Source organism: Podarcis pityusensis (assembly GCF_964106645.2).
Source record: "Podarcis pityusensis genome assembly, chromosome: 2".
Classification (NCBI taxonomy): Eukaryota; Metazoa; Chordata; class Lepidosauria; order Squamata; family Lacertidae; genus Podarcis; species Podarcis pityusensis.
This window is the reverse complement of record NC_138029.1, coordinates 10,491,380-10,614,222: the sequence shown is the minus strand read 5'-3', so window position 1 is coordinate 10,614,222 and position 122,843 is coordinate 10,491,380. Positions and strand designations below refer to the sequence as shown.

The following is a 122,843-nucleotide window of genomic DNA, read 5'->3' as shown; positions in this document are numbered from 1 at the left end:
AAGGCTTCACAGGAAACCATTAGCCACCAAATGCACACACATGCAACAACAAATTAACCAGCCCTAAATTCTTCTGCTCCAGGGCTAAAGAGGATTTCTCACAAGCAGTGAGCCCTTCTGTTCTATAGCTGCTTCTTACTACAAAGATGCAAGCGTATGGTCCAGAATAGTAACTTTGTCCCAACCCATGACAAACGATACTAACCAGTTAGTGTGGCGTTTGCCTCCTAGGATGGGTCATAAGGAAAGGGTTAAAATAGGTGTGATGTGATTGGCCAGTGAGAATGCAAGGGGGGAATAAAAGTTAGAGTGGGAGGTTTTGAAAGTCAGTTGAGTTGAGGTTTGAGAGTTGAGGTTTGGGAGTTGAAGAAGGAATAGGGAGGTTTAGGTGTGGGTTGGTAGAGTTGTATTGTGAGAGAGTGAGAGGAATTGTTAGGTGGAGTCAGATAGATAGTTGGAATAATCAGTTTGGAGTTGTTAGGAACTAAGAATAAGAAACTGGCAAGAGAAAAATTAACTGAAACCATAAGCTTGTTCCTGCATATAAAAATAAACTTGATTATTTGTTTATGTTAACAACTGACTGGACTCTGTGTGTCCCCGTGAGATACAGGGTGGTGGCAGCGGAAAAAGCAACCGCAGTGGTGGCACAGGGTCAATAGACCGTCAAAAGTCCGGGGCCCTGTGTGTGATCGCCACAGTTAGTACAAACCAATTCAGGAAAAGGCAGGGAGTTAAGAAACACTGAAGCGAAATGCAACCCAAAAGTCAGGGTACTAGGGCAAGGCAGGAAGCAAAGTTTGAGCAACATGGCGAGCGGAGCTTGAACAAGGGACAATTTCCAAGTGTTGACAGATTGATTGATGGATGGATGGGTGTATGAATTATATTTCTACGACGCTTTTCATTCAAATTGAATCCCTAAGCAGCTTACAGACAATAAATAATAATAACATGACAGAGCATAATGGAAGATCAGAAATGCAGCATAAATCATATAGAATAATTAGCAATCAGTGAAACAATGAGAATCTATAAAGCACTGAGTATCAAAATTAAAGCAAAAGCCATAAACTCTCCACAGCCCCATGACTCATAATAGAAACTACCATATAGTTATTGCGAGAGGTCCTTTGTCTCTCGGCTGCTGGGACGTGGCAAATCTGTCAGAAAGAAAGAAGTCGTGCCACAGACAGTGAGAGACAAAGTGGCTGGTGGTCCACACACTATCATTCCAGCATTAGTCTGCCCATGTCTAAACCACAATCCTAGGAAGTGGTCTTCTGCCAAAGTCAGACCCCTGGGGTCCATTTCTCCCTGTACTATCTACACCAGTACAGTCATACCTCGGGTTGAATGTGCTTCGGGATGAGTGCGTTCGGGTGCGCATGCGCAGAAGTGGCGAACAGCGACGTGCACAGACGTGCCGTCGCTGGTTACGTTTGCTTCTAGATGCGAACGGGGTTCCGGAACGGATCCTGTTCGCATCTAGAGGTACCACTGTAGTTCTCAAACATTTTTCTCTGGGCCACACTTTCAGACTAAAAAATTGCTCACGCCACACCATTTTTTAATTGATTAGTTATTTATTTAATATTGTATACCGCCCGATACCCGTAGATCTCGGCAGTTCGCAAACATAAACATTAACCACATAGGAAAACAAAAAGAAACAACTCCTAACAGGCTGCTTGATTTAGAACATAGAACAGTACTTTATAATATGACCCACAAAGCATAAAGCAATGCAGCTACATAAAATCATCAATCATTCCCAAAATATAATTATATTATTATAAAATCAATCATTATTATAATATCAGTCATTCCCAAAATATAATTATAAATGAGCCTCTTACATATGCAGCTTAAAATACATATACAAAACTGTGGCAATGCTTCTATTCTTCTACTTAGTGTATGTGTGGGGTTTTGTGTCAGTGTCACTTGTGTGGGTTCTCTTACTATTCACTTGTTGTATTTCCTTGGTGGGGAGAGGTTGGGGGTGGCCTAGGGTGAGGTTGGTTGTCTTTGGCTGGCTGTTGTGAAATTTGTTTTTGTGTGTGAGTGGGATACGTGTGAGTTGATCAGGTTTGCCAGTTTGATTCGTATGCCGTCAGCCGATTCTTGCCATAGTCTTGTTGGGCTGTGTATGTGATAAAGGGGAACCATACCAGGGTGAAGGCGTCTTCTTCTATTTGTACCTGTGTCAGTTTCAGTTTATTGGTTAGTTTTTTCTAATAAGGCTGTTTCCCATGCTATTTGATACCATTGGTCCCTGGTCTCTCCAGTGTCTGGCTATGATGCTTCTGGGCTGCTGAGAGTAGGTGGGTTATGAGCTCTTTGTGATGTGAATGGGCATTGGAGAAATATTGGAAGCTACACATTCAGCTACAAACAGACTGGCAGTGCCTAACCCAAGATTTTAGACGGGGATCCCAACCTTGCCGCTCCAGGATCCAGAACCCGGCACCTTCTGCTTGCGAGGCAGGCGCTCTGCTACTGCGCCACGGTCCTTCCGTGGGCGCGTCTCACCGCAGAGCGCTTAAAAGTTCCAGCCTCAGGCGGCTGACAGAGCCGCCCTCCGAACGGCAGGGGGAGCCCGACAGGCGCTCCGCCTCACCTCCACCCTCCGCCCCTCTGGCCGGCTGCGGGCTCTATGGCCAATCCGGCGACGCTCTGCCTCCTGCGGGCGGCGCCTCTGTGGTAGCGAGCCCGAGTAAAACCATCCTAACCCCACATCCGCCTCCCTCCCTCCCTCCCTCCCTCCCCTCCCTGCGCCCCGCCGCTTTGTACTGCTGAGGGAGGGAAGATGGCGGCGCGGGCGGGCTTCCAGGCGGTGGCTCCGAGCGGCGGCGGCGGCGGGGCCGGCCCCGGGGCGGGAGCGCTGGGCCCAGGGGCTGCCGGGCCTCCTGTGCGGATGGGCCCGGCCCCGGGGCAAGGAATGTACCGCTCTCCCCTGCCCGGCGCTGCATACCCGGTACCCGGCCCGGCCCGGCTGAGGGGAAGGCGAAGGGGGCGGGGCCTGGGGGCGGGGCTCCGAGGCGTCCGCGAGAGGCGAGGGAGGGAGGGCGGCGGCGGCGGCGACGCTACAGTGGGCGGGGCTTTCTGGTGGGCGGGGCTGGGAGAGGCTTTCTCTGGGAAGATGGAGGAGAGGAGCAAACGGGAAAAGAGCTGCTGGAAGAGGGCAGGATCCGGGGCATAAGATTTATTGGACCCAAAGGAGAAATAAAAGCGGGGGGGAGAATATGGGGGTGAGGCTTCAATGGCTGGGAGGAAAGGAGGCGGGAAACGGGGGGGCTGCGGGTTTAAGGATCAAGGGTTTAGGGCCGAGGGGGAGGGGAAAGGGGTGGTATTTAGGGCGATGTGGGGAGGGGAGGAAGATCCGGGTTCTCTGGCCTTAAATGGGGGATTTGCAGCCGGTACGTGGAAATGCATTTAAGGGAATCTTCTTGGGGAGGTTGGGTTATGGTATTTTCATTTGTTTTATTTATAAGGTTTTGCATATTTTGGGTTTTTTATTGCATAAAAGTGATGCATAAGGAAACGGAGAATTAGAAGTGCACCTGTTTTGAAAGCATAGAGAGTTAAAGCCGACAGAAATCCGGCTAGCCGATGTAAAGGTGTTTGATTTTGGTTTTTTCAAATGAATAAATGAGAAATTCCAAAGGGGGAGGTGGGGTGTTCCAGAGATAGCGAGGCTAAAGGCAGGTTTGTGCAAGGAGCAGCAGGTACAAGCGATAAAGCTTTGCTTTCCTTATACCGTTTCAGGGGGCAGGGAAGGGTTGCTTGTTTGAATGCTTCTCTGACCAGGAGAGAAACCTACCCCCGCCCCATGTCTACACATACATTTAAGCTTAATGCAATAATAGGGAAATGTCTGGATTCTTCTATGTGAAGTGCTAGATGCACTGCACACAAAATACCATATTTTTTGCTCTATAAGACTCACTTTTTCTCTCCTAAAAAGTAAGGGGAAATGTGTGTGCGTCTTATGGAGCGAATGCAGGCTGCGCAGCTATCCCAGAAGCCAGAAACAGCAAGAGGGATCGCTGCTTTCACTGCGCAGTGATTCCTCTTGCTGTTCTGGCTTCTGAGATTCAGAATATTTTTTTTCTTATTTTCCTCCAAAAACTATGTGCTTCTTATGGTCTGGTGCGTCTTATAGAGCGAAAAATACGGTAATTCGTATGTTGGAGGCATAGCGAAACTTGCAAGTCTCCAGCTGCAGGCTGAAATGGCACAATCCAAGAAAAGCTGTACCACTTGATTCTGTTGGGACCAACCGTGACAGATGAGATTAAGAAATACCTTTGATGGAACTGAAGGGAAATGTCTTAGGGTGTTTCGCTAAAGGGAAGCGGTGATGTCCTGAGGCTCTTCCAAAGTCATGTTCCTCTGTGTTCTTTATTTTCCCAGCGCCCTGGCATGCTGCCTGGCAGCCGCATGAACCCTCAAGGACCTGCCATGGGACCTCCAGGGTATGGCGGGAGCCCTTCAGTCCGACCAGGGATGGCTCAGTCGGGAATGGACCAGTCTCGCAAAAGGCCAGCCCCTCAGCAGATCCAGCAAGTTCAGCAACAGTCAGTTCAGAACCGTAACCATAAGTAAGAGAACCCGCTTCTTTCACAAGCCTCGTGGCAATGAAGAGCATAAATGCCATGCTCTTCAGCATCTTTGGGGTGATATTGGCTGTTATTTTAAGTTCCAAAAATGGTTTACTTGGAAAAATAGAGAGAGGGAGAGGAGAAGCCTCAGGAAGACAATTTAAACTCTGAAATCACTATTGATATAACTAGGAGGAAAGGAGATGTAACTGCAGACTCGCTGACAGCCATATATTTATGGGAGCTTCCTGCACTCAACATTCCTTTCCTGTATCCTCAATCTGTGATTCCCACATAAGTCATGTGGTCAGATATTAGCATGGGATACTGTGTGGGTGCATTGTGGTTTGTGCAGGTCAGGTGCACTGTCTTGAGTTTCGGAAGAACCCAGAGCGAAAAAGCCAAGTGGTGTTCTCTGATACTTGCATATACTGGTGCTCTCAATATGATAAGCTTCTTTAGGTTGCAGATGTGAAATAATTTTACCTATATTAAGATCCCCACTGCAGATTGCAGCCGTGTGCATACTTACTAAGGAGCATGTTCCTCTGAACTCAGTGGAACTTACTTCTGAGTAAATATGCCTAGGATCATGTTGTGATTCCTAGACACTGGCATTCAGCTTCATTTAGAAAGTTTCTTTTAAAAAATATATATATTGATTTTTCACTGAAAAGTCTTTACAAATTTTAACATAAACGGTAAATTACTTTATCCATTGACCTTTTAGAATTTTTCATTATTAAAAAAACCCCAGATGACTTTTATTTCCTTGGCGCCTAACAAAGCTCTATCATAGTGGGAAGTATCCTTTATGTATTTTGTTTGCATTTTTATTTTTATTTAAAATGGATCAAATAGTAGATATGATTCAGTAACATATCCAATCTACAAGGTCCTGCTTAGCCAGGGGTTCGGACTTACCGCCCTAACAATTTTGTTTTTACATAGTGCCAAGAAAAAGAAGATGGCGGATAAGATTCTACCTCAGCGGGTGAGTGAGGCTTGAAGCGCTTTGAGGTCTGTCACGGTTTCAGGGAGCCAGGCCAGTCCTGACTGATAATGCTTGTTCTCTGTTCTAGATCCGGGAGCTAGTGCCAGAGTCTCAGGCGTACATGGATTTGTTGGCGTTTGAGAGGAAGCTGGACCAGACCATCATGAGGAAGCGGTTGGATATCCAGGAGGCCTTGAAGCGGCCCATTAAGGTAACAAGAGGAGAGTCCCCATAAGAAACACCGATCTTTCCTACAGCAATAGAAAATAAAGTCAACATGCCCAGTACAGACATAGCAATTATGTTGCTGTCTGGGGCACAGTTACAGGCTCCGGGCTTCTCTAAATAGGAATTCTCAAGTGTGCATTTGCGATTAGAAACGTACAGTGGTACCTCGGTTTTCGAACATCTCGGAAGTCAAACTTTTCTGTTTTCGAACGCCAAAAACCCAGAAGTAAATGCTTCCATTTTCAAACGTGCCTCGGAAGTCAAACGGCTTCCACTGAGTTTTTTAGAAATTTATTTTCTCCATTAAATTTGCAGACCGCCCTTTGTGCCTCGATTTTTGAACGTTTCGGAACTGTCTTCCGGAACAGATTACGTTCAAAAACCGAGGTACAGTCATATCTCATGTTATGTTTGCTTCATGTTACATTTTTTCAGGTTGCGTCCCACAGTGACCCGGAAGTACCGGAAAGGGTTACTTCCGGGTTTCGCTGCTCGCGCATGCGCACAAGCGCTAAATTGTGCTATGTGCACAAGCACCAAGTCGCACCACACACCTGCACAGATATGGCGCTTCAGGTTGCGGGCTTTACATGTTGCGAACGGGCCTCTGGAACGGATCCCATTCGCAACCAGAGGTACCACTGTATTCGCTTCCTGTCTATCGCAAACCATACCTGCTAAGATGGTTAGAGTTGCTTTCAAACCAAAGTCCCATCTACACGTCAAGTGCTGAAATGAATTGAGCCAGGAGACCCTGCAAAGCAAATGGAAGAAGGCCGTGATTAGTCGCTTCTCCTGTAGTAGCTTAATCAAAGGTTATGAACTGAGACCTGACTTCTTCTGCAGGTGTTGACTGATACAGAAGAAATCACACTGTTCCCTGATGGCACAGTTTAAGTTAGCTGCTGCTTCCTCGCTCAATCTGCAGCTATCAGATACAGAGATGAGCATTAGCAGCTGTGCAGACTCCTTTTCTTTTTTGGGTGTCCAGTTGGTTCCTTGGGTTGAGGAAGTGTTAAATATTACGGTTATCGGTTCTCACTTTCACAACTAATGCGCACTGGGTGCTGCTCCTTTTCAGCAAAAGCGGAAGCTGCGCATCTTTATCTCTAACACCTTCAACCCAGCCAAGTCTGATGCAGAGGATGGAGAAGGCACCGTGGCCTCCTGGGAGCTCCGAGTGGAAGGACGTCTGCTAGAAGATGTGAGTGAGGGCTACAATCGCCATCTCCACTTAGGGCTGCAGAGAGTTTGCAAATGTATCATTGCTGAGTTCCTAATGCCTGGGGTTCTTTAAACTAGACAAGATGGAGAGCAGCTAAACCTTGCCTGTAGCCAGTCCTGAAAGTTGGCTTCTACCGATGCTTGAAATAAGTGTTATGTCACAACCAAAATGCTGGGTTTGCAAGAAGTGGCATGTGACTCATCTCCAGCCTGGAATCACACAATTTCTCGTACTTTACATAGCTGCACTGTGAGATAATTCTTTGGTTTGTATTCAGGAACGAACATCGAGTGCTTCTGCTGATTGCAAGCAGCAAAACAGATTGGTTGAACAGATTCAGATTGTATACTATTTGGTTCAACAGTGGAGATCTCTAATTGGCACCTGAGATTTCATTCAGGCCATATTCATAATCTGCCTTAATCTTACAGTTCTTAAGGTCTATCTTTTCGATGGTCAGGCGTATCAATTTCACAGCTTTAAAAACTTAAGAGAACTTCCAGGGTTTTTTAAGGGGGGGGAGGCCATGAAGCTGACATAAGCCTAATGCTTGCAAGTGACATACACTTCAATAAGCCCCAAAGAAGACCTTAGATAAAGGATACTACACTGAGGAGGGGTGGGTGCAATACAGTGCTAGAGAGGACATTGCTCTTGGCTCTGTGGAAGGCATTTGACAGGTCACAGAGAGCAACCTTTCATATCTTTACTTGAGAGATGATTCACGGTTCCTGTTAGTTTCTCAGGCTTGACCGCTCTGTGTAATTGGTTGCTGTGATTCGGGATCTGCTGGTCTCATTCTCCCTTTTCCCTCCTCCCCTTTCATCAGTCTGCTCTCTCAAAGTATGATGCTACCAAACAGAAGAGGAAGTTCTCATCCTTCTTTAAGTCTCTGGTGATTGAGCTGGACAAGGACCTCTATGGCCCTGATAATCACCTGGTGGAGGTAAGATGCTTCTCATGGGGGGGTGTGGGTGTTTCAGGACACGGGTGGCGCTGTGGTCTAAACCACTGAGCCTCTTGGGCTTGCTGATCGGAAGGCCGGCAGTTCGAATCCCCGCAACAGGGTGAGCTCCCGTTGTGCTGTCCCAGCTCCTGCCAACCTAGCAGTTCAAAAGCACGCCAGTGCAAGCAGATAAATAGGCACCGCTGTGGCGGGAAAGTAAACAGCTTTTCCATGAGTTCTGGTTTCCATCACAGTGTCTCATTGCGCTGGAAGCGGTTTAGTCATGCTGGCCAGATGACCTGGAAAGCTGTCTGTAGACAAACACCAGCTCCCTCATCCTGAAAGGGAGATGAGCGCCGCACCCCATAGTTGCCTTTGACTGCACTTAACCGTCCAGGCGTCCTTTACCTTTAACCTATATGTTTGTTATATCGCATAACCCCAATAGCTTCCTAAACCAATATATGTTCTCAACCCGATTATGGCATGTGAGGAATATGGAAGCCACAGTAACAGAGAATCAAGTGCAAAGGTCTGGAACGGCTTCCAGTACAGCATACTGCTCTTTATGCAGTGGCATTTCACTTTGTCTCTGAATGCCTGTCTCTTTCTTTCCCTGCCACCTCACCTGTCCTGTTTTTCCCCTCTCTCCTCACCTTTAGTGGCATAGGACTGCTACCACCCAGGAAACTGACGGTTTCCAGGTGAAAAGACCTGGCGATGTGAATGTGCGTTGTACTGTCCTCTTGATGCTGGATTACCAGGTAGGCTAAAGCTCCTTCATGACAGGGCCAGCTGAGATGGGGCCTGAGGGGAGAGGAAATGCCAGGTAGTAGGGGAGGGAAGCTGAGAAAAAGTTCACCAATGGCAACCAAGACATCCCTTTGGTTTTATATAGCATATGAGTAGACGAATCTAAAAAGCCCGGGACCCAAATTCTCACAGCTCTCTAATAATAATAATAAAAATAATAATAATAATTTTTATATATATATACCCCGGCCAGAGCTGGGCTCAGGGCAGCTAACACCAGTAAAATTACAGTAAAAACATAATGGGAGGGGCAATTTAAAATACAGGTTAAAATGCAATTTAAAATGCAGCCTCATTTTAAAAGTAGCCCATAGATCAAAACCATAAGGGGAGGCAAACATAAGGGTCAGTCTGAGTCCAAACCAAAAGACAGGCAGAACAGCTCTGTCTTGCAGGCCCTGCGGAAAGATGTCAAGTTCCACAGGGCCCTAGTCTCTTGTGACAGAGCGTTCCGCCAAGTCGGGGCCAGTACTGAAAAGGCCCTGGCCCTAGTTGAGCAGCTATGGTGGCTCATTTACCAGACGTAATGTATTTAACGGTAACTCCAGATGTGTATACTGGGTTCTGACCAAACCAAGCTTCCTAGACCCATGTACAATCTGAAACCAAAGGGGTGCATTGGTTGCTAGATGTGAAATACGTTGGCATTATTTTCAGCTCTTCAGCCCCACTAAGAACGTTTGTGTTTATCAGCCAACAACTGCTCTGTCAACAGTCACTGTAATGATTTCTACATTTGATCTTTAATGCAATTATCAGAATCAGGTACAGTGGTGCCCCGCAAGACGAATGCCTCGCAAGACGAAAAACTCGCAAGACGAAAGGGTTTTGCGTTTTTTGAGTCGTTCCGCAAGACAAATTTCCCTATGGGCTTGCTTCGCAAGACGAAACGTCTTGCGAGTTCTTGCGAGTTTGTTTCCTTTTTCTTAAAGCCGCTAAGCCGTTAATAGCTGCTAAGCCGCTAACAGCCGTGCTTCGCAAGACGAAAAAACCGCAAGACGAAGAGACTCGCGGAACGGATTAATTTCGTCTTGCGAGGCACCACTGTATTTCTTGTGTTTCATTTTCCTCTGACTTCACCTCTAGCTACCCATGTGTATAGATGTACCTGATAACTTCTAAACTGCTCAGAGGCTTTACTACAGCCAAGGGGTATATAAATGTTGTTGAATAAATAAGATAGCATCCCATCCTTCTGATGAATTGGCTTCTGGGCCATGAAAGCTTCTGTTATAATTTTGTGAGTCTATAAGGTTGCCACAGTTTTCTTAGGCTTTGTTGTTGTTGTTGTTATTTGCTACGACTGACTAGCACAGCTGCCCCTCTGGAAATATGAGGGATATCAGCAACTGTGGTAAAATTGTAACTAGACCGTCTTTTGGACCTGTCCGTGTTCCCACAGACACTTTTTTATCACAAAATTGCTTCAATTCTCTTTCCTGACGTGAGTTTGTGTAGTAAAAGTGATGATTAAAATAATGAGTGTTTTCGAATGTACTCACGGGGTGGTTGCAATATCACCAAGTGAATGATTTGTTAAAAGATGATAAAAAGAAACTGGGATTTGAAGATAAAAAATCTAAATTTAATGTGGAAGTCATAGAAGGTAAAAATAAAACATTATCTAGGATGTATGACATCTTACTGGACTGGTATACAAAAGACGAAGAGGTGAAGGAGGTTATGATAAAATGGGCCGTAGATATCGGTCATAATATTGACTTTGTAAAGTGGCAAGAACTGTGGAATGTAAATATGAAATTCACGGCATGTACGGCACTAAGGGAGAACCTTTGGAAGATGATTTATAGGTGGTATCTCACGCCAGTGAAATTGGCTAAGATTTATAAACTGAAGACTAAGAAATGTTGGAAATGTGGAGAGGGGGATGGTGAGCTCTACAACATGTGGTGGACATGCAGTAAAGTAAAAGGCTTTTGGGAACTGATTTACAACGAACTTTAAAAAAAATTTAAATATACTTTTCCCAAAAAGCCTGAAGCTTTCCTGCTAGGAATAGTAGGCAAGGAAAAAAGAGGATAAAAATCTGTTTCTATATGCCACAACGGCCGCTAGAACTATGTTAGCCCAAAGTTGGAAAATGGAGTTAATACCTACTATAAATGACTGGCAGATCAAGATGTTAAACTATGCTGAACTAGCTAGAATATCAGGAAGATTAAGAGACCAGGATGACCAGAAGTTTCATGACAATTGGAACAAATATCTAACGTATATTAAAGATAAGTATAGAACTTTGATGACTCTGGCAGGGTTGGAATAACTCTAACAGTGTTTGGCAAATATGCAAAAGAGATAAAACACGTGACTTTAGAATCTATCTGATACTTACCAACGAAGTGAAGGGAAGTCCGGGGCTCGGCGGAGCCTAAAATAACTGTGTAATGTATATATGACTTTTGTAACAGCTATGTTATATGTAACTTATGTAATCTAGACTGCATATATGTATAACCAATGAAAAACTAATAAAAATTTATATGGGGTAAGATGAAAAAAAAAAAAGAGTGTTTTCTCTCCACCACCCCTCCAAAATGGTCACAGGGAATTTTTTTCCTCCCCCTCAGAAGTTGAGGGGTGGTTGTTGTTGTTGTTTTTTTACGATTTTTAGGCAAGGCAAATAAGACAGCTGTGTTCTTGCCCTTTTGAGACTTTGCTTTTCCTTTGCAGCCTCCTCAGTTCAAACTGGACCCACGTTTGGCGCGCCTCTTGGGCATCCACACCCAGACCCGCCCAGTGATTATCCAGGCCCTGTGGCAATACATCAAGACGCACAAGCTGCAGGACCCTCACGAACGGGAGTACGTCATTTGTGACAAGTACCTCCAGCAGGTAAAAGCTATGAGGCCAGGCAGCGGCTCTTTCTGGGGTATCGTAAGAGCTGGGCCCTTCTGAGCTGCTTGGCCTTCCCTTTCGACCTGCAGATATTTGAATCTCAGCGAATGAAGTTCTCGGAGATTCCTCAGCGGTTGCATGCTTTGCTTATGCCTCCAGAACCGATCATCATCAACCATGTCATCAGGTAAGGCGCAAGCGGGGCTTGGCGTGGGAATCTTAGCCAGGCAGGCCGCAGGACTGTCGTGGGGGGGAGGGTGACATAAGGGAAAATATTTACAATGACAAAAAAACAACCACGCTAGAACAAACTTTCAGTAGTGATTCTTGCTTCAAGTTGTACTGAGGGGGGGGTCTGTTTTAAGGTGCATATCATTTTCACATTTCCCAAACATTCATGCTTTAAAGTAGAAGCAGAAATCAATCTACGGAAAATTGGAAGTTCTGGGCAGACTGGATTTTTGGAAGCAGAGAAATGCTACCTAAAAATGTTCTTTGCCTAAGGTGGTTAAGGTAGGGGTGACGTAAGCTGTGGACCTTCAGATGGTGGTTGTTATTATTATTAAATTATCAATCAATCGGTATTTATTACGGTCCAGAGACCCAACAAATTGTTACAAAGCAATGCACAATTCAGACAGCCTACCTCCAAGTTAAACAAGCATTTTGTTCAGACTTAAGGATAGGGATCATGCAACCACCGATAAAAACTTTGCCACTGCTAATGTTCTAGCGTTTGTCCAGTCTTCCAATAGGAACCTGACATAGTGAGCCTCTGATTTTCCCGGGAAAGATACCAGCAAGGGTAATATCAGTTCAGCCCTGGCTTGCTCATATTTTGCACAGTGCAGCAAAATGGAATCGATGTCTTGAGCACATGAGCAAAGTCTGTCCTGGTAGGGAACTCCTCTCAACCTGCCATCCAACACTGCAGAAGGAAAGACGTTTAGTCTGGCTTTGGTGAAAAGCCTTCAATAGTTTGGTACTGTCAGGTTTTTAATGTAAGATGTTAACTTAAAGACATTTATTAAATTATTATTTCCTGATATTTAATTTTACTGTTTGCTATTATATTCTAATGGATTGTGAAATGTTGCTTTATTTGATATAAGTTGTTTATTTTAAAGTTATTGTGACTTTTTTCTGTTGGGTCAGATTGTTATTATTAATGTCTGATGTTTTATTATGTTTTAAAGGTGTTGGAAGCTGCCCAGAGTGGCTGGGCCAACTCAGCCAGATGGGCGGGTATAAATAATAAAATTGTTGTGTGTGTGTCCCCCACCCACCCATCTGACTGGGTTTCCCCAACCACTCTGAGCGGCTTGCAACAAATATAAAAGCGTAATAAAACATCTAACACTGAAAAACTTCCCTATTCAGGGCTGCCTTCAGATGTCTTCTAAACGTTGTGTAGTTCTTTCACCCCTTAACAACTGATGGGAGGGCATTCCACAGGGCTGGGGCCACTAACAGGAAGGCCCTCTGCCTGGTTCCCTGTAACTTCTTGCAGTGAGGTCACTGAATTACAACTTCCATCATCCTGGACATGCAGGCTGAGGTTGATGGGAGTTGTAGTTCGACAGTTCCTGAACAAGGCTACTGATTGTCCGTCCCAGCTTGATGATTCATTTCCCCAGTTATCTCTGTCGGTGATTTGGTAGAGTTCTGCTGAACCCACACACACCTCTCTCTCTCTCGTCTTGCTTCTCCAGCGTCGATCCAAATGATCAGAAGAAAACTGCTTGCTATGACATTGATGTGGAAGTGGATGACACTTTGAAAACCCAAATGAATTCTTTCCTGCTCTCCACAGCCAGTCAGCAGGAGATAGCTGCACTGGATAACAAGGTGGGAGCGAGTCTCTGAAAAGTGGCCTTTGCACTTTGCAAAGACTCTTGCTTTGATCTCTGTGATGTCTGAGAAGGGACAGCTCTTCCTGCGTCGTGTCCAGTTGTGAGCTTTTAAAGTTGTTGTTCTGCAGCCATGTAGATTAAAACTTTGGGGTCATAAAAATCCATTGAAACAGCAAGCATTACGCAACTCTGTTGGGGTGGGGAAATAGGGCAAAAAGAAGAAAAATACTTTATAATGCTTGGTGATTTAGAGAAGGCACCAGCAGTTGGCAGTCCTGGTTTCTTCCATGACTGTATGTTGATGTCATGCATTGGATTGCAGCATTGAGGTTCAAACAGACAGCTTCTCCCCATTGCCTTTAGAGTAAGCCCAGATTTAAGTTGTGCACATTCAGCTTACGCCTTACGCGCTTGGCAAACGAAAACAAAAAATTTAGAAAGGGGGCGGATGTCCACTGACCATTGCACCCAATGCCATTTTGGCTTTAGGCGTGATCCCTGCAATGTAACCCCTGCGTAAGTTGAGGGCTTTGTGTATTTCTGAATACTTTGGTTATGTAGGGTAGGGGTGGTAGACCCAGTGTGGTGTGTGGGACCCCAGCCGCCACCCTCCTGCAGATTTTAGGCATGAGAACAGCCTCCTAAGGGAGCTAGTAGGCTTTTTCCAATTGCAGTGTAGGAATGATTTGGGGGGAGCTCTAACCCTGCAGGTGCCCACACGTACACTGAAAACGGTCCCTCTGCACCACAACAAGGTTTGAAAGCAGTCTTCTGTTGAAAGGCTGTTTTTAAGCCTAATTGCGGTGTATGATTTTTGTGGCGAGAAGGCTTCTCCAGCTGCAAGCGCCTCAAATAACACAGGCACTGTTCTGGCAGCTTGGCCTGAAAACTGCCAAAATGATTGCTGGCGGGGGATGAACGAGTGTCTGTGTGCATGAGAGAGTATGATTTGACCAGGCCAATTTTGCCTGCACCCACTGTTTGTTTTTTGGTCCCCGCCACCATTGGCTAATGCAGCCTCCAGAGAGAATTGTGGCCTATGGACCCATATAAGTTCCCCAGCGTGAGAGCCAGTGTGGTGTAGTGGTTAAGAGTGGTGGACTCGTAATCTGGTGAACCGGGTTCACTTCCCCGCTCCTCCACATGCAGCTGCTGGGTGACCTTGGGCTAGTCACACTTCTCTGAAGTCTCTCAGCCTCACTCAACTCACAGAGTGTTTGTTGTGGGGGAGGAAGGGAAAGGAGAATGTGAGCCGCTTTGAGACTAACAAAGGGGAGTGAAATGTGGGATATCAAGTGCAAACTCTTCTTCCTCCCTATCCCTGCTCTAAGGCCTGTAAATGTGAGCTGCACATTGCACTGGCTCATGTGACTCCCCAATGGTCTTTTCTGACCAAAAGGGAGCACAGAATACTCTGGCCCAGGCCCCCTTTCCGTGTGTATTTTCACTGTATCTCTACAAAAATACATGCCACCTACTCTTATGCAGGTGTGTGGTATCTCAGTGGCAAAACTACCTGTTTTGTCTTGCAAACGGACAGCTTCTTGATGAACATATGGCCATTCAGCAGCTCAGCATCTTGCAAAAAGGGTTCAAGGGCAACTGCTGTCTGAGAGTTTTCCACAGTCTCTCAGGTCATCTGTAGCAGCCTTTAAGTCTAACCTGGGTTTTCCCAGCTTCCTGGCCTGCAGTCAGCCTTTCAGAGCCTCTGGGACAGCTGCCCAGTCACTGTCATTAAAGGATGAAACAAAACAGATTCCTGCCTGGTAGGATTCAGGCTCTGGGGCAACTGCTGAAGGATCTACCACTTTTAACCAGGACAGGGGGTGGGACTTGTAGGGATGGTGCATGTGGAGAGAGCCTTGACACAATTGGGTCAGCTATAAAATATCCCAGCCTACTGCATACTTGCAAGCATATTTACTCAGAATAAGCCCCATTGAGTTTTTAACGGGACTTACTCCCTCCTTGGGATCCCAGTCCTGATGCCATTTCAGTTCTGCCTTTTGACGTTCTGGAGTTTTTCATTCAGATTTAAGCTTTCCCTGCTTGGAATTGATGGCTGGGATTTTTTTTTTTTATTTGCTTAATTAATACAGCTGCTACTAGATCCGTATGAACCCCTTCATAAATTTGATCCCATTTGCTGAATTGAGAGAGAAGGGGGACCCTAAGTTGGGATTACAGTTGCCTTGTTCTGAAACCATGCAACAAACCAAATGAGTGCACGGATAAAATGGCACAAATTTACAGGAAGGAAGAGGAAAAACTTGCCACAGCAGAGTAGAGGACTCAGTCGGTGGCCAAGAAGAGAGGTATAATGTGTGTTCTTGCTTCTGAATATGTTCTGCGTTAAAAAAACAATGAGGAGTGAAAATGTGCCCCAGGATACATTGGAAGCTGCAGACCTTCTTCATGTGCGTTCTGGTAGCAGGTGGCATTTCAGCACGGTGCTGTTGCATCCCTTTTGCCAACGTTTCCGTGCGTCGTTTTCTCCCATCTCAGATCCACGAGACCATAGAAACAATCAACCAGCTGAAGACCCAGCGGGAATTCATGCTGAGCTTTGCCAGAGACCCCCAGGGCTTCATCAACGACTGGCTGCAGTCCCAGTGCCGGGACCTGAAGGTGAGAAGCCTCGAAGGAGAATTCAAGCACAGATCACCACCTGGCTTTGTTTGGGCCGGCTACACTGCATTTCCAGTTGAAAGGCTAGCTTAGGGGGTTAAAATTTAGAATCCTTGTTGGGCCTTTCAAGCGAGGGCTTCCGGCTTAGCTCATGCATGAATGGATGCATTAAAAGGGTCTCCCTCTCCCTTTCCCTATGCTCCTTCCAGGCTATGACTGATGTTGTCGGGAACCCAGAAGAGGAGCGCCGAGCCGAGTTTTACTTCCAGCCATGGGCTCAGGAGGCCGTGTGCAGATACTTCTACTCTAAGGTAAACAGGCTCATCCTCTGTGATCCCTTCCAAACAGTGAGCTGGACAGTCTCCCATATCATGGAGAGTCACCTACTCAGTTTGGGCAGGATACTTTAGTCCTGGTTGCCCAGGCACCCCAGAGGCTCTTGGCTTTTCAAGACCCTGCCAGCCATGAGCATATTTAACTTGGAGCCAAACATATTTAAGAGCAACACACAGCAAATGAATAAAGGATAATTTTCCATACTCCTTCAGGTTTATATTTTGTCCTGTGCAGTTCAGAGCCTAACCCAGTCTGTGTATGGAATAATCACCAAAACGCCCAAAAAAGATTTAAAAATTGGAGGTGCGGGCATGGCACACAAAAGAACTTAAGAGTTCACATTTTTGTGAAGGGAACAGCACTGTATGCAAACCTGTGGTCCTTGGTTGAAGGGTTGTATGTAAATTTAATAAGTTAAAGAAAGAAGGAGTACCTCTTGAGCCAGGACTATAGCAGGGGTAGCCAACATGGTGACCTCCAGATGGTTTGGACTACAATTCCCATCAGCCCCAGCTAGTGGGCTGCAAGGGCAGGTCTGCTGAGAGTCGTCGTCAAATGACATTTGGTCCCCCATCCCTGCTATAAAATGTCGCTGGTGTGGCATCTGCTGCTAGCTCCTCCTTTTTGGAAACATCAGAAACTGGACAACACCTGCTCTTTCTGCATGTGTGCTAAAACTCTGGTTTTGGCTTCTCTCACAGGTTCAGCAGAGACGGCAGGAGCTGGAGCAGGCCCTGGGAATCCGCAACACATAGGCAGGCCTGCCTCTCCCAAGCCAGCAGGTCTTAACGGCTAACCAAACACTGCAGGGATTCACTGCTCAGGCCTATACAATTCCCACTTCAGCACAGAACCTACCGTTCCTCTCCTGACATCTCTTTCCGCTGCTCCGGTCCCCTCCCTCGGGGGGAGGAGGGGATGGTGTCAGGCCAAAGGTCTTGTATTTCAGCTTGGCCTCCTTCCTCGATTGTTGCCTTTGGAGCCCCAGGGCTCTCCTGTCCTGGCTCTAGCTGAAGCTCTTCCACGCTTGGAACAGCTTCAGTTCAGAGCCTTGCAAGCTCAGGACCTCCTTGCCAGTCCCAAGGAACTCCCCCCCCCCCCAATTCCACCCCCAAAGCTGTGTCTGCACATCAGCTTTGTACCTGAGCAGATGGGTACAGGCCTGGGCCTGTTCAGCTTCTTGTAGGGCGAGAGGAGAGGAGCAGGAGGGTGTCACTGCAGCAAATTCCATATGCCTTTCAGGGGCTGAGGGATGTTGTGCAAATTCATCTATTCTGAAACAGCTGGAGCTCCCTCTGGCTTTTTCCCTGGGAGCTGCGACGCAGCAAAGTTGGCAAGGAGTCTGCAGGGTCACAACACTTGTATCTGTCTTAACTTCATGCTGGTGTTTTGCTTTTTGTTTTCGAATGGGATAGCTGGCGGAGATGCCCAGATACAGTCTTGGGCCTGGGTCTGTTCCACAGTGGTCATCCCAATCGTTGCCCCCCTCCCCAGCGGGGGAGGAGGGGCCTCTCCATCTCGCCCCTACCTCCATCCGAATTCCTAAACGCTGCTTCTTTCCCCCCACCCCACCCCGCAACTCTCTAGATCCACAGAACTTGGCAGAAGGGCACCTTCCCAGTTAGGGTTGCTTTCCTAATGCCTTCCTCACCTAATATGGCACAGAGCAGGTTTCTGGAGCGAATTAACAGGGTGCGGAACTGACGGAGCGGGGAGAGATGGCAGGCAGGTGTTCATGACCTGGGAGGAATTTTTGGCAAAAGCAGCCACTCACTTCTGACATGTGGTTGTTTGGGGCTGGAAGGTTGGTCCCAGGCACCTGCTGTAGGTTTTTTTTTGGGGGGGGGATGGAGCTGCATCTTTCTGCAGACTGGTTTTTGGGACTGTAATGCAGCTGGACAGGTCCCGGCTGCTTGTACTCTTATGACACTAGCTGCAAAAAAAAAATCAAGTTACTGACAAGCCCCTCTTCCTCATCCACCTCCTGGAATGAGGCCAGGGGCCGCTTTGAATTCAGGAGTCCGGGTGGCCCTATTCCCTTGTGTATGCGTCCACGTTCAGAGAGTGAGAGGCTCTATCCTTCTTGTCTCGTCTTTGCCATATGAAAGACCACCTCGCCCTTTTTACCTACCTCCCCATCCACCACCAAACCCCGCTTTGTGGTACCAGGGATTAGAACCCCGGTGCCTTAACGTAGCTGCCGCAGGCTCTCAGGGCAAGTATAGATGAAGGAAGCTCAGAGACTGACTGGCTCGGCAAAGTGTAGCTGCTTTTAACTGCTCCCTATTATGCTTTTGTGTTTCGTGGCTCTCTTTCTTCTCTCCCTTCTCCCTCCCCGTGGACCAAATCTTTTTTCTTTTTCTTTTTTTGTACTGTATCCTTTTAGATGTCACCTTCTTCTAATAAAAACTGCCTCTATAAACGATGGAGCTCTGCATCCTTTTTGTGCTGCCCTGCCGACTTTCTTTGTATGCCAGGTGGTGTTTCCGTTTTCCTCCCCGTTTCAGAAAAATCCTAAAGTGTTTGCTGTGGTTGTTTGGAACACTTAACGGCTCGAACGAGGTAACCCCCCTTTTTATTGGTTGCCTTGGAGAAGAAAAATTGCCTGGCAACGTAGGAAAAACCTTCAGGCTGCTGAGTGCATGCTTCAGCTTTCATAAAAACACTGGATGTTTGTGTGTGTGTGTGTGTGTGTGTTACGTACACACACATGGAGAAAGCAGCTTTGGGAGAGGAATAGGGAACCTTCAGTCATTTTGGGACTACAATTCCCATTCTCCCTGGCCATTCACTTCTGTGGCTGGTGAGAATTGGAGCCAGGCAATTCGTTTGCACTTAGTTGTGCAGTGCTTACATCTTTTCTCAAAGCACTTAACCATTTCGAGTTAAATCTCATGAGAACTTTTCCATTATGTACAGGCTGGGTTGGATGATCTCATGCAATTTCAGAATAACGATATTATGTATTGCACCGTTAATGTCTGCTGCTTTTTACTGAGTAAGCTAAAGCTTGACAAAAGAAGGCAACGGACAGAAGGCAAGATTCAGATGAGGGTAAGTGGGAAGATAAAAGTCAGTTCACCAAGCAGATCAGTCATTTTGTAGTAAGTCCTCAAGACGGCAACAAAAATATTTCTTTCTGATTGAGAAAGGTCTCTAGATCAACATATCCAACCAAAATTAAAGGCCTGCCATTTGGGGATGCAGTGGTTGATTTCAAGTGCTATGAACTTAGAAGAATGCATATGATTGGACCGCCATACATCTGAAAACTTCACATTTTTGTTGCCATTTTATTGTGAGTTATTTATAACGTAGCATTCGACCTTGCCTTTTACTGGGTGGAACACAAAATTTCATCAAAAATACAATGCAGCAAGTAAAATATTAAAACCACAATAGAGATGTTTGAAGGTAGGGGAAAGTAGTTTGTGCTGTATCGAACAGACGTAGTTCGTTAAATTAATCATTACATCTTTATAATGAAATTAGATACTGTACTTCTATGTTCTTAAAAGTAAGCCTACGTCTTTAACAGCTGTGCATAGGTAACGGAAGCAGGTGTAGAGTGGCCTTTACTAGTTTAGGTTTTCCTAAGTGAGGAAATTTCATTTTGGGATGTTCCCTGTGTTTAAAAAAAAGATCCTGCAGAAAGAAAATGAGTACCTCAAGCACAAAGCGGACTTCAGATGTTTTGTGGCGTGCTATTTTTTCTGGATATAGGAAGCACTCTCTGAAGCATCAGAGCATTAAAAAAATGTTGGCCCCTACTTATATAGCCTGAAGCGGTATAGTTCATTCTTCCATCTCCTGTTGCATGTGAAGGCCCAGCCTAGATTCTTCACAGGGAGGAGGAGGAATCGAGGGGTGGAATGAGCAAGTCGTGCCATGCCAAAGCCTGAAGGAAGAGAAATACAAACCTGGCAGTGGTTGAAACACAAGACATCAGTGTGTTGCCTAGAAAGTCTCAACAGTCAACTGTTGCTGATTTAAGGACAATCTAGGGAAAGTATTGGGTTTACAACAGAAGCTCCTAATTTATTTATTTTTTGGGGGTCCCTCTGCCAGAGCAGAATCCGCCTCCTCTCAGCTGTGATAGGCCGCTTGCTAAGTTTGTAAAATGCCCCTTATCCCATTTTTAGACACTAAGCAGGCTTATCAGGTTTATATTTTATTTAACAAATTTTGTCTGTTGCTCTACGCCGCTTGTACGCAGCTCACAAATAGATATTAAAATTACCAATAAAAGCAGTTAATCAAAACATTTAAAGATAATTAAAGTTAAGAAAAGATTAAAACACACCAGCATCTACGTGTCTGGATAGACTTGCTTCAACACAAATGTTTTAAGCGGGTTCAAAAAATAATCCATTGAAGGTGCCCGTCTGATGTTGATGGGAAGGAAGTTCCAAAGCATAATTGCCACATTAAATTATCAGTTTCTTGACAACGGCAGAATGCGTGCTAGGTGGCACCTGTAATAGCGACAGTTCCACAGAGCAAAGTGGGCATATACGAAGGCAACCCTGCAGGTAAACTGGTACCAAGTCGTTAAGGGCTCTGTATACCAGTAGTAACACCTTGTTTTTGGCCTGGTAACAGATCAGCAACCAGGGCAGATCTCCGAGCAGGGATGTTCTATGCTGACAGGGTCTCACTCTTGCCAGCAGCTGTGCTCTAGCGTTCTGTACTAGCCAGTTTCTGGGCCAATGCAAGGAAAACCCCACATAGGTGCATTGCAGTAATCCAATCTTTTAAGTCACCAGTGCCTGAGCTCCTCTGATCGAGTTCTCCCAGTCCAAGTTAGGTTAGGCTGAAGGTTAAGAGACTGGCTCAAGGTTGCCAAAAGATAGGCTACCTATCCAGGTTATTGCCAAAGGAGACTCACACGGACTTCAGGAAGTTATGAATGGAGCAGCAATGACCCTAGGGCGCCAAACACCAATGATGTTTAGCGTACACTTCTTCCAAAAGTGCATATATTTCAAATGTGTTCTAATGTTTTGGCTTGCAGTCGCTGGTTTACTTGGAACTCCAAAATGAGTTTTTACGACTAGTGATATTTCCTTGCAATATGTCCTTCTGTGATTTATTTTCAACCTGCATTTTCATTAAGCAGATTGAGATCTCTAACATCTCCCATAAAGCACCAGAGAGTTCCTGCTGCTTCCGCCCACGTGTGTTCTCTGTTCTTCTAAAGCCTGGGCATCACTCACTTTCCTTTTGGCGGAGTAGATTGCTTGTTTATGACTCTCATCAGTACCGCATACAGATTTGGTGGCTTTTAAAATGTGGCTTGCTTGCTTTCTTCGTCAGAAAGAACTCCATAGGCAATGTCTGGTGTGATATATTGCAGTTGGCAAGCAGCTACAACCATAGGGTTGAAGGACCTTGGGGTCAAAGCACATTTTGAGTGTGCATCGTGTGGTCTTGAGCATGACACAGTATCAAGTTCGGTTCCCCATCTGTAAGAGGGAAATCACATTACTGACCTACCTTAAATGATGGTTAGGAAGCTGAATTGCTTGATACGCAAAGCCTCAATTCATTGACAAACATCCATTTCTTCTATGCAATTCACCTAAGCCAAATAACATTCTTTTTAATCCTCCCTCTCTGACCTTCGATTGTGGAGAACTGAGGGCATAGCATTTCAATAACATCCCAATCTCGAGATGTTTGCATCCTTGCCTTATACCCAAATTGCCCGAAGCCTATTTAAAGAGGGGATTCACGAACTGAAGTTTGCTATGGTATATCAGTCTTCTCCAGCCTGAAATTGAACTACAATTTCCATCTTCCCTGTCCATTGGCCATGCTGGGTCAAAGCTAATGCAAGTTGGAAATCGGGAATGCATACAAGTCAATAGCTGGAGATGGCAACTTTAGATCGTGTTGCTGCTTTAGGAGCAATTTATCATGCATGGAAAGCAATTTAAAAGTACCAGCCCCTTCCCTGATGAAGCCAGTAAAATGAGAAGTCAAGGTTTTAATCTGCTTTAACAGTTATGCCCGATGATACTGTAGCCCTTTCCCAGTTACGCAGAATATTACTCCTCAAAAATAAATCTTTGTGCAATCCTGCGTATTGAGAACAGAAGATCTGGACCCGAGCCTTGGCTCAGATTAAGACCTGATCTTCAGTACATGCTGGCTAAAATGTGGACAGCAGTGCCCTTTCTCAGTTACCCTACTGCTTGGAGCTGGAATGATCTGGCCGAGGTCATATGGATTTCATTGGATGGTTTCCGGAACTGTAAAATAAGCCCGTGTCTTGAATCTGCAAGTTCAAAAGATCAGCAATGGAAGCTAATGTGGTTTGGTTCCTGCACACCATAACTTCCAAGGTACAAAAGAGAGTGTCTTATGTTTTCTTACTTTGTCAGAGTGGTTTTTTCCCCTTCACACAACTGTTTATCTCTGTGCTCCAAATGACAACTTCTTAGCATAAGCTCTTGCTTGCTAATCACACCACAGGCTCCCATGAGTAAGAGGGACATGCCCTGTGCCCCACTAACTTTTCTATCGAGGGAGATCAAGCAAAGCCCTTTGCTCTTGTCTTACCACCCTGAACTTTGCTATTTGAGCCCGTGATAGGCTTTGTCAGCAACCGATTGCAGCAATAACGCTGAGGATTTGCACAAGAGCATCTAGCAGTCGGGACAGTTGCTCTGTGTTCAGACTCTGCCAGTTACATGGAATAAGTGGGGGGGGGCAGTTATTATGGGGAAACGCTTAAATCCTGCAATCTGCAAATTGAATACTTAAGCAAGCACTATCTGTAGCTCAGTTTGTTGAATTAGATTCACTGGGACTTCCAGGTCACTGTGCAAAGGATCGCAGCCTGGTGGCAAAATCCTATATATGTTCACTTAAGAGAACAAGTAACTCCCACTGTTTTCAGTGGAATATATATACTAGACACACAGCTTAGAGACAGCTGTGATCAAGCGGCAGGCAAGTTATAGAAATAAATACCGTATTTTTCCGTGTATAAGACTAGGGTTTTCTCCTTTAAAAATAATGTCAAAAATTAGGGGGCGTCTTATACTCTGGGCTATCTCCCCCCATTTTCTTAAATCTGAGTCCCCATAAATAGGGGGTGTCTTATACATGGGGGCGTCTTATAGATGGAAAAATACGGTAATTCCTCAGCAAGGCTAGAATCCTAACAACCACTTATCTCTGAGTAAGTCCCACTGGATTCGGTGGGCTTACTTCTGAGTAGACATGGTTAGGGTGGCACTGCGTGTTTCGAATGGCATTTTTTACCATGCAATCCTACACTTGTACTCGGAAGCAAGCTCAGGACCGCAGAGATCCTAAACCTGTGTGACTTTCTTCAAGCCTTGGCTTTGTTCCTTTCCTACGCTTGTCTAATGAAGCCGTCCGCTTATTGATTCAACCCCCTAATTTCCAAGGTCGTTCATTCACACGAGCAGCGCGGGGAGAAAGCTACCCGTCCAAAACTGCCTGGCGGATTTCAAGGCAGAAAAGCGCACCTGCGGAGCCAGCTCAGGTGCGCAGAGAGTGTCCGGGTCAGGCAGGGCCTCTCGTCTCGCGCCCCCCCCCCCCCGGAGCCGCCATAGGGCCTGGCCTCCTCCGTCTCTTCCCCGCCACCCCGTCGAGGGCCCTCCCTGCTCGGATCCGCTCCGGAGAGGAAAGGGTGCGCCCGGGACGCGAGGCGGGGCCGCGCGGCGGAGTTTATAATGCCTCTCCGACGGGGCGGCAGCGAGTGGGAGCGAGCGAGCAGCCTGCTGACAGTCCGCCGCGATGGGAGGCAAGAAAGTTTGCATCGTGGGCTCCGGCAACTGGTGCGTGGGCGGAGGGGGGGCGCGTGGGGGGGGGGAGGCAGCGCTGTTGCAGCTGCGGGGGAGGCGCTGCAAGTTAGGACACTCGCGGCTCAGGTTAGGACCCTCGCGTTAGGACCCTCAAGTTAGGACACTCGCGGCTCAGGTTAGGACCCTCGCGTTAGGACACTCGCGGCTCAGGTTAGGACCCTCAAGTTAGGACACTCGCGGCTCGCGAGCGCCGAGCCTCCTTTGCACGACGGCAGCGCGTCTTCGCTTGACCCTCTTGCATGCCAGCCCAGCCGAGCGGGGTCGTTTCTTTGCTTTTTTTCGGGGGACGGGACTGAAAGCTGATTCCTGTTGCTCATTGTGATGTGTGGGGCTCTCGACTTCTGCCCCCGCCCCGCCCCGTCCAGTGCCCGCCAGGACTGAAGGTGGTAGTGAGAGGGGTGGGGGCTATTGCTTTGCCCGGTTTAGGGAAGTTTTTAATATTTAAGGTTGTATTGTTTTTAACACTTGATTGGAAGCCGCCCAGAGTGGCTGGGGAAACTCAGCCGAATGGGTGGGGTATAAATAATAAATTATTATTATTATTATTATTATTATTATTATTATTATTAGTTTTTTAAAAAACAAGCCGCTTAAAGCGAGCGCTGCCCTCGATCGCTCAGCAACTTGAACCATAGGAGCCAACACCTGGGGGCCGAAGTCCCTTCAGGCCCCGCAATAAAATATTTGAGGGGACGCGCAACCCCCCCCTCCCCCCAGTTGATGAGCATTGCCATTCAAATAGCGTGTCGTGCTATGTGATCGATTGCCATTTAAATAGTGTGTCGTGTTATGCGATTGATGATGTGGGATGGGGCTTACCTGGTCTCTCCACCCCAATATTTTATTCAAGTTGGCACCCCCAACGTGGGGCTCACAACCCCGAGATGAAGAGTCTCCTGCTGTGCCGTCTGAGCTATCCTAAGTTCGTTGCGCCCTTAACTTTCGGGTTAATAAATGGCGGGGGTAGGAACAGGTGCCAGCCAGATTCGCTTTCCCTCTGGTGAGACTTTCTGCCATGTCGTGGTTTGCTTGCCAGGGGTGCAGAGGGAGAGGGAAGGAGCCCCCTAGCGCTCGAGGAGAGAGCGCCCCTCACTTGAGTCTATTTCTGGAGCCTCTTGTTAGTATCACTCTCTCGAAAAGAAGCTCTGTGCGCTGCGAGGCAATGCCTTCGTGGCTCTGCTTGTCCTGCAGCTGCTCTTATTATTATTATTATTATTATTATTATTATTACCCTCCAGGATATGTCAGAGACTAGTCCCGGAACTGGCTTTCAGTGCTAAAGCTTGACTGTGCAACATAGGAATACTTGCATGTATCTTTTGGAGCATATGCCGAGCGCATATTTGGACATGCGCTGGAGGGTTACGACGCAGTGACCTCAGTGCATTTCCTCGACACATCAGGAGCAAGGTGGGAAAGCTTCCAGCTTCAAGAGTTGGAACTCTATAAGCCAAGAGCAAGTCTCTCCATGGGCACCTATGTTTGCATATGTACGGGTTCTAGTTATAATAAGCAATCTTGTTTAAACTCTTCTCTCTCCTAAGCACAAGTGAAAGCCTATAATGCAGCGGCGTAGCGTGAGTTGTCAGCACCCGGGGCAAGGCAAGTAATTTGCGCCCCCTAACCCGGGGCAAGGCAAGTAATTTGCGCCCCCCCAACCCCTAACCTGCCGATCTGAGTCGAGTTGCTGCTGGCGCTGCCGCCCAAACCACGCCGCTTGCCCGGAGGAGGAGGGGGGCAGAGAGGCGAGGAAAATGCAACATGGCCCAGCAGCTGCAGCAGCAGCAGCGGAGGCGGGGCTGTGAGGAGGGGCTGCCTGGCACGTCCTCCGCGGCCCTGACGCGCGGGGCTGAGAGCCGCTGCCTGCCGGACGCCTTCAGCCCGGGCGCGCGCACAGCTCGTCGGTTCCACGAGACATGGGGCTCTGCTACAGCCTGCGCCCGAGGCTCTTCGGCGACTCCGGAGGCAGCGAGCGCGCCCCCCCAGATGTTGCGCCCGGTGCGGCCGGCCCCCCTGGCACCCCCCACGCTACACCACTGCTATAATGCTAATGTGAGAGATTTGTACCTGTTTGTGCATTTGGAGATGCATGTTTGTAGGTCAGACTTTGCCAACGCAGTGTTCTTCCTAGGTTTTGGACTACAAATCCCATCATCCACAGCTTGATGGCTATGGCTGATGGGATTTGTAGTCCAAAACATCTGAATGGTCCTAGGTTGGCGAAGGTTGGTCTAGACTCTTGGTTTCTTACTATTATAATTTAGCTGACTGGCGTCTTTAGATATATAAATGGCTACATTACATGAACGGTGTGATAGTACACTGAAGAATTGCACACCTCCTTGGAAAGAGGGGGAGGAACCAAGCTTCTCTAAAGAGGCCTTTAAGCGTGTAATGCACATAGATTCAGGAAAGTACTAGTTCACATAACACACACCTAAGTTGCTGCAACAGGGTGTGGTGATAGCCAGAAGCTCAAAGGGGGATTAGAGAAATCCATGGGGGAGCTATCCATGCCTATTAGTCATTAGGCAATATACCAGAAACTGGTGTGTTCGAGCAGTAAAGAGTTATTGCATTCACGACAAATTTAAAACACTTAATTGATGCTACAAAAAAACCCAGCATAAAATACGGTATAAAGCGTAAATAACAATAAAATAAAAAATCAATTTAGGGGATTCGACTTTATGGGGTTCTTCTATCTCAATACTTTGGAAAGCAAATGCATAAAAAGAGTGATGCTGGATCATACCAAAGGCCTGTCCAGTCCAGCTTTGTGCTTCGTACTGTAGCCAAACACATACAAGGGAGCCAAGAGACCTCACCCCACTTTCGTTCCCCAGCAGCTGCCGTTCAGCGTCACATCACAGCCGTTATGGCTTTTGATCCTTTTTTAAAAGCTTCCAATTTGGTGAGCGTCACTAAATCTTGTGCTAGTGAATTCCATAGTCCCAATTATGCACTGCTTCCATTTCTATTTCTTCACAATTCCCCTCCCCCCCAATCCATATATTCTGATCCCATCCCATCCCATCCTGGTGCCTAGCTAGAATTTAAACAGAAGAATAGGGGGGATTCTTGGGATGCGGGTGGCACTGTGGGTTAAACCACAGAGCCTAGGACTTGCTGATCAGAAGGTCGGCAGTTCAAATCCCTGCAACGTGGTGAGCTCCGGTTGCTTGGTCCCTGCTGCTGCCAACCTAGCAGTTCAAAAGCACCTCAAAGTGCAAGTAGATAAATAGGTACTCCGGCGGGAAGGTAAACGGCATTTCCGTGCACTGCTCTGGTTCACCAGAAGCGGCTTAGTCATGCTGGCCACATGACCCGGAAGCTGTACGCCGGCTCCCTCGGCCAGTAAAGCGAGATGAGCGCCGCAACCCCAGAGTCGGCCACGACTGGACCTAATGGTCAGGGGTCCCTTTACATTTAAGGGGGATTCCACAGCACACTCTGTAATCCAAACTATCAAGCCGGCTGGGAACTTGAGGCCAACCCTCCCCAAGAACTTTGCCACTTTGGTAGCTGGTTTCCAAGGGGATTCTATTAACTTGGAGGCCGCCATTGGCTTGTGAGAGGAGGCAGCTAACAGTAGTAGGACTTCTGGAAGGTGGATACTAACCTTGGCATCCATCCCCAAGTATTTTTTTCTTTCTGCAACTGGGTGAACAGGAGCCTTCCAAATGCTTGCATTACAAGCCTCTGTTGCAAATATAATGACTTGAGCATTGCAGATTTGTCTTTTGTGTGTTGTCCTTTGGGGACCAGGGTTGGAAATGTTATGGAAGATTTGGAGGGGCACCAAGTTTCGTGAACAACAGTGACTGAGGTGTGTGAGCCAGTTGGTGGCTGTAGCAGGGCCTTTCCTATAGTCTGGCAGTGCCATGTTAGAGAAGCCATAAGGAACTGGTTTGCAGGCGAAACCTCTTTAGCTGATTGAAATATACTTGGAGTCAAGAGTGGATTTCATGCTCTTTATTAAGCTCATAGTGGTGAGGAGGAATGGAAGTTCCCCCAGAATGTCTGCTTTATATACATTATTTACACGGGATTGGCTAATTCCGGGATTCACCTGTAGGCCAATCAGGCGGCAGATTCACTTCCACCTGGAGCTTGATTGGGTGGCTCCTGTGGACCAACCAGACTGCTGCATTCTGGACCCTATTGTTCTAGGACCAATCAGACTGCTGCATTCTGAATCCTATTGTTCTAGGACCAATCAGACTGCTGCCTTTTGGATCCTATTCAACTCAGTACATAACACTGATGGTCGCACTTGGCGGTGGGTTGCTACTGATGGGTCAGCCGCAGTGGGGTTGACCCAGGACATTATCCATTTGGTCCACACCATTTGGGTTCCCGCCCTGTGGAACGCCCTCCCATCAGATGTCAAGAAATAAAGAACTACAGTCGTATCTTGTTTCTTGAACGCCCTGGTACTCGCTCCTGAACACCGCAAACCCGGAAGTAAGTATTCCAGTTTGCACACGTTTTTTGGAAGCCAAATATCCAACGCAGCTTCCGCTTGACTGCAAGAAGCTCCTGCAGCCAAGCAGAATCCGCATCTTGGTTTTTGAATGGTTTCGAGAGCCGAACTGACTCCCGGAATGGATTAAGTTCGAGAACCAAGGTATGACTGTCTCTGACTTTTAGAAGACATCTGAAGGCAACCCTGTTTAGGGAAGTTTTTAATGTTCGATGTTTTATCGTGTTTTTAATATTCTGTTGAGAGTTGTCCAGAGTGGCTGAGGAAACCCAGACAGATGGGTGGGGTATAAATAATAAATTATTATTATTATTATTATTATTATTATTATTATTACTTTATTTTATTATTTATTAGGGTTGTGATGAGGGTGAAGACACTCACTGGGTGATCAGTTGTAGGCTTGTTCCTGGGTGAGATGCTGGAAGGGGGAATGTGTGCTAATACAGAATCCAAGTGCGCAGTGGAAAATTGGGGAGCTGTGGCGAGAGCATGAATGCAGTTCATGAATTCATACTCAGTGTGTTTGGTGGGTGATTTTGTTGATTCATGCTGCTGGGTGTATTTGTCATATCATTCTTTTGTATTTATATGCTCTTTGCTGCTTTGGGAGCCTTTGGGCAGTGTACAAATGAAATAACCTGGTACAGAGATAGGACTTTCAACTGCTGATGGTTGCACTCTTTCTCAGCCTTGCATACACACTCTTTCTCTCTCTCTCTCTCCTCCCCCTGCAGGGGTTCGGCTATTGCCAAGATTGTGGGCAGCAATGCAGCCAAGCTGGACAAGTTTGACACCACAGTCAACATGTGGGTGTTTGAGGAGGAAATTGGTGGCAAGAAACTCACGGAGATCATCAACACGCAGCATGAGAATGTCAAGTACTTGCCAGGCCACAAGCTGCCCCCCAATGTGGTGAGTTCAGAAGCCGGGTGGGGGGGGGAGAGAGAGAAGGGAAGCAATGTGTGGGCAGCATGGCAGCTGTATTCCAGGCTGGGGCCAATGTGTCACTTGCCTTGCAAGTCAGCTTAGAGCCTTTCAAAGGGTCAAAAACAGCCTCAAGGTATTAATAATAATAATAATAATAATTTATTATTTATACCCCGCCCATCTGGCTGGGTTTCCCCAGCCACTCTGAGCGGCTTCCAACCGAATGTTAAAAACAATACAGCATCAGACACTAAAAACTTCCCTAAACAGAGCCGCCTTCAGTTGTCTTTTAAAAGTAAAATAGTTGTTTATTGCCTTGACATCTGCTGGGAGGGCATTCCACAGGGCAGGAGCCACTGCCGAGAAGGCCCTCTGCCTGGTACCCTGTAACTTCACTTCTCGCAGTGAGGGAACCACCAGAAGGCCCTCAGAGCTGGACCTCAGTGTCTGGGCTGAACGATGGGGGTGGAGACGCTCCTTCAGGTATACTGGACCAAGGCCGTTTAGGGATTTAAATTTTAAACACTTTGAATTGTGCTCAGAAACGTACTTGGGTGTCTGTTGCAGAAAATCCAAGAAGCATCAACCGTGGGGATCCAGAAATGTAAGAAACCGAACAAAGCACATTTTCCCATCCTTTAATGGCACCTCCATATTTGCCTCGAGTTGTGTTCAAACCCAAAATTTCAAGCACGTGTGCCACTAAGATTTCTGGGAACTGTAGTTTCCCCCTCACATACCTATACTTCTCAGAAACCTTAAAAAATGACAGGATTCTTTGAGTAATTAAAGAAATGCACTTTAAATATAAGGTGTGCATGCATCTGTAGCTCAGAGGAAGCCCCGGCAGCAAAAAAGACCCCCCCCTTGATATTTGTCCTGAATTTGCATTTACACATACAAATTAGCATATGCACATAAATATATTCCATAGACTTGTGCCAAGAAATGTGTACCTAGCAATGTCCCTGAGTGTGACAATGGGAAGTATTTGTCAATGCGTTGCAGTACATGTATCTAGGCTAGGCCAAGATAAATTATGGGATTCCCAATACAGTGGTCCCTCGCAAGATGAATGCCTCGCAAAACAAAAAACTCGCTAGACGAAAGGGTTTTTTGTTTTTTGAGCTGCTTCGCAAGACGATTTTCCCTATGGGCTTGCTTCGCAAGACGGAAACGTCTTGCAAGTTTGTTTCCTTTTTCTTAACACCGTTAATACAGTTGCGACTTGACTTCGAGGAGCAACTCATAGAATGCGGTGTGGTAGCCTTTTTTGAGGTTTTTAAAGACTTTGGTGATTTTTGAAGCTTTTCCAAAACTTTCCCGACACCGTGCTTCGCAAGACGAAAAAAATCGCAAGACGACAAAAGTCACGGAATGAATTAATTTCGTCTTGTGAGGCACCACTGTAGCTGAAGTTGGTCTCTTGTTGGGGGAGTGGAGTGGACTTAAGCTAAACTAACTCCCGTTGGTTTCAAGAGGAGAGGAAAGCAAGTGTTCAAATATATCCTGTTTTAGAATTTGTGAGGACTTGAGACGCGCTTAAGATTTGGCTGGAACACGCTGAATGTTAAGAATCTCGCTTATTCCCTCCCACATAACTTTGAACAAAGGACTCTTTTGTTGGAGCATTTCATGCTTTCTGACTTCTTGAAAACTTGCACCAACTTCATCACCTGAAAATGTACAGTGCGGGATACACATTGAAAGGTTATAGGGGGACGTGGGGAGGAAGAATCACATGTCAAATGTGGCTCAGAAATAACAATGCCAGAGGCAGTTGGTTTTAAAAGGGGCAACTTTCTGAAGTACCTGTTGGAGAAGCAGTTTGTAAGCAGGAAAACGTGCACTGCTGTTGTCCAAAGCGAAGTCCTCTCCAACTGCTAATAGGCTGGCCAGTTTTTAACCTCCCTCTTGAGGATGAACAAGATGCAGATTAGGCTTCTTCCTATTGGAGGGGAGCTTTGAGCAGGAGGTGGCGCTGTGGGTTGAACCACAGAGCCTAGGGATTGCCGATCAGAAGGTCGGCGGTTCGAATCCCTGCGACAGGTTGAGTCAGTTACGACTGGACCTAATGGTCAGGGGTCCCTTTACCTTTACCTAAGCATTCAAACATGAAATCCAGTCAGCAGTGTGACTGGTCACTGTTTGGGAAGGACCTGTGTCTTTTGAGCTATCTCCAATTTTCCCTTTTGGTCTCCCGGTGCTAGCCAAAGCCAAATTCCCAATTGAATGAGACTCTATTCCTGTTTCATCAGCTTTCTACTGGGATACTTTAGCATATGTGTCGTGTGCTTAACATAGTTACATGCTCCAAACCCTAGCCAGTGGTAGGAGGGAAATGGCATTGCTTTTAGGAAGTCAAACCCACTGCCATACTCTGCATAATTCAAAGAACAAATAGTTCCCAATTCTGACTGTGGGACTGATGTGTGGATTCGCTGATTCCAAATGTGCTGTTTCAGGAACACTTGAAATTAATCTGTAGGTATGCAACAGCTTCTGGAGAAGTTCTTAGCAAACAAACAAGGTGGCCAATAAAGGTACATCTCAGAGAGTTGCTTCTCCCATATATATCACTCCCAGACAAGTTAGATCTTCTGATGGAATCCTGCTGCTCCAAAACCATCTCATGTGCAGGGCCTTTTCAGTCGTGGTTCCAAAGTAGATCTGAGAGATCTACACAGCCTCCTCTCTGCTGCCGTTTTTCTGCACGAGTTTTTATCTCTGATTGCCTTTGCTAACCATTGATTAAGTTCTGTTGACCAGCTACCACTGCTTTAGTTCATACCACTTTATTTTAGCCACTGTTTTGTTGTTTATCTGGTTTTATTTTGTGTGTGTATCCTCCTGCTATTTTGGTGACCTTTTAATTTTGCTGTAAAAGCAAATCGTATAACCTTTTTGGGTGAGCTATGGTATACAGATTACTATCAACTGACAATGGATTATTTGTGTCAAGCTGGAAGGGTCTTCAAGGCCCATTTAGCAGATTTCCCTGGGCCTCCTTCCTCCTGTCAGACCCAGAGGAGCACAGCAGGGTTGGCTTGCGCCTCTTCCAGGAGAATGAAGATCAAGGAACAAGTTGCCTTGGCAACAAAAGTAATAAATAACCTTCTCTCTGCCTGCTAACATTTCTCAGTGCTAACAGAGTGTCAAAAAGCCCACTCAATAAAAACACATGCTGGGAGATGGCAGAGAGATTAGATGTTACACTAGGCAAGTCTTGTTCATTGAGCACAGGGTTCAAATGCCTTTTATGATGTTTTTTAATAATATCTTCCCCATGCCCCCCTCCCTCTCCAATACTTAGCTGGTGGCGCTGTGGTCTAAACCACTGAGCCTCTTGGGCTTGCCGATCAGAAGGGTGGCAATTTGAATCCCCGCAACGGATGAGCTCCCGTTGCTCTGTCCCATCTCCTGCCAACCTAGCAGTTCGAAAGCACACCAGTGCAAGTAGATAAATAGGTACCTCTGTGGAGGGAAGGTAAACGGCATTTCTGTGCACTCTGGCTTTTGTCACGGAGTCCCGTTGTGCCAGAAGCAGTTTAGTCATGCTGGCCACATGATCCAGAAAGCTGTCTGTGGACAAATGCCAGCTCCCTCAGCTTGAAAAGCTAGATGAGCGCCATAACCCGTTGCCTTTGACTGAACTTAACCGTCCAGGGGTCCTTTAGTGTACACACACACACACACACACACACGTATCTCTGCTTAAATCAGGTGTGAGGAGCTTCAGGTGCTCCAGATGTTGCTGAACTTCATCTCCCACCAGCCCCAGCAGTTGCCAATCTTCTTTGGTTGGGACGTTGGTCATTTTCCATTTGGGGGCTAACAAAACATGGGCCACAGTTGTTGCATACATAAATAACTTTTCCTGAAACCTGAGGATTTCAGTTTGAATTATCCTCAACAGAAAGGACTCTGGTTTCTCAACCAAAGAAGGTCCCAACCAAAGAAGATTGGAAATTTAAGTTGACAGAATATGCACAACTTGCAGACTTAACATATACAAGAAGAGAACAAGAAGAACATTTACAGAAGATTGGAAAATGTTTGTTGAATGTATGGAAAATAATCGTGTCCACTGAAAACGCTGGCAGCATTAAGATAACATCAACAGTGTGAATAAGCTGATGCAATAATGGATTACTTAATGGTATAGTTTTTGTAAACTATGCAGGGATTTATGATATGGAACCACGGAAAGAGAAGGGAAGTCACTGATATCTTAAGGATGTAAAATGAGTATTTTAAATTGTAAAACAGAAAATTTTAATATATATAGAGAGAGAGGACTCTGGGTTTTTTGGGAAAGTAATTTATGCAAACATTCAGCTTTCTTCAAAGGCATTTGGTTACCCCAGTGCAGAATTTCCTAGGGTTTGTTGGACATGTGTGTCTTATAAGAGCTGCAAACCTTTCTTCCACCACCATCACCCTTCCTTGCTCTCACTGATCCTGCTCCCTTGAGCTGCCTAGACTTGTTGTTGATGCCTTTCTTTTCTCCAACCCGCCCCCAATTGCTGCAGGTGGCAGTGCCAGATGTGGTGAAGGCTTCAGCTGATGCAGACATCCTTATCTTTGTAGTGCCGCATCAATTTATTGGGAAGCTCTGTGACCAACTGAAAGGCCATATCAAGAAGGATGCGATTGGGGTCTCGCTCATCAAGGTGTGAGTTGGAACTAAGGGTTGGGCTGCTCCGAGCAGCTGCAAGGTGGGGCAACCATCCTAGGAACTAACTGGGGAGGGTTGCATGAGTTTGCTTAGATGAGCTGAGAGGCAATTGGGTGCATCTGTTGTGTGAGAAGGATAAACACACACAGAACGGGCTCAAGAAAAGCCTGTGGGAGAGTGGGGAACACCCACATGGGACACAATTCCCTATGCTTAATCAATGACTGTGATTTATTGACAGATAGGTAGCCGTGTTGGTCTGCCATAGTCAAAATAAAAAAAAATCCTTCCAGTAGCACCTTTAAGACCAACTAAGTTAGTTCTTGGTATGAGCTTTCATGTGCAAGCACACTTCTTCAGATACACTGAAACAGAAGTTGCCAGATCCTTCTATATAGTGAGAAGGTGGGGAGGGCACCAGAGCCTGCAATAAACCCAGATGCCAACTTTGCTGCCACATACACCCGGACAACACCATTACTGGCCCCAACAACATCACACATACCATCTCGGGACTATTCAATTGCTCATCATCTAACATTGTGTATGGCATCAAATGCCAACAGTGTCCTTCAGCTCTCTATATTGGACAAACAGGCCAAACCTTACGCCAAAGAATAAATGGACATAAATCTGACATCAAGAATCACAAAACAGAGAAACCAGTAGGAGAACACTTCAATCTCCCAGGACATTCTATACAAGATCTCAAAGTAGCTGTTTTACTACAAAGGAATTTCAGAAATAGACTGGAAAGAGAAGCTGCTGAATTGCAACTCATTACCAAACTTAAAACCATGGAGAGCCCTGGTTTGAACAAAGACATTGGATTCTTATCCCATTATACATGACTAAGCCATTTCTCACCTTCTCACCCCTTGCCTTTTCCTGTAAGACCTATTACAGTCGTTAAGAGTCGTCAGCAGGCTCATCTCAGCTATCTGCCAATCTCCCATTCCCACCACCCTTCTGAGTAATACCCCTCCCCACCTTCTCACTATATAGAAGGATCTGGCAACTTCTGTTTCAGTGTATCTGAAGAAGTGTGCTTGCACACGAAAGCTCATACCAAGAACTAACTTAGTTGGTCTTAAAGGTGCTACTGGAAGGATTTTTTTTATTGTGATTTATTGAGAGAGCATATAATGGATTATAGCATTGCAGCAAGCTTAGTCTTCCCTGTTGAGGCTCCTGGAAGTATTCTTTGACTCTTGTGGGTATCTTCAAAGCTTCAGGCAAATACCAAGTTCTTGGGTTGAGGACTTATTATTTAATACTCACATATGGAAAGGAGGATCAGCAGCCCGTGAGCCAATTTTGCTGCTCCCAACACCCAAAAATTACTGTAGCAGTTGTAGGCATATTGTATGCTGCCTTTTCCCCAGACTGGGACGCAAGGCAGCTTATTTAGATAAAATTTGTTGTTTAGTTGTCTTAGTTGTGTTTGTCTCTCCATGACCCCATGAACCAGAGCATGCCTTGGAAACTCTCACTTCTCAAAGCTGCTCATTTTTTATGTCCAGGGAGTTTTCTTGACAAAATACTGGAGTGGTTTGCCAGTTTGTTCTCCAGGTGGATCACATTTAGTCTAAACTCTTGGCTATGAACTGCCCGTCTTGGGTGGCCCTGCACGGCATAGCTCATAGCTTCTCTGAGTTATTCAAGCCCCTTTGCCACGACAAATCAGTGATCCATGAAGGGGATAGATAAAATAGAAACAGCCAAAAACATAGGAAAAACTCTATCGTTAGAAAGCAATTAAACACACAAATATACACAATATATATATGAGTTTAATTACAATAAAAACATCATAGCACCAAGAGTTTGGATTTGACATCCCGCTTTATCACTACTCTAAGGAGTCTCAAAGCGGCTAACAATCTCCTTTCCCTTCCTCCCCCACAACAAACACTCTGTGAGGTGAGTGAGGCTGAGAGACTTCAAAGAAGTGTAACTAGCTGAAGGTCACTCAGCAACTGCATGTGAAGAAGCGGGGAAACGAACCCAGTTCACCAGATTACGACTGCACTTCTCTTAACCACTACACCACGTTGGCTCTACACCACACTGGCTCTACCAGCCTTTTCCTTAAAAATAGTCAGTTCCCCAAAGCCTGTTGGATCAAGAAAGTCCAACAGCAAGGAGGGAGCCAGTCCATTTTCTCTAGGAAGGGTGTTCCAAAGTCTGGGAGCAGCCACTGCTAGCCACAACATCTACTGTATGCTGTTGCATCTCTTTGGGGGATAAGGATGCTCTCAGAAGGACTACGGGCTACTTGAGGGATCTCAGCAAAGAGCTACCCCACTGACCACGTCATGTTCTGTTGAATCCCAGGGTGTGGATGAAGGACCCGATGGTCTGAAGCTGATATCGGACATCATCCGCGAGCAGCTTGGCATCGAAATGAGTGTGCTTATGGGGGCCAACATCGCCAATGAGGTGGCCGACGAGAAGTTCTGCGAGACCACCATTGGTAAATGAGTTTGAGTTTATTCCTATGGCTAGTTGGGTGGTGAGAATCTCTCCAAGTGGGCAGCTCATGTCAAGGTCTTCTGTCCCTCCTTACCTTACCAGTGCCACCACTAGATGTCTTGGGCCTACTGAAGCTTGTGTCCAAGAGCAGCTCCACAATAGTACATTACAGGCTTTGGTTTATCAAATATAGACAAGGAATAGGGAACGTGTGAGCACTTCAGACGCTGCAGGTGACAACTCCCATCACCCCCTGGCCATCGGCCATGACAGCTGAGCCTGGTGGGAGTTGGGAGCTCAGCAACATTTGGAGGGCCACAAGTTCCCCATCTCTGGCATAGATGGTATGATTTTGCCACATCTCACCTTGGACACAAGGGACATCATTTTAAACCCACTACAGCATGTGAGGAAACCAGTGTGGCTCCTCTGTCCGATTTGCTCTCTACTATTGCTGCCATCCAGCTTTCTCCCTTGCCTGCAGTGGCCCATGGGGATCCAGGTATGACCCACAGCAAGTGGAAAGGACTTGGAAGGGAACACAGAGAGCCCTGGCGTCTCTCCCTTGCTGTATGTCAGATATGTGTCATCTTAACAACACTGCAGGGGTTTCGGAAGGGTCTGAAAACGTTGTCTTTTTATATGAGCCTCTCAGCTGTGAGATTGTTTTATTCGCTAGATTGTTCTGTTTTTTGCTGACTTACATTGTTCACCCATTGTAGGGTGGTGGTGGTTGTTTTTTAAAAAGTTGTAAGGAGCTTTGATTCAGTTTGCTTAAATATATCACACTGATTAGGTTAAAATACATCACATCACTTAAGGAATTAATCAAGTTAACTACATATCCAGAGCAAAGGGTGTCCTTGAAACACCTGCATGCATATTCCTGAAGGGGTTAAGCCTTCTTGAGCTGTGGATCCAACACATGAATGTGGATGTTGAAGGAAGCACATTGGTTGTATTGGCTTCACACAACAGCGGCAGGGAAACACGGAAGAACCTTAGCAAGTGCAACCGTGTAAAAATGCAGAGCTGCTCTTGGCCATCGCTAGGGGTAACTGTAATGGCCCACTGCCCTGTTACTCTTGGTTGGATCCAGTAGGGGGAGCAGCACAAAGAGGATGATTCTTCTTCCTCTTTGGCGATCACTCATAGCCGAGTAAGATTGTCTTCCATGGGCAGCCAATTTTCAGAAGGACAGTCCACAGGGCATTAAAGGGCAGAGAGGATGTGGAGATACATCAACAGGAAAATTGGTTTTGGGCGCTTTATTATACTACATAAAGGAACATACAAAGCTCCAGGATAGAGTATTTGCCCCTCTAGCCCAGTATTGTCTACTCCCCGTTGGCAGGGGCTGTCCAGGGGTCTCGAGCAAAGATGGATCTTTCCTGTCACCTGTTGTTGTTGTTGTTTAGTTGTGTCCGACTCTTCGTGACCCCATGGACCAGAGCACGCCAGGCACTTCTGTCTTCCACTGCCTCCCGCAGTTTAGTCAAACTCATGCTGGTAGCTTCGAAAACACTATCCAATCATCTCGTCCTCTGTCGTCCCCTTCTCCTTGTGCCCTCCATCTTTCCCAACATCAGGGTCTTTTCCAGGGAGTCTTCTTTTCTCATGAGGTGGCCAAACTATTGGAGCCTCAGCTTCACGATTTGTCCTTCCAGTGAGCACTCAGGGCTGATTTCCTTAAGAATGGATAGGTTTGATCTTCTTGCAGTCCACGGGACTCTCAAGAGTCTCCTCCAGCACCATAATTCAAAAGCATCAATTCTTTGGCGATCACCTCTTAACCTGATCAATTTTAACTGGAGGTGGCAAGGACTGAATGCTATGCAAAACATGTGGTCTTCTGCTGAGCTACAGTCTCTCCCTGCAGAGAAGAGGAAAGAAGAGTATCTGATTTGTTAATAAGTTCCAGGTTCTTCAGAGAGCAACTGGAACAAGCTCTATTCACTTCCAGACACCTTCAGTGCAGCCCCCTCCCCGGCCAGAGTTTCCCAGATTTGTCATATTATTTGTTAATTATGGTTACAAATGCCCCTTCTGTTGAACCACTGCAGCATTATAAAGCATGGAACCCTTCTTTTGGAGCCCCCCCCCCCACCCTTATACTTGAGCCTGATAATTATACTTCTAATTTTGATAACCCTGGGGGAGGGAAAAATGAGGGATCCATTGGTTGCCATGCAGGTGGGGAGAGTGGAGGCATCATTTCCTCTGGCAAGCAGAAATGCTTCCACTGTTGGAAGCATCAGAAGAGTGAGATGTCCAATTCCTCCCTTGGGTTTTAGAGAGGCAAGGAGCAAGGCGGTGTCTACTTATGCCCATGTCTTACCTCTTTGCAGGCTGCAAGAACCTAGAGCACGGACAGATCCTGAAGGAGCTGATGCAGACACCGTGTTTCCGAATCAGTGTGGTGCAAGAATCGGACACCGTAGAAATCTGCGGTGCCCTCAAGGTGTGGGAATAACCAGGCTACCAGCGGTTTGGCAGCTTCCGCATGGGGTGTGGCTTGCTGCCAAGGGAGGTCTCTGCTGGCATGATGGCATTGCACAGAAGAATGGGAGACCTGTGGCCTTCCAGATGTTGTTGGGTTCCCAACTCCCGCGAGCCCCAGCCATCATGGTCAACTATTAGGTATCATGGGATCTGTAGTCCAGCAACATCTTGAGGGCCTCAGATTCCCCACACCTGGCCTAAAGCTTCTGTTGACCTCCCAAGTACATACATACATGCACACAGAGTCTGTACAACTATAGATGCAAAGTTATGACTGTTTGGGAAGCCATGCTGCCTCACCAGGGAGCGGGAGCAGGTGGGGGACTTGATGGGAACTTCTCCAATGAAATGCCCTTTACATTATATGCTTGCTGGAGAGAGGTGGTTTCTAGAGAACCCATCTCTGATGCCATCCTTTCATGGGAGCCATCATTTGTAGCCCTGCTTAGAAGACCAAAGGTTGATCTATCTACTCCCTGCCTTAAATAATTGCAAGGCTAGCACCGGCCAGAGCCTTTTTGGTTATCAACCTATGTTCTTCCTCCTTAGAACATTGTGGCTGTTGGGGCTGGTTTCTGCGACGGGTTGGGCTTTGGAGACAACACCAAGGCAGCGGTAATCCGCCTGGGCCTGATGGAGATGATCGACTTTGCCAAAATCTTCTGCAAGGGCTCCGTCAGTTCTGCCACGTTCCTGGAGAGCTGTGGGGTTGCCGACCTCATCACCACCTGCTATGGGGGCCGTAACCGAAAAGTGGCAGAGGCTTTTGCCAAGACCGGCAAGGTAAGTAAGCATTTGCATAGGGCTCTTTTTAAGGTTGTCAAATATCTCTCAAGGAAAACTCTTACTGTAGTGCAATAAGACAGTATTTCGCAAAGCTTTTAAAATCCCACTTTATGCAGTGCATAGAGTGCTTCAAACATCGGTAATTCAAAATTCTGTAAGGGAGGCCAGTATTATTTTTCTATATTCAATCCGCTTTTTTTCGACACAAAAAGGTGCCAGAACACACCTCCCTCAGAAGACACACTCCAGAGCCCAAAGAGCATCTCTTCTCCTTGTTATCCAGAAGCTTGTTGAGGGGATGCTCAGGTCGAGGTGAGGGGAGCCTTCTGTGCTTCAGCTAAGCACCTTAAAGCGCTCCCCACAAGCACCTCTCTAGCTTGTGTGAGTTGCAGCAGCTTGGGGGCTTGCTCAGGTGAGGTGCAACTTTCCCAAACGTCAGCTGTTAGGTGGGAGGCTGAAAAGCGTCAACAAAGCCAAAGGAATGTGACCTGTTCTAGCCTGGCAAAGAGAGGTGACCAATCACCTCTCTTATGATGATGATGATGGTGGTGGTGGTTTATTTATTGCTTTAATGCCAAAATAGTCTTCTAATCAGTTTGCAATGATGAGACACCAATCACACACGCATTAAAATACAAACATCCATCATTAAAATGTACAATGAAACAATCCTATTGAAAGGTACATGGGGAAATGGTTTTGGAAACCGAAGAGCTATTCGATTCCAGGCAGCTGCTATGAGAGCAACAGCCACACAGTTCCCAGCCAATGGCTTCCAGGGGGTAATTCTAGCCAGAGTGCAGTGAAGACTCCTATCCTTGTCTTCAAATTCGAGTTGGGCATTAAAGAGAGAGAGAGAAAAAAACAGTTGGGTTTGCACAAAATATCCACATCCCTTGCCAAGGACATTTGACTTCAATCTTTGTTGCAATGCTTGTTTTGATGTCAACACTGGGTATTTCACAAAATTTGGGAAGCGGCAGCAATCGAGATCTGCAGGGTGACTGCAGGGAAGGAAAGGTGGACTAGCAAAGCTTGACACCAGGGCAGGCCTGATGGTGCAAATGCTTTCCTGGGGCAACAGTATTTTAGGAACATAGTAAAGCAACATCTAAGAGGCAAGCTGCAGGATTCCTTGCAGTGGATGCCAGGAAGCTACTTGCATATTGTGTGTAGAGGAGAGGTTTGGTTTAGGCTGGCCTTGTTCGATACTGTCACCTCTCTACAGCTAGGCATACTGGCCTGGCCAGTATCAGAGTTGTTTTTTAAACAACAACAACAATCAAGCAATATATAAATTTCAGGAAATAATAAATAAATATGATGTTTTCATCTCCAGCAGGGATATCTTACACATTCTTAGAACATTTAAACTGGCTTTGTACTTCAGCCGCTGCCATGGCTTCTCCCAGGGGTGGGTGGCGCCATGGTCTAAACCACTGAGCCTCTTGGGCTTGCCGACCAGAAGGTTGGTGGTTCGAATCCACGCGACGGGGTGAGCTCCCGTTGCTCTGTCCCAGCTCCTGCCAACCTAGCATTTCAAAAGCACACCAGTGCAAGTAGATAAATAGGTGCCACTGTGGCAGGAAGGTAAATGGTGTTTCTGTGCACTCTGGCGTCCGTCACGGTGTTCCATTACGCCAGAAGCGATTTAGTCATGCTGGCCACATGACCCGGAAAGCTGTCTGTGGTCAAACACCGGCTCCCTCGGTCTGAAAGTGAGATGAGCACAGCAACCCCAGTCACCTCTGACTGGACTTAACTGTCCAGGGGTCCTTTACCTTTTACCTGTGACTACTCCCAAGGAGTCATGGTATGTGTAGTTGGTAAAGCTGCCGAAAAGTCTGTTAGATCCCTACTACAGATATGATCACGCCTAGCTGAACTGGTTTAGAGAGATGATAAACCTGTGGCCCTCCAGCTGTTGGTTGGACTACAACTTCCATCATCCCTGACCACCGGCCATGATACCTGGAGCTGATGGGAGTCAAGTAACATCTTGAGGACCATAGTTTTCCCATCCCTGGTTTGCAGGTTCCCCAGGGCAGAGAGTCCAGCATCTGAATCTCTTTAACTCTGTGTGACATAAGATATGTCCAAAGAGAAGCACAGAGAAGGACGTCCTTCTCTGGATCAACCTTCTAGGATTCGCCCAACTTGGGGAGGAAGGCTGTGCCAAGCAGCCACTCATACTTGGAGATCTGTCTTGCATCTTGCAGTCTATCGAGCAACTAGAGAAGGAGATGCTCAATGGGCAGAAGCTGCAGGGCCCTCAGACATCAGCAGAGCTGAACCACATCCTGAAGAGCAAGAATCTGGTCGACAAGTGAGTCCCGTGTGACCTTTTTTCTCTGTTTTGCTTGCCATCAATATGTATGCTGCAATGGCACCCATTGGATTGGTGTAACAATCAGCAATGGGCTTGTTTCTAGGGCTGTATGCAAATTCTTGGATTGGTTGATGCACTGATTACTCAATCCACCAATTCAATAAATTTGCATGTTACTAAAATCTAAGTATGGGAGGTCTATTTTGAGATAATAAAGAAAATGTGAATTGACTATTTGATAAACAAAAGCAACCACTTGTGGCTGAAAGTGCCAGCTTTGATTTTCGTCTCTTTTGTTTGTTGCAGTGGCCCTTAACCCTCATCAATTAAAACTGGCTGTATACAAATAAAACTCTGCTCAGAAATAAGTCCCACTGAGTTCAGAGGGGCTTGCTTTCAGTTAAGTGTGTGAAGGATTGCAGCCTGAAGCTCACCACTCTATTTATTTGCACTTCCAGAAGTACAGGGCAACAACACACCCCTAAGACCTCATGAAGTTCCATATTTTATTTACAGGCAAATCACTGGTCCCTCCAATGCTCTTCCTAGTGTCACAGCAGGTTTCTCAAACTCGCCCTTTTGCAAGTTTTCATTTTCCTAGCAAGCTTTGCTACCTGTGTGAGAGTTAAATCTCATTTACCGTCTTTTCTCCCCACTGCAGATTCCCTCTTTTCACTGCTGTCTACGAGATCTGCTACACTGGCAAACCTGTCTCCGACTTCATCAAGTGCCTGCAAAACCATCCTCAGCACTTTTGATGGGCTTCCAGTCTTGCTCCTACAAAGAAAGGGGTTTGGGAGGACTTCCTGTTTCCCCACTGCCATCCCAACATGAGAAGAGGGACCCAACACAGAGCACGGGGCAAACAAGGGAGGACTCATCAAAGAATCATAGAATAGTGGAGTTGGAAGGGACACTAAGAGTCATCTAGTCCAAACCCCAGCAATGCAGGAAACACAGCTACATAATCCCAGACAGATGGCCGTCCAACCTCTGTTTAAAAACCTCCGGTGAAGGAGAGTCCACCACCTTTTGAGGTGGTCCGTCCCACTGTCAAAACAACTCTAACCACCATGAAGGTACTGGATCAACTCTTTTGCCAGGGAGTTTCTGCCATTTACCAATCTCACCTTAAATGGACAAAAGTTGCCTATGTTGAGTCAGTCTCTTGTTTTGCTCTTCTTAGATTCCAGAGCATCCAACTTCTCGGCACACATAGCAGGCAAAGCTTTGGCTTTTATCTTTTCTCTTGAGGAGAGAGAGAGAGAGAATTTCTTCTGCCTCTTCTCTGTCACATTTCTCCGACTTGATTTTGACTTCTCTGGGTTCAGGCTTGAACCCTGCCAGTTTTGCCTGCCTTAAGGGCTTGTTTAAAGTCAGTAATTGGGAGAGGGGACAGGAAGCAAATTCCGATTACAGGTAAACCACCATTTATGCACGTTCAATATGTGTGTGGCTATGCATACATGCATCGCTTCAAACCCAGAAGTTATCTGAAAACAATCACAAAAAGGGGACGAACAGGGTGTCTGCAGGCTTCTTCAAATATACGCAATTTCACTTAAATGAACGGTGCCTCGGAACATAACCCCTGCGTAAATGGGGGGTTGCCTGCATTATTATTTTTTACTCCATGCCTGGAACGCAAGGAACCCCAGGCATGATTTAAAAATAGCTGCTAGGGTTCTCTCCCCAGACAAGGCTTGACCTCAGCATCCCTGGTATCCATGGGAACGGGAACTGTAGCCCTGAATGTGAATATTTGTCTTTTTGAAAAACAAATATTAAAGTGAGAAACAAGAAATAATACAGATTAGTTGTTTATCATTCTTCAAAGACCTGGCTGAACTTCACAGCACGCTATGAAAGGGGGAAGGGCGGATTTCATAGAAACATAGAACTCTAAAGTTGGAAGGGACCACACCGATCGTCCATCCCCTGCAATGCAGTAATCTTTTTTGCCCAACGTCTGCTGACCGAGCTATCCTGCCAGCACAAAGGTACGGATGATTATGAGAACAGAAGCAGCATGTTAGGAATATTCTGGGTATGTGGTTTTGGGGTGGCTTTGGCATCTTGGCCAGAATAATTCTTCAGTTTTAGGGGGCTGAAGATGGATGGGGTGAAGCAAACTCTGCTCATTTCACGAGGTGCTCGCTTTCCCAGTGCTGTAGCTGAGTTGCCTTCCTCATTTTGGAGTGACCTTTCCAGCCCTTCCCAACCCCCAACCCCACCCTCCAGCAACTTAATCTGCTGATGTGGCAGGAGTCGCTGTGCCTTTTATTAGATGCTCAGAATCACTGGACACCCTGTGACCTTTCTATTCAGACAGCCCCCAAAAAATTAAATTAAAGATAAATAAATTGGAAGGATGGGAGAGGGCCCTATTTCCCACTCCCCAAATCAAAGGTGACACTGGCTCTGGGCCTTTTCGTTCAGGGGTCAGCAAACTTTTTCAGCAGGGGGCCGGTCCACTGTCCCTCAGACCTTGTGGGGAGCCGGACTATATGGGGGGGGGGGATGAACGAATTCCTATGCCCCACAAATAACCCAGAGATGTATTTTAAATAAAAGGGCACATTCTACTCATGTAAAAACACACAGATTCCCGGACTGTCTGCGGGCCAGATTGAGAAGGCGATTGGGCCGGATCCGGCCCCAGGCATTCGTTTGCCTACCCATGGTTTATTCTCTACTGGGGGAGATGGGAGGGATCTGCAAATATCAATACGTGCACCCTTCTCCAGGAAGCATTATCCATCTTCTCATATATCAGCTTCCCTTCCTCTTCAAAAAGAAGTTCCAGCCATTTGGTGGCTCATCACCTCTGCTCTCTCGATTCCACAATCAATGCATTTTAACTCAGGATGCAGCTCTTTCTGCCATCTGCCTAACACACTATCAAGGAGACATACATCACACACATCTTTAAATTCCAGCCCGGAAGGGGAGCAGGGAGCATTTGTGCAACACACCTACACACTGCTGCCAACACACTAACATGTCGCGACACACTGTTTGGAAACTCTGCTCTAAGGCCAACTCACAAGTAGACCCCACGTGCTCCATGGAAGTACACCTGGCTGTTCCTAGACTGAAAGGGGCCGTTTAGGAGAATCAGCAACTCTGTCTGGATGCTGAACATTTTCCAGACCGACATAAGGCCCTGGATGGGTTTAGCTCAGCTAACAGTACCTACAAACCAATACCACTAATGTGCTACTTGCTCTGCAGCATTCAAATTTCCAGCACCATCTACTGTGTAACTTGGCAATGTTAGCAGAGTATTACTTAAATTCAGAATGCACACAACCTTCCTCAGTAAAGCAAGGTGTAAGAAACAGGCAAACTTCACACCACCCCAACCTCCAAGTAGTGCAAGATTCCAGGGTTCTGTTTCCTTGGAATGAGGGACCGCAGAGACCGTAGTGTCTTTATGATATATGACTTATTTACGCATATATGCAACCTGAGCCTACAATGGAGGAGCTCGCAGCATTAACATCACGAGAGTGTATTGTTCCTCCCATAAAGGTACAGGTGTCCTGTCTCTCTTTTGCATGTGGTTACCCGTAACCTTTAGTGGTTCCCCGTTGTACTATCAAGTAGAAGAAAGTAATCCCGATATGGCAGAGAACTCGCATTCACTTGGTAGAAACTGTGTATAGCTTGAAACTGGGTGAGCTGCTCTTTGAAAGTCTCCTAGGTCTACATGGCACTCTCCCTGCCCTTTGCAGTTGCTATAAAAAGGTCTCCCCTTTGCCATTTGGAGTTATGTTCTGCCAGCACAGCAGCCTGTTAAGGGCTGTTCTCAGTTTTAAGAAGGGACAGGCCCAGTGTAAGTGAAGGTATAATATTTACTGGGGTTTGCTGGTACAGAGGCTTGGCACAGGGGTGGACTTTGGTAATATGGTGCTCTGAGTGAGGATGAAATCTGGGGCCTGCCCTACCAATATTATTTTCACAAAAAATCATTTTGGTACAGTTGCATTATTATGGATCTTCTCAACAGAATCATAGAATTATAGAGTTGGAAGGGACTCTGTGAACCATCTAGTCCAACCCCTGGCAATGCAGAAATATTCAACTGTCCCTTACGGGGATCGAACCTACGGCCTTGGTATGATCAGCACCATGCTCTAACCAACTGAGCTATCCAGTTATTATTCTTTTGTGCCCCTTCGGCTTGGCTTAATGTGTGGGGGAACCGCCTGCATCATTCTAAGTCTGGTGCTACTTGGAACTACTGAGAATACCCTACACCAGTGTGGTGTAGTGGTTAAGAGCGGTAGACTCATAATCTGGGGAACCGGGTTTGCATCTCCGCTCCTCCACATGCAGCTGCTGGGTGACCTTGGGCCGGTCACACTTCTTTGAAGTCTCTCAGCCCCACTCACCCCACAGAGTGTTTGTTGTGGGGGAGGAAGGGAAAAGAGAATGTTAGCCGCTTTGAGACTCCTTAAAGGGAGTGAAAGGCGGGATATCAAATCCAAACTCTTCTTCTTCTTCTATTCTCCTCTGAGGAGCAGACAACTTTCACTATGTGTTGTCTCACATAATAACGACACAACTCGCCATGCCTGCAATGGACTCAGCTACAACATGACACTTATTTGGCAAGCGCGAACCCTGATGCAGAAGACAAAGCCAAGAAGATAAAATTTGGCTCCTGCTAGACTCCTTCACTATTTCCATGGTGGAAAAGAAATTTAAAAAACTGAAAGCCATGCTGGGAGAGACACAAAGGTACAATCAGAAACTAAGATTAGACAGACACCTCCAGGCTATTATTATTATTTAATTGTGGGCATACTCTGCCACACACCATTAATTGCAACATGCTGTGCATTACCCAGCCAGATGGGTGGGGTATAGATAATAAAATTATTATTATTATTATTATTATTATTATTATTATTATTATTGATCATCCACACATCATTCTGCTTTATCAGTGGTTCTGCGATGCCTCCCCACTCTTAGCGCACTACAGCACAACAACAGCATCCCTCCTCCAAAAAATATAGAGGAAAAATTGTGGTATGCAAAGTTATAGGATTTCAACAGGAAGCTACAGGAAATGCCCTGATTAGAAAGGATGCAGCAGGCCAGCCCTGAAACATTTGCACTGTTATATATAATCCCATAGAACCAATCCAATACTGTCATTGCAAATCAAAATGCATGCACCATAAAAAAGATGATGTCTGGGAGCCCCTCACCCCAAGTGGTAAAGAGAGAACTACTCTGAGCACACTTAGAAATTCCAGACTGCCAACGTGAAATCCCCTTTAAAATCCCAGGGTAGTTTCTCCTTGATAACAGTGGTTGTTGTGTGACTGGGGAGTTGGTACACAAGATCACAAAGCACCAGCTCCTAATTACTAGTGCAATCGGCAGGTTTGCAAGCTTTAGTTAAGTACTCCCAACGATACAGTTCCACACATGTTTACCTGAGAGTAAAGTCTACTGAAGACTATGGGATTTGCTTCCATGTAAACATACATGAAGGGACATGAGTGGCATTGTGGTCTAAACCACTGAGCCTAGGGCTTGCCAATCAGAAGGTCGGCGGTTCGAATCCCCGCAATGGGGTGAGCTCCCGTTGCTCGGTCCCAGCTCCTGCCAACCTAGGAGTTCAAAAGCACGTCAAAGTGCAAGTACAGTGGTACCTCGGGTTAAGTACTTAATTCGTTCCAGAGGTCCGTTCTTAACCTGAAACTGTTCTTAACCTGAAGCACCACTTTAACTAATGGGGCCTCCCGCTGCCGCCGCAGCATGATTTCTGTTCTCATCCTGAAGCAAAGTTCTTAACCCAAGGTACTATTTCTGGTTTAGCGAAGTCTGTAACCTGAAGCGTCTGTAACCTGAAGTGCACGTAACCCGAGGTACCACTGTAGATAAATAGGTACCACTCTGGCGGGAAGGTAAACGGCATTTCCGTGCGCTGCTCTGGTTTTGCAGAAGCGGCTCAGTCATGCTGGCCACATGACCCGGAAAAACTGTTTGCGGACAAACGTCGGCTCCCTCAGCCAGTAAAGCAAGATGAGCGTCGCAACCCCAGAGTCATTCACGACTGGACTTAACTGTCAGGGGTCCTTTACCCTTTTAAACATACATGGGCTCAGGCTAAACAGGGGCACCAGATTTGGGGGGCTGAGACAAGGTATGCAGAAGTCTTCTCTCCACCCCTAAGTCCTTTCTTAACCCACCCAAGGGCTACACTTGGTCAGCTGCCAGAGCAGCCTTTCCTCTGGGCCACCTACAGATCTTGAGACATATCAAGTAGCCCTGTGCTGGCAAGGTCAGCAACATTTTAGGGTAACTATAAATAGCAGCTCTAGAGCTGGCAGCCCAGGCCAGCAGAGTTTTAACTATTGCACCTCTCCATCATAACAAGGTTCTTCACTCCTGCAAGAGCAAATCAACTCAAATCCTTATTTGGCGGCGGTGGTGGGGGGGGGGGGGGTTTGAAGGTCTCACCTAAACTGGAAAAAAAAGTTGTGGGCAACTGCTTTCCTAGAATAGTTTAGCAGGAAAGTGTATGATTTTTGTTGTGGTCTGATAATGTTGCTTTTTAAGTCAGCCACTGAGTGTTTTGGGAGTTTATCCTTTTAATGTGTGATGTTTTAGTAAGTTTTTATATATGTTGGAAGCCGCCCAGAGTGGCTGGTGCAACCTAGTCAGATAGGTGGGGTTTTATTATTATTGCATCCTCCATGCACTGGTACTGTCTGCACAGAGGGACCTGGATTCAGAGGCCAAGACTCCAAAGAGCAAGGCTTTTTCTCAGCCAGAACTTGCAGGAACTCAGTTCCGGCACCTCTCAGGTGGGCACTGTTGCCATTATAAGAGAAAAATAGCACTGTCAAAGAGACTATCTTTATAATATTTCGTCCTACCTTTCTACAGTGGTACCTTGGGTTAAGTACTTAATTCGTTCCGGAGGTCCGTTCTTAACCTGAAACTGTTCTTAACCTGAAGCACCACTTTAGCTAATGGGGCCTCTCACTGCTGCCGTGCTGCTGGAGCACAATTTCTGTTCTCATCCTGAAGCAAAGTTCTTAACCCGAGGTACTATTTCTGGGTTAGCGGAGTCTGTAACCTGAAGCGTATGTAACCTGAAGCGTATGTAACCCGAGGTACCACTGTATTTAAAATGATCCAGATGCCAATTCATAATAAAACAGAAATGCAGGACCTAAGGTGCAATAGAACACAGGGCTCCTTTACCTTTATTCCTTGAGCAGAGGAGAGGATTTTGCCAACAGTAACTTGTTTCGAAACTAGGACAGGGGTTGGCAACCTGCGGCCCATGAGCTGCCCGCTCGGTGAGTCCCCGTGCGCTGCGCTAAACAGGTGCAACACGGAGTGGGGACTTGCTTCCTCGGTGCCGGAAATCGCATCTGCACAGATGCGATCCAGCCCAGGGAGCAATCTCTGCGGGAGTGAACCGGCACAGGCGAGGTAAACCTTGCTGACCCCTGCTCTAGGACAAGACAATTAAAGCACCTTTAGATACCTTCAAAAGATGAGTGCGGAAGCTTCTTGACTTGGCCATTCAGATCTCCTTGCTTTTACAACAAGGGTAACAATGAGTTTGCCTGAGTATATTGTATGTTATCTCCTACTTTAGTCATTTATAATTGGGAACCAAATCAACTTTCTTCCTTCCCATAGTGTTCTGCAATATGCTGGTTTTGCAATTACAATTGTACCTTATTTTGCAACCGGGATCCGTTCCAGAGCCCCAGCCACTAGACGAAAAGGACGCAGGGCGAAGCGCTGCATCTGTGCATGCACGCGGAGCAGTTTGCATTTCTGCGCATGCGCAAAGTGCAATTTAGCGCTTCTGCGCATGTGCGAGCGGCAAACCTGGAAGTAACCCGCTCCAGTACTTCTGGGTTTGCCGCGGTCATTCGCCAGAATGGATGCTTAGACGAGGCAGACTTTGGCGTGTACTAAGATGCAGTAAGTATTTTTAGCCTCTCTTTGCTTAAATGGTTCTTATAACTTTATTTCTATTTAGCTTTGACTATTATTACTAAAGTGCTTTGAAAGAATTTTACTTCACATAGGCCTAATAAGATGTTTGGGCTACACTGTGTCCATATGCAACTGGGTTTGCTGCTTCCATTAGAGATATGTTAAATCTACATTAATAATATTTTTTCCCAAGTACTCGAAAGTTTTTCTTGCAGCAACCCTTTCCAGGGTATGGTCTAAGGGCACATGATGCAGAAGCACAGCAAGTCTCTAGACACGGTTCAGGCAGCTCCCCAAAGGAGGAAGAGCCACACAGAAACTACACGTCCCAACATGCACCGCGGCGTCAAGACATCCTTTTAACTGCCCAAGGTGGGCGGGGGAGAGAATCTAGAAAACTAAAAACAGGTGAAGAGGAGCACTAGACTACTAACATGTAGACTCGCGTACAGAACTCAGTTTCTGAGTTCATTTGGACCCCGTTTTTAGGGGGAACCTAAAAAACAGTGGAGAAATGCAAGGTTTTAGCCTATTTTTAAGCAGCAGCTAATTGCCCGCCCTGCTAGTTAGGAAAAGACGGGAATTTACGATTAGATGCATTTGTTTTGTGTGGGGAAAGTGCAACTGACTGTTTTATTACAGTATCAGTGTCATGGAATTCTACTCAATATTGATCCAGAGCAGAACTCCAACATATAAAATTAAACTTAATTACAAACTTTAAAACTTAAATAAAAAACTTAAACATGTTGCAGGATTCCCCAAAAATAGACCAGAGGCAATTAATATATCATCCAGCAGAGCTGTACTGCTACTGAAGGCAAATGGTCACAAATCCAATACATTCAGGAATGGCACTGTCCTTAAGAAATCCAGTTGCAGCAGACTTAATTTAAACTTACAATAATTTATAATAAGTCTAAACATTAACACTATATATAGCACACCCAGAACCGGATTTAGGTTTGATGAGGTCCTAAGCTACTGAAGGTAATGAGGCCCTTTATATGTCCAGCTATCCTTTGTCAACAACAAATTGTCACTGTTTTTTGTGTTGAATATATGCTATATGGTAATTTATGGACCTAATAGGTATCTAAAGCCATGTGCACATAACAAATAGGAGCCTACACAACACAAAACACTGTTGCTGTATGTAGGTTTTATTTTATTTGTTTTTTATCTTATATTTTGGAAACGTACATCCAGGGGCTTTTTTGCTTTAAATTTTTTTGGGGCCCCCAAGAGAGTGGGGCACTAAGCTATAGCTTGTTTAGCTTGTACATAAATCCGGCACTGAGTCCACACCAGAAGGAAGCTAGAAAGAGAAAATGAAACGCAGGCTCCTCCTGGCCCTACTTCCCCTGTTTCCCCGAAAGTAAGACATCCCCCGAAAATAAGACCTACTTCCAGTTTTGCCTCTCGCTGTAATATAAGGCCTCCCCGATAATAAGGCCACCACGGAATATAAGGCCCCCGAAGCTACCGTAAGGCACTGTACCGTATACAGGTAATAAATTTCCATATTTTTTTTGTTCAACAATAAATGTGTACCGTATTCTTCTTCATGGAAAAATAAGACATCCCCTGAAAATAAGACCTTTGGGAGCAAAAATTAATATAAGACACTGTCTTATTTTCAGAGAAACAGGGTATATAGTCAGCATGACCTCGACAGAAAAGTTAACGGATAAGAGTTGTGGGGTTGTTGGTTTTTTTACAAACATTGTTTTAAACATCCTTTTCCATTCGTTAGCTATCATTTCCCAGGATGAATTTTTGGTTTTTGACCATTTGAAATGCCTCCACGTGCGCATTAACTGGAACCCAGGTGGCGGCAGCCCAAAGCGGATTTGTTGTTGTTTAGTTGTTTAGTCGTGTCCGACTCTTTGTGACCCCCTGGACCAGAGCACGCCAGGCACTTCTGTCTTCCACTGCCTCCCGCAGTTTGGTCAGACTCATGCTGGTAGCTTTGAGAACAGTGTCCAACCATCTCGCCCTCTGTCGTCCCCTTCTCCTTGTGCCCTCCATCTTTCCCAACATCAGGGTCTTTTCCAGGGAGTCTTCTCTTCTCATGAGGTGGCCAAAGTATTGGAGCCTCAGCTTCAGGATCCGTCCTTCCAGTGAGCGCTCAGGGCTGATTTCCTTCAGAATGGAGAGGTTTGATCTTCTTGCAGTCCATGGCACTCTCAAGAGTCTCCTCCAGCACCAGAATTCAAAAGCATCCATTCTTCGGCAATCAGCCTTCTTTATGGTCCAGCTCTCACTTCCATACATCACTACTGGGAAAACCATAGCTTGAACTATACGGACCTTTGTTGGCAAGGTGATGTCTCTACTTTTTAAGATGCTGTCTAGGTTTGTCACTGCTTTTCTCCCAAGAAGCAGGCGTCTTTTAATTCCGTGGCTGCTGTCACCATCTGCAGTGATCATGGAGCCCAAGAAAGCAAAATTTCTCACTGCCTCCATTTCTTCTCCTTCTATTTGCCAGGAGGTGATGGGCCCAGTGACCATGATCTTCGTTTTTTTGAGGTTGAGCTTCAGACCATATTTTGCGCTCTCCTCTTTCACCCTCATTAAAAGGTTCTTTAATTCCAAAGCGGATTACCTGAGCGGAATCCTCTTGCATGCAAGTTTTGGACGACGATGCTATGCCCAACTAAGGGCCGAGGGGACTACACTGCAGGGTTGCCACGGCCTTCACCCACCAGTCGCATTGGCATACGCGGTTCAAACCCCTGAAACTGCTTTCACACACAAGAAGCGCTTCAAAGAGGTTTTTTGGTTTTTGTCTTTTCTGCTAACTTCGAGGCTCTTTTTGTGGCAGGTACATCCAACTCCAAAGGCCACCCCACCCCCAAAAATAACACTGGTTTGTCAAGGGTGCTGGGAATTGTAGCCAAACTACCGTTCCCTGCAAACTTCTGAGGGGAACCCTACCTTTCCTCAATGTATTGGGCGGGTGCCGCCCGGCCGCCGCCATCTCCACTCGTCTGCCTTCCTCAGCGCGCCAAACGGACACGGGCGTTTCCCGCCACGGAACACCGGACTCGCGACTCTTGCCTTTTTCCCAGCTCTATGTCGACGCGCCGCGGCTGGTCTTGCGCGCGGGAGGGGCGAGAGGCGGGAAGCGGTCGAGCTGGAAACCGCGCCGTTCGCGCGTGCGCCAAAATCCCGGAAGTGAACCCCCGCCAGCTGCGCGCGCAAGCAAGGCAGCTGAAGGAGAGGTTTTTTTCCGCAACTGCGCCAGGCGGTGGTGGATAGAGTGAGTGCTTGGGGCTGGCATTATATTGTTTTTATTAACTTGTCAGGGCTTAGAGAGGGATCGCATTTTTATTTTATTTTTACAGATAGTGGTAAGAGACTGGCTTGCGGGGGGGGTTGGACTAGATGACCTTTGGGGGCCCCTTCGAACTCTATGGACGAAAACCAACTTGGTAGAGCTGATGAGATGCTGTTAGCTGGGGCTAAACAGGTGGAGGTGCAGCCGGCGCCACTCTTTCCCTGAGGGACAGGGTTGCCTCCTGGCCTGTATAATGCAGGATTGCCCCCATATTTCGGGGTCAGATCCTACGTCCTGTATTGATACCGCTTTGTCCTGTCTTTCAGGTCGTCTCCCTCTCTGCCAAGTTAGGGGATTGTCTCCAAATGCGTGTGTTTGGAAAGCTGTGTGAAAGGTTGCGGATTTAAGCTCTGGGTGGCAGATTGACAAATTCCAATGTGTGCACGTGTGCGCGCACGCGCGCGACACACACTCCAGAGGGGTCATCCCGTTATTAGGCTGAAACGGGTTGCTTTATTGCATGGGTAGGCAAACTAAGGCCTGCTGGGTGGATTTTTAATCTAATCCAGCAGTTTTTCCCTCCAGGATGGTCCCGTCCCCCAAAGCAGGTTGTGAACCCTTTGGCCAGGGAATCTACCAGTTCACTTAATATTCAGCAGATGCTAAATGCATTTTGTTAGAGTAGTCAGGGTGGTAGCTACACTTGCTCCCCACACATTATACTTTGCATATCTTTCAGAGGTTACAGCATGGGTAGGCAAACTAAGGCCCGGGGGCCGGATCCGGCCCAATCACCTTCTAAATCCGGCCCGCGGACAGTCCGGGAATCAGCATGTTTTTACATGAGTAGAATGTGTCCATTTATTTAAAATGCATCTCTGGGTTATTTCTGGGGCAAAGGAATTCGTTCATTTCCCCCCCTTTCAAAATACAGTACGGCCCACCACAAGGTCTGGGGATGGTGGACCGGCCCCCTGCTGAAAAAGTTTGCTGACCCCTGAGCTTATTGTCATTTATTACTTATTTATTGGATTTAATATATGCCCGGGGGTCTCAGGGCGGTTCACAGAAAAGACCAGCACTGAAGTCACTTCAGCACCAGAGGCGGGGGAGAAAAGTCATCCACCCACCCCTACATTTTGCCAGAACCAAGGTGTCCACCGTACTGAGGGAGCACTGCAGGCTGCGTATGGCCATGGCTCCTGCATTCCTTCCTGTCCCCCGTGGCAACAGAGTCCCCCTATGATGGGCTGGATTATGACTGGGCCAGGCAAGTCTGAACGCAGACCAATTCTGTCTCACTGCAGAGACTGCCAGTTTGCTTCCAAGCCTAATTCAGACTTCTGGGTTTAAACTAATGGGATGCCCATGCCCTCTGAGGATGGCAACGAGAAAATGGCTGTTTTCAGTTGGGCCCCTCCTCCGTTTGCTTCTCGTCAGGAAAGCTTAGGAGGCATCAACCTTTCTTCATATTTTTGGTGCCGGCCCAAGACATTTTTATTCTCCCAGGTGTTTTTGTGGGCCTTGATATTGTGGATTCTGTTCTTGTTTTGGTTGTATAAGGGCATCCAGTCTCGGGGGTGGGGGGTGGAAGGGTACTTCCCCCCACATCTGCAGTAGTAATTCAGAAACATTTTTAATCTTAGTTTTAAAATACGTATTTCTTATTAATTGTATTAGTATGTCTGTTCTAAGTTGCTTGGGTTTTTTGTTTTTTTGCGTTGTAGAGTAATATAATAACAAAGTAAATAATAACAAATGTTATGCTATGCAATAACCACCCCCAAAAATCCAGGATATAGTGGGTTAGAGCAGGCATAGGCAAACTCAGTCCTCCATGTTTTTTGGGACTACAACTCCCATGATCCCTAGCTAACAGGACCTGTGGTCAGGGATGATGGGAATTGTAGTCCCAAAACATCTGGAGGGCCGAGTTTGCCTATGCCTGGGTTAGAGTATTTGGCCTAGATTGGGGAGACCCAGATTAAAATTCCTGTTTAGCCATAAAGCTCACTTGACCTTGAGCCAATCTCTCTCCCTCTCTGGGTCTGCTTAAGACTTAAGTCTTTAACAAGCCTAAACAATATTATACCTGGAAATGTTTGCTCATCTAGAAATTCAGTAAAATGTTAACCAGTAAAAGGGACCCCTACTGTCAATAGACAGCAGATATGCAGGCTGGTGAAATCCCCTCTGTGCATCATAATCCCCTTTTGAGTACAGGCAATTCCCCATTTACGCGAGGGTTAATGTTCCCAGGCGGTGTGTGGGTGTGTAAGTGAAATTGCAGATATTGGGAATACCATCGAAACACCCTCTAAACTCTGGAAACCATTGAAAACCCCTTTTAAAAAAAACCAGCAGCAGCATTTATCAGACTCCGTCCAAACCTCTTTGCTCAAACTCCCACAGGTCTCAAAGGTCAGTACAAAGGCTCCTGGGATTGCACTTGCAAAAGCTTGTAGGATCGCTAGATGCCATTTTCACCTTTTTTGGGGGGCCATTCTTGCCTCTTTAAGTGCCACTTTTGGGTTCACAGCAATGTGCGAGTGTGCAGTCACACGTGACTCAAATGCACGTAAACGGTGAGCTGCCTGTAGTCTCTTGTGCCTCCACCTAGTCCCCAAATCTTTACACAATTAGCCATTTCGTTCCTAGTCCCAGCAGCTATCTCCTTCAAGTCTTTTGAGAATATACGTACCTGGCATTAGGTTCTTCCTGAGCCTCTTCTTACCAAGCACACAGAAGTAAACCATACATGCCTAGTATGAATTATATGTCAACTGAAAAAACCCAAGGAGGGAAATAGGAGCTTGGATATATATTCTCCCCATCACCACCACCACTGTTTCCCCCAAAACAATTTCACTCTTTAGATACTGAAAAGCCTTGATTACATTGCTAAAGAGGACGCAGGTGGCGCTGTAGTCTAAACCACAGAGCCTAGGGCTTGCCAATCAGAAGGTCGGTGGTTCAAATCCCCGTGATGGGGTGAGCTCCCGTTGTTCGATCCCAGGTCCTGCCCACCTAGCAGTTCAAAAGCACGTCAAAGTGCAAGTAGATAAATAGGTACCGCTCTGGCGGGAAGGTAAGTGGCGTTTCCGTGCGCTGTGTTGGTTTCGCCAGAAGCGGCTTAGTCATGCTGGTCCCGTGACCCGGAAGCGGTCTGCGGACAAACGCCAGCTCCCTCGGCCTATAGAATGAGATGAGCGCGCAACCCCAGTCATCCGCGACTGGACCTAAAGGTCGGGGTACCTTTACCTTTACCATTGCTAAAAATGTGCTTTTCTGTTCAATTCCTTCCTTTGATCGTACCTCAGGTACAATGGAAATGATCAAATGAGTTATTAATAATAATAATTTATTATTTGTACCCCCACCCATCTGGCTGAGTTTCCCCAGCCACTCTGGGCGGCTTCCAACAAAGATTAAAAATACATTAAAATGTCACACATTAAAAACTTGCCTGAATAGTAACTCCCCTTTGCTTTCTTCACAGCAATAATGGCTTCTGCAAAGCAGCTGGCTGACTTCGGCTATAAAGCATTCTCTGGGTCCATGATGCTCCTTACCTTGTATGGTGGCTATCTCTGTAGTGTCAGAGTATATCGCTATTTCCAGAGGAGGAATTTGCTGAAGCAGCTTGAGCAGCAGGAAATAAATGCAGCAGTTAAGGACTGAACACTGTCCTGTTGTCTGACATAGGATGCTTAATGAATACAAGACTGGTGTGCTGCAATAAAAACTCATTTCAGAAAATGCAGCCCTGGAATCTGCCATGAAGAATCACTAATTCAGGGTGTGATGCATAAAAGGATGGAAACACCTATGCAATTCAGCAGTAATTGAATGTTTCATATGTGGCTTGCTTTTGTAAATATACACTGCTAGCAGCATCTCACTATAAAAGATGTGTTCACAGAATTGTTTCCCTCTTTATTTTTACATCCTCCTGTCCATTTAAAGAAGGAAAACAATATGAGGATAAACACAGTTTGCCACAGGATTCCTCTGGCTGAGCCTACAAGTTTGCAAATGATTTGCGGGTGGGTGTTGTGGTACTTCATCTGTTTCCATTTACTAATTTCCTACTCAAGTTTTAAAGCAAAGGTGCATCTCACTGTCTTTACATCTGGGTCAACAAGTGTTTCCATGTGGGAATAAATCATGTTGCCTTGACATACATATTCTGATAAAGACATGTGAAAATAGAAAATCTGACACAATTGCGGATGTGAGGATTGCCGAATAGAAACCTTGCGTAAAGCAAAATAATCTTGAATGTGATGTTGCATTCTCTGATCCTACTTCAGCAAATGAGAGGTTGGCCCTTCTGTTATTGCAAATCCAATTATACCATCTGCTGTGCAACTGTCTGGCCACTGTCTTTTCATTTCTAAATAATAATAAACAAAAGCAAGAAAGAGTTCACGAAGAACAAATTAGGCAAGAAATAAAAATTCTCATTACCACAGGCTAGATTAGGATGGCTTCATTCCACCTGCTGTAAAGTAACATTGTATCAAGGTATGGTGAAATGGTGTGTCAGACAGCATGGCTCCAGGGTAGCTATAGTTTAGCAGACACTACTAATTACAAAGCTTATAGAGCCGAGGGAGGAATATGTCGGAGCCTCCGTACGACTGAGCTGTGAAGGCTACTCCTCCGGTGGTGATTAACGACCTAAGCCTTTGAATGAGACTTCAGGCATGCTCCCCATTACGCAGAGTACCCAGACAGCAGCAGCAGAGCCAGAAATATGTGCTACATTGCTGCTTTATTTCTGACTACGCAGGACAGAAAAGAATATGCATCTGCTCTCTGTGAGACAGAAAACAAAAGGAACAAAGAAACAGGAAACTAGTAACTTCAACATCCGTCTCCCGTGAGACTTCCAACAGTCTGGAATGTCAACAGAGTCTTGTGACTCCAAGAACTGCACAGTGGCATAACAGAAACCCAACAGAATAGTGTTCAGAACTGTCAAGGCCAGGGTGTTCTTTTTTTTAGGCATGTCACATGTAGATTGTCTGCTAGATAGTGGTTATCTCATGCCTTCAGTAAGCTGTTAATGTCTTTCTACCAGTTACTGCCAATTCCCCTTTGTGAAACAATGATTTAGGCCGAAATAGTTTAGAAATGCTCCTTCATCCTTTGCTGTTACCCTTCCCAATAAAAAATCATATAAATGGCTAGAAGCTTCTCATTTAGGAAGTTAACATGATGACAGCAAAGGCTAACCTTTCACCAATAGGGTTTCTGTACCTTGAGAGTTTCGTACAAGAAAAAAAGCAGAAACTTCCATTATTCCTAATCCCTTTTCCTTTTGTGTTGTATCCTTTAGATAGAATAGAAAGCCTGAGAATAGAAACTGATTTATCACTGATAGCAGTAAACTGCTCTGGGAGCCTTTTTTTTTGGCTGAAAAGTGGATTATTTAAAGTATAAAAATACTTTCAATAAAGTATAAAAATATTTTAAATAGCATATAAAAATACTTTCAATAAAATAATAGATGCTACAGAGGAGGTAAGAATTAGGATGTGTGGCAGCCAAAAACTTAGTAACTATCTATTAACTACTGCTCTGTAAAACTCCCAATTCCTATACATGTTAGCTCAAACCAGAAAAAAGGAAGCTTCCTACTTAAACTGGCAATAAAACTTTTAGAAGACACCTGAAGGCAGCCTTGTTTAGGGAAGTTTTTAATGTTTGATGTTTTATTGTGTTTTTACTTTTCTGCTGGGAGCTGCTCAGAGTAGCTGGGGAAACCCAGCCGGTGGATGGGTGGGTGGGATACACACACAGAGAGAGTAATATTCTGTGTGGTGCTGGGGCAAAATGGGCTGTTCAGTGTGGGGCAGGGAGGTTATGGAACTACAGCGTCCTAAGTCCCCTCCTTATCCCATAAACTATGCCAGACCTGGTTATCTACATAGTTTTAATATCCCCATTGAAGTCAATGGGAGGGAAACGGGGCGGGGGGGGGGAATAATCATGGCAAGGAAAGGTTGCACCCTTACTTCCTGCTTGTGACAACAAGTCACAAGAAGCGGCAACAGTACCACCTGATTTCCTCTGTCCTTCACCCATGATATGACTGTTACAAATTGATACATGAATGACAGTGAGGTTAAACAGAAAAAGGCAACGTTCTTTGTACTATCTAGGGCAGCAGCTGTTTTCTTCTAAATTGGACTCTGACCCAGAATCATTTGGTGGCCCTGTAATAATACTATAAAATGGTAATTAGCAGCTTTTGGCTCCATTTCTTGGTTGTAGAGCTTGTAAAACAAGATCATCACACCTTAACAGAGTTCAGAAAGTATCTAGCAGGCATAAAGGTGACTGCTAACTGTAAGAAACATGGACTGTTACTCTAAGGCAGAGTTTTCCAAACTTCTCATGTCAGAAGTTTAGACATGCATCATTTCGTGACACAGTAATTCAGTTTTAATACCAAACCCAGGAGGAGAGCAGGGAGCATTCACGTGGCACACCTACACCATACAGCCGACACACTAACGTGTCACGACACACCGTTTGGAAAGCTCTACTCTAAGGCCAACTTGCACATACAAGTAGACCCCACGTGCTCCATGGAAGTACACCTGGTTGTTCCTAGATTGAAAGAGGGGCCATTTGGGAGAATCAGCAACTCTCTGGAAGCTGAACATCTTCCAGAACGACATAAGGCCCTGGATGGGTTTAGCTCAGCTAAGAGTACCCACAGAATTAATACCACTAACATGCTACTTGCTTTGCAGCGTTCAAATTTCAAGCACCATCTACTGCTCCTGTGTAACTTGGCAACGTTAGCACGTTAGCAGAATATTACCTAAAATCAGAATGCACACAACCTTCCTCAGTAAAGCAAAATTCACAGACCCAACTCTTCAAGCAAATTTATTTTTAATCAGAGTAAACAATAGTATAAAATGATAATAAGTCAGGGCATTTTCAAAGTCCTGCTCGTGACAACACTTTGCTGCCTTTCATCTCCCCTGAAGTACCATTTAGTAAAAGGGAGGGAGGGACTCAAAGCCCTTGTGTGGCAACCTCTTTATCCCACAGACATCTCACCAAAAGACTCTGAAGCAGGTACAGGCGGCATGCTTGCCTCTCTTCTGAAAGTAGAAGCGTCTATGGAAAAGTCGGCAGCAGAACCAGATCATCCATGCCTATTATCCTAGTACACAAATTTATCCACCTCTTCCTTGTCATTCCTATGTGACTCAAAACCCATAGCATTCGTAGGAAAAACAGGTGATTTTAGGAAGTCAAAATGAAGACTTTGGAGACACTACTCCACTCGGGGGGGGGGGGGGGAGCAATGAACGCCAGCCTTGTCTTCCCACCCACCCAAACAAGCAGACGTAAAACTTTATTAGCAAATGGGATCCCAACAACAAATAAGCAAATTGCTCAGTTGGCCTGTCTCTACCACCACCAGGTTGGTATGCCTAGCTGTGGCACATCCCAGACTCCCTAGGACACAGCTTTAGTCCTTGCTGCTAGGAGCATGGAATATCAGCTTAGACCAGGCCACAGTGTTTAAAAAAAAAACCCTGGAATGCAATTAAAAAGTGAGAGGCAGAACCTGTTTGAGAGCCGAACCTTCAGAGTTGTTGCAAAAATACTTTCTCTCAAAGTTTCAGTTGATCTATAAAATAAAACAGCCTCCCCCACCTCTCACTCACTCTCTCTCACTCACACGCTTCAGCAAACATAGGATACCATTAAATGCAAAATGGCTTAATTTCTTTAAAATGTGAAACTGGAAATAGCTTTTGCACTAGCAATCAACTAGATTCCTTCAGTACAAAACTGTGATGTGCCTGTTTCAGAACTGCTGGAGGATTTGGGGGCAAAGCGCCGGCATAAGTAAAGATTTCTTGGGGATATGGAGTTAAGACATATCTAGTCATTTGAACACAAGTCTGTGTTTTCTTGAGGCCTCCCTGCCGGTTCTTACTCCTCTTCTGCCCACTGCCCACTAGTTATGTGGCCGTTAATCCGACTGGTATCATTGCTTGAAGAGCTAAGGACTCCTTTCCTGCTGCTTGAAGTCACATCTTCCTCTTCAGAGCTACTTTCGACATCACTGCGTTCATCTTTTGACACCTGACAGAAAGAAGCAGAGTAAGTCTACCACAAATATAAGAGCTAGTTTGAAAATCAGTTAAGCACTCAGTGTAGCATTCACCATACTACACTTAGCTATTAGTTGCTTAGATGGTACAGTTTTCAAATTTAGTTGTGAAGTTTGCGAAGAACAACCAGAAAAGAACAGAGTACAGAAAACAAAGAAGCAGGTATCCTCAGTTTTTCTACATAGCCATAATAATAATAATAATAATAATAATTTATTATTCTTTATACCCCACCCATCTGGCTGGGCCTCCCCAGCCACTCTGGGCGGCTTCCATAGAAACCAAAAATACAGTAAAATATCACACGTTAAAAACTTCCCTGAACAGGGCTGCCTTAAGATGTCTTCTGAATGTCAGGTAATTGTTTATCGCTTTGACATCTGCTGGAAGGGCGTTCCACAGGGTGGGCGCCACTACCGAGAAAGCCCTCTGCCTGGTTCCCTGTAGCTTTGCTTCTCGCAATGAGGGAACCGCCAGAAGGCCCTCAGTGCTGGACCTCAGCGTCCGGGCAGAACGATGGGGGTGGAGACGCTCCTTCAGGTATACTGGACAGAGGACGTTTAGGGCTTTAAAGGTCAGCACCAACACTTTGAATTGTGCTCGGAAACATACTGGGAGCCAATGTAGGTCTTTCAAGACGGTGTTATATGGTCTCGGCGGACGCCCCCAGTCACCAGTCTAGCTGCCGCATTCTGGATTAGTTGTAGTTTCCGAGTCACCTTCAAAGGTAGCCCCACGTAGAGTGCATTGCAGTAGTCCAAGCGGGAGATAACCAGAGCATGCACCACTCTGGCGAGACAGTCCGCAGGCAGATAGGGTCTCAGCCTACGTACCAGATGGAGATGGTAAACAGCTGCCCTGGACACAGATTTGACCTGTGCCTCCATGGACAGCTGTGAGCCCAAAATGACTCCCAGGCTGCGCACCTGGTCCTTCAGGGGCACAGTTACCCCATTCAGGACCAGGGAATCCTCCACATCTGCCCACCTCCTGTCCCCCAAAAACAGTACTTCTGTCTTGTCAGGATTCAACCTCAATCTGTTAGCCGCCATCCATCCTCCAACCGCCTCCAAACACACACACAGGACCTTCACCGCCTTCACTGGTTCTGATTTAAAAGAGAGGTAGAGCTGGGTATCATCCGCATACTGATGAACACCCAGCCCAAACCTCCTGATGATCTCTCCCAGCGGCTGCATGTAAATGTTGAAAAGCATGGGGGAGAGGACAGAACCCTGAGGCACCCCACAAGTGAGAGCCCAGGGGTCTGAACACTCATCCCCCACCACCACTTTCTGAAGACGGCCCAGGAGGAAGGAGCGGAACCACTGTATGACAGTGCCCCCAGCTCCCAGCCCCTCAAGACGGTCCAGAAGGATGTTATGGTCGATGGTATCAAACGTCGCTGAGAGATCCAGCAGAACTAGGAAACAGCTCTCACCTTTGTCCCTAGCCCGCCGGAGATCATCAACCAGTGCGACCAAGGCAGTTTCAGTCCCGTGATGAGGCCTGAATCCCGACTGGAAGGGATCCAAATGGTCCGCTTCTTCCAGGCGTGCCTGGAGTTGTTCAGCAACCGCTCGCTCAATCACCTTGCCCAAGAATGGAAGATTTGAGACTGGGCGATAGTTGGCCATTGTGGCCGCATCTAAAGATGGTTTTTTAAGAAGCGGTTTAATAACCGCCTATTTCAGCGGGTCTGGGAAGGCTCCCTCACGGAGGGAAGCATTCACCACCCCACGAAGCCCATCGCCCAGTCCTTCCCGGCTAGCTTTTATAAGCCAGGATGGGCAAGGATCCAGGAGACAGGTGGTTGGTTTCACTCGTCCAAGCAGCCTGTCCACATCCTCGGAGGTAACAGATTGGAATTGATCCCACTCAACTTGACTAGACAAAACTCTAGCACTCTCCCGCCCCGGCCCTGCTCCCACGGTGGAGTCTACTTCTTCCCCAATCTGAGCGATTTTATCTGCAAAAAACTTTGCAAAATCATTGCAGGAGAACATGTGGCCTGTACTGGGCCCCAATGTTGCAGGTGGTTCCGCTAAATTGTGAACCACCTTAAAAAAGTCTCCTGCTGCTGTTTTCTGCAGATGCAATAGAGGCGGTGAATATATTCTTCTTCGCCGTCGCTATCGCCACTTGGTAGGCTCGACGTTGAGCTCTAACCTGTGTCCAGTCAGATTCGGAATGAGTTATCCGCCACCGGCACTCTAGCCGTCTCAACGATTGTTTCATTGCCCTCAGATCCGTGGAAAACCACGGGGCTGTCCGGGCTCCATGCAATCGGAGAGGGCGCTTCGGAGCCGAACAGTCAATAGCCCTGGTTAACTCCACATTCCAGCGGGCCACCAGGGAATCAGCTGAAAGGCCATCAACATGGGATAAAGCATCCCCTACCACTCTCTGGAAACCATTTGGATCCATTAAGTGGCGGGGGCGGACCATCCGAATTGGTCCCACCTCCCTGCAGAGGGGATGGGTCGCAGAGAAGTCCAGTTGCACCAGGAAGTGATCTGACCATGGCACTTCTTTCATTTCGCTTTTACTTAGTGTCAGATCACCAACATCCATAGAGGTAAACACCAGGTCCAAGGCATGTCCGCGGCTATGGGTTGGGCCAGACTTATTCAGGGACAGCCCCATGGAGGCCATGCTTTCCACGAAGTCCCGAGTGGCCCCTTGTAAGGTTGTGTCAGCATGGATGTTAAAATCCCCTAGGACGACCAAGCTAGGTGTCTCTAGGAGAACATCCGCCACGACCTGAAGCAGCTCGGGCAGGGAATCCTTGGTGCAGCGGGGAGGTCGGTACACCAAAAGGAATCCTGTACTGCCCCTATTGCCCAACTTCCAGAACAAGCACTCGGAAAACTGGGTCTTCCCAATAGGACACCTGGTGCAAACTAATGACTTCCTAAAAATCACTGCAACCCCCCCTCCCCGACCACATGACCTGGGTTGCTGTGCGTAAGAGAAACCTGGTGGACAAGCAGCGGCAAGGACAGGCTCATCTGCTTCATCCAACCAAGTCTCTGTTACACATGCCAGGTCAAGTCCTCCATCCATGATCAAGTCATGGATGGCAGTGGTCTTATGAATCATTGACCTGGCATTGCACAGCAGCACCTTCAGGTCATGTGGGTACCCCTTGCTGATTCTAGTATCCATCCGGTCAAGACCAGACCTGGAGGCAGGGATAGTCCTCAGACAACGACTAAACCTGCCCCCTCTGTAATGACATGGTCTAGTCTTAGTGTAACTCCTCCTCCTACCCGTGATCACTGAGATCGGTTGTCCCAGTGCATCCCCCCCTGTGGAACATGCCCCAGCCAAATTTATGTGAAAGCTTCCTTTGGAAGGGCAGATTTCCACCAAGATCAGAAATGCTTTTTTGCAGGAGTTGTGGCTGCTACTTTTGGACCTCAAAACATTGCGGGGGAGGAAATGGAATATATTATTTCTAATGCATTTCCATTCTTCGCATAATTTTTTTAAAAATAAATGATTTGCTTCGCTGCTTTCCAATTTCTGAAAAGTGTTCAAGGGGCCAAGAATCTAAATTTTAAAGCAAATAAAATAGTAACTTTATAAGACATTCAAAAAATAACTAACCAGGTGCCAGAATGAAAATACATCAAGGATATTATAAAATGTATGTGAAATATTTAAAGGAAATAGCAAAATGACATTAAAGAGGAAGTCAGATGGATCTCCCAGGGCAGGAAATTTGACTGCTTGGTCACTAAACACACCTGAGCTATAAGGGAACATCATAAAGCTGATGGGAAGAGGTTCACCCTACAAACAGAATGCACCTCAGCTCTTCAAGAAAAAGGCCACATAGTCTTACAAACATTACTCATTCTGATGGATAACAATTTAAACAGATAATACCATTCTTTCAAGGATAGCCCAAGAGGAATATCTCCTGAAATGTAAATACTACAAGTACTTTTCACATGACCAGAATTAGCCCAAGTCTAATTTTGCCATCAGGCGTATTAATTAACCAGGTAAAAAGGTGAAGGTACCCCTGCCCGTACGGGCCAATCCTGTCCGACTCTAGGGTTGTGCGCCCATCTCACTTAAGAGACCGGGGGCCAGCGCTGTCCGGAGACACTTCCGGGTCACGTGGCCAGCGTGACGAAGCTGCTCTGGCGAGCCAGCACCAGCGCAGCACATGAAAACGCCGTTTCCAGGTAAGCATATATTAAACCAGGTAAGCATATATTAAAACAAAACCACCAGACAAGTGGTGAAGAGGTCAGACTTTCCCTCAGTGACAGGGACGGGGAATTCAGCCACGGGCCACATGGCAGTGGTAGGTGGGACCAGAAGCAAAAGCACAACAGATCCGACTCTTACCTTCTGTAAAGGAAGCTACTTCCAGCCTCATTGGTGGCTAGAGGTTTACACACATCAAGGCATGCCAGCAAGAGACATTATAATAGTTCAAGGGTACATTCTGGCCATGCAAGAACACCTGAGGAAGGCATGCACTGAGCAGGCCCAGTAGAGGGGGGGAGCTGGGGGGGAGAGACGTGAGCCCCAGAGAGTCCTGAGGGGTGAAGAGAGACCTGGAGAGCTGCATTCAACCTGTGGTCCAGGCTGAACTGTGATTGTGGTCTATGTAAGTTTATTCTTTATATATTCATAACTGAATACACACACCCACGTATTTATAATAGAGACAAGAACGTATTTCAGTAAGTGGTTCCTGGGTGACGTGATGCCATCCAAAACAGGTACAATAATATTTACTGAACCCACTCCTGCTATATTACGTATGCAGACTCTATAAAAAAAAAAGAATTACGTAACACTCAAAAGCTTGCATACACTTACACTAGCAAAAATCTGCCCTAGACAGCTTTTCATTGTTGGAACATTATTATTATTATTATTATTTTGGCCTTCATCACAAGATCTCAGGGTGGTTCACACAAGATAAAAACACAAGTGAATAATAATAATAATGATAACTCCCCCTTCCCACAGACACATTTAATCAGCCAAAGGCCTGGTTGAAGAGAAACGCCTTGTGCCTAAAAATATATATAATGAAAGTGCCAGGCGAACCTCCCTGGGGAGAGCATTCCACAAACGGGGAGTCACCACTATAAAAAAGGCCCGTTCTCGTGTTGTCACCCTCCAGACCTCACGTGGAAAAGGCACATGAAGAAGGGCCTCAGATGATGAACGCAGAGGTCTGGGGCGATTTTTATGGGGAGATGCGGTCCTTGAAGCATAGTGGTGGCAGCCACTGTGGCACTGTGCACTTCTTCCTCTAAAAGTAATCCCATGCCGCTGATTACAGTGGGAAGTAGCTTATTAGTGGCTGGTGGCGTTGTGGGGGGGCCTCATGTGGCCTTTTATTTTTAACCTTGTAAACACTGGCACAATAGTGCAGGTGAACATTCAAGGAGCTAAAGTGGGGGAGGGAAATAAAGTACTACTTTACAGAGCTTCATTTATTTTAGAAAATGTGTGTGTGTGGGCGCACGTGTTTCTCACGTCTACACTGTGACAAAGGGCTGCCTTCTCTATTGCTTGCTAATGGCTGTGAAATGCAGGAACGTACATGAAAATGGCAGATAATTTCCTGCCCACTTCCGCCAACCAAAGGTTAAGATAAAGGTGAGGTGTAAAAGCTGGGGGGTGGGAAATGTTTTTAAGGTTTTAAGCCACTCCCACTGAAAATATTATAGTGTGATGCTACAACACACCACAAGCACTAGCACACAGAGAGAAGGACCACCACCATCCGTAACAGAACAGCTCTGAAAACACACAGAACCAATAGGGAGAAACTGCAGGAAGGGTACAGATTAACTAGTGCATCATGCGGCAAGTGTTTTAGAACCCATGCGCAGCCTGAAAAAAATCCTCATGCAGACTGGCACCCAGGTCCTATAAAGTTCACAGTCCATTTCGTATTTATTGTTTACATGACTTGCCACAAGGTGGCAATAGATTACTACTGAACAGTAAAGGCACCGGCTGTTACTGCAAACAAGGCTGAAATGCTCACATCATAGTTATGTACAGATTATTCTATCTCTGCTGTAGCAGCTGTCAAGGGTAGGCCCTCCACTTGTGAGCCTGCAACCAATAGCACTCATTTACATAACACTCGGGATTTTTACCCTTGCACCTAATGTGCACTAGGTGTGCTCAAGCTATCCACACCCCTGATTACAGTTAGGCATATGGACTTTGAACAGCCCTATGGAAAGGATGGCAGGGCACCTACCAATGACAAGTTAATGATTGACAGGGTCAACTGTAGGTGCCCACTTCTCAAGAGCTGCAAATATATATTGCCTGATAGCCACCAAATGCTTTTAAGATCATAATATAAATGGGAGGCAGGAATAATTAACAAAAACTGTGTTATATTTTATAGCCATTTGTGGCAATGGTATTCCTCATGTGAAGACTAGGAATACTATGTGGCAGGCTTTTAAGTCTCCGTATCCCAGATTCCAAGGTATATCCATTTATAAATGGTGCCGATTTTAACTCTGAAAACTGTAAATGACCCGGATCCATAAGGACTGACCATGTAGGTTTTCAGAAAGTCTGGCTTCATGATGCTAAATTCCATCAGCATCCACAGTAGGGACAAGCAGAGATTTTCTTGGTGGTTGCTCAGGCCTTATGCAACACTTTTCCAACAGAACCCACCTACTATCTAATTTTTTTAAAAAATAAAATAAAATTATTATTATTATTATTATTATTATTATTATTATACTGCCCTATACACGGAGGTCTCAGGGCGGTTCAAGGAACAAAATCAAAATATAAAACCACAAAATACATAAAACCTACCAAAGCCATTTTCATAACATTCCAGAGAGAAACAATCTCATTTTAGCAACAGATGAACTGAACTAGGTTTTCAAATTTTACATGCTGTTTTATTCAGCCTTTTTAAAAAAAAAGTATGTGTTTTTAGAGTGAATATTCATTACCTGATGCATTCTATGCTATATTTTCCTTTCCAAAGAAAGGAAGATTTAATTGAAAAAAATACTAGCAAGATGAACCACAGAGCTGAAGGTCCACAGATGAAGGTCGCACACAAAGATTATAGCCACCTACGTCAATATCAGAGACCTGACTTTCTTGTGAGCAGTTTTCAGATTAACTAACAACTGTTTGAAAGAAACCTGCAAAGCACAGCTGGTTTGAGGCTAAACAGTGTTCAGACTCATTTTAGACACAGGTAGTCCCCCCGCTCCCCTCTACCGGCCACAATAGCAGATTGCACTTACATACAAGAAGAGGAAGAGATCCAGCTTCAGTCTGGCACAGAGAAAGGAGGGAGAGAGAATGAAGAATACAGAGGAGAGTCCTTCCCTGACTAGGTCACCTGATCAGGAGAGAAAAGCAAGGAGAGGAGAGATGCAGGTCTCCTGCAAGACACCCCAAGCTTGAAAATCAGCTATAGCCACTCAGCGGATAAATGAATGAAACAAACATGGGTGAGATCCAGACTTCCCCTTCCGTTAATGGAAGGGACTGAGATCCAGCTGAAGATCCTGTTTAAAGAAAAGTGGAATGGGCAAATTTTACTGATTCTCCCCTTCCCCAGCATTCTTCAGCACTACTTCCCAAGTAATTCTGGAAGGCTCCCCTCAACCCGGCTTGCTTGCTCCCCAGCTCTACTCATGGCACATCTAGATTCAATCCACAAATATATATGTAATTAAGATACAAACACAGGAAAAGAAAAGATGCAGTATCTAAGCTGCAAGGCAGAGAAGAAATTGGGGTTATTTGAATACAGTGGTGCCTCGCAAGACGAAAATAATCCGTTCCGCGAGTCTCCTCGTCTAGCGGTTTTTTCGTCTTGCGAAGCAACCCTATTAGCGGCTTAGCGGATTAGCGCTATTAGCAGCTATTAAAGGCTTAGTGGCTTAGCGGCTTAGAAAAAGGGGGGGGGAGCGAAAAAAATCGCAAGACTCGCAAGACGTTTTTGTCTTGTGAAGCAAGCCCATAGGGAAATTCGTCTTGCGAAGCGCATCGAAAAACGGAAAACCCTTTCGTCTAGCGGGTTTTTCGTCTTGCGAGGCATTCGTCTTGCGGGGCACCACTGTATGCAGAAAGAAAAGTACTCAGGCATCATTAAAATGCTCTACAGGAAAGCAAATGCCCAATACTATAGAACTGTTTATCTCTGTAAATATATAGTATTTAGCTAAGATTCTGATTCTGAATTGTTCAGATAAATTATCTCTCTCTCTTTTGCAAATCTGCTTCCATGGCCACTTTCATAAGAACAAGTAGTTTTCACTTCTTTCCTACATAAAACTATAGCCTCTCCTCCTCCCACAAAGCCCTGCACACACAATAGCAGGCTAAACACAAGCCCTACTTTGAGAGCCAGAGGTCTTAATAAACTTAGCTACCTGTCCTCCTTCATGCCAATGTCCTCCTCAGAAAAAAAGTGAAGGCAAGCTAAGTTCTGGCAATGTAGTGGCTTCCAATGCTTCTTAAAGGAGCGGCTTCTAAGAGTCAGTTCTAGCACCTATGCTCAGCAACACTGCAGGTAAGGGCCTGGAGCACTCACTGCTACAAAGCAAAGAGGAGTTTAGCAGCAAGGCCCTTTCGGCCTTTCAATATCACCTTTCCTTCTGCTGGGTGTATCTGACACACTGATCAGCTCCTGGAATTAAATATCCCCATTTTTAGTAACTAGAACAGTGAAGTGGAATATACGGAGAAATGCTCCAGAATGTTACACTGGAGAGCAATATGCACAAAGGATAGGCAAACCTCCTGCGTTATGATCAGTATGATCTGCATCGGTGCAGCATCAATTCTCATTCCAGAAAATTCCTTCTATGCCACTGCATTTTAAAACAAAAAACCCAGAGCCCTCCAGCCTTTCAGTGCAGTGTTCCTATGTCCACTAACAAGGGTTGGTATGTGATAATACAGAATCCAGCAACTCAATATCTGTTTTTACAATTTACATCTTTAAAAAGTGCTTAGGATTGAGAAGACAGATTTGAAAGTGTGTGGGAATCCAAGAAGGGGGAGCTAAGAATGCCAAGCATTATTCCAGTTTGTACAGGCTCTGCCTAGCTTTGTGCCGCTCCCTGATGCCTATTAAAACGTATTGTGCACACTTTGTGCATTATTGTTTATATGGACAGATTTTACATGGTGCTGTTTCAAGCTTTTCTTGGTGCATACTTGTATTTTTTAGCAGTTGTTTACCCCTAGCACTGTTAGGTAGGCCAGGTTTATCTGGCAGCAATAAAATGTTGGTACCAGAATTCAGAGTGCAAAAAAACGTTAAGAGTAGCCTTGCTGGATCTGACAAAAGGTCCATCTAGTTTTCATAGTGGCCAACCAGATCTGCTGGGGCAGCATTTCCTACTTCAGTCAAACCTAAGCCTCTGATGTTGTCTGGTGGGGAGCATTTGATATGTAACATGAAGTACAGCTCATCAGGGAATTCTGAGCAAAATTGCGATTCACTCTGCAATTGCACCTTTACAAGTGCGTAACATTCATCAATGTGAGAGAACTACTTGGGTGGTCTGGATAAATATGGGCAGTCTGGAGAAGGATCAAGAGCAATGGCTGGTGTGTTTGTGTGTGCGATTACTAATGGGAGGAAGTAGAGGTGTGAAGAGAGACAAATACTTTTCTCATTCTAGCAGCTACTTAACATATAAATTAAAATGATATCGAAGTAAAAAGTTGTCATCTCAGGCAGCAGTCTGCCTTCTTCAAAGCCACAGGTGTTTGTGAAATATGCAAAAAAGGAAGCAAGTATCTGGGAGTTCCCAGTGCTTAAGCAAGTTGGAATTCATACCTTCCCTCGTGCCAGGGCCTTGTAGGCAATGCGAATGATGAAATAGGACCAGATGACATTTAGAACTTGCAAAATTAGAAGAAGCCCATTAAATAGCCACCATGATGTATAAGGGCCAATTATTTCCTTGCTTTCAAACAAAGTTGTGTTCAGTAACCTGCAAGACAAAGAAGTGAGTTGTTATATTGGCACTTTGCTTATCTTTCACAACTCCCAGCTTCTAGATAGAAACCAAGCTGACTGGACTACAAAAACATCTGCCCCATAAAAAAAATCCTTTACGGAATGTTAATGCCTCCAGTCTTAAGACATCTCAGTGGCACAGGTTTCTTCTCCATTCAGTTTTTGTTAATGCTTTGATTGAGTCAGGAGCTGAAATGCTTAGCAATTCATCTATTTCCAGAAAAAAATAAAAAGGTCTGTTGGTTTTACATGTTTAATGGATTTAGGAAGCCTTACACTGACAGAAAATGTGTGATTTACCCCACTGCACCTTGCTGCAGCAGGAAAATATCAGATCTATTAAGGACTTTAAAAAGGGAGAAAGCCAATGAAATCTGAGGCCTCTGGTTGCTAGAACTCAAGAGAGCCTGAAACTCTCCTCCCGCAGGTCTTCATTAGTCAAACCTGCCTTTGCACTCTCGGAGGAGGGACCTTCCCACCTCTAAAGGGAAAAACAGTTTCTACACGAGCCACCGCATGCTATTTGATAAGTGCAGTATGGCATTACACAGTATGCAACCACTGAGACAGCAAAGTCACTTCCCATTGCAATCTGAGATAAGCAGGCATACCCGGGAAACAGGGGGATTACAATAAGACCAATGGAAACAGCATTAAAGATTCACTGGCTCCCTACCACACGCCAAGGGCTTGCTGAGTGATATAGCAACAATACGTACAGGCTGCCATGGCGTAATCACAATCAGTGGGGCCAGTAGTAAGAAGATTTGTTTGCTTGCACAGACCAATGCACCAGTGCAAGAATACATTTCAAGTCATTTATTACTCTGAAATCTCTCCTCGGTTGAGGGAGTACTCTACTGCCATAGCTGAAAATGATAACTAGGATAGAAAGTTGGCATGAGTTGGCTCAGAGGGACATCTGTCGATCACACCTCAAATGCAGATGTGCTGGGCAGCCTAATTCCTGTTCCCAAATCACTCAGCACAAAGGAGCAACCCTGGGTTGCAGGATTCCTCCTGGATTCTCATGCGTCAACAGTAACTCCTGAAGAGTGCTTTCTACCTGTGCAGGCTCCCTGTGTAATCCAGAAATCTGGGCAATCCAAGTTCTAAATCTTGCAAGGGCCTACACAGATATAAAGTTGAAGCAGGACACCTTTTCTGAGTGGCTAGCAGGAGCCACACAGTATAACAAGCGATACTCAATGGGTTCCCTTCCAATACCTCTCTATCCACACAAGTAATGCACAAAGTATCAAGAGGAACTGTTCAACAATCTCCACCGATTCCAACTGGCCCCTTCTGCAACAGGGGGAGAGGACCTCTGGCATTATGACTGAATGGAGACCAGGGACCACATTCCATATCCTGCCTCTCGAGCACAAGCTGCAATGGCACTGCGCAACCTGAAGAGATTGAAACCCAACTCAGGGCCCACCTTAAGTATTTTGCCATTGTATATAAAATATTGAAACAGCACAACCAAAACTTGGAGCTCCTGATGCCTCCTCATGCATTCTGCCAGGCCCTTTTGCTTCCTGAGTCCCAAAATCAATCAAGTTCTTCAGGGGATATGCTTCTTATCACACATCTGTGAAGGGGTCCTGTTACAGAGGTTACCTGTGTGCTACAGCTGTTTAATCGTCTGTACCAGACTCTTGGCGCAATGAACCCCTAAAGTTATCCCTTGACTTGCTCTCCCCCACCTCAATCCCAGTAAATACTTACCAGAAAGGATAAATCCCCAAACGAGTAACAATGAACACCACACAAAACAGTACAAAGGTGGCATCACAGACTCGCTGGTATTTGGCATAGTTGGCAATTTTTGCTACCTGAGGGGGGAAAAGGGAGAAGCTCTAAGAAAACTCCTCCAGACTTCAATGCAATAATCCCATCATTTAAGAAATGGTTTAAGAAATGGTTATTACTTTTTTCCGTTGTATGCAAATGGATTTCTAGAAAAAAATTAAAAGCATCTAACACAAATAAGCCATTTTAATACCGTGGTAAAAACTCGATAGAGCTGTGTGAGGTACTTACTTCTAGGAAGCCATCTGCTATATCATGAACCAACAAAACCAAGCTTCCTACCCGCACCATGTTGTTCATATAGGAGAAGCTAATGAGTGTAACTGATAACAGGTGATGAATAAACATGACCAGGAAATCCTGAAAAAACAAGTACCAGCATGATATCACTATGGAGTGCAAGGAACACAACATAATACAGATTAGGAAATCTTTAGTTTAGCACCTACAAACTTCTTTCTGACACAAAGGTGAGCTGCTTTCAAGATCAAAATGATTTATTATAGAACAGTGGTCTAGAAATGTGTACAGCCATCACTTCATCACAAATCAAACTGGTGTGCCATTAGTGTTATTGAAAACCTTTTCTTCCAAGTGAGAAAGTTTCCTGATCCTCAACAGCAATGACAACATGGGATTTGCACCTTGGCCAACATCTTTATCAAGTTATCTACTCTTGTTCCTGGTCTGTCACATGCAGTTCAGACCCTGGGAGAATGTACGTAAAGTTAAGATTATTATGTTTTGCATCATTTTACACTTGTTTACAGTGAATTGCATTTGCCTTTTCACTGCCCATTTACTCAATTTGGAGAGGCCAATTTGGAGCTCTTCGCAATCTCTTTCTGTTTTAACAACCCTGGACAATTTAGCATCATCAGCAAATTTGGCCTCCTCACTGCTCACTCCTAACTCCAAATCATTTATTAGCAAGTCAAAAGACAAAAACCCCACTACTTCTCTCTGTTTGGAGAACTGTTTATTCCTACACTTTGCTTCCGGCATCTTAACCAATTCTTGATCTGAAAGAGGATCTCTCTTATTCCTTGACTACTAAGCTTTCTCAGGAGTCTTTGGTGAGGTACTTAGTCAAAAGTACAGTGGTACCTCTGGTTAAGAACTTAATTCGTTCCGGAGGTCCGTTCTTAACCTAAAACTGTTCTTAACCTGAGACACCACTTTAGCTAATGGGGCCTCCCGCTGTTGCCGCACCGCCACGGCACAATTTCTGTTCTCATCCTGAAGCAAAGTTCTTAACCCGAGGTACTACTTCTGGGTTAGTGGAGTCTGTAACCTGAAGCGTATGTAACCTGAAGCATCTGTAACCCGAGGTACCACTGTATTTTGGAAGTCCAAGCCAACTGGATCACTGTTATCTAGTCGTACCTTGGATGTTGAACAGCTAAGTTGCCGAACATTTTGGTTCCTGAACAATTGAAAACCGGAAGTGATTGTTCCAATTTTCAAACGATTTTCCGAAGCCAAACATCTGACATAGCTTCCATGGCTTCCAATTTGAGTGCAGGAAGCTCCTGCAGCCAATCAAAAGCCGTGCCTTGGTTTTTGAACGGTTCCAGGAGTTGAATGGACTTCCGGAACGATTAAATTCAAGAACCAAGGTACGACTGTATATGCTTATTGACATTCTCAAAGAATTCCAATAGGTTTGTGAGACAAGGCTTTCTCTTGTTCTATATAGTTGGTTATTTTATCTTTAACATTACTTTCCATCAGTTTTCCAGGGACAGTTAAGCTAACCAGCCTGTAATTTTCAGGATCCCTGCTGGAACCCTTTTTAAAAAATAAAATAAAAAATATTGTGCTACGCTACTTTGGCTGCTTTCCAGTCCTCAGGTATGGAGGCTGATCTGAGGGACATTGCAGAACAGGGTTATTTGCTATATAGGAGTGTCTCTCAATGTAGTCAGTTTGAATAAGATAAAATTAGGGTTTTTTGTAATCTGAAATGTTATCAGTAAAGGTATTGCTTTGGGAGAAAATCACTGGTGCCAGAGTAAGACAATAGTCTTTTTTATTTTTCTTTCAGCAACCTCCCATTCTGGGTGTAGAATCTGTACAGATTGGGTAGCCTATTCTAGGAACCAAGCCTCATGATAAGCAGCCAATGCTGGGCACTCCTTCATTGAAAACAGTTTACTCACAATCCTTGCAAAATATACCATGTAGACTGCTGAAAAGTCAATGCTACAGCAACCTTAGAGTATTTATTTTATTGATGGGTTGATTGAATTTATATACTGCCTGATGCCCGGAGGTCCCAAGGCAGTTCACAGAATAAATAAGTACCTTGGGACTTGGGTCAGGGACTCAAGGTTTAGGAAGCATATATAAAAACAATTGCATTCAACAATACTCAAACTGCCTCTTTTCCAAACTTCTCATGTAATTCTACTAATAGGCCAGCAAAATACTAACAGGTGTACTCACTAACTCTTCAACAAGTTACTAGGTAAGATTCTGCTAGGGCTGCCTGAGTAAACTGAAGTACACACATCTCCCTCTCCTAGGGATCTCAACAGTCAGCTGAAGGAAAGAGATTATAATTATAATAATAATAATAATTTAACTGGAGATTAACTCCAGTTACAGTGACACAAAAAAAAGGGAAGATTAGCTTGTGTAAAACATTTGCCTCCATATAAATATTTTTGGAGCAATTCTTACTGAGGCATATAGCTGAAAATGTTTTAGTGAAAGTGGTCAGCCACAAAACATTTCAGGGAGAACTCACAATCGAGACATTAAATTTCTGGTGGTTTCTGCTCACATGATTGTCCGAGAGAAAAATAATGAAAATGCCACATCAGTTGCCTTGTTCCCCATGAATGCATACACAGAAGACATTCTGGAAAAGCACCCATTCTCCAACAATGTATTGAGAGACTTCCAGGTGCATTCAGTTTCCAGTGGTTTGCAGAAAGCAAATAATGGCAGCAGCAATTAAAACAACTGCTTCTTTTACTGGTAACTGCATTTAGAAACTATTCACTGTAACTGGGCAGTACCTCTGCAACCCACAAAATATCTCAAAACTAAATTCATCAGCTCCTGTTTGTTGAATATGGCCCATTTATACAGAATGCCAAAAATGTTTGCAGCCAAAATATGAGCAGTAACTGAGAAGACAAATGCACAACATCCTAGGCCCAGACAACTGATGACAGTGGTAATTGGATTTAAGATAATCTTAATCCAATATTTTCTATTTATTTTCCTAGTTGTCCTCTAGATCCTTCAAGTTCTAGAAACATTAGCCCAGTTCCTTTGTTTTGAAATGATGGGGGTACATTATCATGATGACTCCAGGACACATCAACAGCTTTACAAAAGAGTTCCCAGGTCTGAAATATTTATCCTTATAGCTACTATAACACAACTATTCAACTCCTGTTTGTGCCTTGTGCTCTGCTATATGTACATGTTAATGCAACTGATTTTTATCTGTCATATTTATTCTTGATGTCTGTTTCTTACAGAAATGCAATACAATGTCTGTGGCTTTGGGATTCCATACTTTTCTTTCATACTCTTGAATTCCAGTTTGCTCACTGTATTCACAGAACCTTATTCAGGAAACACAAGACCACTTTTTGTAAATTGGATTTCTCATGGAAGGATGTTTTCGACTAGCTGATCTATATTTTTTTTTATAAAAAAAGCTTTAAAATTAAATTTTTATTATTAGTTTTAATTTTCTCTCTCTGTAAGCTCCTTTGAACATATGCCTTAAGGACGCTACTGCTTTCAACAATCAAATGGGAAATGTTAAATTCCTTCCATAATCAAATTGGGAAAGCATCTAAATCACAACTTACTGAGCATTTCTCCGTTGAACACTATCTAAGCAGAGAAATCTAGAGATATTGGCATGAAAACAAGTTGAAATTCAGGTTTAAGGAACCTAAAACACAAACAGGATTAATAGCATGCCTAGGTAAAGCAATATTGTGGAGCAGGGGGAAAGAGGAAAGGATATAAACCCATGAAACTAGTGACATTTATTTGCCTGGACAGCCCAATGTCATATATCTAAATGCACATTTGTACCGGATTCACACTGGACCTGACTACAACACCATGTAGGGCAACCTTCAGCAGTGCCCTTCAGATGCGGGTCAGCACAGCCTCAATATGAATTTTCCAGCTGAGGGCACCTGTTTGTTTTTGTTCTAAACCCATGCTTTCAGAATAGCTCAAAAAAAACAAGCTAGGAAATGTAGAAAACCACACATAGGATTCCTTAGTTCCTCCCTGTCCTAGAAAAGGATAAAAGGCTCAACCAGCCTCACATGAGTCATCATAATACATTCACACATACACGTACTTCACTCATCACAGGTTTGCATTTGATGTAAGTCTTCTAATCAAAGTAGGTTTTATTATAAGATACAAATCAGTCATTCTATTACTTGGTACTGAATTATTCTTCCCCTCATTCAGAAAGGTTAATGGGATTGTTTAAGGCTCCTGGAAACAGCTAGTTAATTACCTTTCGCTTCACATCTATAAACTGTGAAAACACAAGAGACCAGTAGAAGGCCAGTTGCACAAAATAATAGTAGTAAAGGCTGGATGATAGGGGCTGAAAAACAGAAAGAAAGTCTTGTTTAGAAACAGCATGTAACATATGCATTAAGAGCTACTTAAAGCAGGACAGTCCAAATGCTGTTGGATTCCAATGCCCATCAGCTCCCAAGGGTCAGGGAAGATGGGAGCTGTAGTCCATCAACATCTGGAGGGCCACAGGTTCCCCACCCCGATTTAAATACTTAAAACCACTGATAGGAAATTGAGTCCAGCCAGAGAGCCAGATCCTGATGTCCCCCAACCCCAAGGATGTAATTGACTTATAGCTGGGACCACTCACCTATCAATCTTCTGATGTCATCATGACCCCAGGTGAAGCATCCCTTTGCCTGTGCAATTTTATTTCAAAAAGTGCAAGCGAATGGAATGTTTCTCTGCAGGGCTTGTAAACCGATAGGCATGTGTTGCTTTGGCAAGGGATTGGGTGTTCAACCTTGACTGGGGGCTCCAAAGTGCAGCCCATCTCAGCAGGGTTTGCTATCACTGTCAATCGACTGATTGAAGCTGACAACAAGGCTTGCTTGCCAAAAAGCAATCGGGAGCACACTTTTCCATTCTCTATTGCTCCTTTGTACCTGAATCTTTGCCTGTCCACAACTGGTGTCACATGTGACATCAGGTGTGGGGCAGGTAGGTGTAGTTTAGGGGAAACAACTTTGCAGGACAATCTGGGACCACTTTCTAGCCTAATTTGACCTACAGGAGAATTAGAGATTCTCCACTGCTGGCTTAAACAGGTAAGTGTTTATGTCCTTCCATCCTGTAAAATGATAACCTAAGCATTCAATATTGTAATTACAAAGAAACCTATCCTCCCTTCTTTCGGTTCTTCCCGCTTCCTCCCCCAGAGCTGCTATTATGTGTGGTTTTTTTAAGTGAGATCTGATGGCAGATCTCCCAAAATCATACCCAATTGTACCCTTATATAAACTGAACAGCTGTCATTTGCACTTAAGGATAACATTAGGCTGGCAGCACAAACTCCCACACCACTTGAAACCTGGTGGCCTGACCACACCCAAATGCCCCATGAGAAAAAGCAACACTTCCTTCTCCTGGTCATAGTTCTTAGCTTTCAGGGAAAGGGCAATATTTCTGATACCCCACTCCCAAAATCTCAATGAGGGGTAACAAGCTAAGGACTGGGGGAAGACAAGTAGATTGGTTGGATAAAAGACTAGAACTGTCTATTCCCCAGGCTGCAAAACTTGACAGGCCTTTAGCTAACTATTAAAAAGTGTGTCTTCCATTTAGCAGGTGTCTACAAAGAAAAGGCCACAGATTACTTGCCATGTGTGCTTTTGAAATACATGTTACTTAGACACAGCAATTTTAAAAGAGGAGGATCAGAGAAGAATTCAGTATTACCATCCAAGTATCATGTAAAAAACAAACAAAATAAACTAGAGAGCAATCAGCCTGTACTATTTGGAGCCTCAAACCCATAAAAAAGCACTTTTTTGATAGATCAGCAGCAAGACAAAAACTTAGGTGAGTTCAGATGCAGAGAGTGTTTATTTAGCGACTGGATGGTTTTCAGCACACACAGTTTTTCTCACTAGTTTTCAATCTATCTACATAATGACTGCAGGACTAAAAGAAGGTCTACACCACACAGAGAACTGCCACTATAAATCTCTCCCTATTGCATCATTCCAGCTATTTTGTATTCCCTCATTCCTTACGTTTAGCACTAAAGCATCAAACACATTCTAAGTAAAGTATGCCCATTACCTCCTACACAGACCAGATCATTAAAAGGCAGACAGAAAGGCATGCTAGTGGAATGTGTAGCAAAGCATAATATGCCCATTTGCTCTAAGAATTACGTTTTTCTTGACATACAGTGGTGCCTCGCAAGACGAAATTAATCCGTTCCGCGAGTGTCTTCGTCTAGCGGTTTTTTCGTCTTGCGAAGCAACCCTATTAGCGGCTTAACGGATTAGCGCTATTAGCGGTTTAGCGGCTATTAAAGGCTTATCGGCTTAGCAGATTAGCTGCTAAAAGGCTATTAAAGGCTTAGCGGCTTAGATAAAGGGGGGGGAGCGAAAAAAAAATCTCAAGACTCGCAAGACATTTTCGTCTTGCAAAGCAAGCCCATAGGGAAATTCGTCCTGCGAAGCAACTCAAAAACGGAAAACCCTTTCGTCTAGCGGGTTTTCCGTCTTGCGAGGCATTCGTCTTGCAGGGCACCACTGTATCTGCAAATTCACTTTGAAACACAACCAGGCACACGTACTGCAATCCGTCACCTTTGATTTACCAGCGCTCCAAGTTAAGCTCTAACATGTGAAAATATATTTGCAAGAACAGGATGCTTATTTTGACAGACACAGCTGTTCCACAGGTTACTTCCCTCAAAGTTGACAGATAAGCTGTATCAAATGAGGGAACTTTGTGTATATATCAGTACTTCCAGTGGCAAACTGGTTCAAGAGGAAAGTGATCAGTCAAAGGCTGAACGACTTCAGGAAATGATACCTAACACTGTTACAAGCTTTTATTAGTAAAGACACCACATACCTGAAAAGGGTAGTTGTACCAGCATTGTCGAGTATCCCAAAGCCAGGGTGCCTAGATTAAAAAATAATAATAATGAATGAATGAAAGATACTAGAAAACTGTACAACTAGAACATGTAGATACGGGATCCCTTATATTGAGGGGGAAATTGCTCAATACAAGCAACCATAGATTGTAAGACAGGGATCAACACCCTTTTCAAGAAACAACAAATAAAAGGCATCACAAATCATGAACTGGTCTTTCTGGTTCTGGAGTCAAAAAGTGAAAGTTGCAGCATTCCTGAGATGAAGAGTGATATAAAGGCTACCTTTCCTGTTCTGCCATGATAGAATTGAAGGAATAACTGACCACCCAAATAAGAATGTTAAGGAAGTCCCCAAGGACCAAATGAATCTTTTAATTTAATTCCACCGAATATATATTGATTATTATGCACATACTCACCAACCAAAGAATTCTGAGTCCATACGTAACCATACAGATAGAATATGCAAGCTTCCACCTGGAAGTGAAAAAGTAAGAATCAAATATATGGTACAAATATATTGATGTTGTAAAGCACCAACCAGGGAAAATCCAAAATTAACTCGAACATGTTTTAGAGACTTAACATAATATAATTTAGATCTATAAAATATCCGTAGGAGACTTTGATATACACAACTATGCTAGCCCCACAATAAGAGGAAAAAGCATATGCATGGACACTAAGGTTGTCTGGTAAAACCTCAAAATGTGAGTTCCTGAATGTATCTTGACCCCCCAATAATTCTTCCAGGTTGGGCATTCACTTCAGACAACTGCAGACACTTCAGACAAACTTCTTTTGGAGGAGGAGATGCTGCAACAGGGACAGGATCGCATGAATCACAGCAATGCCCTACTCACAAGTAACATGGGAATGGGGCTTACGATTAAGCAGCTTCCAATTTAGAGTATAAACCAAAGACAGACAGATGTCAAATGAGATTCCCACTCACCTAAAGCAAATATCTTGGGGAAGAAGCCACTGAGGAAGAGAGGTAGAAGTCACAGAAGTAGCAGGCAGGAAGGCAAAGATGCTCAGATACTATAGTGATAGAGGTCATGCAGAAAAGGGTAAGAAAATAAATTTAAGTGGGAATGAAAAGAAACGAGGGCCCAGGAAAAATTCAAGTGCATGCAATGGAAAATAACTTCAAAGGATAAAATATAGCTTGCATAAAGATTAAAAATTATAGCTATCTGCTGTACAGTCCAAACTAAAGGTGAAAGAGCTATTTTACCACACTGAAACACAAATAGTGGTGAAACACCCAAATGTATCTCCTGGTACAAATAAAAAAAACAAGTGTTGCATCCAGCTAAATCATTGCACACATGGAAAGACTTCCACAAGTGCAAGTGAACTTCCCTTCTCTGTCCTTCCCCATGCATCCCCCAAATCTGCTCTGGGGATTCCCTCTAGCCCTCTAGAGCAGATTTGAGGGTGATACTGGAGGCACACAAGGGGAAGAAGGAGCAGTTGCAACTGAACTTGTAGTTGTCGTTCCATTCAACCATTTAGCTGGATATAACCTTAAAAGAATTTTCAGTAATGCCTATTGCTGAATAGCCATCTGTTTTAGAAGAATGCCTTTCTTCAAAATTTCAGAGACCACAAGATGTCAACTTTAAAACAAAACAATTGGAGCTGTAAGAGGTGAACTACACACAAACCTACATGCTCTCACAGAATTTCACATGAGTGCTTGGTTTATCTTGGTTCCTTCGATGACGAAACCAGCGCTGGATTTTTCGGACGTTCCAATCTAGTTGTTTTGACAAGCCCTCTAATCTTCTTGCATCTGGAAACTAGAAAGTAATCAAACACATACTCCTTAGCTACCTTCCAAAACAGACTCTTCCCATTATCGCCCAATTATTCTTCGATCTGCTGCATATTATACAAAATTGTACCGAAAACGTTTTGCTAGAAAAAGTAACACTGGTTAAATAATCAGTTCAAGGAACAAATTATTAGAAGAAATATACATAAAGATCCAATATGATAATATAAAATAATGTGGATGCAAGATGCCATGAAAAACAAATTCCAAAGAAATAACACATACCCACACAAAACCAAAGTGTGTAAGCTTAACACACCAGTAGGGTATTACACTGCATTTTTACATTTTGGGTTATTCTACTGACTGCTTGCAGTACTTTCCTTATCTTTTTCAAAAAGATGACAATACTACCGGAGATTTCTTCCCTTCAGCCACACGCATCTGTGCAGAAAGTTCCTACTCATCACCTGGAATTCTGGCAGCAAAACAGGATTTGATGCCAGGCTAGTGTCACCAAAACTAGTTTTCCATTCAAGTGCTTTCAAAACTACGCCTACATTTGCCTTAAATAAATAATAATAATAATAATAATAATAATAATAATAATAATAATAATTTTTATTTATAACCCACCCTCCCCAGCCAAGGCGGCGAACAAGCAATAATAAAAACAAGTTGAATGAATACAACTTAAAAATAAGATTAAAATACAACATTAAAATATTGAAACATTAAAATATTAAAATGCAGCCTCATCACAGGAGGAGAAAGGAAAAAGGAAAAAGGAAGAGGGGGAGGGAATCAAACTGGCTCCAAGCCAAAGGCCAGGCGGAACAACTCTGTCTTACAGGCCCTGCGGAAAGAAATCAGATCCTGCAGGGCCCTGGTCTCATGAGGCAGAGCGTTCCACCAGGCCGGAGCCAGTGTTGAAAAGGCCCTGGCTCTGGTTGAAGCTAATCTAACTTCCTTAGGGCCCGGGACCACTAGGGTGTTGCTATTTATGGACCTTGAGGCTCTCCGTGGGGCATACCGGGAGAGGCGGTCCCGTAGGTACGAGGGTCCTAGGCCGTGAAGGCATTAAAGGTCAAAACCAGCACCTTAAATCTGACCCTGTACTGCACCAGGAGGCAGTGCATCTGGAAAAGCACTGGGTGAATATGCTCCCATGGCAGAGACCCCGTGAGGCGCCTCGCTGCTGCATTCTGCACCCGCTGGAGTTTCTGGGACAGCTTCAAGGGCAGCCCCGCATAGAGCGAATTACAGTAGTCAAGCCTGGAGGTGACTGTTGCATGGATCACTGTGACCGGGTTGGGGCGGGAAAGGTAAGGGACCAACTGCTTGATGTGGCAAAGGTGGAAAAATGTCGCCTTGGCTGTTGCTGTAACCTGCGCCTCCATGGAAAGGGAGGCGTCAAGGATTACACCCAAACTCTTAATGGAAGGCAATGGCACTAATTGGGCCCCTGCAAGAGAAGGGAGTTGGTCTCTCATCCCCATGCCATCCTGACCCAGCCATAGGACCTCTGTCTTCAAAGGATTTAGTTTCAATCGGCTCCCACGAAACCATCCAGCCACAGCTTCCAAGCATCTGGTCAGTGTGTCCAGGGCCGAGTCGGTGTGGCCATCCATCAGCAGACAGAGCTAACAAAAGTAGCCAAGGTGAACAGAGCACGACAGGGATATTCTTACAATAGAGTATTTGATATAAATTAAAAGCAGCAGTAGGGAGTTAAAAGCATTCAACAGAAATAAGAAGTCAGCCTCCAGGATCCATCCCGTGAAGAATAAAACAGAAATAAATCCATAGTTTCTTGGAAATATGCCTGTTTCAGCATAGGTAAGGTTTTTTTGGGGGGTGAATTATTGTCAAACATTCATTCCTAGTTCTGCTAAAGGTTAGACTTCTGTTAAATACTGTTGCAAATACAGTAGTCCTTTTATCTAGGGGTACACACCACCAGCACCTCCCCCCCTAATGTTAAAACTGAGACACTTTCTCTAACAACTTCATGGTGAGTATCAACATCCCTTTTTCTAAAAAGAAAACGAAAACACTGGTTGCATCCATTATAGTCTACACATCAATGTTCTGAGAAACCCAGACAGTAGGAAAATAACTCAACAGATTAGCCTAGTAGTGACAGTAAGAAAAGAAGTACCGGTAATTTTCTTCAGAGAAAAACTGAGAACTATGGAGGAAATGACATGATCAGTTATCTTCAACAGTACCTTGCCTGGTTTCTGTTCAAACCTTATACAGAATTATAGTCTGAGTACTAGATGTACGCACTCAACACACACATTGGAAGTGGGGAGTAAACAGCAACACATACAAAACAATGTAAAGAACACATGTAGCCAGATTTTCTGGTTATGTGTAGCTAGATCAGGGGTCAGCAAACATTTTCAGCAGGGGGCCGGTCCACTGTCCCTCAGACCTTGTGGGGGGCCAGACTATATTTGGGTGGGGAATGAATGCATTCCTATGCCCCACAAATGCATTCCTATGCCCCACAAATAACATTTTAAATAAAAGCACACATTCTACTTATGTAAAAACATGCTGATGACCATCCGCAGGCCAGATTTACAAGGCGATTGGGCCGGATCCAGCCTCCGGGCCTTAGTTTGCCTACCCATGAGCTAGATGTTCACTATAGTAGTGAAAAGTTTATTTTCCCTGGAAAACAACAGAACTGGAAAGAATGAGCATTTTTTTTAATTTAATAACATTTATATCCCCCATGCCTCCAAGGAGCTCAAGGTGGTATGTATGGTTTTTATAACCACTACTCATTCTATTGCATTCAAACAAAAATTTGAAGCATCACTCACCTTAGTGATAGATGTAAACACCTTTTCTAGAATTGCATTGGGTTGAGCTGTGCGAGGTTCACAGTTTTGAATGTTAAGAAGTGCAGCACATGGTCCTGCAATAAATCTGGAAGGAAAATCCCAAAGATGTAACAAATGAACACAGAGAAAAATAACCCAGAATATGAAAATCCCAAATATACTGCAACTTCAGTCACATTTTTCTGCCCTGCATATGGTCATGCACACAAAAGACCACTCACCTAAAAGAATAATTCTATTTAAATTTCAGTGAAGTGCAAGCTTGTTTTACTTCACACTTCTGTTTGATACGACAACAGAAAAAGGTTTCCTTAGTTTCCTCATGTATTTTCATGATATATATATAAAATAACTGGCCAGTTTAGCAAAATGATGAAAAGCAATGAGAGGATTTTAAAATTAATTATTAGACATTACCAGAAGGACCTGCAACAAAATGCTGCAGTTTGAATTCCTTGTGTTCTGTAACCGCCGCCCCCCCCTTTCAACCCAACTTCCAACAGTCAACGTCTTCTGAGCATCCCAAGTTCACACTGCCCTTCTTCTGTGCCCCCCACAGCCCCAACCCAAATACTGATTTTACTTCTGCAAACACAGGGGTTCACCTCTCTCTTGCTCATGAGTGTTTTTGTTTCAGCTACATAAGTGCAGGGACTCTTCCCTAAAGATCAGAAATAGAATATAAGATGACAAGTGATATGATGAATGTTTCTACAAAGTGTCACAAATTTAAGAACCCAAACCAGCTTGGACCCAGTAGCAATCTTTGCCACCAGTGACTTGGTCGTAAAAACTCTAGAAATAATGTTTAGAGGACTGCCCTTTTAAACTCTCTTTTGTTTGAGGACCCCCATATGCTAATTGTTGTAATCTCAGGCTCCATTAATTGAGAAAAAAAATGTAAGACACATATTTTTGAATGTCTCAAAAAAATTGTGGGTTTCTTTTGTCACACAGTAATCTCAGTTGCTAAAAACTGTAAGGGGGGAGAGTGCTCTTGTTGTCTGGTTCTGCTTGCAGGTTCCCCACAAGGACCTGTGTCAACAGGATGCTGATCTAGGCGGGTCACTGACCTGATCCAGCATCTTCTTACTTCTATATAGAATTTTCAATATGGTAGAAGTCACAGACAAATTTGGGCCAGATAGATACTACTCTGGCTGTCTTCCTCATTCATATAAACACTCTCTGAACACAATACGCAATCATATCCTGAGCATCTCAATATGCTCATTAGGATAGGTGAAGTTTTTAGAACACAAATTTCATGCCCACTCCTTCCCTTGAATAATACCTAATGTATGGGAGGGAAAAAGAAAACATTCTTTTGAAAAGAATTCTGCAGTCTAGTACTGTAGTGCAAGTACTCAAAGCACAGATCCACAGCGAGAGGTATAATAATAATAATAATAATAATAATAATAATAATAATTTATTATTTGTACCCCGCCCATCTGGCTGGGTTTCCCCAGCCACTCTGGGCGGCTTCCATAGAAACCAAAAAAGGTACTGGAGCCCATTTCCAAAGAGATGTTTAAGAAAGGAACGTGAGGGCCATTTCAAACATTACATTTCTGGCAGATTAACCTGTGCTAGGGTGAGGGGCGGTACATCGATAACGGGTGGTTTTAAGTTCCAGTTAAACAGATCAGAAACTGCTTTAGGGATCAGCTCAAACAAATCTGACACAAGCAAGAGGCAAATGCTTATTGATGCTTATTGATGGTTGTGGAACTCCTCCCCACAGATGTGCATCTGGCAACTTCACTATACAGTTTTTGGCAGAGAGAGAGACAGAGAAACAGACAAAGAGCACTCTTTACCTTAGGCTTTAAAACCTGGTAAATATATTTTCAAGACCCACTCTATATTTCTGATTGTACATTTTTAATACTTTACTGTCAAACCTCGGAAGTCACACGTAATCTGTTCCAGAAGACAGTTCGACTTCCGAGGTGCAGCTTCTGATTGGTTCTTGCACTCATCGGAAGCCACGTCAGACGTTCGTCTTTCGAGGAATGTTTGAAAATCGGAGCATTTACTTCCGGGTTTTCAACATTCGGGAGCCGAAATGTTTGGCAATGGAGCAGTTCAAGAACCGAGGTTTGACTGTATTTAGCATTGTTGTAGCCCACTCTGGGACATTGTGGGTGAAGGGGAGATAATAAACTAAATTAGAAGACAAAACAGCAGCAGCTACACTGAAGATGCAGCTACATCATACACTTGGTTAATATATTTGAATGTGAAAGGCAGTGCATGAAGGTTTCCATGGCTTTTATTATAACTCATAAGAATATACAGGGATGCGGGTGGCGCTGTGGTCTAAACCACAGAGCCTAGGGCTTGCCAATCAGAAGGTCGGCGGTTCGAATCCCTGCGACGGGGTGAGCTCCCGTTGCTTGGTCCCTGCTCCTGCCAACCTAGAAGTTCGAAAGCACGTCAAAGTGCAAGTAGATACCGCTCCAGCGGAAGGTAAACAGTGTTTCTGTGCGCTGCTCTGGTTCGCCAGAAGCGGCTTAGTCATGCTGGCCATATGACCCAGAAGCTGTATGCCAGCTCCCTTGGCCAGTAAAGAGAGATGAGTGCCGCAACCCCAGAGCTGTCCGCGACTGGACCTGACAGTCAGGGGTCCCTTTACCTTTATAAGAACATACGAAGAGCCTGCTGCACCATGCCGGTGACCCATCTAGTCCTATTCAGAAAGCTACAAGCAAAACATGAGTACAACAGCACTCTCCTCTCCCCTCCTGTAGTTTCCAGCAAATGGTATTCAGAAGCATTACTGCCACCAATGGTGGAGGCAGAGCAGTCATCACATGTAGTAGCCTTTGATAGCTATCTCCATGAATTTGTCTAATTCTCTTTTCAAGTGAGTGTTCCGGTTTTCGAACGATTTTCGGAAGCTGAACGTCCGAAACAGCTTCCGCAGCTTCTGATTGAGTGCAGGAAGCTCCTGCAGCCAATCGGAAGCCGTGCCTTGGCTTTTGAATGGTTCTGTGAGTCGAATGGACTATGCATTAAATTGACAAGCAAGGTACAACTGTACACCTGTTTTAGTCCTAAGTACACTGGTTCTGTAGTTCATCTCTATGTCACCAAGTTTATCAAGCAGCCCAAACCAATTACACATTACACTAGTTTGCCAAAATTAGACCATAACGTTCTACACAAAAACTAGAACATAGCCTACAGCATAAACAACAACACATTTCCTTTCTATAGGGCTGTATGTTTGCAGGCACCTCAATTCAAAAGTGCAGGATTCCTCTTTTTATAATGGGGAATGGAAATGGGCAACAGAAGAGGGTGAAGAAATTCATTTAAGAAGTGCACTGATCACCAAAGATTTCATAGCTGCCATTTAGCAAACCGATCCAAGTACAGCAGATGAATCTGCACTCATCAGTCTTTCCTAACAATGGAAGTCACCCAGCTGTGGGCATATTTTTTTAGATGAAAAGTTTGTTAAACCCACATATCAATTACCTATTACATTTTCAGCAGTTACCAGCTCAATTTATATTACACCACGCCAGGCATAGTGCCTGTGTCTCCAGTATGGAAGAGAACAAAGGTCCCAATTCAGTTACACTATTTGTCTTATATCCAAATGTAATAAAAACAGCATGATGATGATGTGAATTAAAAGGCATACTCTGGCATATCTCATTAAAGGCTCCCCACTCCACCTAATAAAAAAACAATGCAGTGTCTGCATATACAATCCTATTAGTATACATATTAGCAACTGCAACTTGTACTGAGTTCTATTGTGCAATCTATCTCACTGAAACAAATCTCTAAATGATGCCATACACTTTCAGAAGTTTTATTGGGGGTTTTTAAAAAAGAAGTTCATATAACTTGCTATAAAGCGTCAATGTGTAACACTTTTCTCTCTTGCAATGAATTAACCATCTGAAACTCACCTTTCAGAGGTACAGCCTTGCTAACCTGTTGCAACAAAATAACAAAGCAAGAAAAGAATTGTGTGGCACTTATAGGAGACAAATGTATTTATTATGGGCATTTCATGAGCCCAGGTTGCCAGCTGAAAAGTAGCACTTCATGAATCTGATTAAGCAGATGCCAGTCCATGAAAGCTTAAGCCACCATAAACATGTAAGTCTTTAAGGTGCCACAAGGTTCCTTTATAACAAGGTACAAAAATGTAAATTGATCAAACTTTTTGAACCGCTCAGTATCAACCCAGCCTCTCATTTAAGCACTAGCTTGGTAACCAGAAGTGACAAGGAACTACGTGAAGGTGAATGCATTGAATTCCATGGAAGCAAACGAACAGGCTGATTGGAGAGGAACCAAGCGCTCAACTGCTCCTCTACTCCCAGCAAAGGAACTGCCAAAGGAGACAAGCCCTCTACCTCCATAGTCAGCTTAGAAATGCAGCAGTATGCTACAAGGAGGGTACAACTCTCCATCCCACCTCTGCCAACCCCCAGTAAGCTAGTACTGTATTTCTTTTTGCAGGCTGGTAACTTGCGCGAGCTTATTCACAAGGCTGCACTTACGAAGACAGTTTGGAAAATATAATGGATACTAACTGGTATGAAGTGTAATCTCATAAACTGGGTGAAAACAAAGTACATCGCTTACCACTGTGTGCTTGGATCAAATTTAAGGCGCGTTGGCGTATAAGCAAGTAACTCGTGCTCCAGTATAATCATCTCCAAAGTTTAAGATCAGCCACGATGGCCCTGGTCCATGCTTTCACTTGTGCAAGTCAGATTGCAAAACATTTAATTGATTTAAGGGGTCTTTAAATTAGTATTACATAACTAAGGCTGTGTACCATGTTACAATTCAGTTTTAAAAGGAGGCCACTTGGGATTTCTACATATGTTATAGCAAAGGACAGCGATGAATACAGGTATTAATGACTTTCCTGGTTTAAACAACTATGCCTCCCTATATTCTGTTAGACCACTTCTCATCAGCTGCATCCAACATGGCCAGTGGTGAGGGATGATGGGCATTGTAGTCCAAGAGCAAGTGGAGGCCAGCAGGTTATCAGCCCCTGATATAAAGAGCTGTCTGTATCTTATACTTTCCACCACACATAGACAGATTACCCATGTGGGTTAATTAATAAAAGGCTTGGCTGGATGTCTAGATCCACAGCAAGGGGCTAAACACACTCTCCAGCAAGAGGCAGCCCCCAGCAGAGTATTAAAGTCACAGAATCATACCGCACAGTGAAGCTTTAGGAAAATGTAGACTGTTAGACCTTTTAAACACCCCGTTTAGTCCATTTACAATGCTTCCCCTCTACTCCTCTTGCAACGAGCAGACCACACCATTAGTGAGTTTAAAAGCTCTACTTACAAGCTCCAAAAGTCACATTCAATGTGTTATTCTGTGCAGTAGCAAGGCTATTACCTCATCGCTGTTATTAATTTTGAATATTAATAGGTAAAAATCTTCCATGGGTTTAGTTTTGTGTAGAAATCTTCTGGGGTTTAACCTTCCATTTTCCAGTGTACCAAGTAACAGCTAAGTAGGTTCTGGCCAGCAACCCGAAAGCTATTTCACAATTCATCTCTAGATACAAGAGATAAACATTTATGCCCTAAAGTACATTCCAAAAGTCAACCATAATCTAAAAAGACACCTGAGGATCATAAACATGCATTTTGTTTCTGAAACAAACATATACCGGTATTTTGTTTCTGAAATACAATTTGCTTTGTTTCCTTGGGTTCTGTTTCCTTATGCAACTACAGCATCCTTCAATGAGACAAAAGCAGACACACCAATGTTTATGCACTTCAATGCACTCCAAGTTTTTCTTTAATCTACACTCTTTTGTTAAAATGCATCTTTTTGAAAAGTTCAGTGCACATAACATTGAACCATCTCAGTTCTATCTTCAAGTCTGGAGTAACCTAGAACTCATGGCTTCACTGATGTTCAGTCCCAGCTGTAATCTTCCTAAATTCCTGTCTACGTGCAGGTTTTTAACAATGCAAACTTAACTCCAACAAGCTTGGACTGTGTATTGACCATTGACAAGACACCTCTGCTGAGTTGAGGCTATGAGAAAATAGTACTATTTTAATACAAAAATAAAGCAGCCTCAGAAGAAAATTCAACAGATACCATATATGTTCTATTCATGTGTCCATCAGAAGTATCACTCTACATACAGTGGTACCTCAGGATACATACGCTTCAGGTTACATACGCTTCAGGTTACAGACTCCGCTAACCCAGAAATATTACCTCAGGTCAAGAACTTTGCTTCAGGATGAGAACAGAAATCGTGCTCGGGGGCCACCAGGGGGCGCATTGGAAGATGGCCGACAATAACATCTCTCCGACCCACACGAGGTAATTAAGAGGCTGCTATGGGAAATATGCAGCCTTCCCGCCCCCCCCCAGGGGATGGGGGGGACTGCCTTGCCAGCGGTGTCCATAATTCACCCCCGGATTCGAAAGAAGGGGGTGCGGACACTTGGCACAAGCCCTCGTTTGAAGTCGGCTCTTCCTGACGCTGTCTCCAATCAGCACACTGGTTCGCTTTGGCTCAAAACATATAATTGGAAATACATAATTGGAAAAAAGCTAAAGCACATACATCAAGCGAAGATCGGGAGTTAAGACTGCTGACTAATGGATCTCTGTGAGCGGAGCGACGGGCGGGACAAATAAATCAAGTGATGAATCACCATTAAAAGACTGGTATGTTTGGAGTGAAACGGAAAGGGGGTGGAGGAAAAAACTTTTCTTTCTTTTTGCCTTATGTGATATTAATAACCCTCCACCCCAGAAAGAAGAATCGTTGCAATTTATTAATCACAAGCAGGAATTTAAGAACTGTGTGGAGTGAATTATTGATCAATGAGAGGATTGGTAAACATCGGAGAACGAAGGCAAGTTTTATGACGCAGTTTCAAATGGCGTCTCGCCAAGACTGGCTTGCCTAAGAAGGACGGGGGGGGGGGGAGGACCAGGGTCATCGGAATGCGAATGATTTTCGGAATGTGATCTAGACCTGGCAGAGCCCTCTGAGATATGTTTGGCAAGCCTGGGGAAATTAACGAACAGACTGAGGGAAAGTTCTTTAGAGGTGTGGAAATGGCGTCTGTCCTTACGCGATATGATGTTTGGAAAGTGTAAAACCCACACAGAGGATGTTTGTTTTTAACCCGCTTGTGAAGATTATCAGAGATCACAAAGAAAGAATTATATGATAACAACAAGAAGATGAGGAAAGTAACAAAGAGACTATCTGGACAGAACTGGATAGAACTGTCTAATTAAAGCAGCAATATAAGTGATGTTTGGACCCCCTTTCGGAGCTTGAAGTATGGGTACCCCCAACAAAAATTTTAAAATCTGGCTGTATAATTTGGAACTAATGTGATTTGGAAATAATGTGATTTGATTGGCCTGTTAATAAAAATTATATTTAAAAAAAAAAAGAGAGAACAGAAATCGTGCTCCGGCGGCGCAGCAGCAGCAGGAGGAGGCCCCATTAGCTAAAGTGGTGCTTCCGGTTAAGAACAGTTTCAGGTTAAGAACGGACCTCCAGAACGAATTAAGTACGTAACCAGAGGTACCACTGTATATATTAAAGAGCTCAAAAGGCATCAATTAATTTAGCTACACCACACTAAAGTCTGCATTTGAGGGAATAAAATTTGACTGAACTACACCAAAGCAGTACACATCTTCACAGGGTCTCATCGTCTCATCAAGTCTGCAAACACTGCAAGATAATAGCTGAGATGTGAAAAAAATATTTTTATTAATCTTGAACATTAAGAACATATGAAAGTTACACAGGAAGAATGAGAAAACCTCTTTGGATGCATACATTGTTGACCAAGTCAACTCACCCTATGACCTTATACAACAGCCTCCCTGCCATAATTCAAACTACTTTTGAAACTCTCCTCCATTTAAATGTGCTTCCCACACAAAGGATGAAAGGGAGTCAAAGCCTCCCCACTGACATCGACATTGATCCAGTTTAATGTCTTACAGCAACAAGATGCTCCTATGATGTTTATCAGTACCACTTAAGACAACTTGTTTTGGGACATCCTGTTCTATAGGGAAGGGCAGAAAATAAATCTAAAATCAGATACAATATATTCAGACTCCTCATCTGTGTGTGAGCAGCACACACAGACAATTTTCAGCACCGCAAGTGGGTGGGGCAGGCTTAAGTGCATCCCAGTGACCCATATGGCGCCTGGGAACACAACTCCCATGTAAATGGGGAGTTGCTTGGACCAGTCTTGTGTTATTTCACCACCTACATTAACAAGAAAGACAAGAAGGGAGAGCCACCAACACGGAATGCCTATATCTAGACTTCTTAATTAATGCTCATATATGTGATTGTAACCTCTATTTGCATTTTATGTTTATTGCTGTTGAGTGATTGAGAGTATGTAAAATGAAGAAAGGAATAAATATGACAGGATCTAAATATAAATATAAAAAGTAAACCCCTCCCCAGTTAGGCTTAGGGAGGGAAGCTTAGGGAAGGCAGTCTGTCAGGCCTATCACAGTTCCAAATGGCCTGACATGGACACATGAAAAATAACTACACTACCTGCAGTATTCCACAGCACTTATTAAATCCATTTGTGCATTTGAGGCCTTTCTGAAGGTTTCAGTAAAAAAATGAGGTGATCCTTTGTAGCTCAGAATACTAAGCCATTCTGCGAAAGCTAAAGCTGATCTCCTGTCATTCTCTCAGAGTTTCACTTATCTCTGAGTTTCACTGGCAAAACTGAGAGGAAACAGACGAACACATAGGAACAATAGACTACACTCTCTCCTAGGGCCTAAAAAAGAGAGATATGCATATGATAAACCAGTGTGCTGCTATGATATGCCGAAAATGTGAATGCATTTCCTCTAAAGTGAGGCACCACAGACAGGAAGGGAAGAAAAAACAATGGTTTAAGAAATCTGTGGCTCAAATTGTGAGTCATCAGTCCCAGACTCCCAATGTTAAATTGAAGCACATAATTCATGGAGTGTTCATTCCAGGACATGAGGATAAGAAAACAGGCGTAGTGAAATTTTAATGGATAAATCAGAAAATTATGTATGAACATGGGAGGGGTCAAAAGGCTTCTACACAGAAAAAGGCTGTATTGTGTTGCCCAAATTTCACAAGTGAGATGCTCCATAAGGTTAGATGTTCTGCCTGTCAGGGGAGGGGAGAGGAGGGTAGGAAAAGAAAAGGAGTGCATCAGGGGTGGTTGGTGATTTGCAGGATGCTAAGCCCCCTTTGTTCTCCCATCCTGCTCCCAACAGAGCACCTAACTACATCAGCCCTAAAGCTGGTATAGTTAATTTATTCTCATTGACTGCAAAGAAAGAAAAAGGAGAACAAGGGACAACAGAAATCCCACTATCTTACCACCTGCCCTAGCTGCTGCAAGCCAGCCAGAGCTTTGGAAGTGACAGCAGCAGCCCCCACTGCAAGAACTGTACTAGTCCTTTCAAAAAGGGTTGTATGACCGAAACTGCTTTGTATGGCCAGCTGCAACATTCCTGAGCAGTTTTTTCCAATATTTTCAAAAAATGTTCCTGATATTCCACTTTTCAATTTATCTTCTGTACATAGATTTGAAGTCTACTGAGATTTTGATTCTAGAGCCAAATTCATGAATACAGGTTTTTCTCTTGCTACAAAAATGCTAGTTTATAGGGAAATCAAACAAAAAACAAAGTCAAATGGGTACTGAGTTTAATCCTTTTTTGAGTTTTATAGCTTTTATAGCTTTAATAATTGTTTATGTATAAACTACCTGGAAGCAAAGATCAAAACTCAACAGGCACGTTGAGCTGTGAGCTACTTGGAACCAAGTGAAGATACCGTATATGGGCACCAGGATAATGACTGACATCTCCACTATCTGACTGGCTGTCACACAGCAGTGGATTTTTTTGCTGCCATGCTGTGGTGTGAATCACCTGGCTTGTGCCACAGTGCTTCAGGAAAAGAATGGAGTCTTTTGCTGCCGAGCCACTGACACACATAGTAGCACAGCAGCAGAAGACTCTCCCTGAAGTGCATGGTAAAATTTCATTTTGAAACTGGCATAGCTGAGACCTAACCCTAATGCTGAACTGAACCTAAACATTTAGCGGTATTTCTTCTCTCATCCTGTTCAATACTAATTCATATATTAACTAAAACAATAACTGCCTCAGTTATTTTGAACTTATTCAGACACATATTATGCAGATTGATGTCATCAACTATTATGCTTGCAGAGTAAGTCCATTGGGAGTGAATGTAATAATGAATGTTTAACCAAATAACTTTTTTTATTTTTAAAACATGGTGACAGATCCAAAGTACCATGCTTCTTCCTCCATGTCACTCTAACTGGTCCTAAAAGGATTCTCCCTGAACAGGATTTGTTGAAGCCTGACAACTTACAGCTAGAAGAGGAAATTGTAGAAGCCCACATAATTGCTTAGGTATGCATGCCTGGGGATCCTTGGATCTTGGCTTTATTTGAACACGTAACACCACATTCTGTAGAATTCTATCAGTTCTATTTTATCTGCACAATCCAAATGAATTTCAGGAACCAAAATGCTTTTTCTATGCAGCCTAAGCAGGAGCAGTGAATAACATTATAGTTAAATGTTGTAGCTTGTTTTCGCTTACCCCACCCAACTGTGCTGCTCAGTTGTAAATCCTCTTACATTCTGTGTCACCATTAAGAAAAAACAGGTAGGAATGGGCCAATATATATGTGAACCGTCCCTGGATCAAGTGATTATTCTTCTTTAAGGTCTCAAAGTTCATAACGTAGCTCAAGGTTGTCATCTGAACTTGCCAGATGTTTAACTGATAATCCATCACAGCCACTCCATAAAAAAGAAAACTTTAGAGCGGTCTTGCCCCAAAATGGCAACTAACCATTCTATTTTGGCAACTAATGCTGCCTGGAGGTCATTTATGACAAAGGGCAGTTTGGAAATTTATTATAGGGGTGGTGAATAGATCACAATTGTCTTGTCTTCTTTATAACAGCCTCTGGTATGAAACACTTTTTTGGAAGATGCTTCTAGGGCACGCCCCAAAGTCACACTTTAAAAAAACAAAAAGCTGAGCCATATGGGAAAGTTAATTCTTATATTGGACCCACAAAGGGGAGGAGGGAAGTTCAGGAGATTTTTTTTGGAATTCTCTTTTTATGTTGATTGTTGGATAAGTGATTGTAAATTTCTAAAAGCTAAATAAAATTATTAAAAATGTAAAGTTGATGCAATAATAGATCTTATTCTAGAAGTTACAGAGCTATGAGAAATTGAAACCCAAGGTTCGAGATTGGCTCCATTATTATCAAATAATGGAGGTACATAAACAAGACAGGAAAATTGGATTCCAGGTGGAGAAATCAAAATTAGAAATTGAACTGTTAGAACCCAATACTAAGAATTTGTCAAAAATGTATAATCTGCTGCTGAAATGGAATACACAAGATGAAATAGTTAAATCAGCTATGATTAAGTGGGCACAGGACATTGGTCATAACATTATGTTTGCTGACTGGGAATGGTTGTGGAACACTGGTATAAAATTTACGGCATGTAATGCCTTAAAGGAAAATATTATGAAAATGATCTATAGGTGGTACATGACCCCAGTCAAGCTAGCAAAAATTTATCATTTGCCTGATAATAAGTGTTGGAAGTGTAAAGAAACGGAAGGTACTTTTTATCATCTTTGGTGGACGTGCCCGAAGATTAAGGCTTTCTGGGAAATGATATATAATGAAATGAAAAAGGTACTTAAATGTACTTTTCCTAAGAAACCAGAGGCCTTTCTCTTGGGCATTGTCGGCCAATTGGTGTCAAAGAAAGATAGAAATTTCTTTATGTATGCTACGACAGCAGCAAGAATACTCATCGCAAAGTATTGGAAGACAGAAGAATTACCCACCTTGGAAGAGTGGCAGATGAAGGTAATAGACTATATGATACTGGCTGAGATGACTGGCAGAATCCGTGAGCAGGGGAAAGAGACGGCGGAAGAAGATTGGAAGAAATTTAAAATTTACCTTAAGAACTATTATAAAATTGAGGAATGTTAAAATGTCGAGGTTTAGAGAAAGAAAAGGAGATTACAGTGACATAAGATTAAGTTGAAGAAAAGAATAAGAAAAAATATATTTGATAAAATTAATTAGAATTTGCTGAAATAAATTTTGGAAATTGGGATGTAGGAAGGGGAGGTTTGGGGGAGTCCGAGAAGAGAGGGACATGAAAAAAAGGTTATGAAATTTTACATGTTTGTATGTCTTTTTTTATTTGTTTGTATTGTTTAAAATTATTCTGTAAAACCAATAAAAATTCTTACAAAAAAAAATAAAAAAAAATAATAGATCTTATTCTAATTGCCGCTGCTTATATATATATATATACACACACACACACACTCCTTTCTTGACAAAGTAATTATCATAAATAAGTAAAAAGGTGCACCCCACCATTCCATTGCAACTATCCAACCTCCCAAAATTTCAACACCTCTTGCAATGGTTTAACCCCGTGGGTCCCAACATGGGGCAAACGCCCCACAAGGGGGCCATTTGATTTTTAAGGGGGGCAATTTGAGAACAGTTAGACCAAGTCAATGACTTTTAAGGCTTCCTCCATGTGAACAGGAGTTCACTATTTGAACAATTAAGAATTATTATGTCGGTGGGGGGAGCATCAGAATTTTAGAGATGCTTAGGTGGGGCATGGCCAAAAACAGTTTGGGAACCACTGGCGTTTAACCCCTTTCCGTTTTAAACAGTACAAATTCTACAAGCACCTTCTATATATATCAGGTATACTGGCCTCGGTCCAGTATACCTGAAGGAGCGTCTCCACCTCCATCGTTCTGCCCGGACACGGGGTTCCAGCTCCAAGGGCCTTCTGGCAGTTCCCACACTGCGAGAAGCCAAGTTACGGGAACCAGGCAGAGGGCCTTCTCGGTAGTGGCACCCGCCCTGTGGAACGCCCTCCCACCAAAAGAAAAACAACTACCAAACTTTTAGAAGACATCTAAAGGCAGCCCTGTTTAGGGAAGCTTTTAATGTTTAATAGGCTATTGTATTTTAGTGTTTTGTTGGAAGCTGCCCAGAGTGGCTGGGGGAACCCAGCCAGAGGGGCAGGGTATAAATAATAAATAATAATTTATTATTATTATTATTATTATTACAGTGGTACCTCGGGTTAAGTACTTAATTCGTTCCGGAGGTCCGTACTTAACCTGAAACTGTTCTTAACCTGAAGCACCACTTTAGCTAATGGGGCCTCCTGTTGCCGCCGTGCCACCGGAGCACGATTTCTGTTCTCATCCTGAAGCAAAGTTCTTAACCTGAAGCACTATTTCTGCGTTAGCAGAGTCTGTAACCTGAAGCATATGTAACCTGAGGTACCACTGTATTATTATATCTCCTGGAAATCCATTTCTCCTGCGTATTCCCCATCTTTATAAAGAGCGCGGTCTGGCTACGGAGTTCCTCTGAAGGTTTTATTATGGTGAAATAAAACGGCGGCCCAACGTGGCGAGAGGAAACGGGTCTTCCCTCCTCTGACCCCCTCCCCAAACCCTCCTCGAGGCCGACTGAGGAAGCGGCAGCGAGGGCGACGCTCCCTCTTCCCTCTCGGACCCACCCACCCATCCCATTCGCCTCGGCCCGTCAGGCAGGCGGGCGGAAGTGTGCGCCGCTTTCCCCCCCGCCGGCTCCCTCCGTCCCCGCCACCCCGTTCCCCGCGCCGCCGCCGCTCTCCCACCTCTCGAAGAGCTGCCTCAGCGCGAAGAGGCCCAGCGCCCCGGGGAAAGCGACCCAAACGTGGCGGGGGAGAGGGTACACCTCCCCGTCGCCGGGCTCCTGGCGCTCCAGGTCGGCCCAGCTCACGTTGGCGGGGAACCAGAAGCGCTCGTTCCACAGACCGCTCCACAGCCACGCTGCCGCCGCCGCCGTCGCCGCTGCCGCCATCTTCCCGCCGCCGCCGCCGCCGCCCTCTCCCTCGCCGCCTGACCGGACTGACACTTCTTCCCCTCAGCAGCAGCCGCCAAGAAGAGAAGGGAGGGGGCGGTGCCGGCCGGAATCCCCGCCCATCTAGCGGGAAGGGAACGCCCGTCCGTCAAAAGCCGCGCCACGCCCTAACTTCGCCGCCGGAGGGAGCGTGAGGGAACGAGGCGCATGCGCTCTTCCGCAGGTTTCTCTCTCTCTCTCTCTCCCCCCGCCCCGCGCGCACTTTCTCTTTTCATTCCGTCTCCTCTTTTAATAAAGGGAAATGTTGCGGTGGCGCGCCCACGCGCGCGGAAAGGGAAAAGGAGATTTGCCCCCACGATGTCTAGGAAGAGAAATTCAACAGGTGCAGCAGCTGGCTGTTGAAAGCTGACTATTTAGCCCCTTGCCCCTTTATTATTGTTAATAATAATAATAATTCCCTCAATTATGTGCTTTGTAAAAAAAAGGGGGGGGGGAGATGAGCACCAGGTTTCCGCAACTGAATTTATTTTGTTCCTTGTTTCCGTCATACAAGAATAAGAGTATGCACGGCTAATGAAGCCCGGCTTGGGCGAAACACGGTTATTATCCCGGAATCCTTGTGCCATACCTTCAAGTTTTCCGTCTGATCCGATATCTACATACAAGTAACGTTGGAATCCTCAAAGCAGCGATACGTGGAACATCATAAGATAAGCATACCATATTGTGGTTAATATTGCCAATATAGGAACCGAATGGACTTTTACCTCCTTACCGTCCATTGGACTTTAATTTCTCTTGATATGTTCTGTTTGCATGATGCGTTGGTCTATGGAATTACACTTTGTGAGATATTGTTTGTTGAATTGTGTTTGAAATGGAAGTTACATAGTTAAAAACAGCCTGTTAAGTTGTGTGTGTTGTTACCAGGAATTCAACAGGTGCAGCAGCTGTCTATTTAAACCGGGCTATTTAGGCCCCTCCCCTTTTTATAAAAAAAATAATAAAAAAATTCATTTTATAAATAAAATAATTTTAAAAATCAATTATGTGCTTAGTAAAAAAAAAAGGCACAAGGTTTTTCATCACTCTAAAATGACGGTGCAGCTTTATAAGAGTGGCTGGGGAAACCCAGCCAGATGGGTGGGGTATAAATATTACTATTATTATTATTATTATTATGCAACTGATGGCAATGCAGTACTTTCTCAACATACAGTGAGGGGGGGAAGTATTTGATCCCCTGCTAAATTTGCCCATTTGCCCTCTGATGAAGAAATGACCAGTCCATAATTTTAATGGTAGGTTTATTGTTGCTGTGAGAGACAGAATAACAACAGGAAAAACCCCAGAAACCCAGAAGACAAAAGCCAGAGATTGATGTGCATTATAATGAGTGAAATAAGTATTTGATGCCTTTGCAAAAGATGACTTAGTACTTGGTGGGAAAAACCCTTGTTGGCAATTACAGAGGTTAGACGTTTCTTGTAGGTGGCCACCAGGTTTGCACACATCTCAGGAGGTATTTTGTCCCACTCCTCTTTGCAGATCCTCTCCAAGTCAGTAAGATTTCGAGGCCGATGTGTAACTACTCGAACCTTCAGCTCCCTCCACAGATTTTCTATGGGATTAAGGTCTGGAGACTGGCTAGGCCCCTCCAGGACCTTAATGTGCTTCTTCTTGAGCCACTCCTTTGTTGCCTTGGCTGTGTGCTTTGGGTCATTGTCATGCTGGATTACCCAGCCTTGACCCATTTTCAATGCCCTGGCTGAGGGAAGGAGGTGCTCACCCAAGATTTGACGATATATGGTCCCGTCCATCGTCCCTTCAATGCGGTGAAGGTGTCCTGTCCCCTTAGCAGAAAAACACCCCCAAAGCATAATATGTCCCCCTCCATGTTTGATGGTGGGGATGGTGTTCTTGGGGTCGTAGGCAGCATTCCTCCTCCTCCAAACACGGCGAGTTGAGTTGATGCCAAAGAGCTCAATTTTGGTCTCATCTGACCACAACTCGTTCACCCAGTTCTCCTCTGGGTTATTCAGATGTGCACTGGCAAACTGCAGACGGGCCTGTACATGTGCTGTCTTGAGCAAGGGGACCTTGCAGGCTCTGCAAGATCTCAGTTCTTCACAGCGTAGTGTGTTACCAACAGTTTTGACTATGGTCCCAGCTGCCCTGAGATCATTGACAAGTTCCCCCGTATAGTTCTGGGTTGCTTCATGATCATTGCAACTCCACAAGATGCAATCTGGCATGGAGCCCCAGACCGAGGGAGTTATTTTGTGTTTCTTCCGTTTGCGAATTATTGCACCAACTGTTGTCACCTTCTCACCAAGCTGCTTGGCAACAGTCTTGTAGCCCAGTCCAGCCTTGTCCAGGTCTGCAATCTTGTCCCTGACATCCTTGGACAGCTCTTTGGTCTTGGTCATGGTGGCTATTTTGGAATCTGCTGGATTGATTGTTTCTGTCGACAGGTGTCTTTCATACAGGTACTGTAACGAGCTGGGATTACAGGTAAGACCTCTCCCTTACAGCAGGTGCTTCCAATCTCAGCTCGTTACGTACAGTGAAGATACCAGGTAGCCTGACATCTGGCTGGTTGATAGTGGATCAAATACTTATTTCATTCATTATACTGCTCATCAATCTCTGACTTTTGTCTTCTGGGTTTCTGGGGGTTTCCCTGTTGTTATTCTTTCTCTCACAGCTACAATAAACCTACCATTAAAATTATGGACTGGTCATTTCTTTGTCAGAGGGCAAACAGGCAAATTTAGCAGGGGATCAAATACTTTCCCCCCCTCACTGTACAGTGGTACCTCGGGTTAAGTACTTAATTCGTTCCAGAGGTCCGTACTTAACCTGAAACTGTTCTTAACCTGAAGACCACTTTAGCTAATGGGGCCTCCTGCTGCTGCCGCGCCGCCAGAGCACAATTTCTGTTCTCATCCTGAAGCAAAGTTATTGACCTGAGGTAATATTTCTGGGTTAGCGGAGTCCGTAACCTGAAGCATATGTAACCCGGGGTAAAGGTAAAGGGACCCCTGACCATTAGGTCTAGTCGTGACCGACTCTGGGGTTGCAGCGCTCATCTCGCTTTAGGGCCGAGGGAGCCGGCGTACAGCTTCCAGGTCATGTGGCCAGCATGACTAAGCCGCTTCTGGCAAACCAGAGGTACCACTGTATATATATTTAGTTGGCCAGGAAGGAATTGAAATGTCAGTCAGTCGCTGCTATGCACTTGCAAATTTTATTTCGCAATAGGGCTGTCGTGATATTCGTCGTATATTGCAGAGGAGCGAGGAGGAAATAATAATAATAAAATGGGCTTTCCACCCCTTAACATTGCTGCAACAATCATGGTTAAGAAGCTTGTGCAGAAACATTGCTTATAACATCTCAGGACTGCTGAGCTGAAGGCATTTCCCATCTCAAGTCCTGTCTGCTGAATGATCGCAGACTCAGAGTTGGAAGGGACCATGTGGTTCATCCAGTCCAAACCCCAGCAATGCAGGAATATTTAGCCCAAGGGCTCAAATATTGGCAAAACCTATTGGTGTTTCGCAACTTTCCGACTAGTTGCAGGACCTTAGCCAGACCTAGCAGAGTACACGCAGAATCCACGGCAGCAATTGGCAACTTGGCTGCAGACAGGATAGACGAAGCAGGAACCAGGAACTTGTAGTTTATTATATGCAGTGGACTATTTACAGGAACAGAACATGGATCTTTTGCTAGCTCTCTCTGACACGACTCACAACTCCTACACTGACACACAGAACCCTGAACCTCTGAACTCCAGAACTAACACATCCCAGTTAGTAGACCATTAATTATCACTCCTTTGAGAGAGCTTGACCAATCAGGGAGCGGTCTCCATGTCTCTGTTATCACCAGGCAGACTTACTCCTTCAGATTGCCTTCTGGCTGTCTGCTAAACCTTAATTGACTCTGTGTGAGTAGCTGCACGTACAGATTCCCAACATCAAACCCACATCCCCGAGTTTATATTATAATCTCTTGAGAGACACAGGAAGGAGGCAGTAAAGCGTAAGGGGAAATCACGCCATTGCAACAAAGGAGGTCTTATTCCAATTTTGACATCAAGTCGGATTCCTCAACTGCTCTTGCCACGCATGTGGTGTAGGGGGGCGATTTTAACAGTGCAAAGTGCAGCCAGCAAGAAAACGCTGCTTGGAGTTCAAGTTGTTGTCGCTTTTACATCCATTCTCAAGAGAACCATGCAAGGGCATGGCGGAGGTCTTCTAACATGTTACGCAGCCACAAGACGGTCCCCCCAAAAACTGACTCAGTAGTTTAACTAGAATGACAGCTCCTCTAGCTTTCCTAAATTCCAGACTCCACATAAACCGAAAGCACTGAGATCATCATTTAAGTAGACTAGGCCTTTAAAACAGGTCCCAATACTGATCCTTGGAGGGAAATTAACTAAATTAGCAGAAGAGAACAACATGGACCAGAAGCCATGAAGTGTAATACAAATTTGTGTTGGGGTGAACTTGATGCCAGAAGCATGCTCCAAGAAGCTGGAGATACTGTACAGAGTAAGTAGAACAGGACATGCCCTGAGGGATTTCCCACAAGTTAACACGCACGCAGTAAGAAAGAAAGAAAGCAATTCTCCACCCCTCTTTCTCTCACACACAGTGTGACCAAGAATACCAAATGCAAATAAAGCTTTGGAAGGGAAGAAACCGGCAATGTTGTTCTTTACAAATCAAAAGAAAATCAGAAACAGTAAAGCAAAATAGTTCAAGGAAAGAAAAAGAATCCCAAAGTGAGCTGAAAAGCAGGAAAAAACACAGCAGATTAAGACTGCAAACCTACTTATCCTAAGAGTACCACTGAACTTAATGGTATCTGTGTCTGAGTAGACCATAGCTGTCAACGTTTCCCTTTTTTAAAGGGAAATTCCCTTATTCTGAATAGGATTCCTCGCAAGAAAAGGGAAAAGTTGACAGCTATGGAGTAGACATGTATAGGATTGCACTGTTAAGTCTGAGAGAAATTACCAAACTTAGAGAGAAAAAACAGGCAAAGGAGTAAGATCAAGAACACAAAAATCATGCAAGGAATCATGGAAAAGGTAAGATTTCCTAAGGAACAGGAAAACGTTGATCAGGAGACAGCTGAGATTGCAAGGGTCAGCAGCCTTTTTTATGTGGTGGGCCTGACTATATTTTGAAGAAGAAAAAAGGAACGAATTCCTATGCCCCACAAATAACGCAGAGATGCATTTTAAATAAAAGCACACATTCTACTCATGTAAAAACACGCTGATTCCCGGACCGTCCGTGGGCCAGATTGAGAAGGAGATTTGGCCACATGGGCCTTAGGTTGCCTAGCCCTGGAGTAGGTGGCTTCCAGACACACAACAGTTCAAGGATTGGGAAGGCATTTTGCGAACTGACCCACCCACTTCCCACAGGGAAAGCAGCTTCCACAGCAAGTACGACAAGCCCTATTTTTCCAACATAGTCTTGGGCTCAACCTTGCACCACAGATAATTAGCAGGCTTCTTTACTATTTGCAGCACAGTTAATGGTTGCTCAATATGGAAGAACCTAACTGAAAAACACTGGAAGGCCATGGGAGAATAATATCTGGGATGCAGCAACGTCTGAGCATCTCACCAGACACAAGAGGACAATTGAAGGCAGAACAAAAAGAAACGTGGACCACTTTAACTAGGACGGAGCGATACCTGGTTTTCAACGTTGTGATATACCAGCAGCTAAATATCATGATGTACTGATAGATCGCAATGTCTGAAATTGTCCAGCCCTACTCCGTACTGCTCCTCCCTGTATGAGCCAGAGTGGTATGTGGTATGACAGTCATACCAGTTTCAGACAATTAATTGCAATATTGCCAGGAGCTACCTTTAACTTTGTTAATGGCCAAAATCAAGACCTTGTTATACCAACCACTCCATCTTTTTAGTGGAGAGGTTATGTTAAGTAATAGGTTTGAACACTGAATGTGTAAGCTTATGCCTAAAGTCAACGGATAGAACAAACAGCACTGAATGTACTACTGGGTAAATATTTAATAATTCTTGTATCTGTATTTGTTTAAAATCCAAGAGCTACTTGTTTAAAAAGAAGAAAGGGAGTAGGAAAGTATTAACGTTAAAGTGAAAAAGACCAGCAGGGCCTTATTTGAACTTGCAGCTTTCAACGTTTTTAGACCCAGGACCCAGCATTAACCTTGCATGTGCATTTGGGGTCCCAGATCTTATTTATAAAAAATATATATTTGTATGGTAGTAGCGCTTCAGTTGTGACCCACTTTAGATCAGGCAGTGACCTAGCCGCTGAAAGCAAATGATTTTAACCACAATTGCTAAGCAGCACTCAAAACCCTGGGAAACAAGGGTTTCTGGTTACGACTCTGTGCAGAGTTGTCTGTGTGCTATCTGAACTATTCAGCTGAACATATAGTTTTCAACCAGTGTGCCATGGCACCCTGGGGTGCCTTGAATGATGGTCAGGGGTGCCGTGGGCAACACAGGCCTCTACCCCTCTTTCCTTCCCTTCCTGCTCTGATGCCCTCTTGTGTCTCTGCCTCCCAAAGGCTTGCACAGCTGTTTGTTGCAGCAGCACTGGCTACAAGCTCCACAGGCAAATGGTGCCTCTGGGACTGGCCAGTGGGTGCTGGTTGCCAGGAACCTTGGAGTAAGCAAGCAAATGGGCAAGGAAGCCTAGCCAGCCAGTCTGCCAGCCCTTGCTGTTGGGAATGGATGGACAACTGGGAAGCCAGGCAGGTACCTTTCTTGTGCTTGCTGTGTGCAAGGCCTGCCTGGGAGCCGAGTGCCCAGCGATGAATGCCCAGGTGAGCTTTGTGCAGTCCCAGCAGCGCCCGCTGCTGCCACCCAAGATAAGGTGCTGGCCTTAATTTCACCTTTGGCCAGGCTCTGTTGGGCCACTTAGCCTGGGGGCATCCTCTTCCCAGGCCCCTGTGGGACAATATGAGGAGGCACTTCTCTTTGGGGCAGGGTGGGGCAGCTCAGAGACCGGGGGGGGGGCAGACTCCCAAGGAGATGGAAGAGGAGAGGAGGCTGAGGGACTACTCCACAAGGTGTTGTTTGAGAAAGGGTGAGAGGCTGCCAGCTCTGCAGGCAAGGGGTGACATAACTGGTGTTCCTGATCCCCACAGGGGTGCCTCGGAAAGAATGTACAGTGATACCTCGGGTTAAGAACTTAATTCGTTCTGGAGGTCCATTCTTAACCTGAAACTGTTCTTAACCTGAAGCACCACTTTAGCTAATGGGGCCTCCCGCTGCCGCCACGCCGCTGCCGCACGATTTCTGTTCCCATCCTGAAGCAAAGTTCTTAACCGAAGTACTATTTCTGGGTTAGCGGAGTCTGTAACTTGAAGCATCTGTAACCTGAAGCGTCTGTAACCCGAGGTACCACTGCATAGTTATCTCCTTTACACACCCTTTACATGGAGTAAAACAGAACAAGTGTGAGTGCCTGCGGAATTTTAAGGGAGCAGCTTATATTCGGGTATTGCCTTTTTTTATTTTTTTCCCCTTGAATTTTAAAGGTGGGGCTTATATTCGGGTGCGGCTTATATTTGGGCCAATATGGTATTGTTATTATTATTATTATTATTATTATTATTATTATTTCTTGCCCAGCTGACTGGCTTGTCCCAGCCACTCTGGGCGGCTTCCAGCATATATAAAAACATTAAACATTTTTATAAAATCTTCCCCGTACAGGGCTGCCTTCAGATGTCTTCTAAATGTTGTACAGTAGTACCTCGGGTTAAGAACTTAATTCATTCTGGAGGTCCGTTCTTAACCTGAAACTGTTCTTAACCTGAGGTACCACTTTAGCTAATGGGGCCTCCCGCTGCCGCCACATGATTTCTGTTCTCATCCTGAAGCAAAGTTCTTAACCCGAGGTACTATTTCTGGGTTAGCGGAGTCTGTAACCTGAAGCATCTGTAACCCGAGGTACCACTGTAGTGGGTCAAAAAAGTTGAAAACCTTCGGTATAGTGAATGGGAGCAAGGATACCACATGCCATTTTGTTTTCTCCCCGCCCCACTATGCATAGGAAGAGGTCCACTCTTAAAAGTGTCAAGAGAGTCAGAATGGAAATTTAAAGTGATCCATTGCGCTACATTCCATCATATAAATGCTACATTCCAAATCAGGAAGAGGAACCAGAACAGAAATAGAAAATGCCATCAAGGTGACAACAGGCCCACCCTTTTCCCACACATCCAAGATGACTGCTTTTAACCTGGTAGAATTTTTACTCTCCCCCAGCTCGGTCGTGCAGCATAGGACAACTTCGCTTTGCAATAGCCACAGGTATGTTGCTAACATACAGTGGCAGCTTCTTCTTGTGGTTGTTTGCTTCAACTGTTTAGATTAACATCCTCCTACATCTGGGAGTAGCAATCGGGAATTACATACTCCAGTTTCTGTTAACACAATCTACGTGGAGGAGCCTCCCAGGTTGGCTCAAGACCAATTTCTGTTTTTCCAGCAGCAACATTTGAAGTCTTGATGAATTTTCGACTGAGCCCTAGTGTAGTTACAAAGGCTGAGCAGCAAACTAGGGAGTCCCCAGTTCAAATCTAAACTCAGCCGTGAACTCAGCAAGTAGCCTTTGGCAAACTACTCTATTGGCTTCCAACCCCACAGTCTGCTACATAGTACTGCCTACCTTATAGGGCTCATGGAAGGATTATGGAGTTACAGTGTGCAGACATCATGCTAAACCACGGTTTAGCATTATGAGGGTGTACCTAGTCAAACTCTGGGCTCATCCATTCTGCCATTTTTCGGCCCAGCTGCAAGACTGGAAGTTTCCATTCAAGGTTAGCAGCAGTTTAGCATGTCATCCAAAACCTAAAATTTGTTAATTATGGCTGGTGAAAATATGCCAGCTTCATAACCCTCGAGAGGTCCAGAGGGTGGCAACATGAGAACGGGCCTTTTCTGCAGTGGCTCCCCAGCTGTGGAATGCTCTCCCCAGGGAAGTTTGCCTGGAGCCTTCATTATACACCTCTAAGCGCCAGGCAAAAATGTTCCTTTTTAACCAGGCCTTTGGTTGATCCGATTTATGTCCTATGCCCTTTTAAAATAGGGCCTATTGAGTTGTTGTTTTTATTTTTATTAGGTATTCTGTGGTTTTATATCTTGATCTTATTATGTGAACCACTCAGACTCCTGGGTATAGGGTGGTATATAAATTCAATTAATAATAATAATAATAATAATCCCAAATATTTATTATTGTATTTTGCCGAAGGCCATGTATTCTACAAAAAACCAAATTTCTCAAAAACATGATAAAAATAATCACATCCAACCTTCCACATTTCAACAGTACAGTGGTACCTCAGGTTAAGTACTTAATTCGTTCCGGAGGTCCGTTCTTAACCTGAAACTGTTCTTAACCTGAAGCACCACTTTAGCTAATGGGGCCTCCCACTGCTGCCATGCTGCTGGAGCACGATTTCTGTTCTCATCCTGAAGCAAAGTTCTTAACCCGAGGTACTATTTCTGGGTTAGCGGAGTCTGTAACCTGAAGCGTATGTAACCCAAGGTACCATTGTATGGATGAACACTGCAAAAGAAGTGAAATGCAACTACCATTTAAAATTCAACTCCATCTTTTAATCCAAGTGTATGAACCACAGATACTGTTCTGAATTGTGCTGACAATTGTCAACCATATTGAATTGAGTCAATTCCTTTTTTTTTTTTACAGAACTGCAACTAGGAAGCTAACTAGGTCAAATATCCTACGGGTCTGGCTTTTCAGCACAGAGACCAATAAATCTCTTAAACTATGGTTTGAAATGGGCTCGTTTCCACTAACTATTGTCATAATGAACAGTTTTGCCTGAGCTTGGACGACACCGAAAGCTGTAGCTATTCCAGAGTGGAAGCCAAAGTTTCCCAACTCCTCACAGTGGCGCAGGAAGAAAACAGGCGAGGCGAATGTGAGTCCAGGAACAGCAAAGTTCATTCTCATAATGCTAACTCCTGTCAACATGGCATTTGCATGTGGCTGCAAAGGCTTACCTTTGTGCCCACAGAATCCCAATTCCACTCCTGAAATTAGGCTTGGAAGAAGCCCTTTTTAAAAGCTGATATGTTGTCCAGAAGAGTTCATCTAGATTGCATGTACAACAGGCCCACAACTAAACTATAACTTAATGTTACATCTAAGCATAGTGCCAGGTGTTTAAAAGTAGAATTTCCATGATTCAAGAGGAAATTCAGCAAGTGGAATCTTTTAAGAGGAAATAGAATCAGAGTTGGAAGAGACCTCTAGTTCAACCCTCAGCAATGCAGAAATCTCAACTATCGCAGCCATGACAGATGGCCATCCAACCTCTGCTAGAAAACGTCCAAGGAAGGAGAGTCCACAACCTCCCGAGGGAGACAGCTCTTGCTGTCAGAAGGTTTTTCCTGATGTTTAGTCAGAATCTCCTTTCTTGTGGCTTGGTTTCACTCCTACCCTCCAGAGCAGGAGACCACAAGCTGCTCCATCTTTCAGGTGACAGCCCTTAGATATTTGAAGATGGCTATCATAGCTCCTCTTGGGAGAAAAGCAATGACAAACCTAGACAGCATCTTAAAAAGCAGAGACATCACCTTGCCAACAAAGGTCCGTATAGTTAAAGCTATGGTTTTCCCAGTAGTGATGTATAGAAGGGAGAGCTGGACCATAAAGAAGGCCGGTCGCCGAAGAATTGATGCTTTTGAATTATGGTGCTGGAGGAGACTCTTGAGAGTCCCATGGACTGCAGGAGATCAAACCTATCCATTCTGAAGGAAATCAGCCCCGAGTGCTTACTGGAAAGACAGATCCTGAAGCTGAGGCTCCAATACTTTGGCCACCTCATGAGAAGAGAAGACTCCCTGGAAAAGACCCTGATGTTAGGAAAGATGGAGGACACAAGGAGAAGGGGACGACAGAGGACGAGGTGGTTGGACACTGTTCTCAAAGCTACCGGCATGAGTTTGACCAAACTGTGGGAGGCAGTGGAAGATAGGAGTGCATGGCGTGTTCTGGTCCATGGGGTCTTGAAGAGTCGGACACGAGTAAGCGACAACAAAATCATAGCTCCTCTCAGTCTCCTCTCTTCCAGGCTAAATAAGCTCCTTCAACCGTTCCTCTTATACAGGCATAGGCAAACCCGGCCCTTCAGATGTTTTGGGACTACGACTCCCATCATCCCTAGCTAACAGGAACAGTGGTCAGGGATGATGGGAGTTGTAGTCCCAAAACTTCTGGAGGGCTGAGTTTGCTTATGCCTGCTCTTATAGCTTAGTTTCCAGACCCTTGATTGTCTTGGTTGCCCTCCTCTGCACACATTCCAGCTTGTCAACATCCTTCTTAAGTTGTGGCATGAACCAAGAGCATATAAAAATGCTCATATAAATGCAGCATATAAAAAGCTTTAGAAAAAAAAATGTTTAGTTAGCATAATCAAATGGAAGAACTTTGAGGTGCTTGCATTTTGCACACAACAGAATTATTTCATGTGTGATTTTGTTTTGCTGAGGGAACCACTGTGTGTGCGTGTGTGCACACATAAAGTCCCTGTTTTTGCACTTATGTGGGTGTTAAAAGGTATTAGCTTTGGTCATAGCACAGATGAGGTCAAGAATGGGTATCCATGTGAGAAGCAATACAATATGTGTTGAGTTGACCTGTTGCCAGCACTGTAATTCCAGGATTTAATTCCAACCCGTTCTTAGGGTTTTATAGAAGACTTTAGTAACTTGGGTTGGATTTAGAATAAAGAGAGAAGTCAGAAGAACTCCCATCGTGCCTCAAAAGGCTAAATCTGTTTAATTCTGGAGCAGCACGTTCCCCACCCCCAATAAACAGCTGACCAAGCATACATTTAACAGAGTGCTCTGTTTTACCAGTGCTTTATTCCCATTGTTTTTTTAAACACAAATGCATTTAATCACTAGGTAACCCCCGTGACCTCCTTATATATTAGCTCGAGAGCTGTTCAGATGGAGAGTTCAGACATGGTTGTGCCTACAAGCCTTGACATTTCTCTAGCAACTGGCATTTAAGTCACATTCCAGAATTAATTCCTTCTGTCGCCATCTGGCACAAGTGGCCGTTATCCCTGCTGTTAAACAAACCACACCTCCCCAATTCATTATCAAATCAATTCTGACAATGCAAATTTAGCACCCAGACAATGTGCTCAGGTTCGGTGTGGTAGAAATAACCCTCCCTAACTCACTTGAAGCCATTGTGAGTAGAATTTTACATCCCCAATGCACATACCCCCCCCCCCAATGTTACTGATGTATGCTTGCTATTAGAGAAGGGATAGTGTTCGTTTGTGAATATTTTAATGGGGACAATATCTGTTAATTTTGAAACCCCATCTAGCAAAATAACTGGAACCAAACACACTAGACGAAAATGGTCGTGGATGTTTGCTCATATGTCTGTTGTCTTCCGTTACACCTTTCGAACAGGTACATCTCATGTTCTACAAAACTCAGAAGCACACTGGACATCTTATCTCTTTACCATATTACAAGCACAACAGTGCCACCTACTGGTTTTAAAAGGTAAAGGTAAAGGTACCCCTGCCCGTACGGGCCAGTCTTGACAGACTATAGGGTTGTGCGCTCATCTCACTCTAGAGGCCGGGAGCCAGCGCTGTCCGCACACACTTCCGGGTCACGTGGCCAGCGTGACGAAGCTACTCTGGCGAGCCAGAGCCGCACACGGAAACGCCGTTTACCTTCCCGCTAGTAAGCGGTCCCTATTTATCTACTTGCACCCGAGGGTGCTTTCAAACTGCTAGGTTGGCAGGCGCTGGGACTGAGCAACGGGAGCTCACCCCACCGCAGGGATTCGAACTGCCGACCGACCATACGATCGGCAAGCCCTAAGCGCTGAGGTTTAACCCACAGCGCCACTGGTTTTAAGCTAGGTACTAAAATCTTCTCAGCGGTCTTCTCTCGCCTTCCTGACCATCTCATGGCAAAGAAAAGTCTGGATTAGAAACTTCCAACAATAAAAATGACCAGAGCCTTTATTGAATAAAAATGTTTCATACTTAGCAAGATTGGTAAGAAAGCAGAATATTTTACAACTCTAAAATATAGTTAGAGCTAATCTCAGTGAATACATTACAAAAAGATTAAAAACTATTTAGGTAAAACCCTTTTAACCCCATCTCAAAATACTATGATTTATAAAATACCATGCAGTCAAGTCGAAAAGCACTAAAAGCACAATGCTAGGAATCAGTCCCAAGAAATTCCCACTGTTTCATCTATTTTGTCATTGCGGAGATTTTTGCGTGCAGCATCTTTCATGTGGACTCTTACACCTGGCAGTTTGGGTACACGTAGAATTGCTTAAAACGTACACAGTTTTCAGAAAAAAGGAGAAGCAAAGTTTCAAGTAGAAAACATTATTTGGAAAGACAAACATGGAATGAAAGTAGCAATGCCCTGCAGACAGAAGCTTTGCCCTCTACAAAATCCTTCCCTTAGCATTGCTCCAGTAGATTAAAATGCTGTGCTTCTAAGCCCAGGTATGAGACAGATCCTCTTTTTCACTGGCCAGCCAGCTGATTCGAGATTCACCTGGACCGTAATGCACAACAAGTCATATACAAAAAGAGCCTAATGCAAAGACAGTTCTCTCCTGATGGCTGCCAAGTAAACATAGCTTCCCCCTAAAACCATGCTGCTGACTTTTATTTCAGATACTGTCATTATCTAGAAGAGACAGTGTTTTCACTATGCAAAAATGTATCTATTGTGCCTTTACACATACATTATTAAAGTGCAGTCATTGCCATTTAAACGGTTCCCCAAGTGCCCTTCGAAACTGGTCCCTAAGCACTGCAGTAACATAGTTAAGTGGTAATAGTCCTGTATCTCAGAAAGCCCCATTCTCCGTCAAGCTCGCCTTTGGGGAATATAGTGACATCCTGCAAAAAATGGCTGAAAACTACCAGAAGCAGAAGAGAATAAAGGTGGCATTTAAGCTGACCAGGTTACAGAGCAGAATTCAGAAATGTACAGGGTTGTGTTGTTGTTTTGCTCAATTGAGGCAGCTTTTCCCACAACGATTTTATGCATACTATCCGTTTTCCCAAATTTGGTTAAAATTCTTGCAGGTTCCCAACAAGCTTTCCTATAAAATTCGGATCTGAGCAAGTTTTTATGGTTCCCTTATGCATCAGCCTGCAGCACGGTCTCTCTTTCAGCAAGGGAAGCCACTCTAGGAAGAAAACAAAAAAACCCCAAATGCTAAACACACCAATTTTAAGGCCCAGCACCCTGCAGTTAAGTTCTTTAGTGAAAGAGTGTCCCATTTATTCCTCGTCTTCTTCCTCTTCGCCGTAGTATCTGTTCCGCTTGATCTGCTCTTCCACAGTCAATTCTTCCAGGTCTTCACCTTCAAAAAACCCAACGTCTTGGGATTTGCGATTTGGGCTAGCGGATAATTCTTTTACAGCAGTTGAATTCAAGACAGAATGCTTAGGGGGCGTATGGAATGGCGCTTCCTTCTCCAGTGAGGCTGGCTCTCCTGCCGCCTTTTCTTCTTCTTCTTCCTCATCCGTGTCGCCACTCCTCTGCCCGTTTTCAACCAAGATCTCTTCGCCACCCGCTTCTTCTCCTTTCCCCCCATCCAGCTCTTTATCTCCCTCGCCCAGGTGTGGATCAGCCACGTTGCTCTTTCCCTCTGGCTTGCTTTCCACCGCCAATTCCGGTGCCGGTTCCTCCGTTTGTCTGACCGTGCTCCTTTCAGCCTTGGGAGGAGACGCGTTTTCAGTTCTATTGCTCTTTACGGATATGGTTCTAAATGAGGCAGCGACTGTAAACGGACGGCTCCTTTCTTTCAGCGACGACGACCGTCGCAGCTTTTTAAGGTCTTGGTCCACGTCTTCCTGATGATCCGGCTTAGCGATTTCATCTTCCGGGGGCCACTTGGGTTTCAGCACCTTGATGCCTTCTTCCAAAACACTTCCTTGGCTGCCTTGTTCGGGAGGAGGCGGCCAAGCAATCTTCAGCTTCTTGGTTTCCGCCGGCCTCTCTTCCTTCTCAAGCAAACCGGCGGCTTTTGCTTCCATGGTGGCTGCCAGAATCCCAACTTTTGCAATCGGGGCATCTTCCACGCCGGGACTTTGGGGCCCTTCCTCAGCGTTTCCAACGCTGGCGGGTTTCTCCTGGGATTCTTCGCTCTCCGTTTTGCTTGCCCACAGCTCCTTGTGTGGCTTATGCCCAAAGCCTTCGTCGTAGTTGCCTTTGGCCTTGAAGAGCTGGTTAAAATGTGGCTTGCAGTAAACGTTCCCATGCAGAGATGCATATGTTCCAATGCTGTACAAGGGGGGAAACACACAATTATTAGCACCTTCAGTATCTTGCAAGAGAAGAAATTAATAACCAAGTCAACCAAGATGTTTAAAAGGTTGGATGTGTAAAGAATTAAGTTTGTTGTTATTGTTTATCTGTTTATTGTTTTTCTTCTTTCATTTATTGATCAATTTTTCTTTTCCCCCCTATTTTTGTGTGTCACTCTGCTTTGTGGTTTTTGTTATTATTGTGGAAAATCTAATAATTTTTTATTAAAAAAAAAGAGAGAGAAGAAATAATAACCATCTCAGAATGTACTAATTCAGCAGCTCTGCAGGTACAAGTTGCTGGGAGCCACGGGTGCGAAGAGTGCTCTCGCACTCAGCTCCTGCTTTCAGACCTGCCACAGGCATCTGGTGGAACTGAAATATTGAACTGAAATACTTTATTGTCACTTGTATGACTTGTATATAGTGAGATTACAGAAGCACCCCCCACTCAGCTCTCTTAGTCTCCACCCCCATCGTTCAGCCCGGATACCGAGATCCAGCGCCGAGGGCCTTCTGGCGGTTCCCTCATTGTGAGAAGTGAGGTTACAGGGAACCAGAGGACCTTTTCGGTAGTGGCGCCCACCCTGTGGAATGCCCTCCCATCAGATGTGAAGGAAATAAGCAGCTATCCTATCTTTAAAAGACATCTGAAGGTAGCCCTGTTCAGGGAAGTTTTTAATATTTAATGCTGTACTGTTTTTAACATTTGATTGGGAGCCGCCCAGAGTGGCTGGGGAAACTCAGCCAGATGGGTGAGGTATAAATAATAAATTATTATTATTATTATTATTATTATTATTATTACTACTACTATTACTACTACTACTACTACTACTACTACTACTACCCTCGTTTACTGACGCACGCACACCAAACCCGAAAGTCAGTTGCCCTGTTGTTATCTTTTCATTCAGCAGTCTAACAGCCCACGGATAGAAGCTGTTCTTTAGGAGCTGCTATAAGCGTGCTTTTGTCTCTGGTGCTGTTAAGTGTGCTTTTGTCCACCAGAGAAGAATGGCAGATCAAGTGGATGGATTATGCAGAAATGGCTAAAATGACCGGAAGAATCAGAAATCAGGAAAATATATAACTGGTCTTAAAAGCCATTGTAAACAGTTAAAATTGTCAGTAGGATTGGAATAACACTTGCAGTTTAATGGTGGGTTTTGGACACAATGGAGAGGTAAAAGATTTGGATTATCATAAAAGATGCAGGAGGAAATGATTAACAATAGGACCCACAAAGGGGAGGAGGGAAGTCCAGGAGATTCTTTGGAATCTTGTTTTTATGTTGGATGTTGGATATGTGATTGTAAATTTTTAATCTGAAAAATCAAGTAAATAACTTTTTTAAAAAAAAAAGAAGTGTGCTTTTGTCAATAAAGAATTAACTATCAGCTCTTAACCTTCCTCGGCTGCGTGTGTGCAGGACACTCTCCCTGCTTTATTGTGTCGTATGCAGAAGTACCGTATTTTTCGCTCTGTAAGATGCACCCGACCATAAGACGCACCTAGTTTTTGGAGGAGGAAAACAAGAAAAAAAATATTCTCTCCCTCTCTGCCCAGTGCCTCTCCTGCAAAGTGGGAGGAAGGGGCTCTGTTTCTCCTCCCACATCGCTGAAGGGGCGCTGCACAGCGTTCCCTCTCTGCGCAGTGCCCCTGTAGTGAAGCGGCAGGAGAAATGGAGCCCCTTCCATTTCTCCTCCCGCTTCGCTGAAGGGGCGCTGCGCAGAGAGGGAAAGCTGCTCAGCGCCTCTCCAGCAAAGCAAATCCAGGAGAGCAAGAGGGATCGGTGCGCACCGATCCCTCTTGCTCTCCTGGCTTCAGCGAAAGCAATGCAAAGCCTCCTGAGCGCAGTGGGAGCGCTCCCACTGTGCTCAGGAGGCTTCGGGCGACTATCCCTGAAGCCAGGAGAGCTCTCCTGGCTTCAGCGAAAGCTGCGCAGTCTGCATTCGCTCCTTGCTCCATAAGACGCACACACATTTCCCCTTCCTTTTTAGGAGCGGAAAAGTGCATCTTATAGAACAAAAAATACGGTACATCCTTGGATTGTAGATTCCTTGGGAGCTCTTAAGAACCACCTGAAAACCATGCCCACCTTGCTTTTCTCAGCACCTAAACATTGCCCTTTCCTAACCCACACTAGAGAGTTAATCTTACAGTAGCCTTTTTAGATATAAAAAAGAAGTGGGCTCTCCCTGAAGGACTTACGTGAGTTTGCTGTTGCAGTAAGAACAGCGGAAACAGCTGATATGGTATACTTGCTGGTTGGCAAAGAGACGCTCCATTGGGTAGACAGTCTTCTTACACGCAACACAACTTTCCTTAGCCGGCAACTGGAACTTCTGGCGGAAGAAAAGTTGGCAAGTAGTACAGGGTTCAATGCAAAACTCCCAACAAGGCTGACAGTCAGTCCTAGCAGAGCCTCCTTCTGAAGCAGTGTTTCCCAAACTTGGGTCTCCAGCTGTTTTTGGACTACAACTCCCATCAACCCTAGCTAGCAAGATCAGTGGTCAGGGGCGATGGGAATTGTAGTCCAAAAGCAGGTGGAGACCCAAGCTTGAGAAGAGCTGTTCTCAATAAAATAAGGGGGACATGTGGCCTTCCAGATGTTGTTGCGTTCCAACACTTCCATCAGCCCCAATAGGATGGCTCATGATTAGGAATGATGGGAGTTGTAGTGAAACATTGTTGTAGCGCAACGTATTGAGAGCCACACATTTCCCCGTCCCTATTCCAAAGCCAATACGCCAGGGGCTGCCAGCACACCACCCAGGCTAACCCAGATCTTGTGCTAATACTTCTGGAGCCAGCCCAAAATTAAAACACAAAAATATCGTATTTTTCACTCCATAAGGCACACCTGACCTTAAGACGCACCTAGTTTTCAGAGGAGGAAAACAGGGAAAAAATATTCTGAATCAAATGTTGTACTAAACTATTTAATAAGCTACTGGTATATCAGAGTGAGACTGAGAGGGACGGGAGCTGTATGTTTGTTTAGTGTGCATGCTCAAGGAACCAGCGGATCAGCTGAGACGCGGGGGATTTGCGTAATTTTCCCCTCGCCCTCATCCCCTGCCTTCCAGTCCCCAGCAGCCTTCCTATATTACCTCCTGATTTTCACTGCGCTCGTGGCTCAGAGCTCGAGGTTGGTGGGTTTTTTGTTGTTGCTGGTTGCTTAAATTTTATCCTTCCGGATCCAACCCCTCCTGTGCCCTGCTGTCCCTCTGCAGCCTCATTGCTCCGTTTAGGGAGCACGCGGACCTTTGCTAGCTGAGGCTGCTGCAGCTGTTGCTGGCTACGCACCGCTTTTAAAAGCGCCTGCTGGCTTTGAATCGCCTGCCTCCTCCCGGCTCACTGTAAAGCAAGCAAAGCTAGAGCCGCGCAAAACGGGACAGAAGCCCTGTAAGCGGCTCCCGCTTTGCTTGACTGCCATGGCTCCAGTCCAGTGCATGCGCTCCATAAGACGCACAGGCATTTCCCCTTTCTTTTTAGAAGGAAAAAAGTGCGTCTTATGGAGCGAAAAATACGGTAGGTTTAGGAAACATGGAACTGGCTGTCCAAACAACCCCTCCAATCTAAAGCACCCATAATTTGCACCCATCTTCATTCAGTCTCTCTATAGGAGTTGGTGAGGGTTAGGAGATGCAGGAGGGAAGGCAAAGTCAAAGTGGGCAGCGGCACTCAAATCTAAAAGGAGAAAGACAGATCTAGCAAGTTCACGCTGTATTCATCTGCTGATGTGGCAGATCAGATTCAAAACTGAAAAGGCAAGGCATACCAGCGTACTGAGCACCATCACCCCTCCATGTGCTCAAAGTTGGCTGTTCCCCTTTCTAAACGGCCGCAAAACTCTGATACGGGCCACGTCCACATCCTGCATTCAAAACACTCGTGCCACTTTCAACAGTACTGGCTCCACCCAAAGAATGCTGGGAACTGTAGTTTGTTAAAGGGGCTGAGAGTTGTCGGAAGATCCCTCCAAGAGCTCCAACTTCTCGGTTCTTTAGGGGATGCCATGACTGTTAAAGTGGCAGAAGAGTGCGTTAAATGTACGGCATATGGGTGGGACCACGTTTCCATTCGTTTCTCGGATTTAAAAGGGGAGCCGCTTTTCTATTTATTTATTTTTAAACGGAAAGCTGCCGAATGGCAATCGCAGGGAAGTCAATCCATTTGCATCTTTCTGCTTCAAGGAACTGTTCCCCCAGCCTGCCTTCTCCAGAGCTCACCCCCTGGGGAGGAAAAGTACATTTGGGTTGAATACAGGGAGGGTGCTAGATCTGCCTCCGCCCACAAAAACACAAAATGCGTACAATCTGAGAGACTGAAAGAGCAGAAGTAGCAGAGGAAATGGCTTTTAGCTCAGGTGGGCAGGCTGAAACAGCCCTGATTACATGTTTTACCTTCCAAACAGGAGCTAATATAGTTAAATGCCCCGCATTATTTTTTTTAAAAAAATCTACTTATGTTGAAAAAGCTTTGAAGCCTGGAACTTCAAGTGTTTTTTTAAAAGGTGGCAGCTGATGCAGGTAATCCCATATGAAACTTTTAAGCATGCATTGTGCCTGGCAAGTTGGATGTGCTACCCAGGCAAATACATTGGGACAGCAGCTACAAACCTAACAGATTTATTGTGCTGCCATACGGACAATACCTCCTAGGCTACGCTGTTGGTTTGATCAGCCCAGGGATGATTTTCCAAACTTGCAAAGGCATACCTGCTTTTCCTTTTAAAACAAAACCACCACCTTCTGTTGCACTGATAATCAGTAAAATCTCAATATTAACAGGATAATTTAAGCAGCGTGGAATATAGATCCCTCTAATGAAAGAAAGAATTTAGGCAATGTTGCTTGGCTGTCAAAAACTAGTTTTTCCCCAATTGCATCTGGGAACCAGACATTAGCATTTGCTGCAGCAGCATAAATTCCCCGTCCAACTTACATGCAAAAACCATGGAGGTTTTGGGGTGTGTAGAGGCAAGTTTCTTTTTCCAAGCACGCTACGATTAGCAACTACAGTGGAAGGGTGTGAAGTCCGGTTAATAAAAAGAGGAGGAGAACAGGCAAGAAAGCCGAGAGTCGAGCTCACATTAAAAAGGGAGGCAGGAGTAGAGATTAGGAACCAGGAGCAGGAAACAGAAGCTGGAAAAGACAAATGGCTATTTATAAACACATCTCTGGGCTGGAGTGAAAGCGCACTAAGATGTTCCCTGGGACAAAAACACTCTCATATTTACACTACGAGAAACATACTCAGCCAACAACTAAGTTGCAAAAGATCAAGGAGAAAAAGGTCTCTTTTAAGCAATAAATAGTATAAAGATGATAAACATTCAGTTCTGAATAATCATGAACCGAACATCGGAATTTTGTACACTTCATCTACAATATGGAAAGGGAAGCAGAAGGCCTTATGGACTGCTCGCAAGTTGTACAGTGAATTAACAGTTCCCTACTCAAAAAGCAAACACACCCTTTTGTCCCCGTCCCCCCCACTGCCCGGCACAGAATTCAATCAAGTATAATTAAAATCTGCGGGAAATATAGATCTGCACAAGATCAAGGTATTCTATCTATAGCATCATTTTACAGCTGCAAGGATTGGTAGCAATTTTGCAAAATGTGCGCACGTGAAAGTATATAGACAATCCAAGATTATTATTTCTTGATGGCGCTGGGGCTAAACTTCTGGAATATTGACTACAACCGTCTTAATTGCCTAAACATTTTAAAAAAAAACCTAGTTACTAAAATGCACATATTTGAGTCTGATGAATTATTAATGTAAGGAAGTTTAACAAGAACTGAAATTTTATTAACCATTAATATTCAAAGGAAAGGTTTACTACCAAAGATGTTGGTTTATTTTGATCCACCCTGTTAGGAGTTGAGGCAGGGTTGGGAAAGTGAGCAAAACATCTGATTATTAATAATAAAAACTGGTGATATATTTGTAAGTATGTAACACACAAATCCATAAAATTACAATTAAAGAAAAAAATGTAAAGCTGCATATCGGCGGTGCTTTACACCAGCAAGGATTAAGAAAACATCTGATTTCAGTACTACGGACTGTCAGATCTACAGCAAAATCAGTTACTTTCATGTATATATGAATAAGTTATTTTTCAGAATATGTTATTTTTTAGGGAAAGCTATTATTATTGGATTTACATGCCACATATCTGCCAAGGCACCCAAAGTAGTTTACAGTTTTAAATAATATTACCTTTATTTTCAGTGTACAACCTGTGTACAATGAAATTAACCGAACCTCCCTCCCCCCCACACAAACACACAATCTCATTGCAGTCCGTGTGCTTGTCGCACAACACACCAACCCCAAAAGTCAGTTGCACTATATTATTTTCCGTTCAGCAGCCTAACAGTCCATGGATAGAAACTGTTTCTTAGCCTATTGGTACGGCTGATTATACTTCTATATCTCCTGCCTGAGGGTAGAAGATTAAAGAGGTGCTGGCCAGGGTGTGAATCATCTCTGAGAATTTTTCTCGCTCTCCTAAGGCATCAATCCCTTGCGATGTCATCTAGCGGGCTCAGGGGACAGCCCATAATATCATGTGCTGTGTTCTTCACCACACTCTGTTCACAATCTGAACATTTTACCCAATAAATGCCTGGAAAGAACTAAGTCCTCTTCACAAAGGTGGCTCTGTTAACTGGTATAAGAAATGTAACTGATAAATATGATTTTGGCAGCCAGAATTCTTGCTGCATACAGTGGTGCCTCGCAAGACGAAATTAATCCGTTCCGCGAGTCTCTTCGTCTTGCGGTTTTTTCGTCTTGCGAAGCACGGCTATTAGCGGCTTAGCGGCTATTAACGGCTTAGCGGCTTTAAGAAAAAGGAAACAAACTCGCAAGAACTCGCAAGACGTTTCGTCTTGCGAAGCAAGCCCATAGGGAAATTCGTCTTGCGGAACGACTCAAAAAACGCAAAACCCTTTCGTCTAGCGAGGCATTCGTCTTGCGGGGCACCACTGTATAACTCAGCATCTATAAAAACACCTTTGTGCAGCTGGCTTTATAAAATGTGAGTAATGCTTATGGGAGGAAAAATTTGTTCACAGTGCAATAGGAAATCTAAATGCTACTGGCACCCTTTTATTACAAAACACAGACATAACAATGGTGCTGAATGTCATAATATGAGTTATTTTGTTCTCAATAAATTATTTCAATTAACTGCACAACAGGGCTATTGGAATAATTATGGTTTTTCAAGACATTTGGCGGGGGATCTTTTATTTGTATTCTTACAAGTTTCTTTTCATTTTTTTCAAGTATATGCATATAACATTTATTTTTGTATCTACATATTTGTCTGTGTTTAATAAAAAATATATTAAAGATCGCATAAATGTGAAATACCGTACTTTTCCATGTATAAGACTAGGTTTTTTTACTAAAAAATGTTTAAAAGGGGGGGTTAGTCTTATACATGGGGGCAATCTCCCCCCATTTTGTTAATTCTGAGTCTCCCAAAATAGGGGCGTCTTATACACGGGGGCGTCTTATACACGGAAAATACGGCATGTCATTTTTTTTAATGGCTCCGTGGCGCTGTGTGTTAAACCACAGAGCCTAGGGCTTGCCGATCAGAAGGTCAGCGGTTCGAATCCCCACGACGGGATGAGCTCCCATTATTTGGTCCCAGCTCCTGCCAACATAGCAGTTCGAAAGCACGTCACAGTGCAAGTAGATAAATAGGTACCGCTCCAGCAGGAAGGTAAACAGCGTTTCCGTGTGCTGCTCTGGTTTGCCAGAAGTGGCTTAGTCATGCTGACCACATGACCCGGAAGCTGTATGCCGGCTCCCTCGGCCAATAAAGCGAGATGAGCGCCGC

The 122,843-nt window shown here is 44.7% G+C and overlaps 5 protein-coding genes and 6 long non-coding RNA genes across 19 annotated transcripts in view; 6 read left to right on the top strand and 5 right to left on the bottom strand.

The window, feature by feature from the left end:
• Positions 1-2,797: 2,797 nt before the first annotated feature.
• SMARCD1 (SWI/SNF related BAF chromatin remodeling complex subunit D1) lies at positions 2,798-18,904 on the top strand. 3 transcript variants are annotated; one of them, XM_080994701.1, is made up of 13 exons: positions 2,798-2,980; positions 4,420-4,607; positions 5,559-5,601; positions 5,690-5,812; positions 6,911-7,033; positions 7,884-8,000; positions 8,663-8,764; positions 11,505-11,666; positions 11,759-11,856; positions 13,382-13,517; positions 16,028-16,150; positions 16,360-16,461; positions 17,188-18,904. In XM_080994701.1, the coding sequence occupies exons 1-13, from the start codon at positions 2,813-2,815 to the stop codon at positions 17,239-17,241; spliced, it is 1,539 nt and encodes a 512-aa protein (XP_080850827.1). In that variant the 5' UTR covers positions 2,798-2,812; the 3' UTR covers positions 17,242-18,904. The 3 variants fall into 3 exon arrangements, with proteins under 3 accessions (XP_080850827.1, XP_080850829.1, XP_080850828.1); XM_080994703.1 differs by lacking the exon at positions 2,798-2,980 and adding an exon at positions 3,107-3,254; XM_080994702.1 differs by lacking the exon at positions 2,798-2,980 and adding an exon at positions 3,390-3,422.
• On the bottom strand, positions 18,206-23,503 carry LOC308471211. The gene is made up of 2 exons (XR_013982795.1): positions 22,676-23,503; positions 18,206-21,951 (listed from the first exon to the last, which is right to left on the bottom strand). It is a non-coding gene; the product is annotated as an uncharacterized lncRNA (long non-coding RNA).
• A 653-nt stretch (positions 23,504-24,156) lies between these two features.
• GPD1 (glycerol-3-phosphate dehydrogenase 1) lies at positions 24,157-44,320 on the top strand. The gene is made up of 8 exons (XM_080994919.1): positions 24,157-24,300; positions 29,551-29,728; positions 34,276-34,416; positions 36,759-36,897; positions 39,245-39,357; positions 39,948-40,181; positions 42,404-42,510; positions 43,175-44,320. Exons 1-8 carry the CDS (start codon positions 24,260-24,262, stop codon positions 43,269-43,271), a joined length of 1,050 nt encoding a protein of 349 aa, XP_080851045.1. The 5' UTR covers positions 24,157-24,259; the 3' UTR covers positions 43,272-44,320.
• Positions 24,338-24,881, top strand: LOC308470313. The gene is made up of 2 exons (XR_013982361.1): positions 24,338-24,393; positions 24,478-24,881. It is a non-coding gene; the product is annotated as an uncharacterized lncRNA (long non-coding RNA).
• Positions 38,150-53,621, bottom strand: LOC308471221. The gene is made up of 2 exons (XR_013982808.1): positions 53,440-53,621; positions 38,150-38,769 (listed from the first exon to the last, which is right to left on the bottom strand). It is a non-coding gene; the product is annotated as an uncharacterized lncRNA (long non-coding RNA).
• A 19-nt stretch (positions 53,622-53,640) lies between these two features.
• On the top strand, positions 53,641-57,706 carry COX14 (cytochrome c oxidase assembly factor COX14). The gene is made up of 2 exons (XM_080995143.1): positions 53,641-53,764; positions 57,282-57,706. Exon 2 carries the CDS (start codon positions 57,287-57,289, stop codon positions 57,461-57,463), a length of 177 nt encoding a protein of 58 aa, XP_080851269.1. The 5' UTR covers positions 53,641-53,764; positions 57,282-57,286; the 3' UTR covers positions 57,464-57,706.
• A 2,971-nt stretch (positions 57,707-60,677) lies between these two features.
• Positions 60,678-99,674, bottom strand: CERS5 (ceramide synthase 5). The gene is made up of 10 exons (XM_080994838.1): positions 99,363-99,674; positions 85,548-85,653; positions 82,605-82,735; positions 81,347-81,404; positions 80,900-80,950; positions 78,279-78,371; positions 74,000-74,128; positions 73,685-73,791; positions 71,771-71,927; positions 60,678-61,906 (listed from the first exon to the last, which is right to left on the bottom strand). The coding sequence occupies exons 1-10, from the start codon at positions 99,566-99,568 to the stop codon at positions 61,754-61,756; spliced, it is 1,191 nt and encodes a 396-aa protein (XP_080850964.1). The 5' UTR covers positions 99,569-99,674; the 3' UTR covers positions 60,678-61,753.
• On the top strand, positions 75,522-77,995 carry LOC308471209. Its single transcript, XR_013982793.1, has 2 exons — positions 75,522-76,901; positions 76,940-77,995. It is a non-coding gene; the product is annotated as an uncharacterized lncRNA (long non-coding RNA).
• A 127-nt stretch (positions 99,675-99,801) lies between the features above and the next one.
• LOC308471213 lies at positions 99,802-100,434 on the top strand. The gene is made up of 2 exons (XR_013982798.1): positions 99,802-99,950; positions 100,122-100,434. It is a non-coding gene; the product is annotated as an uncharacterized lncRNA (long non-coding RNA).
• A 12,181-nt stretch (positions 100,435-112,615) lies between these two features.
• The window catches only part of LIMA1 (LIM domain and actin binding 1), a 70,689-nt gene continuing 60,461 nt past the window's right edge, over positions 112,616-122,843 (bottom strand). For all 7 annotated transcript variants that reach the window (XM_080994486.1, XM_080994483.1, XM_080994485.1 and 4 more), the window contains 2 exons: positions 117,182-117,315; positions 112,616-114,944 (listed from right to left, as the gene is read on the bottom strand). In XM_080994486.1, the coding sequence (XP_080850612.1) occupies positions 113,939-114,944; positions 117,182-117,315 (1,140 nt within the window). In that variant the 3' untranslated portion in view covers positions 112,616-113,938. The remainder of the gene's footprint in view (positions 114,945-117,181; positions 117,316-122,843) is intronic.
• Positions 120,713-122,843, bottom strand: part of LOC308471238 — a 2,176-nt gene continuing 45 nt past the window's right edge. The window contains exons 1-2 of the long non-coding RNA XR_013982829.1: positions 121,976-122,843; positions 120,713-121,710 (exon numbers count right to left, since the gene is read on the bottom strand). The exon at positions 121,976-122,843 is cut by the window's right edge and continues 45 nt beyond it. This is a non-coding gene — a long non-coding RNA (uncharacterized lncRNA). The remainder of the gene's footprint in view (positions 121,711-121,975) is intronic.

Bases quoted from the DNA above. Each gene is read 5' to 3' on its own strand.
- SMARCD1 (XM_080994701.1), top strand. From the start codon at position 2,813: ATGGCGGCGCGGGCGGGCTTCCAGGCGGTGGCTCCGAGCGGCGGCGGC. The intron at 2,981-4,419 runs GTACCCGGCCCG...TTATTTTCCCAG, and splicing joins TGCCCGGCGCTGCATACCCG to CGCCCTGGCATGCTGCCTGG. The intron at 7,034-7,883 runs GTGAGTGAGGGC...CCCTTTCATCAG, and splicing joins AAGGACGTCTGCTAGAAGAT to TCTGCTCTCTCAAAGTATGA.
- GPD1 (XM_080994919.1), top strand. From the start codon at position 24,260: ATGGGAGGCAAGAAAGTTTGCATCGTGGGCTCCGGCAACTG. The intron at 29,729-34,275 runs GTGAGTTCAGAA...CAATTGCTGCAG, and splicing joins ACAAGCTGCCCCCCAATGTG to GTGGCAGTGCCAGATGTGGT. The intron at 36,898-39,244 runs GTAAATGAGTTT...ACCTCTTTGCAG, and splicing joins GTTCTGCGAGACCACCATTG to GCTGCAAGAACCTAGAGCAC.
- COX14 (XM_080995143.1), top strand. From the start codon at position 57,287: ATGGCTTCTGCAAAGCAGCTGGCTGACTTCGGCTATAAAGCATTCTCT.
- CERS5 (XM_080994838.1), bottom strand. From the start codon at position 99,568: ATGGCGGCAGCGGCGACGGCGGCGGCGGCAGCGTGGCTGTGGAGCGGT. The intron at 81,405-82,604 runs GTAGGTTTGTGT...TTTCACTTCCAG, and splicing joins GTGAAATTCTGTGAGAGCAT to GTGGAAGCTTGCATATTCTA. The intron at 74,129-78,278 runs GTAATTAACTAG...TTGTTTTTTCAG, and splicing joins TTATAGATGTGAAGCGAAAG to GATTTCCTGGTCATGTTTAT.